Source organism: Atractosteus spatula, chromosome 5 (genome assembly GCF_055471065.1).
Source record: "Atractosteus spatula isolate fAtrSpa1 chromosome 5, fAtrSpa1.hap1, whole genome shotgun sequence".
In the NCBI taxonomy this organism is placed as follows: domain Eukaryota; kingdom Metazoa; phylum Chordata; class Actinopteri; order Semionotiformes; family Lepisosteidae; genus Atractosteus; species Atractosteus spatula.
Genome location: NC_142710.1, coordinates 43,684,415 through 43,828,593, shown reverse-complemented (window position 1 = coordinate 43,828,593; position 144,179 = coordinate 43,684,415). Strand labels below are relative to the sequence as shown.

Here is a 144,179-nt window from a genome sequence, read left to right as displayed (position 1 = left end):
GCAGGGACAGTTGTCAGAAGGAAAGAAGGTGACTATTCGTTGTTATTAAAAATGACTTAAATTCGATCATGTTGTGATATTTAGAAATATAAAAAGTCAATTAATTGTCCATAATATTGCTATTCTATTTTTTCAAAGAAATGTTTGTTAAAAGAAAAGTCGCGATGCCGGCTGGATTTGAACACACAACCTGTGGGTTACTAAACAGGCACGGAAACCAGTAGGCTACTGGGGAAGTCACATGAAGAGAGAGGTGAAACAGCCCTACACAGCCCTGTCGCAGTACACGAATATAATTATATCGTTATTAATTTCTTTAGATACGCGATTCCATATTATATTAGCAGAAAAGCTTAAAACTACCACTTTTTTACATGCTATTTCACATGTTAAAGACTTCGATGCTTAAAATGTTTAGGGAGAAATGGAATACTGGTGTGTATTTTTTCTTTACTTTAAAGTACCGAGACCAGCCATATACTGTAATACTGTATGTTTATGTTCCAAAATTAATATCATTTCACATGTGTTATGCTCCTATTCTTTTTATGCTCAGCTACTAAGATTTCCCTTCAGTGGTAAAATTCTATATAAATATTCAATACTAAAACGGGCACAGTAAAGACATTTAAATCTTTCTATGACCGACCAACGCACCACGAGTGCCCCTGTCGGTCAACCAATCACGTACCGAGGTATTTTGCGTCCGATACGTGTCTGTGCCGCGCACTTTGAATGGCTGCATCTGTATGTTTATGCTTTGCGCATGATATGCGCATGCGCACAAAATACTGCGCGAGTGCAATATTTTGTGGTGTTAACGTTGTGGCAGCTAACGTGGTGTTGTTTACCCACACGGTGGTGGCTGACAGGATTGTAGTTAGAGTGGAGAAATGAGCGACACTGAAGCAAATGTAGTGCTGCCAACGACCAGCTCGAAGGACGATGACATCGTCAACAGAAAAGGTCATTCAACTTTGGTAATTTGGAGATATTTTGGCTTTTTACATTCAAACATAAAACAGAGCACTTTAAACTTTGAAGTCTGTCTGAGCCATCTTCTATGTGTGTTTTATCACACTGCAGTATTTAATTTTTCTATTAAGACATTTATTTTGTAAATTTTACTCATGCAAATTTTGACATAAAAAAGGCTTGAATACTCTCTACCTCAGATTTGTTTAATGTTTCTGCTGTTTGGCAAGTGTTTGTTGTGTTCTTAAAATAAAGAGTTGTTTAATTTACCAATTAACTGTCTGGTTTCTTCAACTTTCACTCAGGAGAAAAAATCTGCCTTTAAACTTGAAAGAAATAATGATTTGACATTTATCGTGATAATTATCGATATCGACTGATATTAAAATTTTTATCGTGATAATTTTTTTGGCCATATCGCCCAGCCCTAGTCTACTATGATCTCCATTCACAAGAGTAATTACCTAACTACTGCTTAACTGCTTATCCAAGCTTTGTGAGTTAAATTCATAGAGTGTAGATGCTGATCTTGCTAACAACCTGTGAAAGATAGCCTTGAAGAATACTATCCAAGCGTTTTACCTTAGGTGCAGATTAATTAAGGTAGATAAAGCCTTACTGAATATACTGGCTAGAACAAAAAATAATGTAAAATTAATTTCAGATTAACAGCCTCTGTCTATTTACACAGTGACTGAAACAGAGCTTCCACACCTCTCACCTTTCTGAACTTTGTCACAGAGCAGAAAGATCTCATCTCCCCCCAAAACTGAGCCGCAGGTCTTGTCCATGCGAGAGATCTTTAGGTTGGATGCATTGGGGGACTCTGAGGAGTGATATACAAGAGTGTTACAGACAGAGAGTTTCAAGTGTAGTGATAGTGTAGCTTTACAGAGAATGCTGGACAAACACAGTATTGTGATAGCATTGTGACCCAGAATCATTAGCTCAGCTATTGATTCTGGGAGGCTTGCAATGCAAGAGAGCAGAACACAGGGGGCATACTCACTGCTGTCGTAGATGGGATTGGAGATGGCTGGCTTCAGGGCACGGGTGTATGCTCCATCACTGTCTTGGATATAGGCAGTGAACTTTAGCCTCACCACGTTGAGATCCATCACCTTGCTCAGCTCTTTAGCCTCATTCATGATCTCCTGCTCTTCAGCATCTGTGAGACACATGCAGCTGTCAGACATGCACTCCGACACTTCAACTAACACAGTAACTGTATCACACTGCTCTGAGTCTCACTAGAACCCTGTACTGAGTGCTATCAGTGTCTCTTTCTGTATGAAAAGAACTTTTGAAACTTCTGAAAGCAGATACTTCAGCCCCTCAGAGATATTTTGTTATTCAATAAGGTTTACTCTCACATCAAGCTATATTTTCCCAATGTCAGTTTTATTCCTTGAGTGAATGGCTCTCTGACTCACAAGTCATGCTCTTGAGCCCTGGAAAGACTGTGGTTGCTTTTGTTTTGACGTTGTTCAAGGCACATAGATTCTTTTGAACATGTGGAGACCAGAACTAAATACAGAAGATGAAAAACATTCTTAAAAAGAAGACATCACTCATGCATAATGTCACGGTGCTACAGAAATAGCAAAAGTCACATAGGAGGGGATTTCTGAGTTGCTTTTGTTGAAGGTTAATCACTCTGTTTAATATTGTTTTGTTACAGACTTTTCTCCCTGTTGAGATCAATCGCCATTAACAACTCCCTTAACTCTAAATACGGATACATTGCAGATTCTGAACAGCAGTTTTTTCTTGACTTCCGTTAAAATTGGGGCGGAGCTTGTTTCCAGCTGGAAGAAGATCTGCTTGATCACAATGCTGTGCCTTGGCAGAGGTAACACAGCTAGGAAAGAACACTGTGTGTGGACTATACACAGTATATGGTTGTTTAGCTTTGTGCTACGTGTAGGGTCTGATGCACACAGTCCTGCAGAAAACAGATAGGTATGCAATACTCCGAGAAAACTGCACAACTGGGAGTGAAGGTGCTATTGATTTTAATGTACCGAGGCTCTGCGTGTCTGCTGAATCCCAGGATGCCCTAATGGTGCTACAGTGTGACATGATCCTAAAACACAGCCGCTCTCTCACCCTAAATCACAAGGTGACACACAGCTTCCTGGAGTCCACAGAATTCTTCTTACCAGTGAAATGGCAACTCCCCCCTCGCAACTTCTTCCTCTCCTCTCTCAGCCGCTTGGTCAGGACGTCCATCACTCCCCTCTTGGTCACATGCAGGATCCCCAAGTTGTTGAACCTTAGGACAGCAGGAAGGTGATGCCATTACTCCCTGAGACAACACGTTCTGCACATTCACAGTCATTACAGCTAACAATCACGCACACAGCAAAACACACTTGCAAGCAGAGGGTATTATTAATAAACCAGCTCCTACATCTCGACCTGGAAGGAGCCAGAAGGCACATCCTCACCTGCTTAGAAATATGCTAGTTACCCAATAATGAGACTTTAATTTACATATTCTCCCCTCCATGAGGTACTGGCCAGAATAAAAATAATACTGAAGAAGATGAAGATGGACGTACTGTGCAGTGAGGTCATTCGGGCCCACTGTGATGCTGCACACTCCGTTCTCGTTGCACTGTTTACCCACCAGGCTGTGGGCGTGCACCCGGGGTGGGTCGGTGTGTGTCACCAGTTGAACTTCAACTCTTGCATAGCCTACATAGTTACACACCTGGGGAGACACACAGGGAATACTGTCACATGGCCCCTGTCCTGCTCGCACCTCTCCACAGGACACCAACATGGCCTTCTGCTGTTCACTGCTCCCTCTTCCAGAAATAAAGTACACATCATTACCTCACAGTTTCCTTATTTCTTTACACAGACCATGTTGCTTGTGCACCTGGCCTAGATTTTGACCTTTTGTCAGTTTTTCCCAAAATAAATTCACAACTCTTGGGGGTAATAAAAAGCATGCCTGAAAGCACTCTGAAATAAAAAGCACTTCTCTTTGGCCTCCAAAGTCCTTCAACATTTATATCTACTAATCTACCAATTCACATTTAAAACGTTCAGTTGTTGGGGGGCTAGTTTGCCCCCTGTTGTGTCTATTTGTCTCCTGCTTGACTATATGTCTTAAACTTTGTCTTGAACTGTGACTATATGAATGTTCACATGCATATGTGAATAGGAGCCAGGATGCAGGAGCCAGGAGATAGGAGCCATTTTAGACACGGTGTTTTGTCCTTAGCCTTTGTGAAAGGCCCACAGTCCCTTCCACCTCTCCTTCACAGTGGAGAACTTCACTTGAAAATGTCTGTCTTCATCCACCCTATCAGGTTTGCAAGGATTTTCCCCTCCAGCTCCCTGACACCCCACTCGTTGTTGTTTAGGATAAGGGGAGTCCTTGTCTTCCAAAGTTCATTCTTCTTGATGGACACCAGAAGGCAAAGCAGATACTTTGTCTTTTTGTCCATGCCTGTCAATGCCAACCCCAGCATCACTCTCTGATAGGTGAGCACTATTTGCACCCCCAAAAGCTGGACTAGGGTCCTGCCTCCCCCACACCCCCTTGGCAAAAGCACACTCTGTTCTCTTTTCAGGCATTTTGTCTGTGGGATTAAATAGGGTTATTTCACCTGACACTGTAGTAGGAAGTGACAACCCCTCCACCTTCTACTTCACAAAACAAATCCTCTTGGTTACTGGAGAAATTTGATGGCATATTTGCAACTCTTTAAACATTGCAAAACACAGGCACAGCACACAAGCCACAGAGCAATATGAGAAAATGAGCAAACAGATCTTTGCAGTTTTGATTCTGAGAATGAAGAATCGAGGCAGAGCAACTGAGCATTATTAACCAAGGAATATGCGATCACATACTGTGGACAGACAGAATACAGAATAAGCAGATTTTGATTGGAATTCAGATTTGTACTGATGGGCCTTTATCTAGTCAACACCACTTCCACATGTTTACATGGCCAGAATACCTAATCAATTAAGCCCTGCAGTGCGTGAACAGTGTCTCAGTGAAGCCCTGCAGTGCATGAACAGTGTCCCAGTGATGGCTAGCTGAGGGGGCTTGTGACTCACCTTGACAGTGGGATATGTCTTTTTGTTTTTTTCACTGGACGCCCCTGGCAGCCCCCCATGAGAGGGGCCTTCACATTCGTAGCGGAACCGGAACCCTCTCTGTAGGTGGAAGCAGACAGACAAGTGAATGGACATGTGTTAGTCCAGAACAGCTGCTAGTTAACAGTTCATGACAGCTAACAGGCCCTGTCTGGTTATTGTGTGTGTTTCAGACTAAAGCAGGACAGCTAACAGGCCCAGTCTGGCTCTAGTGTACATTTCAGACTGAAGCAGGACAGTCACTGGGCTAATGATCTCCAGGATAGGCCCCTGTGAATGACCTTATAGCTGGACAGCAGTGAATACTCTACTGCTCTCTGAGGCTGGAGCTTCATGGGAGCTGTGCTTCAGGTACCTCACTTACCTGTTTGGGTTCCTCAATAATCTGCAGATAGGGCCCATGCACTGCAACCAAGAACACAAGATATCTGTCACAAAACAGCTAAAAGCCCAACATTAAAAACAGGAAAAAAAATCCTCATCAAACTGATTCCATTTTCTGTTAGTTTGTGCGTCACAGCAACACAATGGTACAGTACAGGTATGTAACAGTGAGCAGACTGCTTCATGCAGGGAGACACCTCAGCCTCACAGCAACCTCATACAGCAGCCTGGCTCACTCCAGATTTTACCAGCTGCAGGCTCTGATATACAGTAAGTATGGTCTTTAGCACAGTTTGTAAAGGAACCAGTTGTGTGTAAAACCTGCAGTGAATCAAACTATTGTGCAATGGTAGTCATCTTCACTATCCTTCCTAGCAAATGAAAGGGAATGAACAGGAATGAGCATCAATGCACACTGACATCTTTCCAAAACTGAGTTATCAGCCAAGGATGCTATCTATACTTAAGTGTCCAGATAGTGGTAGCCCAGGTATCGATGAGGTTTTCCTTTGCTCTGGTTGGTGTGTAACCTGTTGCTGCTGGAGCTCCTGACTTTGTGATTGATTCCTGGGTGCTCACCTGTCTCCAGGAAGGGCTCTGCTTTAATGTTCATGTTCATGTGTGGCAACATGCTGTAATCCCCCAGCATAATCTGCAGATGGAAAGCAATGGGATGAATATTGTAGAGATATAACAAAAAACTTGTAAATACACAGGTTCACCATTTAGCATAGAAACTAAAAACATGCCCATGTCTACCTTTTGGAGCGAAAGAGAACAACTCTTCCACACAATGACCTCAGCAGAATTCACTGACCGCAGCAGAGCTCACACACTGACCACAGCAGAGCTCACTGACCGCTGCAGTGCTCCCACACTCTAACAGCTCCCACACGCATATTTTACTGACCAAACAGAGCTCTCAATGACCATATCAGAGTTCACACTGACCACAGAAGACTGACCACAGCAGAGCTCACACTGACTGCAGTAGAGCTTACATACACCTCCGTTGAGTGAAGGCACTAAGGCTCTACCCGTCAATTATGTAATCAGAAATGCAGTACTTATCAATGCTTTACTGTAACGGAAAGGTGCAGCAATACAGTGCAATCACAATGGAGCACCATGGTATATTCTGAAAACCACTGTGTTCTGCAAGCTCTGAGCTACAGGATTGTGTGTAGATCATCAGGAATAGGACAATAAAGACTGTTTATGATGTTTGTACTGTTTTGAGTTTTGCTATTCGTGTGTAAGTTTAAATTAAAGATTAAGAAGAATAAAACAGCTGTTCTTACCTCACTGTCTATCATGTAAGTATTCTCATCCATCCTGATGGAAAGAAAGAAAGGTGGCAATTAATTAAGCAATTAAGACTCTGTGATCTTCTGTCATTGCCTTTATATCTGCCCCTAGGTCTGTGCCAACATGTTCTTCTGTATGAATCTAAGATCAACACTCTGTTTAAATAACTTAAAATATGTTTTTGAAAACACAAATCAAGTTAATTTCTATATTAATTTTGTTAGCTAATGTTTTTATGGTAACACACGCTGTCAGCATTTGAGGGATTTGTCCCCAGAAAGCCCATGTAATTTCAAACAATAAGATTTTGCATACTGAATTTACTCATCTCTGAGAACATCCCTTCATCTAAAGGGGAAAGCTGAATACTCAATCTGATCTCTTACCAGACTGTAAAAATCAGTAATTTTACTCGTATTGAAAATCACAAATCATCTTTGAGAAATAAATTAAATCCAAGCAAACATTTTCAGTCAGAAAACCACATTTCTTTCACACACTACAAAGCAGTCACTCTTTCTCTCTGCGCTGTTAGGTTTTGTTTGTAGTCTTTCACTCTCTCTGTGTGTATAGCTAGTTCCTGCCAGGAAACAGGCCAGGAAAAAAGCCAGAGAGGAAAGCCCCCAGAATACCAACTCTGAGCAAGGCGCTGACGTCACTGCAGACAGCCAGGCCAGCCTGCCGCCCCAGAGCAGACATCAACAGCACCCTGCAGTGGAAACCCCAGGCCAGTGTGCCGACAGGGCAGGACCCCCATCATTTCTTATTTAATGAAATAGTACTCGTCTGAATGAATGAGATTCTTGTGACAGTGACAAATACCTCTAACTCTAATTAACTCTAAATCACACTAACATTAATGAAATCAACAATATTTGTTACTCCAACTTGTTCAGTGAACTCTCTTGTTACAGATACAGTGTCTAATGCCAGCATTAGTGCATTATTCAAGTCACTCCATCATAATGGCCATTTAGCATGGTTTTTGACCTTTGCTTAAAATTATCCCTTTTAAGTAACGCAATTTAAAACATAAAGCAGGCATGAGCTGATGCTATTGATATACACACTAACATCCTTCCAAAATTGAGTTATCAGCCAATGATGCTATCTATACTTAAGTGTTCAGATAGCGATGAGGTTACTTAACCCAGGTAGCGATGAGGTTATAGAATATGTGCAACACACAGCTGCTCACATTCTATATACATAGCATAAAACCAACCTAACAGACTTTTAGAGGGGATTTAGTGATTCATAAGAAACACCTACAAAATACCACACTTAACAAGGTGTACAGTACATACAATCCTAAAGGACAATTATATAAGACATCCAGAGACACCTGCCAGTGCAGATGTGTGTTTAGCAGATGCTGCTTCACACACCACTCAACATCATGTACAATTGTCCACTAAAGCTGCACCGAACCTACAATTATTATTAAATGATTTAAACTATTATTATTAAAAACAGTTTTGCAATTAAGACTTTACAGATCCAACTTCAAAACACAGGCAAGTGGAAGAATTATTTTTCCTTAGCAGGACATTCTTTTTTTTCTCACGTACTAACTGGTGTTAGTCAAACTGTCATTTCAGGCACTGACTGTGGTCAAGCACAAAGTCACCACACCAAAAGCCTGTTCTCTTAATGGGTGGAATTTGAAGATTCCTGTGAAATCTGTTCACTTTAACAGTACTGTGCAGCACAATAAACCCCACTACCATGACAACTGGCTTTCAGTTACAACTGACAGTGTAATCCCACCATGTGTCTCTCCCCTTCAGGTGCACAGTGATCATGATCAGTGATAGTGCCTTATTCTACTGAAACTTTGAGCGATTATGTCTTGGCAATGCAAAACACTGTGACTGTAGTCAATGGGCTTCACACAAGATCACAGCCACTAGCCTGTAAAGTAACAACTGGGTCCATCTCCCCTCACTGCAAAAAACTGCTTAGTGCAGAAAGCATTTGTATTTGAGGGCAGGGGAAGTGTGAGAGGAAGCAGACTATGGGTTAGACTGTGCTGGGCCCATCCTTAAGACAAAAGACATACAGTACACAGTCAGGGGATTTCTGAGGTTTTCACATGCCATGTCACTGCCTCCTCTTACAGTTTCTTCTGCAACTTTAATTGGTGGAAATGGAAGACTCTGACTGACGTACTGAGGGACAAATCTGAGATCTGGAGGGGGGCTGACAAGAATAAATAGAAATTTCCCCCTACACTAACTGGAATAAAATAATCTATATTAACAATTTATTGACTATTGAAATGAAATCACATTTCAAACATTATTAGAGGGAAAGCCCTTGAGCTGCTATCATTTCATTCTTAATTGAAAAAATGTTCAAGTTTCTAATTTAGAATTTTTTTCTATTTTCTTTATAAGAAAAAGGTCATTCGTTCACATTTCAAGAAGAAAAGCACATCTATCATGCTAGGAATATTGTTGAATTGTTTAACTATCCACTAAGAGTTCTTTATATGGACAGGACACTTTGTAGAGTGACCAGCCCATACTGTATATTGTAATTCTACTTATGATACCTTGGCAGTCTTGCACTGGTCCAAATGCCACAGATATACAGTTCCAGTCAAAAGTTTGAGTACACCTGCTTGAAACCAGATTTTTCATGATTATCTATGCTTTAAACTGTATAAAGCTGTCTATAAACACTTAATATTTAATTATATGATATGTGTATTTATTATCTTAAGTGAACTGCACTGAAAATGTTAAATTTTCATTTTCAATAAAATGAACACCCAAAGCAAGCAGATTTCAGTCTGAAGCCCAGGTTAGTTAGACGTCAGAAATGTGTATAACATGGTGTTAGAACATTAAAAGAAGCTAAATTTTGTCTTCGTTAGATGTTCTCACAGTTAACTAGCATGTTACCTCATTTACCCTTAGTCACCAATTATTGGTAAACAGGTGAGGGTCCATTACTAAAAATATATAGAGAGCATGGGCAAAAGTTTGTAATTCCTGAATGATTATGGCATAATTTGCTCAGCAACCAAGGAAAAAAGACAGTCTATAATAATTTTAAGAAATGAAGGTCAATCTTCAAGACAAATTGCAAGAACTTTGCAAGTGTCAGTAACTGCTGTGGCCAAGACTATCAAGCAATATGAAGTAAGGACTGAAAAAGTTCAGGGACACGAAAGGTGACCTCAGAATCAAGGAATACGTTCATTAGAGTCAGAAGTCTGCAAAACCGGTGACTAACTGCCCCTGAAATACAAGTTGAGCTCAATACAACTAGAAATACAGATGTTTCAACATCAACAGTTCAGAGGAGGTTGCGTGAAGCTGGCCTCAGAGGTCCAGTTTCTGTGCTTTTTGGCCTAGGTAAGTCTTCTTCTCTTATTCTGCATTCTTAACTAAGGTTTCTTTACAGCAATTCTTTTTTCCTTTCTTAACAGAGCAAATTTTGCCATGTTCATTCAGGAATTACAAACTTTTGCCCATGCTCGCTATATTTATAGTAATCATGGACTCTCACTTGTTTACCAATAATTGGTGACAAAAGGTAAATGAGGTAACATGCTAGTTAACTGTGAGAACATCTAACAAAGACCATTTTAAACTTCTTTAAGTGTTCTAACACCATGTTATACACATTTCTGACTTTTAACTAACTTGGGCTTCAGACTGAAATCTTGCTTTGGGTGTTAATTTTACTGAAAATGAAAAATTAACATTTTCAATGCAGTTCACTTAAGATTATAAATATTGTAAATATAAAAAAATATGTGTATATATATGTAAATAAATATTAAGTGTTTATAGACATGTTTATACAGTTTAAAGCACAGATAATCATGAAAAAATGGTTTCAAGGAGATGTACTCAAACTTTGGACTGGTACTGTACTCCATGTGTTCATACTGTATCATTTTTCTGAGAATGCAAAATTGACTGCAACTCCATATCTCAACTATCTTCAGATAGTTTTGAGTCTGAAGTGTTTCCCCATCATTTATGAGCTTTTACATACTGTAATGTGTTTCTGCTGATGTTTAAGTACAGTCAGGGGAATCTTTGCCTGGGCTGCCATACAGTATGTAAGCATTTCATTGCAGTTTAACAAAAATCTCCAGACCATGGCTCAGAGATTCCTTCCTGTGGACATTAACAGTCCAATACAAGGGATACAGGGGGCTCACTCCCAGGTGGAACACACTCAGTCCAGGGCTGGGGTCATACCCCCTGCTTGTGTGGACATCTCCAGTCCAGGGAAGGGGACACACTCCCTGTTTATATTTGCTAAGAGTTAGGAGAGTGCAGTCCCAGGCCTGTATGATTGAACTCTGTAGCAAAGCCTTTAGTCAGCCCTTTAGTCAGGTAGATTTATGGGAAGAAGCCTGTAACTGGGGTTTCCAAACTGCAATTCGAATCACTACGAAAAGAAAGCAGTTTCACTACCAGATTACTCAAGATTTCCTAGCCGGTTTTCTACCTCAACTAGTTCTCCCCATAACACAGGGACTGCACCTAAAAATGGCCACAGTCCCTGAAATGATCATTGAAAATGAGGGATTCTCCCTTCCTCACACAATGCCACCGTGATCCACTGAGATTTCAAATTTTCCTTTTCCACACAAATGACAAGTCTGTTGGCTCCATCTTGACTACATTACAGTGAAGTCATAGAAAATACACAGTGGGGGTGTTGGTTGATATTTTAAGCTTCCATTGTGTACAAAACTCTTGTTAACAATTATTTGAAACACCTTGATTGGGGATTTCTGTCCATCGTTGTCACCTTTAGTTTGTTGCTTTAGTTTTTTACTGTGCTGCACTGAGTTGCTGTACACTCAGATATTTTTTACCCATTCAGACACAGATTTATGAATAGCACTACCACCTTGTAGGTGAGAGGAAAGGGACAACAAATATCAGAAGGCCAAGATGTTGGCCGCTCTTTCTGCAGAAGACTGGTATCACCTAGCTTTCTAGGAGAATTTTACCTTGGACAAAATGTTCAGAATGGACCTAGGCTGTGAATTATTTAAGAAATCTTTATTCTGAGACACTATCCATGGAGACACAGAGGCACTGAATTTAGTCATAAATGACATTTCAAGATGATTTACTAAAGGCAAAGGTAGAAAGATCAAGGATAGAACTAGTCCTCTAAGATACAGTGAATAAACTAAGAGTGTTTGCAGAATGTGGTATAGCTACATCACTAGAGGTTTTCTTACAGTTCTTTTAAAGAAATAGAAACAGACCACATGTATATTCAACAATCAACTTCTATTACACAACAAGTGCTTTTGTCAGATGCATTTTAATTATTTTTTATAATAGATTATCAGCCCTGACTCCTGTATACCTGGACTTACTTAAAATAATCCTTAATTATTAAAGTAATCTGCAGAACCAGAGTAAATTAAGCAACCACTGATCAATTCAGTCCTTCACTTACTGGAAACTTCAAAGTTCTGCAAAGGCAGAACTAAACTGAAGAATCTTACTTAGTCTTGAAAGAAACAAGATCCTAAACCACAAATATTATATTGTTTCTATCATTTTCCATTATTTATAAATATTCTGAATTTTTCTATTTTTTCAAAAAACTGGAAACTGTCCTTTTATTTGAGAAAAATATTCTATCAACTAAAACTAGGATTACCCAAAGGTCCCCCAAAAACCTGCTGCCAGGGTGTCTACAGGTGTTCATGATACTGATAATAACCTGAATAAGCTCATTTTCGGCTTATTTGGACCAACAAACAGCTTTGTTCTTCAAGGTGCTGCTGCTTTAAAGAGACCTTGAAAACATGCAGAGACTAGGACTAGACATCTTATAAACAAAAAACAACATCCGTCCATTTTCTTCATTTGCTTCATCCAATGAGGGGGTCACAGGGGAGTCAGATCCTATCCTGGCAAGCAACAGGAGCAAGGTAGGAAACTGGAGTACCTGAAGAAAACCTATGCCAACAAAGGGAGAACCAGCTCCATGCAGATACATAGCACCTCAGGTCAGGGATTGAACCCGGGGTCCCAACACTATGAAGCTACAGTACAATGCTAACCAGTGCGCCATCCTGACACCCTATAAACAACATCATGGTTAGTAAAAATAAATTACGGAGTTTCTCTTTCACGTCTGGGGTACACGATGACATGTTCTTTTGGTTTAAAGCTTGAAGGCAGTGGAAAATCACCTCTCACTCTTAATCCTGCACTGAGGCAGAGCGCAGAGCTCCTGCCCTGTGGAGATTTGAGCAGCTCTGGTCCTGTGGGGTGCTCTAGCAGGATGGGTTAATTGAAAGCCTCCTCCCACCGGCTCAACTCGGCCCAGGTCTGCGCTCTGCGCTTTGCGCTCTGTGGCGCTGCTGCGGGCTGACTCATACTGCAAATAGGGATTTTTCTTCGGGATTTCAGATGGCGCACCAGGGCCAGTGAAGCTTGGGGAAAGTTGCAGGAAAATTTCCAAGAATGAAAAAGATAAAATGTTAAAAATGGAACAACAGGTAAATCAGGCTGTAGGTGTTTTGTTTTTCCATTCTTGCTGTGAACAGGAATAACCCTTATTCTAATCACTGTGAGAAATTCAAGCTAGCATGCCCCAGTTTCTGCTTTTGTTTTTAACCTTGACAACACTCTTCTCTCTTCCCTGTCCAGTGTGCTGTCAGTCACTCCCTCCCCTCTCACCCCTGTCTGACAGCAGTGGCAACCTTATTTTTAAAGTTGCAAGACCAATTTTAACAGGAGATAACTCTACCACTTTGCAATTTCAAAACAACAACTTATTTCACCCCACATAAAAATCACCAGCAAGTCTGTTTTGTTTTTTCATTGCTGCAATAACTCAGATGTATTTCACAGGATGTTGTGGGCACAGGTCAGCACTTCTGAGAGAAAATGTTCCATTAGAAAGATCTTTGGGGAACCCCAGTGTCCAGAAAAACTATCTAACAAATCCCTCCCCGAGGAACCCCAGTGTCCAGTAAAACTATTTGACCAACCCCTGTCTGAGGAACCCCAGTGTCCAGTAAAACTATCTAACAAATCCCTCCCCGAGGAACCCCAGTGTCCAGTAAAATTATCTGACCAACCCCTGTCTGAGGAACCCTAGTGTCCAGTAAAACTATCTGACCAACCCCTGTCTGAGGAACCCCAGTGTCCAGTAGAACCTGCAGGTAAATTCTCACTCTCCAACAGAGACTGCAGTTACATTTGAGATACTCCATACCCTAGCACAACATCTATTCAAAAGTCTCGCGAAGGTACTGTACCTCAGTCTCCAACACAGGTAAAACTCTCACATTTCACTTGTGAAATACTTGGAGGAACTTCACTGTTCACTTCACATTCTACATCAAAGGTGAGACTTTCTGTCCGTCATAAATGCATGAAAACACTTAAGTCTGAATTTGAAACAAAACTAGCGATGGCTCACAAATTTAGTGACTAAACACATAATACTGTACATGCTTTCCAACAATTACAAAAGCAGCTAGAGCACGTAAAGTGAGAGTCTCATACCTCAGATTTCCTGACATGATGCCTGTTCACAGACACAAAAGGGTGCTCAGCTCCCTGGCAGTTCTGTGAAAGGACACAAAGAAGTGTGTCAGGCTGCTAGAGTCCCTGTGATTTCCAGTTCAGTATTCCCCGGTGTGCTCACACCTCTAGCAGAACGAGTGACTGTGACACAGAACCCTAGAGATGTGGGAATTTCACAGGCCTGAGTCAGGCCCAGCCTGCTGACAGGGAGGAAAGCCTGGAGTTTTGCAACCTAACCTCCCCTACGATGACAGCTTCCTGTTCCGTAGCACAGACAACTCAGTGGCAGGCCGTGGCTGTGCAGTGGAGTTCTCACTCCAGGCCCCCTCAAAGCCTCCCTTCCAGCAGGCCACTCTGCTAACAGCCTGTAGTCACAGGGTGGCTACCACCAAGCTATTCAATAAAATCCGTATTGAGGCGCTGTGTATCCGAGCCAGATGGTCAATTTTTTAAGGGAGGTTTCCACAAGGAGAAATAATCGGTGCTATTGCACACAATCACGGTATGATAAAGAGTGCTGTGAACTGCAGGGCACTATTTCCTGTTGACTGAAACAGCCTGTTTGGCACAGAATACCCAGTGTAAATCAAACTCACTAGGCTCCCCTGAAAGTCTAACAGACTGTGCTATAACAGTGAAAGACCTGGAGCATGTGTGTGAAAAATCCATGATGAGACCACCATGTAAAGAGATTTGCTACAGACACTGCTAAGCTGGCTGCAAGGGTGTGTGATGAGAACGAGTGTGTCTATATCCTCTGACTTCAACGAGTCACACCTTAATGGCCTTTTGGGATTTGAAAGTCCTACCAATAAAAAAATGTGCATGAACCATGAACGCTGAATATAGGCCTGCGGCCTGGGCATTGCCTGTAAATGATACTGTACAACAATGAAACCTTTTTTGAGCAAAGTTAGCATTTCTATAATACATAAGCATTTCTTTTTACACCAAAGCAAGAATTCTGGCCATTTACACAACTCACAAAACCCTGCTGATTAAGGGTGAACCTTAATCTTTATCTTGCTCTGGTCATTATAAAATTTAATCTCATCAATTGTTGAAATACTGTTAAACAATGAACTCATTGACATGAGGACAGATGAAGAATAGCTGTTCCTGATATAACCAGCACATCTCCTACATTTGATCTCAGAAGAGGGATTAGGGATTGTATTATCTCTCCTCTTCTTTATTTACTAGCAAACAAACACTCCCCCATTTCTATTCTCTAATTCCACATAAAAAACATACAGAATACAAATTTATGAAAGTTTACATGTTGGTTAAGTTGTCAAATGTGGATTCTCATAATCTGAATCAGAATTATCAGGAGTGACCTTTCTCACTAGATACCCCCAAAACATACAAGTAAGAGCTCAATAAATTTTTAATTTATTCACAGAGATGTTATTACTAATGAATGTGCAACAAGTTTAAATATTTTAAATTATACCACTGGATGATTAATATAATTAAATAAAATTAATTAAAACCACCTTAAAGAACCCTGAAAGCATATGTACCTTAATACCCAGACAGGGCAGGAGGTTTTAATTTAATGTCCCTCTGATGTTAATAGATTCCCCTTCAGAAAAGCCAGGCATTATTGGTATGTAAAAATACAAAATTCCCAGTTGTTAAGAAGGCAATAGTTTGCAAGTGAGACAAGAAATAAAGAAAGAGGTTGTAATTTCCAAACACAGAGCTTTAACAATGTGATAGACTTAAAAAAGGACTGCCTGTTACAAGTAATTAATGTATTTCAAGGAATTCACATCATATAAAGACAATGCCTCTATCAAATAGGGCCCTATGTAGGAGTTAGTTACAGACCCCTACAATACATTGGATCAGCTATGAATCTGCTTAATTCTGACCTACTGTATCTAATGGAGATCTTGCCACGTGGAACTCAGATGCAGAAGATAATCTCATATTATGTTTGTTGAAACATAAAAATTACAGATCTTCATAGGCTCTTCATATTATAGGCTATGATGTATATAGTGTATGGTGTAGGCTATGGTGTATATAGAAACATATATTCACACTACTGTACATTTAAAAAAGAGAAAGATAATGACGATTTGACCTCACTGATGCGATACCAATATAAAGGAGTCTATTAAAGACACCAAATCCATAGAATAAAAAGGTGAAAAAAATTAAAAAGGCTCACTTTGATCCATGAGATGTGCAAATTTTTTAAAGATACACAAGGTTTGAAAAAGTAATTTTTTATTGCTGCATTGTTGATCCTGACATCTGTCCACTTTTGTGCATTTCCAGCTTTCCAATCATGTATTCAATACCTCTAATGAACTCCTCGAGAGTGCAAAGAGTTAGCTGTTTCTATACAAGTGTTTCCTCATGTTCTCCTCTTTGTTATCTATGTTGTAATGAAGAATTCTTTTTGTAGAACAAAGACACTGCGAAACACAGTTTCTAGTGTACTGAGGTTAAAGGAGGCTTTGTAGTACAGAACCCAACCAACTATAAATTAGCGGCCTTCTGTTAATTGTTTTTACAGGCCTGAGAAACGTTAGAAGACGTCTTGATGAAACATTGAAAGGACCGTGAGAGACCCACCACGATCACCTTTCAGATGACAAGCACACCGGAGAGATGAGCACACCACTTCAGCCCTCCAACACACCTTCTGTAAAGCCCATCACTTGGAGACAGCGTGTCCTTACTCTTTTCCTAAAACCTTCCAAAGGCCACGTCTGTTGGATTGTATTTATAACTACATGAATAAATCTTAAAGACAGGAAAACTGGGAGGTTGAGGGAAAAGGCGAATCAAACTCCAGTTTACAGTTAAAAAATGTAGCCTTGGTAAAATAAATTAATGTGTGCTGTTGTGACGGAATCCCGAGTCCCAGCAAAGTTAGCAGCACAGGAAATACGAGACGGAGGCTCAACTCCTACATGTCTCTCTCCACCGGACAGACAGTGCAGAGCGCGGCCGTCCCGGGCGACAGTGTACCGCTGAGCCGTCTCAGTAGCGCAGGCTTGCGCTGGGGTTGTCCAGACATGAGGGGGCAAACTGCAGGGCTGTCACCATTTCAAATACCACTGCAGTCAGAACAGAGTCGAAACCGTAGGGCCCGTGACATACAGTATTAACACAACCGACCTTGACGTGTGCATTGCGGGCAGTCTATTTACCTCTGTACATAATTTTCTTATTTTCTAAATAGAACGAATTTCAACAAAAGTATTTTAAACAATTTCAAGTCGAAATTAACGGCACAGATAGCAAGGTACTTGACTACTTATTCATTTTTTTGGAGCAACAGTTTCAATTTATTATCCGGGGGTCGGGATGAGCTCCCAAATCTGCAGCTGTCGCATTAATAAGAATGAAATGGTGTGATATCGCACTGCACAGGCTAGACGCGACATGCATGTATTTGAATATATCTTACCTCTTCTGGATATTCGGGAGCACCTGGTTGTTTACTGTATCGTTTCAGGAGCAGAGATGTTACTGTTCTTCTCCAAGTTTCCACAAGCACTACCAATATCCTCACAGGGAGCGCAAATCCATAGTTAAAGACAAATTAAAAGGCACTGCGGTTTTCCCCTAATGAAATCTTCTATATTGTTCGGGTGGATTAAAGGCAGGTTTTTCAAGGCAGCCCGCTGCTTCTGTGTTACACATCAACACTCTGCTTGTGTGCAACTCCGGCAGGCGGAAAGTCCCGGACAGAGAGGGGAATTCCGCACAGTCCGCTGTCACGTTTCCGGGCCGCTCATTGGCTGGCCGCGTGAAAAGTCGGGTTTGCATATACAGTAGATCCCGCCCTAAACTTGTGCTACCAGAAAGTGAGCAAATAAAACGCTGAGTTGAGAAGAGTACATCACGTACACGTCTTTTGTCATGTTTGAAGAGTTTAGTGTACTGTCGGGGGTAACGTTTCACAGTTCAACCTAGATTCCCAAGGAACTTCTAGATTTCCAACAGGTTTTACTGTGCCGCAAATACTGTATCTCTTGCTGTGGGGGACAGTTCTGTAGTTCAGCCTTCACGCATTTCCTAACACAACAGCATTACCCCCCGAGAGAGCATGGAGGAAACCCCCCTAGTTATTTTTTGTTATCATTGTCATGGCTGAAAACAATAATTTTGTGTTTCAGGAACTTAATAAAAGATGTATGCGGTATGGATATTCCAACATGGAACACCATCTGACAATATTGACCCAAGTTTGTTAAGATGAAAAGCTGTAGTAATATCTGTTGTGGTTGTATGTGTAATAATTTGGCCACAAGCATTACTAGAGCATTTCATACCTGAGTCACCAGCCAGTACTGGGTCAGCATTGGTTGTGTCATTAGGCCAATGGGATTTCCTCATTGCCCAGATATTTAATGTGTATGTGAGATTATCAAGTAAGATTGGGTTTACAATAAAGTCATTTGATTTGTGTCTCTCACAGGACTTTTCACTAAATCAAAAAATCAAATTCTTTGCTCCTATGGACACCAGTCCCAACAGTGATATCCAGAAGAAGCATTGAATGAAGAATTGTCCTCTTCACTGGAAACTGTTCGCTAACAGGGACAAAAGTAATAAGAGCCTGAGTTATTTGGAAAGTGTGAATGTGTCACTGCTTTTGTTTGTAAAAAAGACACTCTCAAGACTCATAGGCTACAAACAACAGATTTGTACCTATTAGGTTCAAAACTGGTTGAAATGTTGTATTTATATTCTTACTTTCTTCCTAACACATCATAAACCAGGGAGTCAACCGTGAAATTTGTCTCATTAACTGAGTCACTTCTTTCCAGGACTTGTTGGTTCTCACTAGCCTTTCTCAGTTAGGTTTAGGAAGCCAGCAGTTCTGCAGGGTTTCAGAAGGGTTTAGGGGATTTTCTGTCTTGTGTAAGAAATTACTGTGCACAAGATGGAGCTGTTGTTCCTCTTAATGCCAGAAAACGTTGAATTAGTGATGTCATTTATCATAAACATCATATTTACAGTAGTGCCACTTTTATACCACTTCCAGAAATAGAGCATTGTTGCTAGTGACAGTCTTTGTCACGATTGGCACCCCTCCTCTTAAAGGGCGCTCCGACCCTTTCATATTTTAGTTGATTATGTGCACCTGCCTCTTGTTTTGTCCCAATATTTAAGCCTGGCGCTCTTGCTATTCCTGGCTCAGCATTGGGAGATGGACGCCCGGAAGCCCGCCTACCAGTGGGTCCAGGAGAGACCCAACGGCATAGGCTTCATCAGGGCATCCTGACCATCTGAGTCCGGGGCTCGGAGCGCCTGGCCTCGTTACCTTCGTTTTATTCCCTTTCCCTGTTCCGGATCCTGTTCCGGATTTTATCTGTGTCTGTTTCATCTTGGTTGGATCCCCCGGTTTTGGACTTTGGATTGTGCCCCGGATTCCCCCTTTTGGACTGCCTGAGCTTGTTTGCCATCGCCACAGCCCCCGAGCACCGGATCACTGTGGTCACGCCCCCCTGTCTGTCAACCCATCCTGATCCTCTTCGTCTCCTCCCCTGATGTCCTTCTCCACTTAACTCTGGATTATACCGTCTGCATAGGGTCCTGAACTACGCTTCACGGGAGCCTGGATCAGCTCCCGTTACAGTCTTTACACAATGAGTCCAGCACAAGCCACTGGGAGAGCTGTTCCCCTGGCTCTTCAAATCCCATTAGCCCATGTAAAGAGACAGGCAGGGGCAAACATGTATCCTTGAGCAGAGCCAGCACCTCCCAGTTCATAACGCAGTAGTTCCTCTCTGGAAGGTTCAGAGCCCGGGAGAAATATACAATCACCTGTTCTCTGTCAGGGCCCTCTTGTGTCAGCACTGCCCCAACGCCTACACTGTAATTGTCAGCAGTTCAGGGGACACTGAAGTCTGAGAGAGGCCAAAGGTGTTACGCCATGCCCCTGGAGGAATCGGCATTCCATCTCACATTCCAGCACAGTTTCCAATTAGCCCTTTTCCCTAGCCTATTTAATGCTGCCTCACACTCTTCCTGGTGCTCAGTATTAGGGTTTTCCTGGCTAGAGCTACTCCCAGTCTCATTGTTATTTACTACATGGTTTTTGGCTTCCTGACTCTGGTTTGTTCTCCATCTACAGTACGTCTCCTTGGTTCTGTTTTGGTACTTTTGCTCTCATTCTGGTTTTGACTCTCGGCTTCCTCACGGTTTACGGCTCCGCCTCCGGTTATTTGTACTTTTGCACCGGCTAGTTTACTTATGGCTTTCAGACCCAGGATTGTTCTTTCGACTACGCCTTTTGGAGTTTGCCCTGGTTTTCTGTATAGGGTCCTCACTACTAATTCCTAACAAAAGGGCTTTGCTTGGAACTGCCACAGCCCCCCCTAGGGAGAATTAAGGCTTTAGCCTGTCCTCCAGTGTCATAGTCATTTCTGAGGTCCAGGGAACTGAACCCATGTGAGCCTGCAATGTGGTCCATGGCCTCATAGATCCAAAGGAGTAGATAGGCATCTGTTCTTGTGACTTGTTCTTGGTTGTCCAAGCAGAAACAAAATGAACCATCTTTTTCTTCATCAGCACCAAAATAATGAGCCCAGATCCAGCACTGGACATGGTCTGGAGTTCCTCTCCTGTGGCCTGCTACTTGGCCAACTCTGAGCATCAGGGGGCAGGTGGACGGGGGCGTCACCATCTCAGTACTGTGCTGCTCCAAGCTGGTGTGTGTACAGTCTTTATCCCGTGTCCCAGAAAGCCAACAGAAGCTCTTTCAGCTCTTGCTGCATCGGGTGGAGGCCCCACTGGCTTCATTACCACAGATCTGGGATGACCCTCTCGGTGGCTGTGGACCCTCCATGGGTGAGGAACATTCTTGCTTCACTGCAGGCATGTACCTTGTGTTTTCAAGCCCATAGAGGTGTTCTGTCCCCCCTCCACAGTGGTCCTGTGCAGAGGCCTGGACTAGCCTGCCACTCAGGTGTTGCAGGTTCAGCCCACAATCTCACTTCTTTAGGGAGTGGATCTGGTCTGCTGAGACAAGCTGCCTCGGCCATATCAATTCTCACTCCTGCCGGATGGAGAAAGTCCCAAGAGACCTAGACTAGCACCAGAACCAGAACTAGCCTGGTGCAGCCTCCTACACAGGCAGCACCTTCTGCCCCAGCATGGCTTTCATGCAGCTCGTCTCTGAGATCTTCCAGACTGAAGTCTCCTTTGTCCCCACAGTACCACAACTATGCATCAGATTCTCAGGAGTCAACAGAGGAACAGTGGTGCCAGTAACGACCAAGGCCTTTAGCACACCTACAGCCACACATGAACTGCGGCACCCTCACCCACTCAGGGGCTCATTCGTGTGGGACAGCTCTCCTCCTTTACAGCTGGCCTGCTCCCCTTTCCTGAGTCGCTTCTCTGCCACAGGAGCACTGCGCTAGGTACCCCTGCTGTCCGCAATCAAGGCAGCATGTGCCTCCCTCTCCATCGGTCTCCACCCTCCACCTCCATTGGGTGGTTGTTTCAGGGGCTGCTCTGTATTCACCTCCCTGCCACCTCATACTGCTCCTTTTACCACACAGTTTGCTAGAATAGCCTATGCTATTTCACTCTACGCTAGTTCAACTAGTCTATGCTAGTTTAGTGTCTGTATCTAACATGTAGGCAACAAAGTCTAGACCAGACTGATTCACAATTTAAATGATTTGACTTCTTATATGGAGTCTGAAGTAAAAAAATATGTTTGATAAAAGATTAAGTTTTGATTCACACATCAATAATATTACAAAGGAACAAGTAATAGGTTTATTCCATGCTGAAAAGGGAAGAAAGAAAACACAATGTTTCGGCTGTGGAGCCTTCTTTGGGTGACACCAGAAACATTGTGTTTTCTTTTTTCTCTTTTCAGCATGGAATAAACCTATTACTTGTTCCTTTGCAGCCTACGCATGCTGACGCAGCTACCCACCTGAAATAATATTACAAGGCAGTCCTTGGCTCACCTTAAACATCTTGCTAACATAAGCTTTTTTGCTTGCTGAGGCTGAGTAACTAGTTCATGATTTTGTTCCAACTACTATTCTATTCCATTCTATTTTCTGATCTCACTAGCCAGGTTCTGTTATGACTGCCACTTTTGCAAAATGCAGAGAAAAGACCTCATGTCACTTCTGTACTAGCTTCCTCGCACTGGCTCCTTGTATAATACAGAGCTGACTTTGACTTTATTAGTGACTTATAAATCAGTGAATAAGTGATGGCACCAGAGTTACGGAGCTGCTTTCCCCCTGTGGCCCTTGAGGTCTGATGATGCTGAAAGTTAAAATTTCTTGAAAGTCCAAGCATGAGACTGAAGGGGAAGGGAAAAATTCCCTTCAGCCTGTGCTCCTTGCTTCAAGTTATTATATAACACCATGACTATCTCAAAATTATTGTAATCTTTACACCTGCACTCTCGGTGTAACCTAGTAGTGATTCAAAGTGATTCAAAGATGACCTTGAATCTGTAAAAAGTGTTTTATGTTTAAAATGCTTCTTCTGTTAGCAATATGTCCTTGTAATTCTGGCATAATTACAAGGATATAATGCATAGACTGCAAGCAACTATATATATTTTTTAATTATTTACAAAGGCAAGAGTGGAAAGTCATATGGCTGCTGGATGAGGAGAGCTGCTAGAATTGTAACGTCTGTTATCTGGCTATAAAGAGAGCTCAGCCAAAGGAAACTGACAGAGAAAAAGAGAGAGAAACCATTTCTTCCTCTCATGCCATTGTGCCTGATGGCCCAATGATTGCTTCACCTCTGTAACCTGCAATCTTCTTTTCCCAATCTCCTGAAGAGGGTAACCTCACCCATTCACCATTCACTCATTCACTAGACTTCAAACATACATCTATAATCTAACTTATCAGGTGGGTAGCTGCATCAGCATGCGTAGGCTGCAAAGGAACAAGTAATAGGTTTATTCCATGCTGAAAAAAGAAGAAAGAGAACACAACGTTTCGGCCATGGAGCCTTCTTCAGGTGTGAAGAAAGCTCCACGGCCGAAACGTTGTGTTCTCTTTCTTCTTTTTTCAGCATGGAATAAACCTATTACTTGTTCCTTTATAATCTAACTTGCCTAACTCAAAGCAATTTACATTTTGTTTTGTTTTTCTTTTTATAGCATGTAAAGTACTTTGAAAACCTCACACGAGTTGAAAGTATAAATCAGTTTTTATGTGTTTTAGGTACAATTTCTCATTCATTTTGCACTTACAGGTTTCTGCATTTTCCCATTTGCAAGCAATATTGATTACATGCTTTCTTGAGATTGGGTTATCCTGAATTAATTTTCAATATGTCTAAGGAGGCATTACTGACTTTAACTTTATTTGTCACCTATAAATCAGTGAATAAGTGATGGCACCAGAGTTACAGAGCTGCTTTCCCCTTGTATGCTGTGGCCTTGAGGTCTGATGATGCAGCACGTCACATAGGAAGGACTTCCAATAAGTGGCTCTTTCGTATCTAACAACACAGAAAATCTACTGTACATACAGGAGAGTTAAATGAGAGCAGATAGGTCACAAACATGGAACTGCACACACCAAGAAGAGGGATCCACCTGCATTTGACTATAACTAAAAAAATAAAGTCATTTAGAAAGCTCTGCTGAATGATAAAGAAATTTCCCAAAGTATTACCTGAAGATAATGCATCACAGATAAAAAACTAAGCACACTGAGGTTTAAGAATTTACAGGAAGTGTGCTAGGTTGATTGGAGATAAAGCCAATCATACCAGTTATAGACTTTAGAATTCAGACACAACTATGAGAAGGGCTGGCAATTCATGGGAAGACAGAGACAAGGGCTGCATCCTTAGTTTAGGTCTGAACAAGCAGATGTTCGTGGAGCCTCTTTGACTTCCCAGAATGATTCTGCAAGACAGCTGAAGCCAAGCAGCTCAGCTCCTGTTATCAAAGAATGAGCAGGAGTTGAGAGGAGAAGGTCTGGGTGTCACAGCACCAGAACCTGTGTGGTGTGGTCATGAAAGGAGCAATTGGTAAGGAGTGCCACGTATGGGCCAATAAGTGTTAGGATGCAGTCTGGTAGTGGTATTTTGAGTAATGTGTATTTAACCAGGATGTTTTATTCATAAGAACATAAGAAAGGTGAGAAACAAAAGGAGCCATTCCACCAAACCAGCCCGTTTGGTAGTTTGTAACTGATTGACCCCGGGATCTCATCCAGCTGTTTTCTGAAGAAAGTCAGAGTGTCAATCCAGCCAGAGTATCAGAACAATATGGCAGGGTAGCTTGTTTCAGATTGCCACAATGAAATATCTGCTGTTCTTGTTTCTAAATTGACTTTGACATATAGTAGTTTTGACCTGTTCCCTCTGTCATCCTCTAGATTCTGTTTCACTGCTCATTCTAAAGAAGTCAGGCTGGGTTGGCTTTGTTAATGTTGTTAATTGTTGAGGATTTTTGAATACCTGTATCAGGACATTCCTCAGAATGATGGCAGAGGGACTGTTTTCAGGCCAGATTTAATAGACTATTTTAGGTTCAGCTTTGACCTGATTTAAGCGCTGCCCTGGATATCAATTATATGTAATGTGGACAGTATCTTGAGTTAATGCTGGAATTTTAGACACGTGGAGAGTGCCTCCTACTGGTCCTTCAGTACTATGTCTACATCCTTAACAAAGCTTTCTGTGGCTCACTATTGCACAGAGCAATATGCCATAGCAAATAAATTGATTTAATTAATTAATTGATTAACCACTCAGAATCTGTGCCATCATAGAACACCTCTGAATGACCTTCGCTTCGGTAAGACAGCACCCCCAAAATAACCCTGGCTCAGATGCGACAGCACCTTCAGAATAGTGCACACTATGCCAGTGCAGAGCTCCTGCAGCTTCAGCTTCATCTTCTGGCACTACCTGATGAGTCACAAAACAGTAAATATATAAAAACACAGATTATGAATCCCATCAGATATAGTCATGTGAGTGAAACACCTTCTAATAAGCAGAAGGAGATGGAGATAAGTCTTAATATGACACCCTGAAACATGACAGAATGAATAATTTCTTTCAAGTGAAGGGACTCCGGTAATCTCCCAATTATTGACATCTCAAGTAAATGTTCATAATGAGAATCTGCTGTCAGTTTAGTAACAGACATGGGAAATACAGTAAATTATGGGGCAGGGCATTTTGTAGACACATACTGTATTATCTTAAAATGAGCAGATTTGAAACAGGAGAAATAAGTAACTCAACACAACACAAAATGGAGCAGATACACAGACAACAATATCTGAACATAATATTTCCTGTGACAAGGTCAACAAGTACCTTTCAGTAGGTATTATTACAACTTAAATTAAATAAAAGGCATAGTGATAGGAAACTACAGACCACTAAATTCAGGTATCAGTTATAAGGTACTTGTATAAAGGACTCAGGAGTGGCCGTGTTAACCTTAAAGGATGCAGTGGTTATCATAGAGGATTTTAATTTTCACATAAACCAGAAAAATAAAGACTGTCTTTTTTCACAAATGTTTGATAATGAAGCATCCATCTTTTAAAGAAAGCAAGGTTTATGATTTTGGAAAAGCAGGAGATGAAAGATAAACATAAATGATGGGAAATAAATAGAATCAGTGGAGAAAGGATGGTAATAATTTAAAAATATTCTAAAGTATTGCAATGGTGGTTGAAATAAAAACAATTATCAGTATAGTTTCTCAGAGATAATACATTAAACAACAATAATAAAGAAATAACTGAGTGAAATTATCACCATAGAAGAAAATAACAACATGCCAGATAAAATTCTTCCAACAGTCAGATAACGTAGTTATAATATACCTACTGATTATTATAGAAACTATCATTGAAAATCACTGATTGTGACAAGACTGAAGCAAGTTCAAGTCTCAATTCAATTACATGCAAAGTTAAACTAGATATCATCTGTGTGGCAATAAGATTTTAGGGGAGAGTCTGGTTGAATTTAGAAGTTCTAAACAAGCAACAGCAGTAATGCACACAGAGCATCCAATATAATTCAGGTGGGTAGATGCCTCAGCATGCGTAGGAGAGAGGAGGTGGGAGCAGGGGAGAGGCAGAGTGGCCAATCAAGTGGTGCGAGGTTGAGAGAGGTGAGGAGAGGTGTGAAACGAAACCTACAGGTGAATAGACAGAATTAGAAGAAAACAAGTCTGTCATTGAGAGAAGGGGGAAGGTATGAACCAAGTTTCAGGATAATTTTAGTTTCTGATGTCTTTCTGCTATAGGAGTTAAGAAACCCTACTTTGAGAAAGGAGACGGAGAGATCAGTGTGATCATGGCCATCAGAGGTGAAATGAGAAACTATGGGCTTGGAGAAATCTTTAATCTTCATAGCCCTAATGTAGTGGTCCTGTCTGAGTGTTTCTAATATAAACCGTTGCTGTTGTCGATTAACTACGCCGACTGCAGAGAGTAAGTCCGGTTTTCAGCGACCGCCTTAAGCATTTGGCATCTCCACGCAAAACAAACTCCAAAACCAGACGACTAACCACCTGGCTTAGGCAGGATAAGGACATTCTCCAATGTTTGAATTCCTAACCATCAAAAAGTAGAGGTCTCTGAAAAATGCCTCCCTGGGGCCAGAGTTTCTGATATTGAGGCGAGACTAGACAAATTTTCCAGCAATGAAGTCTCCACCTTGGTTGCTCACGCTGGAACTAATGATACACCAAGTACCAATAATCTGTGGTGTTAAAGAGCAACTTCATTTCTATGTGCAAAACAACACAAAGAAAATGTCAGAATTTAATTGTGTCTGGTCCCTTACCAATCCTATACAGAGGGGATGTACCCTATAGTAGGCTATACTCCCTAAATCGCTAGTTAGAGACTTGGTGTGGATCCAATAGAATAACCTTTATTAATAATTGGGACATTTTTGGGGGAACGGCCTGGCTTTCATAAACGGGATGGTCTCCACCTTAACCAGAGGGGATCATTAATTCCATCCCAAAATATAGCAGAGAAGTTGTTTGCTTGACTACTAAGAGCACCACCCAGGCCTCAGCCATGTGATTCTAAATCACGTGCTGTTTGTACTCCCACCTCTAGTTCACCTCCTGTACTGACCCAGGTTTTCTCCCACATCTTCCCATCAATCACATTACTATTCAGAACTACTGTAGATGAGTGTGAATAAACAACATATTGCAATTATCACTAGACCTATATTAGAATTCAGTCATTCCTTTTTAGGGGCTCCTGTGTTGACAATTTAATTTCCATTCCACTGGTGAACCTTAATCAGTTAAAACATGAAACTACCATAAAATGTTCATTATTAAATGTTCGCTCACTAGGCAACAAATCTGTTCTGGTTAATGATATGGTGCTTGACACCAACTCTGACCTGTGCCTACTAACAGAGACCTGGCTTAGGCTCACTGACGCTATTCCTTTAGTTGAAGCCTCACCTAATAGCTATACTTTTTTACAGAAGGCTGGTTGCTCATAGCATGAAGGTGGCCTAGCAGCCATCTTCAGTGAGTCTCTGAGAATTGAATTAAAAACTTGAATTAAATGACTTTCACACATTTGAAGCAATGCTCCTTAAAATAGCACCCGAATCATCTACATACTGTACATTCTTTTAGTATACAGACCCCCAGGACCATATGCATTGTTTCTTGCTGAATTTGGAGAACTGTTCTCTGATTTAGGTATTAATTTAGACAAAGTTGTAATATTAGGTGACTTGAACATACATATAGACATATATGTATGTTACATATAGACATACAAACACCTTCAGTAAAATTTTTTTGTCTCTCCTTGACTTTGTAGGTTGTAGTCAGCATATAACAGGACCAACACACATGCAGTACACAATCATACACTAGACTTACTTATCACTCATAGAGCTGATATTTATCATTTTCAATTAGTTAATGAACAAGAACTCAAGAAATTAATTATTAAGACAAAATCAACCACCTGTCCGCTAGATCACATCCCCACTCAGCTAGTCAAACTACTGGCAGGACCTCTAATTAGTATGTGTAACGAATCCAAGTGATGAGGTATGAGGATCCTAGCAAACGAAGCAGAATGTAGATACTGAAACAGGTGTCCAATCCAAAACGTTAGGCGAGTTCGTAGTCAAAACCAAAAGGTAGTTAAAAAGCCAAAAGAAGTATCACAAGAGGGTTTCTAACAAAAGGCGAGGTAGGAGCTCTCTAGGAGAGGAATCAATACCGAGCAGCAAGAAGCGACTTTAGATGGTTTAAATAGCGCTGCGTGCCGCACAGTAGAGCATGTGCTGATGGATTAACCCGCTGCTGGCACTGGTTAGCTCTTCTGTGGGTTGATCTCTGCTGGCTGGCGGTCGTGACAGTATGATGAACACGTCCCTTTCATCAGGTGTTGTACCTGATCAATTTAAGGTAGTGGTTGTTAGACCACTCCATAGGAAGCCAAATTTGGATCCACAAGTTCTCAACAACTACAGGCCTGTCTCAAACGTCCCATTTCGATCTAAAATTCTTGAGAGAATAGTTGTTGCCCAACTTCAATCATATCTGGATTCAAATAATATACTTGAGAAATTTCAGTCTGGTTGCCGCCCAGGCCACAGCACTGAAACTGCATTTACAAGAGTCGTAAATTATATTCTGTTAGCTACTGACGCGGGGAATGCAACAGTGCTTATGCTTCTATATCTTAGTGCTGCCTTTGACACGGTTGACCGCTCTGTTTTGTTACACAGGCTTGACTTGGAGGTTGGCTTATCTGGAACCATCCTTAAGTACAACCATATAACCCGCATACTTAGCTCTCTTTATTGGCTTCCTGTCACGTACAGGGCGAACTTCAAAATCCTTCTACTTACTTACAAAGCTCTCAGAGGTCAGGCACCTGTCTATCTAATGGAACTTATTAATGTTTACCATCCAAGTGGCCTGCTTAGATCACAGAATGCAGGACTTCTTCAAATTCCACGAATTAATAAAATAACAGTTGGCAGTAAAGCCTTTAGTTGCAGGGCCCCTAGCTTATGGAACAGTCTCCCACCCCATATTCGGGAAAACGAATCAATCTCAGTATTCAAATCCAGACTGAAGACCTATTACTTCAGCCTAGCCTACTCACACCTTACATTATAGCCTGCTGCAATTATGGCTGCTGGTGCTGCTGTACAGTACATGCCGTTGTGTGTCTCTGCGTTGGCCCACCAGGTAGATACATCTGTTCATACCAAACTATCCTATTCTCCTCCCCACATGTCCGGATGGTGCCCGGGCTGGGTACCATCTGAGTTGGACGTACATCACTGCCATGGATCCAAGAAGGACATTGTGGATATAGCTATCGTTTAGGAGGAATTTACTGGTCTACAGAGATCTACATGGAGTACTAACACACAGAAGACATGATGGATGGAGGGATTAATACGCTCATCATTTCATTTTTTTAAAATTATATAATGTTAGCCTGCCCAAAGGGGTTGGGCAACCAGTTGACCTTAGACCCCTAGAGGGTTTTTTTCTCCTTACTAAGGAGTTTATGGTTCCTCTCCTCCGTTGTCTTCTGGTCTTCTGTTCTGTATTGACAAAATGTATGGTCAATTGCATAGTTGAGCGCCTTTGGGCAACCTTGTTGTAAAAGACGCTATATAAAAATAAATTGAATTAAATTGAACATTTTTTCTGAAGGGGTCTCCTTCTTGTTTGCCCAATGTAGATGGCTCGGCATGCTCTGCAAGAGATACAGTAAATAAGGTTGCTGGAGGTACAAGATGTCATCTGAGTGATATAGAATTGACCTGAGGGGCCCTGAATGAGTGTGGTGTTAGATATGTACTTGCTGGTGATACAGCGAGCTCTGTTGCAGGGGAAAGTGCCTGGTGTGGATGGTTGCTGAGGGGGGTCAACGGAGCTGTGAACAAGAAGGTTACATAGATTAGGTGGTTGGCGATATGAGATGATGGGGAGGTCAGAAAAGAGGACCCTGATATAGGGATCATCCTGTAGAATAGAAAAGTTGTCGTTAATGGTCCTGGGGACAGAAAGTGTGTTAAGGTGAGAGGGAAACACCAAAGGAATGCGGTTGTTAGGCCCGGAGTTCCTATTCGAGTTGATGGTCCGAGGGCTGATTTTGGCTTGGGTGATTGCCCTGTCAATAAAATGGGTGGGGTATCCTCTGTTGATGAAAAAAGAGCACATTTTGAGTGCTTGGTTCTGGAAATCCATGTCGTCACTGCAGAGTCGTCACAGCCGAAGAAACTGTGAAAAAGGGAGAGAGCTTTTGGTGTGTTTGGGGTGAAATGAGCTGTACAGGAGATAGCTGTGTGAATCCATGGGTTTGTAATAGACAAAAGTAGAGAGTTGGGGATGGTTAGTGGATAAGTTTATGTCTAGAAACGGAAGAGTAGCGGAGGATATGTTAACTGTATATTTGAAGGACGGGTGGAAGTTGGTGGAGTAAAGTACTCTAGCTGGTCATTAGAGCATGTGGCGGCACCAACACAGTCATCAATGTAGAGGTCAGGGACAAAGCTGAAAGATAGTTGAAAGAGAATGTATTAAGTGTGAGAACCGATTCTGCAAGGCGTACAAAGGTGTGGGTGGGTGGATAGAGCACTGTGCATTCTTGTCCAGCATGTGCTTGAGGGCTGTAAGACCGTCATTGTGGGGAATGACGGTGTAAAGAGGTGTAATGTCCATGGTAAAAATGTAGCAATCTGGGTCCTGAAACAGGAAATCATTAACCTATCCACAAACCTATCCATTAACCATTAAAAAGTTGGAGGGCATGGTTGGTGTCCTTGTTATATGAAGGAAGACCTTCAACCAGGAGTCTCATAAGGCTGTCAAGAATGGCCGAGATGTAAGTAGTCGGATAGTTGCATGCTGAGACGATGGGGCATCCAGAGGTCAGGTTTGTGGATTTGGGGAGGAGGTAAAATTGGGATCTCTGGGGATGTTTAATGATGAGCCAGTTCGCTCCCTGGGGGAGCTCCTTGTTGCTGATAAGAAGGGAGATGGTGGATACCACTTCCTTTTGGTAGTCAGTGGTAGGATCCTGTTGTAGGCGGAAGTGTTAGTTAGTTGTCTAGAGGCTTCATTAATATATAGGTCTTTTTGCAACACCACAACAGTACCTCCTTTGTCAGCTGGTTTGATGACAATATCATCTCTATTGTGGAGAGATTGGAGTGCCTGAATTTCTCCTTGGGTGAGGTAAGACCTGTGTTTACTGGGTACATAGTAGAAAGGGTCTTGGGAGCTTGATTGATGCATTGGTTAATGAAGTAATTGACTGGTGGAAAATGGCCGGAGGGGGGAGTAGTAGCCCAGGGAGGAAGAGAAGGAATGACGATGAGATCCAAAAAAAGATTTAGAGGAAGGCATAGTGGGTCGCAGCAGGAGTAGGCTGAAGTAGTTCAGGTGGGTAGCTGTGTCAACATGCGTAGACTGAAAAGGAACAAGTCATAGGTTTATTCCATTCTGAAAAGAGAAGTCACACTTGATCCTCTCCTGCCTTTAGAGCCACATGTGAAAATGTGATTAATACATCTTTCTTTCACCTCAGAAATATTGCCTGCTTTAGGTAGTATATGTCAATATGCTGAGTGCCTGATTCATGTACAGTATTTATGACATCAAGTCTTGATTTCTCCAACTCTTTACTCTGTGGGCTCCCTGACAGCTAGACTACTAACCCACACCAGACTTTGGCAGCATATCAATCCTACACTTAAAGTCTCTACATTGGTTGCCTATAAAGTCATGTATTTAATATAAGATCTTGTTACTGACTTTCAAGGGTCTTAACAATCTGGCTCCATCATACATCTCTGACCTCCTCTATGTTTACACTCCCTTCCAGAGGCCCTGGTCAGTTGAGGCCGGTCCTCTGCTTACTGTACCCAGGACTAAATCTTGAGCTTTTGGTGATGGTACCTTTTCTGTCTCTGCTCCAGTTATGGAATGACCTTCCATTCACTTTATGACTGACAACTTATTTAACTCTCTTCAAATACAAGCTTAAAACTTTCCTTTTTTTACCAAGGTCTATGTCTGATAGTCATTGCCTACATCTGTAAAAACCTGTATGCTCCTGTTTATTTTTTCCTTCTTTTACTTTTTTTTGTCTTTTTATTTCTTCACAATGTACTGTATAGTACAGTGTTCTTGGGTTTTGAAAGGCCCTTTATAAATAAAAATTATTATTAAAAGGCAATTTATGAAGTTGGATTAAGAACTAGTTGATGGTGATAAGGGGTGAGTATTCAAATGAGGGATCAATAGAGCTGTGTTAGGACCTGCAGCTCGTGATTTATATGAATGAGATTCTTGTATAGTAAACTAGTCAAGTTGGCAGATGGAGTAAATACTGTAAATAGGAGGATTAGTAAACACTGTAGTAACTACAAAGGAAATTCAAAAAGTCTAAATTAAAGACTGGGAAATTGTAAAATTTCAGATTCAATAATACCCAAAGATTTGCGATTTTCACAGTTTCATCTGGAAAAATAAAGGGTAAGATTTTAATCATCTGGCCTTCAGAAGCATTCAGAATTTTGACCTTTTCTCCATGAAGCTGAAAGGGGAAATTCTGTCTTCAAAAGCTGGTGCCCTTAAACACAAGTCTCCAGGTGTTAATCTGAGATTGTGTTTAAGCAGAAGTTATGACTGTGACAGAAAATGGGGGATCTTTAGAATTAATTCATACCACCATCTCCCTGCCATTCCCAAACTGCATCTTAGCCAATCAGCAGTGTGTGCCGGGGTATCAGCCCTCCATCAACACACTGTACCTTTCTCAATCAGAAACCCTCCTCTCTGTGTGGCTCAGCATCAAAGACAGCTTTTACTGTTGCATGTGCTTGTCCTCATGTCCCGGATCTTTGATTACTCATGATTCCTCTGAATCGTATTCTGTATTCTCCCCAGTTTCAGTTCAGACTACAATTCACATATCTGCATGCTCAAACCTTTCTGGTATTACTGTACACTGCCTCCATGGAGACAACGTCATGTACAGTTCAGTTTTCAATTGCTTCATCAAGTCTCAGGTTTGGTCAAGTCAAACAGCATGTTTTGCTACAGGCTGGAAACACCTATAAATACTGAAGCACCAGGATGCTCCAGGTCTTGGGAAGAAACATGGATTATATTTAGTTATCACATCACTCTGCAATAATAGAATACACATCATGTTAATGAGGCCCAAGAGCAAGCACAAGATGGAGAAGACACAAACACAGCATCATCATCACAGCGTTTATTTTATTGCGAGAAATGTAGAAATAAATTCTGTAAGATCATTTACTCTCATGATCTGCCTCTTGGAACTGGTTCACTCATCTTTGCTGTCCAGTTTTGGAGAGCACCCTATATTTGCAATTCCTTAAGGAATCCATGCATGAGTTCTGTTTCCTCAGAAGTCTTCAAAATTATGCATTGTGCAATTTGATAATGGCAGGGCTGCTCAAAGCTGCTTGTGATGTGATTTCAGGAAAACTTTATGTAAGATTTATCACTGGCTAAATTAAAAACACAACTCTTTCCATTCATAAGTAGCAACTTCACTTGGTATAATTTATGTAGATGGAATTCAGATTGTTACAAATATTAAAATATAATTTCTAATACATTTTCTAGTTAAGAAGCTAGAAAAATATCAGAAATTATCAGATTAATTGATAATTAAAATTAATAATCATAATCCCCTAATTGTAAAGATATTTTCACAATACCTGAGTAATACCTGAGTATTACTGTAGGTATAATTAGACACACTCGGGTTCTTTGTTCTATGGCACAGCTTTGGGGAAAAGAGTAACAATTCAGGCACACTGGGCTAAACACATATTTATCAATAATGATAATGACACACTAAAAATCACATACAAGCTACGCTATGTACACATTTCTAAACAAAGCATCCCAGAGGCTTATGCCCTGACCACCCAGAAAAACCCCAGACCGCTACCAAGTATACAATTCTGATGTAATACCTACAAAGACTAAAATAAGATAAAGTTGCCTACTAAACTAAACAGAATATGACCTACAGTTAAATCTCTCTCTCTGTAAACCAAGATGATTCAATGAGAAACTACAGTATCTCTCCATTCTACAAATGCCACCAGGAGAGGTCATTTTTAACCAAGGAATTCCAAGGAAATCTAAGTTCTTAACAACAAGCTCTCTTAATAAGGTTCAACCAGTTAACTTCTGGTCTTTATGGATGATCTGGACAAGAGCCTCTCGCCTTCTGTCTTCCTCTCCTCTCCTCTATCTCTTGTCCATCCCCTTTTCCCTTGTCCTCTTTCCTCTTCTCTGTTCCCTTGTCTGTATCATGCTGTGTTCCTAGACAGTTTATGGCACTCTTAATGATTTACCACGAACTTAATTAACTAAGGTTAACCAAGATGAACTTTACAATTGCTTTGATCACTGAATCTCAGCTCCCTACAGCTCAGCAAATATCTCCTAATTTGAAGCTCCCAAGAACTGGAAATCTCAGGTGTTAACCATTGTATCTAGACACTTCAATAGTCACAATATCTTAAAGAATTCACTTTGGGCACATAATTCAATAACATACAGCATTTAATTTTGATGATGCTTCTAAGACCTGACCATTTTATGGATTAAAATGAATATAAAATAGCAAATATTCCCAACTTTGTAACTGCAGAAGTTGATCCCAAGGTCAAGGTCTACGAGGGGACACTTCTCTCCACAATAACAGCAGAACTCCTGACTAAAGAAACTTTGTGTTCATCATCGCAGCTCTGCAGTCTCTCATACGGCCCTTCGTTGACAATACTGAAGCTTCTGCTCCACCTAGTGTTACAACATAGACAATACATGCAAACCACTGTCAAAACACAGCAAAGAAAACAAAAAACCTCACACTGATGCAGCTCTGCACTCTCACCACTACAACACACTTTAACAAAGATATAGCCAGACATTGCCAGATATTTTAAAAAAATATATAAAAAACTATAAGTTACAAGGTGTTTTCAAGTTATCAGCTTCTGCCATTCTGGCTGTGACTGCATCTGGCTAGGACTCCTTTCCTTTCTATTTAAATTCCTGTTCAACTTCTGTAGAACAATTAACTATCTTCCCTATAGGACCCAACCTTCATGATGAATAATAACCTATGAACTACTCAGCCTTTCGTGAAATTGATCAACCCAATGAACATGTCATCAGTATTGCAATATCAGCATACTTATAATACATACATGTTATATATAATATATATAATGTTATATATAATACATAATGTTATGTATATAATATACATATAAAATATATAATTATTTTTAATATATAATGTTTACTTGCTGCTGATAATAGGTCAGTCCACCTACATCCACAATCACATCTAACTACAGTAGCTGTTGTACAATATGTGAAATATTCCTGTTTCAGGTAGCGTGCCTTAGGGAACTCTGCACATTAAAGACTCCACTTCAACACAGATAAAAAATGATTCAGGATTTATTTAAACAATTCCAACAAAGAAACAAAAAAACAAAACAAAACAGAAGACTTGTTTTGTCTAAGCACTAACTCGACTTCTTCATTTATCTTCCTAAATATACCAACCAGGCTTCTAAATTGTTTACCAGTTCCAAAATGAAAGTGCTTCCAAGACTTTTAGATTAGGAATCATACACTTGGGCTGTAAGCAGTCCCTGTGGCAGTGAAAAAACATTTCCTCCTCTGTTTCTGTCCACCACCCATTCTTCCTGTCATAACCTCTTTGAACCTCCACCTTTGTCTGGATGTGAGCCAGTTTGTTGACCTCCAGTTGAGGTCTTAGCCCTGCACAGAAATTCATGCACTTTATAAACAATAAGCTTATTGATCACTTGGTCAATCTGATTTTTTTTCTGGTATAAGATTAAAGTGTCTGTTGACATTGATATTTCTCTTGAGGTCTTCCCAATAGGTATGAACATATTGTTCTGTTATTGGCTAAGGACTGAGCTTTTCCCATTATGCATTCTTGAAAGCTCCCTCTTTTGTATGGATTTTTAAGTGCATTGATTTTCTGCGTGCACGGCTCTTTCTGCAGGCAACATTTGGGAGCCAATTTGATGGACATAACTGAACTTCTAAGTGAGTGGTGCAGTAGTCGTGAGCTCCTGCCATTGCTCTGGTGATATGGACATCTCTATAATTCCGCATGTTGATGATGACAAAGTGTTTGGAATGTGGATTTTACCAGGATATTTTGTTTGTTTTTCTGGTGAGGTAGGGTATAGCCAATGATAAGCTTATGCTCTGAGCATTTGGAAAAGTGAAGAGTGCTATTGGAGTTGACATTTCCAGCTCCTTCCTTGCCATTAGTCCCATTCCAGAGACAGGCATCTCTCCTCGCTCTCGAGTTGAAACTCCAAGTAGAATAAGTATGTTAACCTTCGGGATTCCAAAAAGAATTTGTTCGATCCTAACAGAGGAAGCTTCTGCCTCAACCCAAGTGCTTGATCAAGACCTGTGCCAAGTCAGGACTAGGAGCTTCCAGACGTCACTATCCTGCTCCTGTTACCATTTGCTGATCGCCACAGGACTGGGAGAATGTGCTGGGGTTGGGAGACATCTGTAAGTGACATCTTTAATTGTGAAGAAATAATTGAAGGTCTCATTCTACTGCAGCCTCCATCTGCATGAAGAGCTAGTGAGGTATTTGAAGAAGATCATCTTCTACCTCTTCTGTTGTTAAGGACTTGTTTGCAGTAGCAAGGTTTGCTTTATATGGATACCTGGATGGTCATCAAGTAATTGTTAAACTAGCAGAGGTTATACTGTATATTAAGCACTGACCTCTTTTAGTTGAAAAGCAGTTTTAAAACCATATTCTGTCTCAAGATCTTGTGGATTATGGGCCATTTGAAGAAATGCGATAAACAGGCTTTAGAGCTACCCAGACTCCTGTGCATTTATGTATAGTATTCATATTTGTATCTTTTGTTGGTACTCAATTATGATAAGCCACCTCTGAATAGGCACAGGATTGGGGTGGGGTCTCTGTGTAGACACGTCCATTGACTGGGAACTTGATTGGGACTTAGAGCAGAGGACACATGCTGATTAGGAGAAAGTCTTGTCCAATGGGGATACTGTTTTCATCCAGCTGAAAGTGGCTTCGGAGCGTCAGGCAGTAGCTGGAAGGGTTTGAAAGCAGAGAGTAGCATGTGTCAGCCACCACCTGTCCAAATGTCCTGTCAGAAGATGGACCTGGTAGATAGATATGGGTAGATGGAGAGGTGGAGAGGGGAATGGATTAGAGAGAGTTTGCGGATAAAGACTACAAGGGTATTAAAATGAGAAGACTTAGCTTATATTACGATGGGGAACTAACTATGTTGCATTCATGTTGCTACATGTGCCTTGACCCTGAACTAAGAGGAGGAGAGCACCAGTATACAGTATTGAGGGAGAGTGCAATAGGTCTGTGTGTAGAGGGATCCTACCGACAATCTTGCTGGGCAGCTCAGGAGGCATATTCGACAGGATCTTCTGCACAAGAACTGGAGGCACCTGGACACAAAGTTCACAGTCCCCATCCTTCACTGTCAACAGGGCTGGCCTGGGTCAGGACCAACAGAGCACAGCTGATCAGACAGTGTGTACAAGGCTTCACTGGGGTCATAAAATGAATAAACTGGCAATGAGGCAAAACACCCTGCACACAAAAGAGCAAACAAAAAGGCAGCAGTATAAGGTCACATGCAGAGCCTGATGTACTGTAAATGGTCAAATAGAAGATTTGGGCCAGGTGGGTGGAAATGTTAATGGAAAATTCCAGTATTCAATTAGATCTAGCACCTAAGAAAGCATTGCATAGTCAGGATGCAACTGAGGGCTAACCTTATATAAGGAAAAGTGAAAGATGTACACAATATGACGAGAAACCAGATTAATGAAAGTTGAAGAAATAAATGCCAGTAACGAAGAGCAATGCAGTAAAATCTGAGAGCTGGTATTACAACATGCTACAGTAGTTCAGACCTGTAGTAGCGTTTGACAGCAGTGTGTGGCAGGCAGGGGTAACAGGGACTATAAATCCCATTTCTGTCTGTGCCCAGCTCAGAGCCACATCTCGCACAGCCCATGAAGGTGATGTCCTCAGAGATAGCATTCAGGATTCTCTGCAGGGGGGTGTGGCCATTCATTTGCAATGACACATTCTGGGAGCTCCCGCACTGAAACTGCAGCCCTGTGATTTGACATTTGACCTCTATGTCTCCTGGGATACAAACAACAAGGCATGTCAATACTGTAATGTGTAATACTGTAATGTGGCATGACATGTACTGTAGTTTCACCTGCCTCTGCCATGTTCTGTATGAAGGGATTCATGAAAGAAGAGCAGTCAGAGTGTTAAACAGCACTTTGTGGTATCAATTAATGATCTGTGTAAGGAGGAAGAGGAGGACTGTAAGAAGCCAGATACTCAAGAACACTTATTTCTGCTGTCAAAACATTAGAAGTACAGTAAATGATAACTCTACTTTTACATAAGCTATTGAAAATTTCCATCCTGTAGCTATCTCCTACAGTGGCTCCAAAGCATTGTAAATTGTTTAGGTTTGGAGAAAAGTTTACTTTTAAACTTTAAAAGAAAAGCTTAGTGATCTCTCAAATGAAGCCTGGAGATTGAGAGAAAGTTGAGCTGTCTCTGAAACAACTGTAGCAAATAAATATGTAAATGTTATGAATTCCTGTTGATGTGAGAGTCCTTTTTACCACTACACTCTGCTACCTAATCTCTATTAATGGAAAATCTATTACTTAAGTGTGCTTGAAATTTCTTCACATTTCCTTTCTTTCTCTCTTCTAGGCCATTGATCTAGCTTTTTTTCTAAAAAAAAAGAAGGCTTATTTTCGGATTTCATTTGTGTACAGACCTTTTGAATGACCTCAAACTAGAATGAGGAGTTCAGAATGCACCATGATGCAGATCCCCTTGTAACTATTCATCACCCAGAACTATTTCAGTACACTGAAAGCCCCTCACCTGTGTATTTCTGGGACAACAGAGTGTGGAGGTCCAGCTTCAGGATGGCCGGGGCTCGATCTGGGCGAGCCTGCCTGTGGAACTCCAATGCTCTCTTGTCATTGGGAAAGAGGGGTTCACAGGAACCCCAAGGTGTGGAATGAAGTTCCATAGCCCCTGATGTGGTATTACTCCTCACTAGTAGCACCCGGAAATCCCAAACTGCACCTGAGGAGCGACAGCAGGAATCAAGCACACAGAAATCCTCCCCATGGCAGGAGCATGTCCCCTCCCTGGGCTCACACACCTAGCACTGCTCATGTTCAAAACTCTCAAAAGTATCATGAAAAAGACAAACACAATCAGAGATTTAAGAATTTATTTGAATTTGTTATGTAGTACCCCCTAGGACCTTTAATAGTCAATACCTTAAACACACAATGAATCTGATCTGAGCTTAAAGCATAATTAGCCAAACAAGCCCAAATTGCCATGCAAGTATTATTCATTGATAATCTTGAACATCTCACTCTAGCTCAGTCTGCCTCATCTCACCTTTGTTTCTGTTGATCTGCTGCAGCCAGGCCATGGCGGAGCCCCATAGTACCAGCACCCCCTGCTGGTCATCACCCTGCTCCACAGTCAGCACTGCCTTCTTCACTGCACCTGTCCTGGAGGAGCCCTGCACTTCTGCAGCAGTGGAGACAGAGACACAAAAACTACAGCCCTGCACCTCTGCAGCAATGCAGACAAAGATTCAGACATTACAGCCCTCTTTTGTTCCAGTGTGGGTTTTCTGTATTTAGATTATATCAGCAGTGTGTTGGGCAGCACAGACTTTAATGAGCCTGCACTTGGCTGCTATTAGGCCCTTAAAATTTAGATGGGATATTCAGGGTGCTGGTCTGGCAGTGATGTGGTTTTTGTTTATTTTCTTCTCTCTGGGACTTAGACTTCTTCGAAGCTCCTCTCCTAAAGCTTTTCTTAGAATTTAATGGTCTGCTAGTCAGACCATTAGGTTAACCGGGCATGCCTGGGTACTGGTCATGGTCCATGTCTTGCCAGCCTCTACAGACAAGAATCAGTAAAGCCCTCCTTGTTCCTGTATGATGGAGCAAACTATCCAGCACAACCTAGAGGACTGTTCCATCCACAGACTCCTCTGTGGAGGACTACACACACCTTCCACACAGCTGGACCACTGCTTGGCTCAAGAATTTTGTATTCACCAAATAAATTACAGTCCTGCCGTAGGGACCTACACTCGATTGCAGTTTATCTCAAATTAATTAATGGCTCAATCCTACCTTTGCTAATAAAAAAACATACCAAAATGGCCACAACGTTTCTGTAACCTTTCTTAGATTCTTATACTTTTCAGCTCTGGGAAAGTAGGATAGAGTTAAAAATTCAGCATTAGCACTAGGTTTTGGAGCTCCCCTCATTGTCAAAATTAATTTCAATGACTTGGTGCTTGGTACTAAAAATGCTTATATAATAGGAGTGTTAAATATATGTGTCATCGCTTATTAGTTGTCCAGATTAAGAATCCACAGTTTTATTAAACATAGTATGTACTGTTAGCACCACTGCAGCAAGCTATTTCTAAACCAAGGGTTTGAGAGCAGATTAAGAAATGTCTAAGCATGATAGAAAATCATTAAAGGCTTGTACAAGTCTGAGGAGGCCTGTTCTGGACCTGGGGTCCTCTGAGACAATGCAATGGGTCCCTGGAAATACATATCTGCAATATTCAGTTTTTCACAGTACTATATCTATTTCTACTGTATGTTTGAGGACCTCTTATGCTGCAGTAATTATATGGGTATACTATTGCTCATTTATGTTTTCCTTTGTCTGATTAATGGGGAATCCCTGCTGAAAGAAATGGCTGTCACTCCAGTCACAGCCATTTCTTTCAGCAGGGATTCCCCATTGATCAGAACAAGGAAAACATAAATGAGCAATAGTATATCCATATAATTACTGCAGTGACTGCACTGCGGTCAGGGAGGGTGCAATTTCCATGGTAACCACTCAAAACAAACATGCTGGCATCAGGGAGAGATGTGTCAGGCTGCAGGCTGTGACAGAGTACCCAGCACAAAATGGAGCAGGCACCAACACCGTGGAGTGTATTTGTGGGTTTGGGTGCTCACTGTAATTTGGTTGTGCCTTGTAGCACTGACTGGCTGTGTTATCTTTAGGGAGTGAGAATGAGAGTAAGGGGAGACAGGTGCATACCTGTGATCAGGGAGGTGTCCATGACCTGCAGCAGGGCGTGCACCAGTGTGTCAGGGCGCAATGCACCCAAGCAGGTGTAGAGGATTGTTCGAGAGCTCTGGGGGACACGAAGAGGGAGAAACAGTAGAGAGGGATGTTTCTCCCTCAGGTGGCTATGGAGCTCCTCCAGGATGCCACCTTCCACACTCTCTGGCACTGTAGGGTGCAGAAAACACTTCTGTCACTGTTGCTCAATTGGATGAAGTCATTAGAAAATGGACAGATGGATGTACTAAAAAGTAAAGATCCATGTGCAACATCATCATTCTTACTTTTAAGACATTGCGTCATAAAGGCAGGATATTGGTGAGAACCAAAATCAGAAGAGTTAGACCAAAAACTAATTGGAAGAGGTTCAGCTAATACAATGAGCAATTTATTATGAATAAATACTATTCCATAATCCCAGATACTATACTGTAACTGTGATACTATGCTATAATCTAGATATGAATCTGTGCTGAAAATTGTGATCATGTCCTCCTTGGAATTGGATTTGAGGATATGGATTTTTGTGTGATATTCATCCTCCCGGCATTATGTCTGAATGTCTTGTTCCACATGTTCCATCCTATCTTCACTAAACACAACTGTGTGGAAACATATACACTATACAGTATATTAACATAAAGAAGCTTTAAACTGAATTGTTATTTAAATGTAAGTCTGGTTTCATGCTAATTCTTTGTGCTCTGCTTACTTCCTCCTTGTTATGTTATAAATTAAATGTATTTAACTTTAGAAAAGAATGATGTTAAGGCTTCAGGAACTAGATGCAGTCTCAATGAGTGGTACTAAAATGCTTATATAATAGGAGTGATAGAATGACCACTTAAATGGAAAAGTAAAGGTTAACGTATCGTATCACATCTCAAATATTGTGCATTTCACTCTTTTTTCTTTTCACCATGGAATCAACATTTCCTTCATCCTTTTTTAGAAGAGAGGATTGTTTTATTTACACATACACCTCAGACCACATCCATAAACTGTCAGTACTGGAACAGAAACTTCAAAACAATAGAAAATGTCAAAAAAGACATTTCAAAGATATAAAGAAAGTCCTTCAGAAAAAAAAGGAAGCAGTAAGGGTAACATGGGTAACATGTTACTTGACATTTCCTGATGAGTTATGAAGAACTGGCCACATGGAATACAAACACAGTGGCAGGTTCCCCCTGGGGATGGCACGAGGGCCTGACACTAACCTGGCAGCCGAAGGCTGAGGGAAGCCTGGCCCAGATTCAACAGTGTGCTGGTGTAGGTAGACTGCAGTACCAACTCACCCCTCCACCGGTCTTCACTGACAGTCAGGTCTGCCACACAGAGCACAGTCACATAGTACAACCTGCACAGTGTTGCACCTTCAAACACCAGAGACTCATCCACTGCCTGAATTGAATCACCTGAGGTCTGCCTGTTGTCACTTCCCTTCCTCTTATGTGTGACAGCTGGACTATTTATGGTGGAGATCCTCTGACAAAGCTGGTCAAGGTGCAGGCCATGATCCTGCATTTTTCTTACAGTGAATCTCCAAAAATCTTGGAATTGCCACTTCCTGTACAAATTACAGCCTTTTGCACGGGCAATGGCTCCTGGGCTTGCAACAACAAACAAGACATCGCTTAGTGTGGTATATGTGCCTGTCCTGTCATATGTTCTTTAGCACTTGATCATGGCTGCTCATTTTAACCTGACAGGACTTGCATAATAAAAATGTGTATATACAGTATAAACAACTTATTCTTAAAAGCCTTCTACGTGTAAAATGCCTCATGCAAGGATACTGCTGAATTTCCATCATTTGGTTGTCAGAGAGCTGACACACAGGCGTGGCTGAACTGGGTGGAAGTGGCTGAAAGTAGCAAGGTATCGAAAAGGAAGTGTGTTGGAGTCTGATGAAAGGCTTGAAGTTGATGATTAAGTCTTGTTCACAAACATGCTGCCTCGCATGCACACCTACACTCACACACATTGCAACAACCGGGAAACAGGTATTTTCCACTTAAAGTGAAGTCGGCTTCAGAAAAATAAGAAGAAACATTGAGAAAATGGCCATCTTTTTCTTAAAAGCAGACCATGAAGTTATAATAAGTCCACAATATGAACACTGACAGCTTTGAATTTAATAACAATGGAGATGATGAAAAGTTGTAGAAATAGAACAGCTTGTACAGACTCAATACGATTGACATTTGTGGCATTTTAGATATAAATAAGTACTAGCTTTCCTTAATGGAAAGCATACTGTTGCACAATTCAAGCATGAACTTTTAAAGATTTACCTCCTTTATTAATACTGGACATGCTCAAGCTGCTGAATATGAATCAGAGACAGGAGGCCAGTTTGTTACCTGTGATCAACAGCAGGTCTCCTGGGTACACAGTCAGGGCCCAGAATGCCGTAGTCCTCCACAAGACCACCTTCATCTCGGCTCCTGACTGGTCAGTTACAACAATGGTTGCCAGGGGAACCATGGAGCCTGCAGAGAACCCAGATTTGACTTTGATCTCCTTCAGATGGCAGGGGTACAGCACACCCACCAGGACCCGGTAGCGCTTTCCCCTGTCCACACATCTGCTCAGGAGGGTTGTGGTGAGCGAGCCAGCTCTGCTCCTTGTCTGTCCTTGGTGTGCGTAGGCCTCGTCATCAGGCGGGGCCACTCTGCTCTTCTTGGAGACAGGGGAGCCTGGAGATATAGATAAAGGGAACCTGGAGTGCGGGGCTGTCTGTTCTGAGGCCTCCTGATCCAAGTCCCTGTTCCTCTTGGCAAAGGAAGTGCCCTGAGAGCAGAGAAGCCCTCCAGATCTGGCCTCTATCACCACTCCCCCTTCCTCCTGTTGTTCACTCAGGGTGTCAAAGAGTTCCACAGAACCCCTGGGAGTTCCCTGCACCCCTGGATTGACATCGCTCCACGGGCTGTACAGCTCCAGGGAGCTGCCTGAGCCGGTTTCTGTAGTGTGTTCGGAGGCACATCCCGGCTTGTCCCCCTGACTCCCTTTGACTCCCACCTCTGCACCCATCTGCCCCTTCAGCAGCACAGCCTGGCTCACAGTCCACACGCTGAGGTACTCTGTCTCCAGAGACAAGCCTGGCACGGCTCTCTCAGCCTCAGGGCCTTGGCTGAAAGCAGGGAAGCAGCTATCCAGATATTCCCTGATGGCTGCAGGAGGCGATTCTTGTAGTCTGCTGGTGACCTGGGAATCCGGACACGCTGAGGGACTGGCCCCTTGCCCCCCTAGAAGATGCACTTCCTCTTGGTCTCTTCCACTTCCTGAAAAACTGGTAGGATTGCTGAGGGTTTTGTCTGCTCCAATGCTCAGTCTATGCAAAACATGGTTGGCAAGGTTGATGCTATCCAACCCCTTGGCCTTTGCCGAAGAGGCGCTCTCTGTGGTGCTGACCTCATCCAGCCATTGGCCATCGCTCAGCACACGGCAGTGTGCGCTGCTCCCAGCCCCAAATACTCCAGACTCCCCGTCTGTCAACTCTGGGGCAGAATTCAGCCTCCCTAATTGAAACCGGAGCTGCATTCTCTGCCACTGGCCAGGGGCATCTTTCCCGGGACTGCAGGGTCTCTCTGTCATCTTCCTGAGGGGGGGTTTTGGTGCGCCAAGGAACACATAGGTTTTTGATGTGCCAGCCATGCTACTGCAGAAAAGTTCCCTTTCCATTAGTTCTTCTTTATAGAACAGGTCTCCTGTGAACAGAGCAAGCTGTTTAACTTTGGGGGATGAACAGCAGCTGAACACCAAGGCTCTAGCCCTCATGACCACAGGCTTGTGTGATATTGCCTGCTTGTCCTTGACAATTTCAGCAGGTCAAACAACATCACACTCCTGGCGATATCTCACTGCCACAATCTGGAACAACGACACTGTCACAGGTAAGCAGAGCCCTGCTTCACTCAATGGCAATACAATACAGCAGGTTAAATACACTTTAGCCTTCCCCTTAACCTGCATTCATTCATAATCCCAAAACTACAACTGAAAAAACCCTCCCTCTCAGATCCTAGTAGCTGTAGGATAACCCCAGGCATTCAAAAGTATTTTAGCCCTACTCCTGTCATTTTTCCTCATCTGTGTTGTTAAATACAGTGTCTTTAAGTTTTGTTTGCACAGGCATAAAATAACACTGTAATTTCAGCTAGAGCCAAGGGAGTACCACATCTTATTTGTGAATGCCAGCCTCCATCTTGAGCTAATTGCAGGAGTCTGGCAGACAGCAGCTGTCTGTGTCATGTGACTGCGGCCATCCTAAATAGCAAAATCCCCCCTGCCCTGAGACTTCCTGCACAGCCAACACCCCCTGCACTGCCACACAATCACCTGCAGGTGGAAACAATGCTCAGAGACCATGACAGTAACAGCAAGCCACAGAGATCTGCTCTCACTGGCAGCTCTTCTATGCTCTTGGGAGAGATGATTTGCCAGACTAGGTGAATTTCTAATTTGCGGTTTTGCATTCTGTCCTGTCAGTATATATCCTTTTACAGGTGTAATCCACACCCATTGAGCTCCCGACAGGAAGGAACATTTTTTTCTTTTCTCAAGAGAAGATGAGTGGTACTCTACCATATACTGTTGGAACAAGTAATAGGTTTATTCCATTACACACCTGAAGAAGGCTCCACGGCCGAAACGTTGTGTTTTCTTTCTTCTTTTTTTCAGCATGGAATAAACCTGTTACTTGTTCCTTTGCAAACTACGCATGCTGACGCAGCTACCCACCTGAACTACTCTACCATATAGTACGGCTACTACAAAAGAAAGAATTAAAAGGGGTGGGTTGCTGTTAAAACACAGGCAGTAGTCTGAAGGGCTTATTTTAAACAACCACGATAGTGTTCCCAGCAGAGACCAGGGCTCTTTCACTTGTCTTCATGTAAGGCTCATTAGGAAAATCAGGTATCAGATTGCCATCTCCTGGTAGAAAAAAAAACTGTCATGAAAAAAGCCTTCTTTCAGGATCTTAAACAGTTTTTATTACGCAAGGTTACGTAGTTGACACCACAAGAAAACAACAGAACGAATTGGAGATCTGTCTGGACTTTAAGTCAGTGCTCTGTGCCTAATGTAGGACAGACAAAGTCTTGTTATCCCCACAAAACCGGACACAAACAATAAAGGAGCATAATCTGGACTGTGTACCATTAAAATCACTTAAGTCTCCCTTACCGTTCCCTGCCTTCCTTTACAGCTCTTATATCCCTCAGTTGACTTTTACTGCACACACCTAGGCTCAATTACCTAGCTGAGTTGTCAGCAGCCATTTTCCCTCAGTGCCTACTCTAAGCCCAGATAAGAAGCAAAATGGCTGTCTCCTATAGAATGTCATCATACACACAAGCCACAATGCAAAAACTCACTGCTCTGTGTTTTTACAGTGTAGTTGATGCAGAAGTACCAGAAGTCTTAAGGACACCTCAGGTGAGTCTTCCATTCACAGACATACAGTAGACTCCTTTATGCAAAGCTAATAGATTTCTCTTCCTTGTAATTGGGATAGCACATCAGATTAGAAAGAAATTTCCAGGAAACTGAAATCCACTGACCCAGTTAGCCAAAACTGTTCAATACATAAGAACCTAAGAAAGGGTAAAAGCAAGAGGATCTACAATCTAGCCTGTTTGGATAATTGAGCTCAGAACTCAGATCAATTATGAGTCCAGCTGTTCATGAAAGAAACCAGGCTATCGGGTTCAACAACATGGCTGGAAAGCTCCTTTCATAATCCACAACCTATTCCCATGAAACACACTGATCCCGTTCTCTTACCATGTTCATTCCCAGGAGACACACTGATCCAGTTTCCCAACTCTATCCATTCCCATGACGTATTAATCCCATTTTCACAATGCTACTCATTCTGTAACCATTTACTATAAGCCTTCTGCACCTCTTTCATCACAAGTGCAGTCATACCACGGCTCAGCGCAGGAGAGAACTAGAGTGCGATGAGAGTAGGAGTAGGAGTAACTCTGTAATGGGCTTTAAAACCTATCACCCATCATCAAGAGACACAGCAGCTCTATTAACTGAGGGGAAGAACTCATTCTTCAAAATCTGCTCATCCACTTGACCTTTACATTCATGAGCGGCCATCACTAGTCCACACATCTTCAATCTGCTCGTTAACACCAACAGGCCATGGATTCTGGCACGGGCTGTTTCCTGATTGATCCTGGTTTTATGAGGAGTATGTGTAAAGGGATGACATTTCTAATTAGAAGAGCCATTAAGGTTACGCTTCTGAGACAGGCAGTTGTTGCAAACAGTAAATCCACTGCACAGTGTTATGTGAAATGCATTTTAAAACCTACTTCTCCTTGTTACTCCTCCAAAAAATAAATATAAATTTTATACATTTCAACATGAGCACTCCAGATCTCCATCAGAAAGTATAATTCCAGACTTTCTTTCTCAGTGTGGGATCAGTCAATGTTTTGCCAGGAGTCAGGAGAGCCCAGTGTAAGGAACCCGAAACCTGCATCCAGTGGCACTTCAGCTATGTTTCAGGGCTTGGGTAATGCAGATTACAGCAAATAACATAGTTCATCCTACCTCTGAAAAGAGCACAGTTACTATCTCGGCCACTAGGGGGGTCCAGAAGCTTATTTACAGTTTGAATGATTTGTTTTGAGACAGCCAGAACGTCTGGAATGAATAGAACCGCATCCTGTCTTGCACTGATGAACATTGGTTCCACTGTGCCAATCTATAATGCACATACTTAAGAATTAAATACAAGTACATACAAGATAGTTGTCAAAACAAACAAGACACACCTGTCATCTTTTTCCAAACAATATCTACAGCTCCAGCCTTCCTAAAATCATTCTCTGCTCTGCTCCTGGGCAAAGATCCTGTTCTCTCTGGGCTGGACTGCTGCAGCTCTGTCCTAGCTGGGCTCCCAACATCAGCAACCCTCCCACTGCAGCCCATCCAGAGCTCTGCAGATGGCTTCCTTTTCTCCCTGCTTGTTTCCTGTGCTCTCTGCAGTGCCTGGAGTCTCTGCCCAAAGTCCTGCCTCAGTCCCCTCCTATCTCCCACCCACGTCTCTCTGCTCACCTGCTGGTCTCTTGTGCTGCTCATACTCCTCCCTGTCACCCAGTACAGGCAGTTTCCCTCTCTTGTACCCTCTCTGACCCTCCTCTCCAGCCTTCTTGATCACTGGAATTCCTGCATCGTATATCAATATATTTTTGTCTCAATGTAGAGTTAATATTTAGGAATTTCAGATTTTTGCTCTGTGTTTCATTTTGGTCATTTCTATGCATTATCTGATATTGCCGAAACATTTATCCCACCCTGTACAATGTATTTTGACATTGTTAATATTCTAGTTGACTTGCAGTAAACTGAACAGAGGATCAATCTAAATAATAATAATAATGATAATAATAATAATAATAATAATAATAATAATAATAATAAATTCATGTTTTATATTAAAAAGTGGCTTCACAAAATAACAACAGCAAAAAAGAAAATATTGAGAGGAGATAGTAGATTGCGTATTGAATATGGTAGGAAAGCAAAGGGATACACCAGTACAGAACCGGTTAAATAAAACTCCTCCTAGAAAAGAAGGTCTAGATTTGAAAGTCTACATTTGAAAGATTTAGATGTGAAAGAGCTCAGGGAAGATGACTCTCTGATATCCTTAGGGATAGAGTTCCAGAGCTTTGGGGTGCATCAGGTGAAGGCCCTGTCACCCACAGAGTGAAGACAGGCTTGGAGGACAGACAGGAGATCAGAGTTAGATGACAGAAGGTTGCGAGGTGGGTAGTAGGACGATATTAGTTCAGAAGTATACTGAGATGCCAAGCCAAGCAGAGCCTTGTTTGTGAACAGCAGGATTTTGAAATTGACCCAAAACCTGACAGGAAGCCAGTGCAAGGACTTTAGGTTAGGAGTAATGTGATTATTTACACTAGACCTGGTCAGGATTCTGACTGTCGAATTCTGGACATACTGTTCAATGTGGATTTAGATACTACTGCAAGTAAGGCATTACAGTAGTCAATACAATAAATAAAAAAATTAGTTGACCAGCTTTTCAGCAACAGTTAGAGACAACATAGGACATAGTCATAATGATCATCATCATCCCTTTTTTGTTAATAGTATTATGGGTGTTTAAACATCTTCTTGAACAGTGTTTCCCAGTTTCGATCCTGCTGTATCTCTGTCTTTATTCCAGCTGTGCTCTTTCTTAAATTATGCGCACTGAACCTTTCAGTCAGACCAAGTGTACAACACTGAGAATGCTCAATATGTGTCACAGTGTAATTTTCACCTGTGCATCATTAATTGATGAATAATCAGTTAATTGAGCAACATGTTTCAAATAAGTTGAAACACATCTGTCTGGCATATGTCTTTGATGCAATATATTTACAATATATAAAAGAGATTATTACTGAACCTATGAACTGAGTGCAGAAAATAGGTAAGTTAACACATTTGAGGTGCTGAATGGCCTCTTCTTATGTTCTACCTGTCCAGGTATAAAGATTAGCTTTCTACCCTGACCTCACGTAATGAGGTGCTTATGTGTTCCTGTCTACTCCCAGCTGCATTCGGCTTGCTTTCATCCTCTCCTCACTTGGATTCATCTGTGGGATTTATGTATCATCGAGCCAAATTCTTTACATACTGTATGTGACCCCTCTTGTTCACAGCCAGACGTTTCCATGGGCAACACATCTTACTGATGAACTCTCACAAAGAGCTTTAAGTAGCTAAAGTTAATATTTTTTTGTGTTTTCCATATAAGCAGGACACTTGTAAGAACATATTTACCAGAATCTTGGGAAGGACCCATTGGTTACAAAACACAGAACAGCCCCATCCTTAATATCCCCAACACACATTGCACAAACACTCAGGGACTTCCATTACGACCTGAACAAATAAATAAATGTACAGTCCATACAAAATAAGTCTGATTTCAACTTATAAGACAGTAATAATAAAATACTAAACAATTCTAAATACTAAACATCATCACTGATAGAAGAAGCCATTGTTGTGTTAAGCTGCCACTTGTTTCAGCCAACAACTACCCCCCCAAAAAACACACACACCAGGAGGAAAAAATGTTGCCAATCTACCATCCCATTAGCAATAGGACGTTGTAAAAGATGTTTTTCTATGCCCCTCAGCACCATTGAGTCCTGAATCTATCACTGTGCATGAGACAAAATTCAATTTTCTCTCCCTTTCTCTCTGTCTCATTTTCACTCCCTATCTTTGCAAACTTAAAGTCATTCCTTTCCTGTAAACAGCAGAAGGAAAGCCCCATATGTTTAGACTATTGACAGAGAACTTTAAGATAAAAGGGTTTCAAAAACAGACCCATTCTTTGAATCATAAGGCTTTTCCTGGAAAATGTGAAAGAAAAAAGCAGTCTAATTTACAGCCCCTCCCCTCCTAATTCACCCCCCCGCCTCCATGGCAGCCTCTTCGCCAAGCCTGTGGGTGTTGTCTGTGAGGCAGCCAATCGCGGCTGTGCTGTCCCTCTGAAACAGGGCTGTGATTGATTACACCACTCCTGTTTGGAGACCAGGGCCTGTTTTCAGGAATGTTGAAAACAGACAAGTCAAGAGCAAAAGAACTTGGGCAGAGTGAGGGGGAAAGGAGAGAAAAGAATAAGCTGGAGTCTCAGGGAACTGCTGACTGAGGTCAGTGTGGGGTCACTAAGGAGGACTGTGGGCAGACTGAGAGGTTAGGGTCAGTATAGAGGACTGTAGACAGTGCAAGGGATTGGGGTCAGTGTGGGACTGTATGGAGGTTATTGTGGGTACTGTATGGGTTAATTGTGGGGGACTAGGGATAGTGTGAAGAACTGGAGCTGTCTAGGTCCTTGGATAATTACAGTTTGGCTATAACCAGATATTCACAGATGACTTAATCACAACTGTGCCTCTTGTGAAGTCACCTACTTCAGCTGTCTGTCCCACAGGAGAAAACACTGAGCACAAGGCCTGATACACTAAATGTAGTTCTAAGGAATTACAGGACATATCATGTATTGGGCCATTCCACTATTTTAGATAGGAATGGTCACTCCTATGTAATGTACAGTACCAATCTCTAATACACTGTTAGGGCAGTGAGTATACTGTATGTGGCACTAAATGTTCCTAAAGCTCAGTGCTTCAGTGCAATTTGACCTACAAAGGAAGAGACACAAGCATGAAAAGACAGAGACACAGATCACAATCAGTGAGAAATATTATAGTTCTTAGACACACTCTAAGGTCCAATTATTCATCCAGCCATTTTCTCACCACTTCACCATTTCTTCCAATTCAAAGGTGTGCCAATCTCAGACAGGACAGCAGTCAATTGCAGGGCACAAACTCACACCAGGGCTAATTTTCCCAGAAGCCAATTAATCTACAAGTACTGTATGTCTTTAGACTGAGTGAGAAAATCCACGCAAACTCGGAGAGGACATGCAAACTCCACATAGACAGCACCCCAGGTCCAGAATTAAATCCAGAACCCCAGTGCTGCAAGGAAGCAACGCAAACAACTGTGCCACTGTGCCTCCCATGTCCAATCATGAGTTATTAAAAATAGTATAACAGAGCTCTGTTTCTTTAAATTGAGAAGTCTTGTGACCAAGATTGTAGACTAAATGAATGTCACAGATCCACAGACCTGAGCAGACAGAAACCTGTCTGTATCTAATGGGGTGGTGTTGTGCTCCAAGCAGGGCCCTTATGCAGGTGATAAAGCAGAAGGCTAATTTTTGTCCCACAGGTGCACAAGCACTGGGAAACACTGCTCAATTCCTCCATGTGTATATGGCCAGTGGTGATCATGCCTGTGTATGCAGAGGAAGCAGTTAAACTTGGTTCTGCACTGAAAAAATAAACGACAGAATGTTTGGGCGTGTCTTTTTAATTTGCCTGAAGAAGGCAAGCTTCTGTTTCTGGTGTTCAGGCTATTTTTCCATTGCCTCATTTCCAGTCTGTGGGAGTGTGAAGCCATGCAGAACTGCCAGGTTATATTTTGGGAAGGGGGTGTAACTGGCCAGGCCATGCAGGCCTCCTGCTCCTTCAGCTCAGAGCAGGTGAAGCCCGGGGGCTTACTGCATGCTAATTCATTCATGCTCAATGGAAACGCCCAAGGTGCTGCAGTATAATTAATCTACTACTACCAGCAGGAAAAGAACCTACTGTACATGGATAATATTCAAGCACACCCTCTGATACTAAGTAACTACAAACTGAGTGGCTATAAACACAGCTTTGTCAGAACTCTGAAAATCTGTGCCTTAAATGTAATCCTCTAATGATTTTTCGCCTCACGGAAGTTTCAGAAGCCCTCAGAAACTTTCTGGAACCTTGTAGACATCAGCTTGATGGTTACTGGGTGTATAAGTGGACTAGATGCAAGCACTCAGTAAGTACTTCATCATGGGCAGGCAGAGAGTGTCTGAGGGTCTTAGGTGAATGATGATCGACTGTAACAACTCCAGTGACAGCTACAAAAAAGATGTGTGGTGTCCATTTTCCCAAAGTTTATAACTAATATGATTGTTGGTATTCCACCAGGAAAGTGACCAAAAAAACATGAGTAAGTTATCTCCTAGACTACCATTATGAATCTCAAATCAGTGCAAAAAAAATGCATGAAAAGGGAATGCATGAATTTGCCAAACAACTAATGAACTCATGAAGTCAAATGTGAGCAGATGTTGTAGTTGGATTAAAAGCAAACTGTTTCTGAACAGTGCTGTCAGCAGTATGACTGACACGAAAAGGTTAATCTCATATTGCGAAGAACATCATCCCTTCTGTGAATAACAAAAATGGCACTGTTCTGCTTTGGTGCTGGTGTGTATCCTCTGGTCCTGGTGTCCTCGATGAACTGAGGGATTGACAGATTTCAAAGTATATTAAGATACTGTATTTTATCTAAATCCTCCACAGAATCCACAGATTCTACTGCCACATGGTTAATGCAGCATAAAATGTATGTTGTTGATTGGCCATCAAAAACCTCAGACCAATGTAACATTTACTGCTCAAGTTGTAAAATCTAAAGGAGTAGGAGACTTTCTGCCCAGAGAAACAAATAAAAATCCTACTGACAAGAGCTAATCCTATTAAAACACTACAAGAAGTACAATACCTGCTCCATGTTATCAATGACAAAGTAGGATGAATAAAATACTGATTGTATAGATGTGACTAATTCTGTGTAAACATTGTGTATTTACAAAAATATGCAATTATTTTGACAGAATTGTTTTTACAATTTCCACTGCAGATAGCTAAACCAATGTTCAGTAACACTGTTTCAAGGAAATGAATCAGTTTGGTGGCTACTATAACTATGCACACAACACAGGAGGTCCCAGAATGGAGCCCTGAGGTACACAGTGAGACCAATCTGGTAGCAGACCTACACCCACCAAGGAGACAAGGTAATACGAACTTAACAAGCTGAAGGCAGACCTAGATAAAGCAACTGCTCTCCAGCAAGTGAATAACATGGCTCATCGTATAAAAAGCAGTACCAAGGTCCAGTTGAACCATAACAGAGTAGCCCCTTAGTCTGAAGCAGATATTGTTTCCAAGCACGCACATGCAGTTAGCCAGATACTTTGTCAAACACTTGTGTGTGACAAATTCCTCTGTTATCAGTGTCTATAAATCACCAAAGTCTTTATGCCTCTCCCTTGATCTACTCTGAGTTTCTTAGTGTGTTCTAGATCTAGATGGCACATCCCACTACTAGGCTCAAGCTACCTAGAGTTGAGCAGATCCATATGCTAATGGTAACAGAGTATAAGCTGCAGATCAACTAAGATTAATCACATAACTACAGTTTTTAAATAAAGTATATTCAACTGATAAGGGAAGAGCTAGATATTGCTGGTGTAGACACACTCAGAACAGAAGGATAACTAATTCACCTGAACGAAGGTTCTAATTCGGGCAGGATGAAGCACACTGATGTGGTGGGTGTGAAGCGTGCGTACAACTTCTGACACAACTTCTTTACTTTAACCACTGGACATCTTAAGCTTCTGTGTCCGCAACAGAGTTCAACAGAGTGAAAGAGTAATGGACAAAAGACATGCTTGCAGTTGTCCTTGCCTGCAGTGGGGAAATGAGAGTGTTAATGATTAAGGAATTTCTCAACTCAAACTAGACTCTTTGTACCCTGATCCACACAGATCTGGCTTTATCTTATCTGTTGGTTTGAACAGAGTCAAAGTGCAAGTGCAGGGGGTCAGGGCTCAGATAACGTTCTGCAAGCTCAGGAATAAACAGATTCTCCATTGGTGCAGCGCACCTACTCTCAGAATGCAAGCTTTAATGAGCCCTCTGAGAGGCAAGGGAATACTACAGAAAGAGTAGGGGAAAGAAGTGGAGAGAGAAAGGGGAAGAACAGGAGTAGAGGCAGCTCAAGGTCATGGAGAGAGATTAGAAAGAGGGTTACCCAACACTCATACCCAGCTGAAATACTGCGACAGTGGAGGGAGGGAACAATAGAAAGTAGGCAAAAACAGAAATTAGCAATGATTTAGACAATGAATTTCATTCGAACCTGTATGAGACAACTCCACCACGCAAGTGAACCGAGCTGTAGAAGTGGTGTAGCCTACTTGAGCACGCACAAGGGAAGAGTGACCACTATCACTTAGATGCAGCAGAAACCTTGTCAATGTCAACCCATTTAAAACCAGTCCGATGTAATACTGCCCTTGTGAGGCAATTAAATCTTATGCAAAATAAATCAAAGGTAAATAAGAACATGGTGCATATATTCCATCATGGAAAAAGAGGTAACCCTCTAACTGCCCCAAACTCCAACTGTTCATAAAAGTACAATGTGAAACCAAAAAAATTCTGATCTGCATGAGGTACTGTAGCAACATACAGTAGATGAGAAGGAAATCAATTTTCACCCAGATTCTCAAGTCAGTTTCCAGGTGTGAAATGGATCAAAACTATCCATCCTTCCATTTTCTAACAACTTTATCCATTGTTATCCATTCCATGGGGAGCCAGAGTCCATCCCAGCAAGCTACAGGTGCAAGGTAGGATCCAACCGAACAGGATGGCAGCGTACTGCAGGATACACACACCGACTCACATACAAACACAGACTCAGACTAAACTAACAAAAATTAGTTTGCAAATAAATAAATTAAATTTGAATCTCTTAGAAATGAACCAAGTGTGAAAAGACCCTTAATGTAGATCTGTTTGCACTAGCTAGGTGTCTCCAATCCTGGGCCTGGAGGCTTGGTACATCTACAGGGTTTCAGTCCAGCTGGGCTTTGAACAACTTCAAACAGTTCATTCTTGGGTTAACTGGACCAGTTTGACTGGTTTTACCAGCTCTTCAGATGCAGTTGTTTTATAGCAGCCCTGAGAAGCAGCAGACACAGTGGTCCACCAGTTCCAGGACTAGAGAATCTTGTACTAGCCCCTGTACCTGGACTGAAACAGAAGAGCTGGAAGAGCTGCTTCATGCTGCAGGAGAAGTGGTGTTGACTCAGGACCAGAGAGGGAAGAATGCAAAGACCCCAGAAAGAGAAGCACTGTTTGCACTGTAAAAGCATCCTTCTCTGAAAAGACGTTTACTACAGACACTTCTGCCTAAATGTCTCTGCACTGCATGTGCACAGTTTTGGTCACACTAACAGGCTAAGAAGACAACCTTGTTAATCCTGTATAGAGAAGATTCCAAGGAGACCTGATTCAAGGATTCGAAATCTTCATTGACAAAGTCAATCCAGAATAAAGCAGCTCACAAGCCAGAGGTCACAAGTGGAAACTACTGAGATAAGGACGCATTTGTTTACACAAAGTGTTGTGGGAGTATGAAATGCTCTAGCCATATTGTCAAAGGCCAATACCCTTGCCTGGACTGATCCTTGGATCAATCTTGGATCAATGGACTAGATGACACACTGAAACTAAGGGGAAGTGCACTTAAAAAAGAAAAGGAGGCACTTTTTACACAAAGAATTGTGGTAGTATGGAACAAGCCAAATGATTGTTGTCAATACATTTGCTTCTTTCAACAACTGGCTGAATAACATCCTCAGTTCAATGAACTACCAACTACAGTACCAAAGGAGTTAGAAAGGCCTCCTCTTGTTTTTAACCTTTGTTGGGTTCCTATTGTCTCCTGTCAAGAAACATGACAGCAGTAAAATATTGCTGGGATCCTCGTTAGTGTGTTGCATGGCCAACCAGTGGATAACCAGCTGTGTGTTTTGCCTCACCTGAGACAAGAAGTGGATGTTCAACAGTCCGGGTCAACCCACTTCTGACCTGGGTAGGTGGAACAGGTCTGACTAAAGATATTTTGAGTCATAAAGCCTCTTTCCTTCCTACACTGATTTGACTGCCTGTTAATGTTGAATAGAAAAGTTCAGTGTCAATATATTTGAGCTCCCATATACTTGAAGCACCTGAGCCTGTTCTGTCCTCAATCTATCCCTCAGCTGATGCTAAGGCTGTCTCACTGTGTGCCCAGGCTGCTGGCCTTGAGACAGAGTTCTCTCCTGCTCAGCTTGCAGACAGGGCCTGTTCTTCAAACTGACCTAAAACCCCACTTCTATACCTGTCTACCTTGGATCCTGAGTTCTTCATAAACGCAGATAAGTAAATTCAGGTATCAACTGGAACAGAGCAAACTTTTATTATCTGAACTGAGAGCTCCCTGCAGGTATTTGGAGTCAGTCAGAGGTGAAGACTGTCCAAATCCAAATGCAGGCTGAGAGGGCAAACTAGAAAACTGTCAGGGTTTTCATGTCAGACCATGTGAAGGGGGTTGTAAGGCTACTGTTGGTGGAGGTCTCAGTGTTCAGTCATGACAAACTGAACAGTTTGGGGCAGTTTGACCAGGTGTTCATGATTAGATAGATCTGCACAGCCTGAATTGTGACCATTGAGGATCAGAGTCCCTGTACCAAGGTCACTGCACACCACAGCTGCTGCTGAGTTCCGCACGCTGCCGGAAGTGAGGTCGGTCAGTTAATTATAGGCAGCTGAGACTGAGATCTCATGCTGACCACACTGGGCACACCAGCCTCCTGTTTCCATTAAGAAGTGACCACAGGGGAGCAGGGGGCACTTTTTTCACAGTCACTGGATAAAGATACAGTAGGAGTCTTGGATCAATAAGCTACTTAGAAACTGAATGGCCTCCCCTCAAAGGTTACCTACTTGATATTGTTTAAAAGGTTTAGCTTTCACAATTGTATCTTCCTGCAATTTCCCTCTTCGCAGGGACAGAACACAACTAACAATCCTGGCTTTCCTGCACCGCCTGTCTAACTACACTCCACTCTTACCCTGGCTGCACCCAAAATCTCAACACTTACACTAAACACTATCCTGCCAGATTGCACACTGAGCAGCTTCCGACACAAGCACTGTAACTGACTTGATGTCATTCACTTATTACTAAGTGTAAGGTTTATTATTAATAATAACTGCTTATCTTTACCAGAGCAGTACATGTGTCTCTATGGGGATCTCTGTAGCTAAGGTAAAGAATGTTTCTGTTACACCTGTGGTGTAAAACAGTCAGTTAAATTAGCTCCTTTGATATTTCTAAAGTGCAATTCCTCTGGTGCTGTAGGGAAGCTGCATTGTTTCCATCGTCCAGTGTCCTGCCATCTCCCTGAGGAGTGTCCCCTGTTACAGACAACATTAAAGACTTGTGAAGGAGTCCATCCAAGCATTGTCAGAATCTGGCTTATTCCTGCTCAGGGGCACAGTGACTCAGACCCTATCTCAGTCTATCTCAGGGCTCTCATCATACTAGCTTCCACTAACAATGAGTTAAATTAGCTCAGTACCATAACCCCAGAACCCCAGGAGAAGAAGGAAATCAGTGTCCATGCTGATGCAGAATCCAGAGCCCGGCCTGGATGTGCTCCAGAGCTGACAAGGAGCTCAACCTTACAGATGTGGGACCTCCGCTTTGCCCTGACTAAGAGTGCAAAATTTCACTTCTGTGGGACAGGTTGTTCAGATTTAGTTCTTTTTCTTGTAGTTGTTCTCTGTGCACCACAGCAATCACAGGGAGTGCCCGGCTGCAGTAGAGACCGCTGAATACCAACACAGTTTCTGAATCAGCAAGCTGATCTGTGCCATTATCACCGGCCACTTCCAGGACAGCTCCGGTCTGGAGCTGTAAATGAAGCCAGACATCTCTGAGTCATCCTTATGCTCAGCTGTGTGCTCAAGTGTGTTGGAGTGAAGAGAGAGCTCAGAGCTCTCCTGACCACAGTGTGAGTGCAAAGCAATCTTAGACTGGCACATGTGTGGAGGGAATGCTATCCTGCCATGTCTCCAATGGTGAAGAAACAAGTCGTAAATTAGAAACAGAATATCACAAACTGAATATCTGTGTTCCCTGTCAATATGTCAAAAGGATCTTAACCCTTGATGTTGACTTGCTTTTCTTTGGTATTAATTTGCTGTATATTGTGGTCTCTGTCACCTTCATGAAGATATTGGCAAAGGCAGAATGCTGTTTTCTGTGTTGTCCTCTTTTTTGGATATTAATACAGGTGAAATAGTGAAATACAAAATAGATACTTGGCACTTAAGTTTGAGAACAGGAGGCACTTCTTTACACAAATGGTTGAGAACAAGATACCCAGTCATGTTGTTTAATTTTATATCCAGGGTTCTTTCAAAAATTGGCTTAACCAGATCAATTAACTACCAACTACCAAACAGGTTAGATGGGCCAAATAGCCTCCTCTCATTTGCATATGTCTTCTATTCTTTTGTTCTAATATACAATTGGGATACTAATCTTCTGTCAAAACCTATTGTTTTCTATTTTGTGTGGAAAAGCAGTGGACGAATCATCTTCTGCCTTTCATTCCAGGCTCAGGAGAGAATGATCAGAACCTGTCGGTATTTCAGTGAAGGGAGTATGGGCCTGTGGCTCAGTCAGACAAGAGCTGGGTTTGGTGTAACCAGTATGCCCAGAAGAATAGTGTCATGGCTATAGCCACAGATTCCTAAAGTTGTCTTTGTCATCAAATAAAGGGGCTTTGAAGTGCAGGTTTACTATCATTATTATTATTATTGAGAGCTGCTGGTGGGCACAGACCAGGATCTGTGGCCCCTCCTATGTGAGAGCCCTTAAAGTTGTATGCCTTCACACATATAGCATGCCTTGTGCATTGCACAGAGCCTGACACAGACTCTCATATATATGGTTCCATCAGGAACCATATAACACCATATACTTTGTAAAGTATTAACAATTTGTTTTAAAAAGGTTCTTTATGTGCAATAATTGCATTGTGTTATGTTATAGGAACTATTTTATCTTAATGGAAGTGGTAGCTTTAGAAAGTGGATTGCAGTCGTCAGCAGTGGAGTTGTAACAATAGAGCAGTGAAATAAAAAACTGACACCCCCACCCCAAACTCTGTCTCTCTGATACTCTGTGCAGTGCTGACCATAACTGCTAAAAAATCAGCACTGACCCCGAGAACAGAGGTCAGTCTGCTGTTGTCAGGCTGTGAGCAGACTGGTCCCAGCAGGAAAAAACAGGTTTGTAACGACTATCATTAACCCACAGGACCCACAGCACCCTGACACAGGCCTCCCCTGTCAGCGTCATGCTGTCTCATTACTGCTGGGTACTGAACTTGCTTGTTGAGTTGCTCCCAGGATGCCTCCTGTTTTCAGTCTGCCCCCCCCACCTCCTCAGAGTGTGCAGAGTGAGTGGGCTGTATAACCCCAAGAAACACTAGGGACACTTTTCTCATAAAGTGCTCTTAAAAACCCCCTCCTTCCACTAAGTTAACCGATTCACTGATAATGAGAAACGTTTCAAAGTCCACCCCGTAGCAGAGAGCCGTGACCCTGCGTAGCTATCAAGTTGCAGTCTCCCAAATCCATACAGCAGCTATTCTGTGTGCAGACATTAAAGAAACCGCCCTAGACCCGATTAAGCAAGTTTTCAAAGTTCAGCCACAGAACATTTATCTAATTACAAGGATAAACAGAATCCCCAAATGTGTTGTTTGGGGATCTCTTCTTCTGAACTCTCATTCATAACCGATAAATGTCCCGGAAGTTTTAGTAAAACTGGGGGCTTCACAGCTTTGAATTTTTGTCCTGATCAGATAAAGCGAACATATACATTCCCTCAATTTTCCATGCTCAGCGTTGAGTTGCAAACGCACAGCCTGAGAAAGTGTCAAGTGACTCTGCCCCCACTAAAATCCAATAACTCTTGTATAATAATTCATTAGCTCCATATAGGCCAGTAATCACAGCCTCCTCCTGCAGAACCTCAACACTCTAACTGCTGTCCCAGTATCATTGGGATGTTCACGCGACATTATTAAGACTTCTAGAAAGAGGCATGAAGAAAACTCCATAGACAGCGACGTATACAAATGGTAAAAAGTTTTAATATTAAACAAGATTACATAAGAAAATCAGAGCTAATCCTATTCTTGGAAGATCTAATTAATATGTTATTTTGATTAATTTTCTCTCTGGGGTGATATGGGTATTCTGTGTCAGAGGTGGTGTACAGTACATGTTGACAAGCTGGGGTTCATCTCCCCATGCTGAAACATACAGTAATGGAGTGTTTCAGATGGGAAGAAGAGACCCACACACTTTCTCCCTCCCTCACCCTGAAAAGGCTCTGTAGCCGAATCCTTGTACTCTTTTTGCTTTCATGTGGAGTTAACCTCTGCTCACGATCCTCGTAAACTTTTAAAACGATTGGTCGTAGAATCTATTAGAGCACCACAAGAGTTGATTAAATGACTAGAAAGCCATGACACTTAGCAAAACGACTTGTATAATGGGATATTTTCCCCATAAGAACATGTGGAGGGTTTCAGGCTTTAATAAAAATTAATGCAATACCATAGGGGCAGCACGCTGGTACAGTGCTTAGCATTGCTGCCTCACAGTGCTGGGGTCCTAGGTTAAATTTCAGACCTGGGGTACTATCCACGTGGAGTTTGCATGTTCTCCTCATGTTTGTGAGTTTCCTCCAGGTGCTCTGTTTCCCTCACACAGTCCAAAGGCATAGTGGCAGGTTAACTGGCTATTGGGAAGCTTGGCCCTAGTGCAAACGTGAGTGTATGTGTGTTTGTGTCAGTGTGTGCCCTGTGATGGACTGGTGTCCTGTCGGGGCTATTTCCCGCCTTGCACCTGTTGCTGGTAGGGATAGACTCCGGCTCCCTCTTGACCGTGAATTGGATTAAGTGGTTAGAAATTGGATGTACAATATGACTGAAGTACGAAATATGGTTGGTTTAGGGACAATATATTAGATTGAGAGTTTCACTTGCAGCTAATTAAATATGGTACACTAAAAAGGATTTTGATTATAGACCAAGTTACGTTCCTATATAATGCAACTTATAGAGAAATTATTTAGGAAGGGGAATATTTATAAAGAATAATTAAATTAGCTTAAGATACGTTCCTAACATACAGTTCAGACACCCCTGTATAGAGGGTACTTATAACAGGAACCGTCTATACCTGTCTGCACACCGAAAAAGTCAGAACCCTTTCATAAAAAGTGTGGAACCTGAGAAACGTGCACCTGCTTGCTCATGAGAGGGGAGGACCCATACTTGCACTGTAGTAAACTGACCAGTGTCCAGTAATCAGCTGTAAAGCGGTGTGTTGTCCGAATACAAGGATCCGGCATTAAGACCCTGGGTTAAGAGGGCCTAGCTTCTAGATCATTTTGGCTTCCAAATCAGAGACAATTTGTGAGTGAGGATGGTGTCTGTTTCCAGATTAGCAAGAACAGCCTGGAGAAGGAACAATGTCTTTAAGAGTTCTTGACATCCTTTTTCCTAGGAAGCCTTTAAAGTGTTTATGTTAATTGCTTAAGAGACTGGGAGACAGACCTGAGTTCATGCCAGTAGCTACAGCTCAATCAGCCTCAGAGTGAGACATGATCACAGCCGCACGACTGGGTTATTCCAGTGACGGAGCCTAATCCACAGCGACTGTGTGTTTAACAGATCCTATCCAGTTCACTTGTTTCCAGCAATGTGCAGAACTACCTGGCATGATAATCCAGTCCATAAGCTCCCACTCTAGCTCAGCTTCCTCGTCTGCAACTGTTTGTAAAGTGCACAGGCACACAACACAGAAGTGCCAGCCCCAGAGCTACTGTAAATACTGTCCTGTGACCAAACCCTTTTTCCAAACTCTCCGATGACGTGTATGTTACACGTGGTAAACTGTCATTGCGGTTGTCTCTATGAAAATCCCAGAAGAGCTTCCTTTCACAAGCTCTCACAGACTCTTAGACTGGATCTGCCTTTAAACCACATCATAAACTCTACGTATCCTTGCATTTTTCAGTTGTGCTTGAACTGCACAGGGCTCTTGGATACAGGTTAGACAAGAATAAAACAAGATCCGCAAGAAGAGGTCATCTGTCCTGTTTTCCTTGCTTGTTAATGTAGCTTATTGATCCACTGATCCATCTGGTATATCTGGAAATCGCACAGGGAACCGGCTTCAACGGTGCAGCTGGGCAGCTCGTGCAGATAGCCACCACCTAAGTGTAAATAAGCACATCCTCTTAATGTTCCAGTATCTGCTCGGGTTGAATCAGTCCAGGGAGGCTGCAATGCCTTCTCCTTCACCTCTTCACTGGAGCTGTTCCAACCCAGACCCAGGCCCACAGAGAACTGTCATGTCCACATGACTAATGCATTTTGCTTACAATGACCTGCCACACCAACAGTGCAGTCCTCCAAGTTTCATTCAGTACATCTAATCAGTAGTTTCAACATTATCTTTCTGCATCACCGTCTCAGGGCCTGCAGCATGCTACCAAATGTGGTGTTCCTGTCCGCTCCATGTGGTGCTTGGCGTTTTCTTAATGTTGTGATACTATATATTATAGGAATGGATATTCATTATCTCTTGCCAATTCACAAAACTATGGTAGATGGAAAAGATTTTTCCTCATTTTCTGTGTATAAACTCCACGTTATCAGCCGCAGGCAGTTGTTTTCACTTCGTCACCGTACATGAACGCGACAAAGCGAACTTCGACCTCTTTGACAGACGTATGGAGTGTACGTACAGTATCTTACAAGAGACGACTCACGGAATCAAGCAGACACCTTGAATCCCTGATTCATGTCTGCGAGGGAGTCTGAGCTGGTTTCAGGAGGTGCAAGCGAAGCCGCACACAGCCGGCGCGCCTGCACGTCTGACCACCACTGCAGGCAGCCCCCTCCCACCCCGGCAGCCAATGGCAGAGAGAAGAGCCGCCTGACGCCTCGGCACAGTCTCCTCCTCCCAGCCGGGGCCGGAGCTGTTCGCCCGTCCGGCCCTCGCTGTCAGTAGAGAGCAGGGAAACACCTGATCCCGTGCCTGGCCAAGGCTACTGCAGGTCAGACCGTCAGGAAGCACATGCCCCGATCCTTCCAAATCTGCAAGAGCACCTTTATCTTGCCATTCAACCGTGAAACTGTCTCATGGTTCATTTGCTTTGAGCAGCTTCCAGTTGACCTTGCTGCCCTGTGCAGGACTTGTAACATGCACTGGTGCACGACCGCATGCGTTACAGGAGCCTGCCTACTCTGGACAGTGTTCTGGACGTGTCTATGGAAATGCCTTGATCTGTAACGACAGCCTTAGTTCACTTGTTTATTTGTCATATGCACAAGTGCTTATAGCATTTAATCCTTAGCTACCTAACAGCAGAAGGAAAGAGCTCTCAAAAATAAAAATATACCAACCATTGCGCACATTTTAATTCCATGCAAGAGATTTTTAAGGAAGCATAAAATAAATTAAATGAAATACGAAGGATATTTCTCCACATTATCTATAACGGAGACCACTCTATAGTATGGTCCACTATACTGAAATAGCTGAAATGTACGTGTACAGCCCTTGGTTTGCTGTTTTTCTGAACTATTTGCTAAATAAACTTTCCGCAAAGAACAATAATAATAGAAAGCACGTTTTAGAGGGTCAGTTGTCTATGACGCACACCCCACTTGTAAAATCCTACACCATTAGATGCTTACTCCTGGCAAAGGTCGCACTGTCGCAACAGTCACATACCAGATAGTTTTCACATTTTAAAATGGTTTAAACTCCATTTGCTCCATTTGAGGTCAGGCCTCTCCGTCACCCGGTTGTAACTCCAGACTTGCGATTTTCTTTCCCCTCGAGGCTGACGTCATTCCACACGCCCTGTGCACACCCTCCACAAGCCTCCCCGTATGAGGAGGCGCGTGCACGGGGGCGCCGAAAATCAACAACTGGCGGCGCGCGCGCGTCTGCGAGCAGTACAGTTTTCGCCAAGTGATGGCACTAATGCTAACGTTTTATTAAACCGACAGGAAACGTAACACAAACTATACAGTTTTCGTGAATTCATTTTCATAATACTGTATCTCAGAATCCTAACAAGCAACGCTTGGTCTAAAGCCAACGATCAATGTTATATTTTAACACCTGTCATATAATAATAATAATAATTATAATGAATCTGGACACCCCACTCAAAGCACTTTACAGGTTACGGGGACTCCCCTCCACCACCGCCAATGTGCAGCATCCACCGGGATGATGTGACGGCAGCCATAGTGCGCCAGTACACTCACCACACATCAGCTATCAGTGGGGAGGAGAACAGAGTGATGAAGCCAATTCATAGATGGGGATTATTAGGAGGCCGTGATTGGTAAGGGCCAATGGGAAATTTGGCCAGGACACCAGGGTTACACCCCTAGTCTTTTCGAGAAACGTCCTGGGATTTTTAATGACCACAGAGAGTCAGGACCACGGTTTTATGTCTCATCCAAAGGACGGCACCTGTTTACAGTATAGTGTCCCCGTCACTATACTGGGGCATTAGAACCGACATGGACCGCAGGGTGAGTGCCCCCTGCTGGCCCCACTAACACCTCATCCAGCAGCAACCTTAGTTTACCCAGGAGGTCTCCCATCCAGGTACTGAACAGGCTCACACCTGTTTAGCTTCAGTGGGTTACCAGTTGTGAGCTACAGAGTGATATGGCTGCTGGCCACGGTCTTGCCCATTAAAACGATCCAACAAAGAAACAACTGTCGATAGTCATGAAGTGGTGGAGACAGCAGAACACTGTGAGAGCTGAGAAAAACCCACCAGAAGAAACTGTGGAGCACAGCTCTCTGACAGCTATTCTGTGGAGAATGGAAACTATGTGGATCTCATTTAAAACTGAGAACATGAGGCACTTCTTTACACAAAGGGTAGTGGAAGTATGGAACAAGCTGCGCAGCCAAGTCGTTGAAGCCTATACTCTGGCTTCCTTCAAAGATCAAATAACTACTAACAGCAACAGTCTGGATGGGCCAAATGGCCTCCTCTCACCTGTAGCCTTTATGTTCTTAATTTTCTTAAGCGGTTGCCGTAAGAAGGGCTTGACTCATTAATTTAGCACAGATCATCCTGCACTGTCTTTTTGTAGCCTGTAGGACCTGTTGCTCTCACAGGCCACACCCTGTCCAATGGACACCTTGGCCTCACCAGTGGCAGGCTTGTGGTGTTCACTATCCTCAATTCAGATTTCGAACTGACAGCAATACAGCCTTGGAACACCTGGACACTAAGAACTCATACAGTATGTGAGAATGCTGTTTGTGGACTACAGTTCAGCATTCAATTCCATCATACCCAGTCAACTGGTGACAAAGCTCAGGGGTTTAGGTCTGTGCAACTCTGTCTGCAGCTGGCTGCTGGACTTCCTAATCGAGGTAGTGCGGATAGGAAATAAAACTTAATAAACTTAATAAAACACCACTCACCCTGAGCACTGGAACCCCACAAGGCTGCTGTCTGAGTCCAAGGTTGTACTCCCTGTTCACTCACGACTGCACAGCAAGACACACAGCAACAACCGTATCATTAAGTTTGCGGATGACACCACTATAATAGGACTGATCAGTGATGATGACGAGTCCACTTACAGGGATGAAGTCGTACAGCTGCTTAGGTGGTGTCATAGCAATAACCTGGACTTGAACGTAAATAAAATGAAAGAGTTAATAGTGGACCTTCGGAGACATAGGCCACACACTCACAGCCCACTCAGTATTAATGGAACGGAAGTGGAAACAGTCACCAGCTTTAGGTTTTTAGGAATTCACATCTCTAGAGATCTAACCTGGACTGTAAACACTGACTCTATCTTGAAGAAGGCTCAGCAGCTTCTTTATTTCTTGAGATGCCTCAAGCGATGGGAGATGCCAGTACCTGTGTTGGCGAACTTCTACCACTGCACCATTGAGAGCGTCCTCACCAACGGGATCACCGTGTGGTACGGCAACATCTCTTCTCGAGAAAAAAAGGCACTGCAGAGAATGGTTAATATGATCCAGAAGATCATTGGCTGTGGTCTCACCGAGATTAAACAGCTCTATGAGGACCACTTCCGTGGTAGAATTCTGGCCATCACAGAAGACAGTCACCACCCCGGCCATGAGGTCTTCACCCCGCTGCCCTCAGGCAAAAGATACAAGAGCATACGGACACTGACCACTAGATTCTTCAATAGCTTCTATCCACAAGCAGTGAGATTGGCGAACACATTTAGCCATGCCCCTCAGACCACACCTACTGTACACCCTCTACCTCCTTATAATTTCCAATTTATTTATTGCACATCTCCAGTCATTGTTTACACGTCTGTATTGTTTACATTCAAACTGTTTACTTGTTTACTTGCACATTGTCTACTGTTTGTTTGTATATTGTCTTGATGCACTGTCTGCACTTTGTGTTTTTACACTTGTTTTACAATCGAGAGACTTTCTGTAAGTAAGAATTCCATTCTACCAGTACATGTACTGGTTACATATGGCAATAAAGTTCAAGTTCAAGTTCAAGTTCAATGCCACAGGGATGCCAAGACATCATTCAGGACTTGTGCAGTCCAGGCCCTAGGCAAGGTCAAGAGTCAGAGTGAATGTGATTGTCTCAGGGTCAACGACCTGCACTCTGGAAAAGCTGCAGAACAGAAACCAGTCACTCCCTGAACAGCAGAATACCTGCCACATGGACAGACTGGGTCACCTGCTACTGGAGAATCCAGTGATGTCACTTCTGTATCAAACAACTCCACTTGCTTGAAAACATTGAAATGGGTGCTAGCATAGGTAAATTGTTTTTTTTTTATTTACTGAAAGTATTTATACCTCTACAGAAGCATGTCATGATAACATGTATGCAGAGTAAGCTGCTGAAGATACCTGAGTCTTAGGACTTCACTAGTTGTTGAACTAGCAATGCGGAGTTAGCTCAGAAGTTTGCACTGAAGAGTTAATACAGATGTTGAAATAGATAAGCAGTAATTAATGTATTAACAATGTTTACTTTCTGTATACATTTTAAGATTATTCCAATTTTTAAAATAACCCCTTGAAAATCACCCCCATCATTATTTTTGGAGATTAAAAGATTGTTTTTTTTCCTGTGAATCTGAACCTCGGCCACGTTCATTGTTAGCTCACTTGTGTGTTTTTTACAAAAGACGACGGGAGCGCGCACAGGTTTTACTGTGGCCTGAGCCGCGCTCCCCATCACACCCCTCCCTTCCGCGTGCGAGGAGCGGCTGGTCTCGCGCTGCCTTTTAAAGCGAGGGGGATGGCATGAGGGCTGTCAGTGAGAGGCAGGACGGGACAGACAAAGGAGGTTCCGTTGTCTCCTTTAGTTTTTTTTTAAGTGTCCCCCTTAGCTTTTCTTTTTTAAAATACAGAAGAGTAAACCTCTTACCTCATCCTTAAAAATGTACAGGTATTTGGGCGAGCTGCTCTCTCGCGGAGCTGGTAGCGCTTTGGCCTCGGGATGTGTCGAGTCTGCTTTACCGGCTTCCGCCTCCCTGATGCGGGTCCGTCACTACAGTGAAGCCGTTGAGGAGAAGGAGGACGACCCCAACTTTTTCAGAATGGTTGAGGGCTTCTTCGATCGCGGCGCCAGCATTGTGGAGGACAAGCTGGTAGAGGACTTGAAGAACAGGGAGACGCCGGAGCAGAAGCGGCACCGGGTCCGGGGAATTCTCAAGATCATCAAGCCTTGCAACCACGTCCTGAGCGTGTCGTTCCCCATCAAGCGAGATAACGGCGAGTGGGAGGTGATCGAGGGCTACCGGGCCCAGCACAGCCAGCACAGGACCCCCTGTAAAGGAGGTAAGAAGGCGGGCAGAGCGGGGTGCGCTGGCGCTGCGCGCAGATCGCGGCGGCGGCGGCTGCGGGTTTGCTGCAGCAGCGCTCCCTCCCGGCCAGCGGGACTCCGCGAGGGAGAGGCTCGGACACGGAGCTTAACGAAAACACAGCAGTCTGATTTTACAGACATCAGTAATAGCACCACGACGCTCTGCCTTCAAAGGCATATAGGCCTGTTGTGGTTAAGTGGTTCATTCAAACGTAAAATAAAGCTCCGATTTGTCGGAGGGGTGTATGCATTTTGGTTTAGAAGCGAGCACGTCTCCCGTATATGGAAGGCAGGGGGGCTGAGTGTAGCCGTGGTACTGATTCGTGTAGACCCGAAATAGCTCCCTGCTGGGAGCCCCCCGCTCCCTCCTTGAAGCTGGCACGCCTGGGTGACGGGATAGCGGTGCAAGTTTGCTGTTGTCATGGCGATTCCCCAATAAACAGGCTGGCTGAAGTTGTTGGGATAGGAGGGGGAGGGAGCTGCAGGCAGAATATCCGTGTCTATTTTCAGCCCAGATCCAGAGTGTTTTCAGTTCACTTAAAACGTAGGAGCATTTAGAAGTGAGGTTTTTCACCTGTCACTGAATGGTTGCGTTTGATGTTTTTCTGACTCGGGCCAGGTGACGCTGAAGATGTGGCACCTCTCGGGGTTTCCTGTTACAAGACTTTCCTGTAATTGGCGTCCAGGAATTCTGATCTTTTGCCTTTACAGTTTTAGAAAAAAGATCCCACTGACAGAAAGTGGGGGGTGTCACGTTAGCCAGCCACAGGCACAAAAATGTACAACCCCGCTTTCCAGGACGTGAACCTCAGTCCTTTTGTGTTTTAGTACAGTGGGGTGTGTGCCCATTTCCTGGGAAGTGTGGGTGTGGGTTGGGCTGCAGAATAGAAAAGCAGGAAATGTTCTGACTTATTAACTTTATGAAGAAATTAGCTCTTATTAAAGTTCGGGAGATGAATGGTTTTAGTAGGTAATGCATCTACTTTGTTACACATATGAATGCACCTTGATGAGATGGACTGTATGTTATTGTATTGTTGCTGCATAAGACTCCTGTTTATACCTTGATATTGTATTAGTTGTAATGGGGACAGGCCTGTGTGGTCGTTACACTACAGGAGGCCAGTGTACTTTTCAGGAAGAACTGACCCACTCAGCTGGAAGGGTGCCGTGTTCTTCAAGCTCCAAGCCCAAGTTGCTGCAGCAGGCAGGAAGGTGCCTGGAAAATGCTCCCATACCCATTGTGGTGTTGCTGTATAGGAGGACGATGGCCTGGGGTTTCCACAGATTTTGAGGGAGAGAGAAGGGTTTAGCCTTTTCATCTGTTTCGAGTGTTCTGTCATTTTTGGAACAACTGTCTGAACTCTATAACAAAGCTGAGGCATCGACTTACATTTTCTGGAGACACTGAGGAGCTATTGAAAAAGCCTGTTGTGCACATCGAGAATGCTAGCATTCTTGTTTTGTTTTGTAGTGTATGACATGCTTAAGAAGATCCACATCTGCAGAAGTAAACACTGCTTTTCACAAGTTTTAGATGTATTTCAAGCAAATTAATGGAAATTCTTCATTTCTACTGTAAAAACTGTATAAAACAAACTTTTATTTCTACCTTCCATCAGCTGTTGTTCTTTTTCAGGTTAAGGTTGAACTGTTTAGAATTGCACTGAGAAGGAACTGAATACTGTGACTGGGAGTTAGCTGTGATGTGTTGAAAGGTACCATAGGCCTTCACAGGTGTCTATGTATCTGAGAAATAACATTTGGCAAGTTGGCATTGCATGCCAATGTGAAACATTCAGAGGCCTTGGAGACAAACTGAAGAACTGGACTAAATCTGTGGTTTTGTAAGGAATCCTGATTGTACCACGCAAAGGTACATAACTACAAATGGACATGGCTGAGGATATGGTGTGTGGAAACAGGTTTCACATTTTCCTGCCTCTGGCAACTCTTCTGTGCAGAGGCTCAGGGATTTGCATCTAAGTGAGAAGGGTAGCCGTCGGCTTGACTCCAAAGGGACGTGCACAGGGAGTAGAGTGGAAAACAGAACTAGAGTGAAGTGAATTGGGAAAGGACCAGGGAATTAAGTACTTGGGCCTAAATACCAGGATTAGTGGGCATAAAGAGCAAGAGTTGTGTAAAATACAAAATTAGCTTGATGATGATGATGGAACTGGACCCTCAGAACCAGGACTGATGGAGAGCGCTGGTAAAGTTCAGCACTAGTGGACACACAGCAATCTGGAGCGAGAGGAAACATGGAACAGAGGGGGGAGTAGCACTGCACATCAAAATGAGCCTTCGGGCACAGGAACACAATCCTTTTAGAATTGTAGCTGTAGCTGTACTGTAGCATCCATCCACAAGAAAGGGCCACAAAACCAAACCAAGTCATTCTACAACATTACTGTTGTTAGACAGTTAGATTGTATTTTATACCTACTTGATTGCAGACGTCATAGTTTCGAGTAGCAATTATTATTTGTTATAGAGAGAATCTGTCCCACACATTCAAAGCAAAACATAAAAAGAAAGAAGCAGATAATATAAAAAAAATCTAAAAGTCACGATGAAAACAGAAGAAAAACACAACATTTTGGCTGTGGAGCCTTCTTTGGGAGTGAGTTGAAACGTTGTTTCTTTTCTTCTCTTTTCAGCATGGAATAAACCTTTACTTGTTCCTGTAAAAATGCTGTATATTTAATTATATTTGTTAATTTGCAGCCTACGCATGTTGACACAGCTACCTACTTGAACTACTGTATTTCAGCATTGATACAGGACACACTGTGAGGCAAACAGCAGCATTAAAAGAGTTACAGAGTTCAGTGGCTAAGATGGGTAAAAATGAGTCAAACCTGGCAGAGCAGCAAGAAAGAAGCCATCACAAAAAACATTTCAAATCCTCCATGGAGTTTTGCTGCAAAGAATTTATAGATAAATAATTTTGTAATACTGCAAAACTGTTAAAATTTGTTTTGGGGTCAGCCAAGACAAAACTGGAACATCCATCACTTTTCTAACCACTTTTTCCAATTCAGGGTCACAGGGGAGGCAGAGTCTATCCAAGGAATGGATGTAAAATTGGATCTTTTTTATCCAAATTCAAAATGTTACTTCTAGAACACACAACACAACACCTTACCCAGTCAAGATCATCCCTATTGCCAAGCATGGAGCGGCAGCATTATGATATAGTTCTGCTTGTCATCAGCAGGGACTAGCAAGCTTCTCAAGACTGATGGGATTTTAGACTGAGTAAAGACAAATCTTAGATGCAAACTTGCTTCCCTCTTGTGCACCAAAAATTGTACCAAACTAGTGTCCAAAGTTTGTAGAGATTTACCCAGAATGACAGGGGCTGAAATTGCTGCCAAAGGTACTTTTAAATATCGAGTTCATGGGTCTGAAATCTTATGCAATCACATGTTAAGTTTTTTCTTTAGCTTTTGCTGACTTTAACTGTGACTTATCTTACCCTTAGAAGTCTTCAGTGTCAGCATTTAGGTTTCAAATAAAATATGAAATATTAATGACCTTAAGAATAATCCTATGTACGTTCAAACATGGAAACTTAACCTAGTTAATTAATTACCCAGGTTGAGACAAAACCAGAAGAAGCCAGGCCATCCAGGAATGGAGACTGAGACTCTTGTTCTATCTAGATAGTGTGGGGAAGCAATGAACAAGGTATGTTAGGACCTATAGCAAAAGCATAGACTTTATATCAGTGGATGTTATGTTTAAATCCATACTGTCCATTTGCTAGTCCATACTACAATACAAAAAGTAAAACCTCCTTTATAGAGAGATGTAACAGGGTGAACCAAATTGATCAAATAAAGCTATTGGTGCTCTAGCATTAGCACCCGAGAATGGCAACTAGATATACTGTCAGGTTTAAGGCAATGTCCTAAACTGACAGGCTAGATGCAGAGCTTTGCCATAGTAAAATAAGCAGCTTTGAGATAATACAAGTGCAGTAGTACAGTATCTGTGAGACTGGTCTTGTGATGCAGGGTCTGGCACAGTCTCTTGTATTCCAGGAGCATGATATTTGCACCACTGGTACAGGCTGATGCTCATGGCCTGGGTGGTAGAGTTCTGTTAGCAAAGTAGACAATTCCTGCATTTATTTTTGTAGTACACTAGGTGCACACAGACACTCATTAAAACAAGTTACTTAAATTTTTGGGAGGCACTGGTTCCTCACTGGTGTGTTTCAAAGTCTATATGGCTACAGTATTACATCTAAGACAGCCATTGCCAGAATACTATAGAGGGAAGGAACTGTATCATCATTCATTTCAAAGATGTGTCAGTTTATTTTTCTCCATTGCGCAAAGCTTTGTTCCTTCGGAGACTCCAGTAAAAAGACTATACGAAACATGATGTGGTTTCTCATGTTGACAGAAGTGAAACTGAATTTCAAACCAAAATGAGAGGAATCTTCCCATTAACAGAGAGTTGAACTCAAGCCTGTGTGGATGTTACTGAAGCACGTATGTGCAATCTTGTGAGAGAGGGTCCGTCGTTTACAGAAGCATGTTAGTACTATAGAATGCTGTACGCATTTTCTCGATAATCTGAATGTCTGAGTGTTGTATGTTTTGAAATGGAGAGAAGCGATTTTGATGTTTGGGTAGTGCTTGGCCTGTTGTTTAGAAGGCTGATTTTCTGTGTCCCTCTGGCTCAACCTCTCTGAGCTACAGTGAGATAAGATAAGATCACTTTATTAGCCACATACAATTTCTTGTATTAGGAATTTGTCTTTTCGGATAGCCCAACTTGCTCTCCATGAGACACACAGACAGGGAGAGAAGCTTGGGGTCAGAGTGCAGGGTCAGCCATTTATATGGCGCCCCTGGAGCAGATGGGGTTAAGGGCCTTGCTCAGGGGCCCAACGGAGTAGGATTCCTCTGCTGGCCGCTGGATACTTAGCCACAGGGCCACTGCTGCTCTAGGGACAAGGATCGCAATTACATCATGATTAGACCAGTGTCAGAGGTGGTCAATTACAGTAGCTTCCCCAGTATAACCTATGACTCCTGTGGTTATCTCATTTCTCTCACACTAGTCTCTGGGGTCAGCCTGTATTTGACAAGCAGGACATCTCCCAGGAGCACACACATCACCTGTGGCCCATTAGTTTCTTCATGTCCACTGCCTAGGGCTTTTACATACAAATTCATATGATAGGTCTCTCAAATCTCTCCGAAGTGGGTGGTACAGAGTACCATCCAATATTAAATATTGAATTAACTATAATTAAATATAAAAATCTAGAAGCCGTAGAGGTGGGCTTGTTCACACCCACACTGAAGGGGGTTTGTGATCTGGACAGTATGGGTTAATGCACCAGTCGCTTGTTTCATGCAGACTCAAGAATCCAAAAACCAGATACTGTGGTGAGGGGCAGAACTGGTTGATTTTTTTTCTTCTTCTTACTCAATTTGTAATGTTTTTTGTCAATAGTTTTAAATTGAAATCCCGGCTTAATGGACTGTCTTTTCCTTAGAGCAGTTTAACTAAAAGAAGAGTGAAAAGCATTAAAGGGTTTATTGTATTGGTGTCTAGGGTATCTGGTCGCTCTGCAGCTTTCTTTTTCCAAAGAGCGACAGTAGACTTTCCAGAAAAGTGTGCAGTTCAGTGCCACGCCCAGGGCCTCTCCCTGTGCGCAGCAGCATGAGGCGGAGTGAACAGCAGAGAGCGAGTCGCAGTGCCAGGACTCGGGCTCACTCGTGCTGAGCAGGGCCTCTCCTCTCAGGGCTGCAGCTGCTACTGATTTGTGGGATCAGCAACAGCACATGCAGAAACTGTGCAATGCAGTCCCAGGGCAGTTGCAGTGAGTGGGAGGCTACAACCAAATAATTGCTTTTTTGTACATCTTAGTTTAGTATGATGAGTTTGTAATATTAGAATCAGAACAAAAGGATGCTGTATGTAGAAGATATATTTCACTATTAATGTCCTCCAAGAATTTTTGAGTTTGTTGAAATAGCCCAATAGCTTTTGCTGCTGACAATTACTTCCTCTCACAGGTTTCACAGGATGTATTTCTATCTCTTTCCATCATTTATCACAAGAAACGTGCAGAGAACCCTTTTAAACCAAGCTGTGCATTAGGGCTAATCAATAAATTGACTGCATAGACCATTGGGCAGGTCACAGTGAAATGCTGAAGTGAAAGTGCTTTCTCATGTATTGTCACTCGTTACTTCCTGTAGCCATGCAGTTTTAACTAGATGGCCATTGCTGTTCTGTGTAGGTTATTGCACTGTCAGCAGAAATGCTGACATTTGCAAGCTGTGCAGTCTCTGATTAGGTCTGAAGTCTCCTGGTATTGACTCAGTAGTAGTCATCAAGCTGTTCTGAATCTCTCTCTCCATCTTCTAGGCACTGACTTTCTCATTGTCGGACTGCTGTGTGGACTGACATGGCAGCAGGAGCTGGGCACTGCAGGGTTGTTTTCTGTAATGATCAAAACTAATTTAGACAAAAAAAGTGTTTAATTGAAATCATTGTTTAATGGGCCTGTGCTGTGTTTCAGCTGGAGGCACGTTTATTAAGTTTCGTGACATACTGTAAGAACAATGTGCCAGACGAGGGATGGGGGTGTGAACATGCTGCCTCTTGGGATCAGGGTCTCCGTGATGCAAAAGTCACTTCTTTTCAATGCAAATTAATTCTGTTCCACTTGCAGATGCACTGGATATTGACAGTACAGTCCAGTACCTCCTTGCCTGGTTCCAAACTGATGTACAGGCAGTATATTCATTTTCTATCACAGCCCTCCCAAAGAATTGTTTAGGGTTGAGAATGGAACAATGGGAATGAATGGCTTGGGAAATGAGTTTACTTTTAAATAATACCCTAACATTGATTTGCAAATAGCCTAAAACTCAACCTTCTTGATTAAAGCTATAGAATATTTTGAGTTTGGACATATTGCAGTATTTAAAGATTGAGGATATGAAACTAGTGCTGTAGTTAAATGTTTTATCCTAGCAATCCAGGGCTGTTCTATATTGAACCACGTTTTCCTCCAACCAGTGTCTTAAAATAGCATTCTGTTCTGTGGGCCAGTGTACTGGGGAGAATGTTTTGTAAATGTCATGCAGTCATACAATGATAGATAATAATTCACAGAGTCTGCATCCTGGAGATTTCAGATTACGTTTGCTTACATTTTCAGTTTTTTTCTTTGAAATGAAATATCCATCCATTCTCGGTACGGCGGCTTATTCCTGGTAAAGGTTGGGGTACCGTGGAACTTGTCCCAAGCAATAGGCACAAGGCAGGACAGCTTGGATGGAATGACAGTGTATTACTCTGCACACCTGTGTCTTTAATATAGAGATTCCAAGCAGCATATCTTTGGAAGGTGGGTGGAAATTCATGGAACGGAAGGAGAACATGCACACTCCACACAGATGGTGCTCCTTGCTGGAATTGCACACTGGACCAAAGAGCTGTATAGTGATGTGGCTGATTTGCATGATCATGCCACTTGATCATTGTTCACAACTTGACTACAACTGAATTCCAAGACCATGTTCCGTGGTGGAAGTGCTGTTGCTGCTGCTGTGGTTTCTATGGTGATAATTTGGCAAACCCATTTTGCCACTCAGTTATCCTTTGTAATTCGAAATCGGTGCTTATGTTGCAGTGTTCCTCTGCAGCTTGCTGCCTGTTGTCTCCGAAGCTGTCAGCAGTGCTTCAGCAGCTTCCCGTTGTGCTGCAGTGCAGTTGAAATGGATTGTACAGCGTGAGCGCCAACTCTCAACAATACAGGAGCTGCAGTGTAGTTCTCTCCTTAGTGCGCGCTCTTGTAATTTAGCAATGTTTCTAGCACACTGTATTACATGTGAGCATTTTAGCTGTGCTACCAAATGGTTTTAACTTGGACAGCTTAAGGGCTTCTACACTAGTGCATGGTAATAAGTCTTGGGCATGAGATTGAAACTAAAAAGTGTAGTATGAACCTTGTTATAGGGATGTGTGTAGATGGCTTCTGTTACCCAGAATTACAGGTGACTGAAGAATGTGGTTTAAGACATTTTAAGTTTTACTTCTTTGAATTCCTCTGCATTCCATAAAAACAAAAAAAGCATTCCATAAAAATGCACCGTAAATGCGCAGCATTGCTCTGTGAAGCTACAGCCTGGTTGTGGGCATGACTGATCCTCCTCCTGTGTACAAAAAGCCTCGGTGTTTCTCATGGCCTTTCTGTCCTGTTCTTCAGGTATCCGGTACAGCACAGAGGTGTCTGTCGACGAGGTGAAGGCCCTGGCCTCCTTGATGACATACAAGTGCGCTGTGGTGGGTGAGTATTTGTCTGCCCAGGTTAGTGCTCTGCATGGTGCTCAAGCTGTGCAGCCCAGCAGAACTGCAGTGTGGTCAGCACAAGGGTAGAGCCGCAGCTCAAATCCCTAGAAAGACCACGGTCACTTGCTGAAGCAGCCTTCCTGGTCAGAACCACAATCGAGTTTTTCTAACGTTGACTCCGCGTTGTGAACCGTAACCTCTATTTAAGGCAAAAATCTTACAGTATAATAAATAGTATATCGATTTAAAAAAATCTTAATGTTTACCTTTGTTCTGTGTATCTTAAAACCAGGTATCGCAAAACGTAACCAGAGAAACCCAGAAAGTTAATCCTTCCAGATATATTAGAACACAGTGTCATGGTTTATTTAAACTGTATTTACTCACCTGCTGTATGTTGAGTGTCCAGATATTAATTCAAATGCTCCAGCACTGAATCCCTCTGGCCAGAGTGAGGACACTATCCTTATGTCTGACCCCATTATACCCAGTCTGTCATGGTGCTCTGCAATCGAGTGGATTCACACGCGATGGTATTCAGCAGGCTCTTGGTTTGATTGTGTCCGTGTTGCTCATGTTTGCTCATTCTTGCAGATGTACCATTTGGAGGAGCCAAAGCAGGAGTGAAAATTAACCCAAAGAATTACTCGGTAAGTGCTACAACATTGAGGGTGGTGGAATGGCAACGAACATTTTTTATTTTATGTTTTTCTTTACTCCTTCCCAGTGCAAAGTCTGCTGGTGTTTGTAATGTAGTGCCAAATCATCTTAACTTTCTTCAAAGTTTTCAGACGTTGTCCATCATGAGTCTCTCATGTTGCTGAGCAAATATCCAGGTGCTCAGCTATTCTGTAAAGCACGCTTTGTACTTGGATGTAGGTACAATGTGCAAACAGCAGACCCTTTCCCTCGTGACTCATTTATACATAAGATATGCTTTTTCAAAATCCCATCTTGATAATTTTGGAATATTGCTGCTATTCAAATAAAGCTGTATCCGCTGGAGTCATTTTGGTTTTGAGAAGATTTTTTCTTCCACTTTTTGCTGACCCCAATACTGAAGCTTGGTTGCCATGCCAGGTTTTCCTCTCAACCGGTGTCTTAAAATAGCACTGTTCTGTGAGCCAGTGTACTAGGGGAGAATGGTTTGTAAATGCCCAGAGGAGGTTTCTAGCACCCGATGAGTAGCAAGCTGTTAAGAGGAACTGGATGAAACGGCAGTCTTTCAAGGGGAGAGACCACTGCCGACCTCACTTGCAGCAGTGTTTATCACAACACTATGAACTAGAAACGTAATGCTGTACCTTTATTGCACCAAGACATTTATCCTGCTTTTACTCAGCTCAGGAATCTATTCTATTGATGAAGCAGAACTTCTTAATTTTGCAGAGCCATCTTCAGTGTGTAGTTTAGCTGCTGTATGACGAGTTTGAAAAGACAGCGAGTATTTTCAAGGAAGTGGTTGACAATGGGAAGCAGAAACTGGCAGAGCAAAGGCCTAAGGGCATTAGTGGAGCTTGAGTGAGCACATTCGTGGGTATCAGGGGCGCTGCTAGCCAACCTACTGTTGAAGTTTTTGCTCTCTTTGGGATCCTCTAAAAAACCACTGGATGAGTTTCTGGTGTGATTTAATGACCAGCAACAACCAGACAAGCTGAGGTGAATGACCTCTTACTCGTAATATTGTGAATGGCCTTGCAAGGAACGTGTGGGCTTTCATTAAATTTAACTGAAATTTAGCACGTTGTTCTGAGGGGAACAAGCTTCTCCTGTATTATCCATTGCAGTACATCTTTGTTGTAGTCAGCAATCATGTATTTCTGTATCTAATTCATAACCTGTAGACTTTTGACTTAAGAGATCCATAATCATTAAGATGCAACATGTATCCACATGCTTGTAAGATTTAAATTGATCCCAAGAGTAGCACTAAGCTGCCTTGTGTACATGTGGCTTTTATTTGTTGAGTGTTCCATAGATAATTAGATAACAACAGCACCAGCTCTGCTTGCTGTAAGTAGCAGGCTGCCCTGTCACTTCCTGTTGCCAGCCTGCTGAAACATTGAACATGTGCTTCCTGCAGATGATCCATCAGCCCTTGGCATTGGAGATATGGAACAATCCTGTTCCTTTCTCAGCTGGCTGTCTGGGAGAATGCTGGCTCAGTATTTAAGCCATGTGAGAGCCATTTGTTTCCTGAGTCACACTTTTCTCTTCAGTGATTAGGATGCTAAAAATGAAATTGGATACACTAGTTTGCAGTGATTTCTTTTTTTGGCATGATTGCCAGACCGGTTGTATCCCATTTCAGAACATTGCCTTGCAATGCTGAGCTCCCTATAATTGGTGTATATGAAAATTAAATCTAACTTTTATTCCTTTCATCAACAGGATAATGAATTGGAGAAAATCACCAGGAGATTCACCATCGAGCTAGCAAAGAAGGGTTTCATTGGTGAGATTTTTTGGGTGTTTTTTATTTTCTTGTGACTTTCTGTGGGAGAAATGACTTTGTGTGTTTGCATCTGAAAGGGATCATTTGCCCCCCATCACAGCAGTATGTCAAACACATGGTTAAATAAAATTAAATCTAAAATGTCAGATAGCTGGTAATCCATCTTGCTTTGCAATACACCTGAGGACATCCATGCTTACCCTAGAGGAGCCTGTTAGCTGATTAATTTCCTGTAGGCTTAGTTTGTTGTACTTAAAGTTACTGACTACTAATGACCGACCATTAGTTTTCCACTCAGGGAGTGCATTGTCAGATACAGTTGCAGTTTTATTTTGGTGTCAGTAATGTACTGTATGAATCAACTGTATTACTGTAGGCAACTGTATTTGTCTCTCTTTTGCTAGATTGATGATGTAACAAACTCTCAGCACGAACTGGAATTCAGATTCTAAAGGCTATACTGAAGTTAAAATTCCGTTCTTGAATATTTGTTTAAACAAATGACAAATTTTTGCTGTTTTTGCAAATGAGAGGAAAATGTCATTTTCCATACCATCCATACCAAACCTGACACTGATGTGGCTGTCTCTATTCTATCTAATTGCATCTCTGACATAAAAACTTGGATGACTCAAAATTTCCTTCATCTTAACTGTGACAAGACTGAAGTCATGCTTATTGGCACCCCCCATCAACTTAATAAAGCCAATCCTGTAACCCTATCTGTAGATTGTTCTGTACTTGAGCTTCAGTCTAAATTGAAAAACCTTGGGGTTATATTAGATTCTGGCTTAACAGTTGACCCACATATGCAGCATATTGTCAAAACATCTTTTTTTCACCTCAGAAATATCGCTAGACTACACCCTGTGCTATCACTAACTGTAGATGAAAAGCTGATCAACACATTTGTGTTCTCTCGAATTGACTACTGTAATGCTCTACTCGCTGGGGTATCTAAATCTACTTTGAACAAACTGCAGTATGTCCAAAATTCAGCAGCCAGAATCCTGACCAGGTCTAGTGCAAGTGATCACATTACTCCTATCCTGGAGTCCTTGCACTGGCTTCCAGTCAAATTCCGTGTGGACTTTAAAATCCTCATGCTCACCTATAAGGCTCTGCATGGCTTGGCACCTCAGTACCTGTCTGAACTATTATCACCCTACTCCCCACCTCGCAACCTTTGCTCTTCTATTTCTGGTCTTACTGTCCTCCAAGCCTGTCTGCATTGTATGGGTGACAGGGGCTTCTCCTGTTATGCCCCCAAGCTCTGGAACTCTCTGCCCAAGGATATCAGAGAGTCACCTTCTCTAAACTCCTTCAAATCCAGACTCAAAACCCTCTTCTTTAGAAAAACCTTTACTTAACTGGTTCCATTCTTCTCCCCTCTGCTTTTCTTAGTACCACCATCCACGGTCTCTTCTGTGTATTGCAATTGTGTTTTATCTTTTATTCTTTTTATTTATTGTTGTTGTCATTCTGTAAAGCATGTTGAGAAGCCACCTTTAAAGGCGCTATATAAAATAAAGTTTATTATTATTATTTTCCCCACAGTTAATTCAAATGTATAGTTATATATATATATTTGGTATAGTGCCCTGTTCTTTATGAGAAAAAAATCTTTGAATGTTTCTGCCCTCCTACAATTTTCCATGTACACAAAGAAGGATGGTTTTGGTTAGTGAACAGTAGTAGTAGATTTAATTTGATTCTCCTTAATTGGTAGATTGTTGAATTAGTTGGAGATGTTAGAGAAATGTGGGGAGGCTGACCACAGTCCATACGCACCGTCCTCCTGTGGCAGTGTGCAGGAAGCCCACCTGCTGCAGCTGGAGAGGAGCTCGGACCTCGGGGAATGTACTGGGACTATAAATATGGTGTCATAGTTCAGTCAGCTCCGCGCACACTCAGGCTAACACATTACGGAGGCCTCCCCTTCACCGCAGGGGTTGTTTTTAGAAAGGGCACACCGCCTCTTTCCCAATGAGGAAGAGTAATGTGACGTAGGTGGGCACTTGTCAGGATGCCTTGACCGTAATACAACCTAGCATTCCTGGCATGGAGCTAAAGCACATGACAGCCCGGCTACAGAATATCACTGGCAGAACAGTGTCAAAGCACAGCCATGGGAACTGGCAGCTTGTTTTAACTAATGAAAGAGTAATAACGAGGATGACTTACGGACCAGTTGGTATGTTTTAAGTGCTTGTGTGTCTTATTGCTGTAGATCTGCTATGAAACCTGCTGCTTAAGTTAAATGTAAAACACTGGCATACAGCAATGTATTCCAACACACCTTTTGGGGGGAAATTTAACTTAGAGGTGTTCAGTGACAATTTCGCTGGTGGCAGTTCATATCACTGACTACACAACCAAGCACAGATGCCACATGACTGAACCTGCAGTTCTTCTCATACCGAGCAGGATTACTGTTGCAACAAACACATCATCAGCAGGGGAAAACTAACCTGTCTCACAGTGGTCTAAACCTACCTTGCGTCCCATATTGGTAGAGAACAGTCCAGGGAGGCCAGCTCTTGTCCTGGAGGGCCACAGTCTAGCAGATCTCTTCCACCAGTTGAAATAAAGAATGTCCAGCTGCACTCCTTGAGAGCTACTGTACAGCGTGATGATGTTTTAATTTTGGATGACATTTAGCTACTTTATTAAATTCATCAACAAACAAATCTGAATAAGTAAATAAATTGTTTACAAATTGGTGATTTAAGGATAACCTATAAAAGCAGCTGGATAATATTTGCTAAGAATAATTTAATAGGTTTGTGTGAGATCCCTAAATCTTGGGATAATCAGGGTTTCTCCTTTGCTTAGACTGACAGTCATCCCTTCATACTGCTTCTTCCTGTTTCAGGGCCTGGCATTGACGTCCCTGCCCCTGACATGAGCACAGGGGAGAGGGAGATGTCCTGGATTGCAGACACGTATGCCAACACCATGGGCCACCATGTAAGTTGCTTCAGTAACGGATTATTTTGCTCTTTCCTGTTAGCATGAGCATAGTCTCTTCAGTACAGTTGTGTTGAAGAGAAATTTCCTTTTTTTGCTTTTCCTTTGCTTTTTGCACGTTATGTCCTGTCCGCTATTTTTCCATCATTGTAGTCTCATCAGTAGTGCCAACGTGTTCAAAAAGCACACCATCAGAAAAAAATACTGTATATAGAAGTATAAATAAAGGTTAAGAATAAAGGCCCGTCTAGCTCGTTTAGTAGCTAGCTAATCGGAGGATTTCATGTAGCCATTTTTTGATGGAACCCAGGGTATCTACTTCGACAATGTGTCTGGGTAGATTGTTCCACACCAGAACCCCTTTGTTCCTGTTTTAAATGCATTTCTGCATAGTTTCCACAAGTACCCTGTGGTGTGTGTTTCACTGTTGATCCTGAAGAAGCCTGCTGGGTTGAGAGTCATAAGGCCTTAAGGTATTTTGAATTCTTGGAGAGAACACCACGAGGTTACCCGATCCAAAACTAAAAAGGTTCCGTTCCTTCAGCCTCACCATTTCCGTAACCCATAAGAAATTTGTCTGATTGCTCTTCTCAGACTCATTTTAATGCAGCTATATCTTTTTTGCAATGTGCAGACCCAAATTGTGTGGTATATCTTTTAGATTACATGTAAAATTCTGTAAATCATTTAAAGTAGTGCCTCATTTCTAACACTGGGGCATTGTACAATTTTTACATTCTTTAATTTAATTATAAGCTTTTTAATTTAATTATAAGCTTTTAACTCTTCATCTTAACATTTCTTTTTCAGTGATTCCTATTTTAAATGTATTCTGTAGGATGTTACTATATGCCCTTCATTTTACTCTGCACATGTCAAGATTAAATGTTATTCACCCAGTGTTAACCCTCTCTGGAGTGTTGTCTACCTTTTTGAATTTTCTTGCAGCTTGTACAGTATTTGCCTTTTTTTTCTATTTTTGTTGTCTAACTGTACCAGAATCTAGATTGCTAACTTAAAATAGGAAAAGCAGTGGACCTAATATAGATTTCTGTGGTACTCCACTAATTATTTTCTGACTAACCTTTGTTTACTATACAGTATATATACAGTATGAATACTGGCCTGTAATTATTTGGTTCAGTTTTGTCACACTTTTATGGATGACCAATTTACCTTTTAGTGTGCAGTAATCTTAAGAGATTGCTGAAATGTTGTGTTAAGTCAGTGAATAACATATTTTGTCTCCTGCAGTAAAATTTTAGAATACTCTTTGGCCTTAGAGAGTTTTATTTTAAGTGCTTCTCCTACCTGTAACACTTCTGTCCCTCCAATGCTCAAATAATTGAATCTAAAAGTCCTTCATGTAATCTGCATAATGCATATCATTTTTACTCCTTTTCTTTAACTGAACCCAGTTTTTGAATATTTAATAAAGTGCTTTCTCTCTCCTTTATGTTTATCTTGATTTATTAAACCACCTGAGCCACAGCTTCACAGATATTCATTTAGTTACAACTGTGATTTAGTTTTACACTTCTTATTCCATTCTGCTTCTTATCAACAAATTCCTACAGTCTGCTTTCCTGAAATTAGAAGCCTTTTTTTCTGGACGGGACCTCTAGTTTCAACATGTACACTGAAGCAGAGGTTTCCCAACCTGCTGCTGGAGGAACACTGTGCTACTTTTCACTCCACTGAGCTGCTCTACAGCTCCAGTGCTAATTGATGCCTTTAATTAATCTGTCTGCATGTTTAGACTTTTAATTTGTTTCTTTACACAGTCTTGAGTTTCAGAAATTGTTCCCAGTACTTAAGTATACAAAACTTTTAATCCATTTCTCCTCAGTTGCCAAAAGAGTTCTTAATAATAGTTTAATTTTATGATGAACAGATATAAGTAGAAATGACAATCAAACATTTAATTCTTCAGAAGTTCAGCTGATAAATTTTTCACACCCTGAATCAGGGGTGTATTTCTCAAACTCGGAAATAGGTTTCAACCCTACACAAATTACATATCCCATTTAGAATTTTAAGATCTTAAATTTACCAATAGGTTTCAAATAGAAAATTTAAATCAAGTAGCCTGTGAGTAAGATCTCTGCATCAGCAGAAAACAGAAGAGGCAGCGGGCCTGCAGGGACAGGGCTGGGAACCACTGCTTTCAAAGCACTCCATGTTAGGATCACAGTTCCTCAATGGGTGTCTTGCCCGTTTCTCTTGATTGTTTGAAAGGACTAGATCGAGGCCGTTGCTTGCTATTGAAAATTTCCTAAATGAACCAGAATGTGTTCCTGAGCTCAGTTTCTCTAACAGCTTTGTCTTGAACATAAACACATCCAGCTGTGCGTTCGTCCACATGCTATTAGGGCACTGTTAGAAGTCACTGTCTTGCAGATGAAAAACAAGTTGATGTGATTAGGAGAAATCAGAGAGACTTTGTGTTGATCTCCTATCTGATTAATTCCTGTAACTTTTAACAAAAAGACAGATTAGGACTTTGCATGTATGTAAGCAAAGCCCAGTTTTACAAGGTCTAATTAATTGCTGAATAAGTAGTCATGTGCGTCATCCTGTCTTCTGTAGAATCCTCTGAAATTAGAGAGGGTGTAAACCTTGAGATTAGTGGCCTACCAGCTGTGGGTATAAAGGTGCTTTTCTGCAGAACCAGATATTTAAAGCTCCCGTTTATGTTTGGAAACAATAGCACATAGACTCAAAACCTTAAAATCTGACTTTGTGCTGTTGGAAATGCATGAATGGGTCATGTTCAGCTGCTTGACGAAATTCTTTAATTACCTTTTCTGGAGAGGGCTTAAAATAACACTACTTTGAAGTGTGCCTGCAAACAGTTAATTAAAAGTGTTTGTGAGGAGAAATGAAATAGCATGAATTGCTTTATAAAGGGATTTTTCCAACATCCTTTTTACAGGTATAATGTATCAAATACAGTGTGCTTTTTCTATTAATTCATTATACATCTATACATATTTGGAGAAGCCCTACAAATAATGCATGGGGATATGTCCACAAGCAGAAGCCAACCAACTCGTTCTAATGTCTCCTAGTAAATCAAATAATCTCTTACTGCAAAGTCCAAAAGTATTTTAATATTAAACGCATGGTGTTATTGATTAACCTGATTTACGTTTATGCAGTTTATTTAGGCATATGAGTTTTCATCTGAAAGTACAAAACACAAGTGTGGTTTCCTCTTCCTGTAGGATTGCTTTTTCCTTCTGAGCAGAAGTTGTTTTTCTTTCAAGAGTGAAATGAGAATAAAGGCCTACAGCTTGCAATCAAACTAGCTTTTATTGTGTTTCTTTTTTTTTACCCTCAATGCCTTAAAAGATTGTTTTTCAGGAAGTGTCTGATTCAATGTGGTTGCACTCTCCTGATTAAAAAAAATGCTTAATAAGGGAATTGTGCATCTCGCGCAAGAGGTGTAAGCATTGCCAAGTTTGTTGCCCTGGTGGCCGAGGGGATTCTGTTGAGATTGTGTTCTGCTGAGCTGAATTTTAGTAGCTTGTTCCCACGGTGACCAGAATGCAGGGAAGACCTGTATCTGGTCTGGAAGGAACAGCGCACTCAGGTCTCTGTCTGAGATATTAAGAATCTGTCATGGAGGAAATTCTTCTGGGGTAATGCTTTTGTTTCAAACTTAATAGGGAAAATGTATTTCACATTCTTATCATCGCATTAGAAAAAAAGCATTTAAATAAAAAAAATGCATCTTAGACTTTTTGTGAAATACGATCTTAAAACGGCACCTTTTTCACGTCCTTCAAAGACACAGATATTTTCATTATGAAACTATACGGCTGATAGGCAGGAGTCAAATTCATGATGCTGAGTGTACCAAGAGACTGTTGTAAACCAGCACTCCCAATTGAGCAACAGCAAAAAATATCGATACTAAAACATTCTAGCAAGGATATTGCCAGGATATTGGATTGTAATACCCACTCTGGTTAAGCACTGAAATATCTTAAAATATAACTTACAGAATATACTTTTGTGGAGTAACGAAAAGAGTATATTATACATGTCAGTGTTTCGTTTATTAAAGTTGTTTTATTATATTATGTGTAGTGCTGGAGGTAGTTGGAGAAATATTTATCAAACATTTGAAATTTGAATTGTATAAAGTAGATTTTGTTCTCTATTTAGACTGCTTAATTTCAGAACTTTTTACTTTCTTGTGGATTACATGGGGCCTGATTTATTTGGCCATGCAAGGGTGATGTTCTCGTGGTGAAAAATTGTGGGAAAATTTAATGTTTAAACCATTTACCATTTCTTTCATTGTTTGTTTATGTCAGGGCTGCGTAATTTAGCACTGTGAGGCTCAAAGAACAGAGGTGAGAAACAGTCCAACACTTGATTTACTGCTACCCCTGACCATATTAAATCCTCTGTGTGATGCTCAACGCCTGGGCTTAGTGTCTGCCGATGCCTGTAAAGGAACTCTTCCTTTGGATATTTATCCTCAACAGTCTCGGGACCCATGCCAAACATGCTCGATTCTGTCTCCAGGATCCTCACGTCATTTGGAACAAATTGTCCAGAATAGTGCCAGGCCAAAGGAAGTAGTTTTCAATTCTAGCAGAGGTTTCTATGACACACCCTCTCAGCCATTAAAAGAATGTTAAAAAAGAATTCACCCAGACTTCCTAAAGCCATGGATTCCTTCAAAGATACTGTTTAACCTCTCAAAATGGAGCTGTGGTTTAACTAAAGTCTTGTGAAATTAGTCATTCAGTTCTTAAAGTGTGACACACAGAAGTCCTTTCAGCTGACTCATAGATACTCGGCCAAACATCGTGGCAAAACAATAATTTACTGAAATGTTTTGCCTCCTGTTTTCAAGAAATCCCTATGAAACTTGCATTAGAACTTTCAGCTATACCTTGGCTTCTGTTTTTTACTCTAGAATTGACCAGGGGACTTTTTTTTTGGAAAACAGTTTTGGCTTCTAAATTGAGAGTATTGTCTGTATCCAGCTCTTATTTTTTGTAAGAATCAGCCACACATTTGCATGTGACATTGGGTGACTCTTTGTATAGTGCTTTTTTCAGTCTGCTGACAGCAGGGCATAATGAACTAGATCAATTCAGAAAATAAACAATGGGATTTTAATTTTCTTTGGACATGCATGATAAATCTGTCATAATGGAATTTTCTTGCTACCTACAACTGTTTTCTCTGTTATTTTATATACTTTATGACAGTTTTCATTGCACTGTAACTTTTAGTGGTTAAATGTTATGCTCTTGGGTTTACTTGGTCCATTGGCTCATTTTTCTATACCATCTGCTCCCATGCACTTTGCACTTGGTGCACTTTGAGTTTCTTGAAAAACTCACCTAAATTACTTGTTGCTGTTCCGAGATTCCGAGTACTTTGACTTTTGCTTCCTTGACAGAATGTGACAAAATTATACCAAAGGGATGTTTTTTTTTCCTAGCAATCTGAAAAATGTATCATACATTTCTTATCCAAAGGTGTTTTTTCTGCAGTGAAAAAAGCAGCCCTCTTTTCTGGCTGAAAGTAACTAATGACTTTGTTGGTGTCCTGTGTAGGATATCAATGCCCATGCCTGCGTGACCGGGAAGCCCATCAGCCAGGGTGGGATCCATGGCAGGATTTCGGCCACCGGCCGGGGGGTCTTCCATGGCATCGAAAACTTCATCAACGAGGCCACCTACATGAGCCTGCTGGGCATGACCCCTGGCTTTGGAGACAAGACCTTTGTCATTCAGGTACGGGAAAACATCCTGTTGATCACTGTACCTGGTGTCGCTGTTCCCAGCCCAAGACCAGTGCCCCAGGGGAGATGGGCAGCAGCATACCAGCCAATGCCAGCTTTATTACATGATATCTCCAGCCATGCAGGAGCTGAAGGAAGAGAAGAAATTTAACAAAGTAATTTTTTAAATTGTGGTTTGTGTTACATTGCTGAGAGCTCAGCTGGAACACATCTGCTGAATGCCAGAATTAAGAAGCCTTGGGTTTTGCTTACATGTGTGGCAGACAGTGCTTCACTGTGATCTTTCAAACCCTACAGCTTTGCAAGCCATAGGAAAAAACACAAAGCCACTTTTTCAAGGGGACTTTGGCCCCTATAGCCCATTTGGTTAACTGAAGTTGGAATCACAGTTGGCTAGTGACATGACCCAGACTTGAGTCTATGATCATGGCACTCAGTTTACACTACTACAAGCACCAAGACTGATGTGTCAGGATACTCCCTGGGAAAAGAGGCCTGTGTCCGACCCATCTAGTCCTCTAGCCCTATTGCTAGTAGCTGTAGGCCTAGCGATATCTGAACATGTCCTCTGTAAAGAAACAGTTGTTAGAGAGAAAGATGCTCTGCAGTGCATCTAGAGAGAGAATTTGGAAGGTTTTTTTGTTGATTCAGCCATCAAGACTACGTCCTTAGTTGATTGCTTGATGATTCCTGGACTGACCAGGCTGTAGAGTATGAAGGAAAGCACAGGAAGTGCATGACAATGGAACTATTGAGCTCACACATGAAAGAAACCTGCTGCTGACATGAGTCCTAATTTCTTGCTGCTCAAGCACAACAAACTCTGAATCTGCAGGTCAGAAATAAAACCTGAGATAAATGTCCAGTAATAGTACCTGTCTGTTAAGGAACATGCACACTGGATTTTGTTTCTTTTAAGGCTTAAGGATTGCTTAAGGGTTAACTGCTTGCAATGAGAGTGCTACCAACTTCATTCAGAAAAAAATATTTTTTTAATGTTAAACTGACCATACTAAAGAGTATCTTCTGTTATACTGATGTCACTGAACTATGGCCCAGGCTATAATAGATTTACTGTCGTAAGTACTTGCAGGAAGATGACTGTGGACTTCAGTGAAATCCTCACAGACAGAGAATTAATTTCATGGCTGAAAATCTTTTTCTGCTGTACTGAGATTACAACAGCCTAAAAGTAATTTTCTGAAAAGGGATTTACTGACGTCTGCAGAGGGCAAGAACATTTCTTTGCTCTGTGTTTATAAATAACTGTTCTCTGCCTTTGGCTTGTCTCTGGAGCAGTTCTGTACTTATCTTCAGATCAGTTCAAGTTCTACATAAAGATGCTCCAAGGTGGACAGAGAATATGAACAGTACATGAGCTGCAGATGGCTGATACTGGCACTGGATAACACCACAGTATAGCTTGTTCAGATTTCCTGTACAGTGCTTGGTTTTTCATTACTCAGTTTGCCACAACCAATGTGGTGCTGTTTGTTTCCAGACAGAGTTTAAATAAGGTTTAATGCTCCAGTTCCTCAGGGTCAAATTCCAGCACTCCAGTTTTCAGGATCTATAAGTCAGCAGTACCTGGTGAGCTGGGAAAGTAAACATCTGGAACTAAGACTCCAATCAATTAGATTGAGAACCTGTAAGACTGTGGCTCTAAAGGGCTGGTTTGGGGGATCCCCAACCTGGTTTAAGGAATTCCTGGCTGAAAGGATTTAATCAAAGCTCCACTAGGTGGCAGCATTGCTATGTCAATTACAGTGAAAACATACAAAGATGTCTCATGATTCCGCTTTTAACCTAAAGCCTCATTGTGAGCTATAGATGGATAATAAATACCTATGTTTGGCGTAGTACATATAGGTTTTGATTTTTCAAAAAGATGGAACACTAGTGATTTTAATTTACAGAAAAAGATTAAGAGCAGAAGGTTTTCAATGTCTGTATAATTAATCTCTGTTATCCAGAGATGTGCAGTGCAGATGTGTATTACAAGAAGACAAGTGTGAGATAACCCACACTTGGTGTTGACTTCTGCGCAACAGGATAACAGGTAAAACTTGTCTATCTGAACTTCCATCCCTCTACTGAAGAACATAGCTTGCACTCCTAAATTTCATCACTGAATATAGGTTTCCAAAGCCACCAGACCCAAAAAGAAACTGGGTATGCAATGGAGAGGCAGGTGTTTCCCGCTGTCCTCTGACTGAGGCCTGTATCTCCTGGCAGGGCTTCGGGAATGTGGGCCTGCACTCCATGCGCTACCTGCATCGCTACGGGGCCAAGTGTGTGGGAGTGGGTGAAGTGGACGGCTCCATCTGGAACCCCAATGGCATCGACCCCAAGGAGCTGGAGGACTACAAGCTGGTAAGGTCTCCACGCCTCCCGGAGAACAGGCTGACTGACGGGAGCAGCGAATGCCACCCTCTTGGAAAACAGTGGACACCAGGGGGCACTCTTACCAGCTCTTAGGCATTTATTCTAGCATACTTTTCTTGTCACCTCTCAAAATCCAAATTTCCCACATAACAACTGGAAAACAGAGTGTGTCTATCGGGGTGATTCTGTTGTAGTTTGTTGTTCATTTGTCAGTGTGCCCAAAATACATTAATTAGCTGTGTGTCATCCCGTTAAAATGAAGTATACTGCTGTTTCTGGAGACTGGCAGTCGTGTCCCTCCACCAAGCACTGCACTGACTGCTACTTAATTATTGTAGTGTGCACATCTATATTTGGACATATATATTTTAAATATTAATAAGAATATTTGTTCTTATCTAGGGTAACATACACCAGTAGAACAATACAAAATAAATAAGTACAACACTGATCCTGTAGTCAGTTGCAGCATCGGGTCAGTTATTTGAAAAATTAAACACTTGACTGTTTAATTAAAACTGATTTATATTAGTAGTTTATAATTAAAATGTAAGTTTTCTAATGACTTGTGTTCTGAGAGGACTTAAAAACATGCTATTGGCTACAATGCCTCTCTGTATTGTTACAATCAAGGTATCCATGAGAGAGTCATAAGATTAAAAGGCAATGAGGCGTTTCATTCGATGTGTTTAGCCTGCTCTAGGTGGGCTGTAAAACAGATGATGAAAGGGAAGTTTCTGGTTTGATCTAGTTAACTTCTTGAGAGGTTACAACCCAGACAAACATGGGATGAAAGACATAAAGGGACAGAGAAAGAGGAGAAGAGAAGACAAGATGAAAACAGTGAAAAGAAACACCATAATCCTCATCTTCCTCTAATCATGTAACATGCAAGAGGACTTTGCATCAGTCTTGGAGACCAGATTAAGGCACATTAATTAGAAACCTTGTTACGGAGAGTTTGCTGTACTGTTTATTTTAGGAAATTCTATTTTTCTTTATGGTGGAGTCCTCAGGCTTGAGATGGTCTCTCGGTGTCTCCTATTTGGTGATGCATTTTTAGAAAAGAGAGATTCATTCGCTTGGGCAACCATGTTGTAGGAATGGAGATGCACTGTTGGAATGGAGCTGTTATATTCTGTCATTAGGACATAGGATTACCCCTATCCTGTCAATGTGTTGTGTAGAATTTCAAGTTACAAGTCTAGCATGCAGTGTTTATGGGTCTGTAGAGCAACAGTGTCTTTGTTTAGCATTGTTATTGGTTTGCTAATACTGCAAATATTTGCCTCTGATTTATTACTCTTTCAGTGGAACTGTGCCACAGAATAAAAATAACTCTACTTTCCAGACACCCATTTTTTGTAACAGTATACATCATGACTTAGACATGGCGGATAGTTTAGGATTACTCAGATGCCAAGGTACAACATGGTACGGTGGTAATATTTTTTAAGTCATTTTTTTACATGTAACCCAGAATAACAGCCCTGTTTAAGTAACTTCAATGGTTTCACTATAGACTGTTGTGACCTCCTGTCCCTTACAGCAACATGGCACAATTGTGGGCTTCCCCAATGCTACCCCGTATGAAGGAAGCATCCTGGAGGCCGACTGTGACATCCTGATCCCTGCGGCCAGTGAGAAACAGCTGACCAAAGGCAACGCACACAAGATCAAAGCTAAGGTGAGGAAACTAGCGACCAACAAGACACACTGCACTGTGGGCACTTCTGTCACAGGTCTGTGACAGGTCCCACGCCACCCGCGGGCACAGGGAGGGACAGGTCCCACGCCACCTGCGGGCACGGGGGGGGACAGGTCCCACTCCACCAGCAGGCACAGGGGGGGACAGGTCCCACGCCACCTGCAGGCACAGGGAGGCCAGGTCCCACGCCACCTGCGGGCACAGGGGGGGACAGGTCTCACTCCACTCTGCCCTGCTGGTGGCTGGGTCCCAAACTAAATTTCATCATGAAGTGAGCAGCCTACAGCCTGTAATAAACTACAGGCTAAGTTCTTATTACTAATAAAGTAATTAATATTGACTACATGTCTATATTAGCCCATCAAAAATTGCTTTGGCTTTGGCTGGGTACTCCACATCAGAAAGACAACCCACTTTTGTACTCCAGTAGCTCTGCTCCAAAAGCCTGTGCAAGACCTTTTGTTTAATTAATGCAATGAATTCATTTTGTCTAATATATCTGTCATTGTTTCTTTTATGTTTTTCTGATATTTGTTAAATTTTTTTACAAATTTGTAAATTTTTAATAGAAAATAAATACATTTTTGTTCGTGGAGTTGAATGTATCATTATCTGAGACTGCAGATTACTGTACCTCTGAACCCCTTGTTGCCTGTTCACAGATCATTGCTGAAGGTGCCAACGGCCCCACAACTCCTGCAGCGGACAAGATCTTCCTGGAGAGGAATATCATGGTTATTCCGGTAGGAATAATGGCAGAAATCCAGACACCTGTTACCATTGCTGTTTCCAGTCATTTTGAATATTTACCAACTATATATGTTGAGAGCAGTAAACTGTAAAGAGTAATAGATAGTAAACAGTGTCCTCAAAACTGAACTGCACATTTTCACTCAGTTCAGCATTTCATTTCTCTCCGCAGAGAGTAGACCGGAGTTCAGAATTTAATCTGTAAAATACATCCAGATAAAAAGGCATGCTTGTTAAATGGCTTATGCCTTAAAATGCTTTGGTTTATGTATAATTAAGATCAGGTTTTAAAAGTGGTGTAACATAATGTCCTAAAGAAGATATGGTTACGCAATGGCATTGAGCCACATTCATTTATTACTGCTATGCTGAAATTTTAGTGTTGCTAAAAAATCTTGCCAAAATCGTTCAAATGAATCATTTCCTCATCATGGATTACACTTCTGTATTTGTTTAACAAATAAAAAAAGATCAGCAGAAGGGGTCTTGAACTTGGAATCTGTGTTCTGTTCTGTAATAAGGGGCAGATGAGGCCAGGGCTGCTTCTGTTCCTCCTGCTGACCTTGTAGCCCTGATAGCGATGCTGTTCTGCAGGACTCTAAACAGAAGCAGCCTCATCTGTCATAGCAGCTGAGGACAGTTAAGGATACAGCACAGTCCAGGCCTCAGGACATCAGTCCCCCTGTGCAATCTCAGTGTGACACTGCAATAAATTCATTGGACTGTCTCATTCTGTGGTTGAAGCCCATTACTAAGGAACATGAATAGAAGACCCACTTAATGTGAAGTTGTTCCTAACACTTAACACTGCCTTAACAGTTCAAAACCATAAGCATAGTCATTTTGCCCTGTAGAGACTTACTTATTAGTACATTTTCTTGATGTTTTAAAGATCTGAAATTAACATATATCACCTTAAGTTATAAATACTTTTTGGTTTCTTAATTCTAGCTCTTTCTAGCTGTCTTGTAAGAAACCTAACTCAGATGTATGTATAATATTGACATGTACAATCCTTGTTGGCAATAAACAGAAACGGTTGGAAAACTGCTGTAAAACGAAGACCCAGAATGTCTGGGTTTAACCATGAAATGCTGATGTCTCGGCTATGGCTTAGTAAGCTGGTGTCTCTTATGTACGCAGGATATGTACCTGAATGCTGGTGGTGTAACTGTGTCATATTTTGAGTGGCTAAAGAACCTGAACCATGTGAGCTATGGCCGACTGACCTTCAAATATGAGAGGGACTCGAACTACCATCTGCTCAGTAAGTTCAAAAGCCAAAGTCAACAGCCTTTCTCCGCCTCTGCTGTAAGCCTTGCCTGTAGTTACTGCAGTATTCCATGTAACTGTTTTACTCTGATGATTCTTAAAATGAATGGCAATTAAGAATTTCTAGTATAAGAACATCCTTATATCTACCACTAACATTAACTTAAAACCAAAGAACTGCTTCTTTTTTGGAGTCATCCTATAACTTGTGGTGAATGCTCTTTTTCTTTGATACACAATTGTATTTCAAATGATTGTGCCTTACCAGACATAAAATGTATTTTTGTACCTTCATGGCACCCTAGCAATTCTGGTGACACAAATGAGTCTGTTCCTGTCTACCATGCTATGTTCAATGGGGAATGTGGCATTGTGACCTGCAATGGGAGAATCATGCTGTGCTTTTGCTATAGTGCATGGTCACGTGTGCCTGTCTCGCTTGTAGTCTCGGGCCACTGCACCATCATATCGGCGATCATGTGCCTTGGAGCTTCCAGGAAGGATAGGCTGGCTGGCACACACCTCCCATCTGCAGGCAGCAGCAAACAGAGGGAGCAGATGTGGGCTCCTTCATGTCTCTGCTCTGACAGCCTCAAACAGTGAAGGTGCTGGGAGCTCCCTCAGTGAGTTTTATAAGCGATGGCCCTGAGCCAAATAGGTATTGAAACTAATGCAAGCACTGAGCCAGAAAAAGAGTTGTTGAGGTTTCTGGTATTTTTTTGACAGTGAAGCATTCTCAAACTTATGAACTTCTACCAAACGTACAATGTTATCCTTCTATATTTTATATTTTCCAAGGCCGTGATAGAGGTGTTATTTAGTATCCCTAGCACTGTCGGATTTGTAGGCATGGAAGCTGTTAAATATAATTGCATTTATACAGCCCAGCTTATTACCACTCGTGACAGTGTCTTGACATAGTAGGGGGATACTTTCTAGAGCTGCACCTTTAAGAGCAATGGTAAATTTAAAGTTGGTGATAACCAGGTAATTAATAGTACCTTTTAGGTGTCTGAAATTTCGTTTGTACCCTAAAATCCTCTATTCTAGTGATCATATAATTCCTTTGGTGTTTGAATAGATGTTTGAGTAAACAGACTCCAAGTGTATTCTTATCATCATTCTTTAAAGAATATATATTCCCTGCTTGCCACTGATGGGCGTCATATGGACTGCAGTTAAAATAATGATTGTTATATCTGCACACTTGCCAGAACACACTTCACTGGATCAAAATTCAAAGGATCAAGAAAAGAAAATTGTGCACTCAAAGTTTTGCTTTAAAAAAGTGAGCTGACATTTTATTGCAACTTCTTCCAGTCGCATTAGATGAAATGTATCAATCTAATATTGTAGTAGCAAGGACTTTTCATTTTAATGGTCTTTTATATTTTATATTCATGTGTTTGGTGCTTTCTGTGATATTCATCCTCATAGTGTGAGCAGATTTTTAGTGAGTAAAGTGAGTTTTGGAAATCTTTTTTCTACACCTGGAGGAGGCATTCAAAAGCCTACTTGTTTACAGTAACCACGATAGATACGGCATTTTAATATAAGTTTATTGGCCATATACAATTTCTTGTATTAGGAATTTGTCTTTTTTCCCATACCCCAACTTACTTTCCAAGAGACACACAGACAGGGAGAGAAGCTTGGGGTCAGAGCGCAGGGTCAGCCATTTATACAGCACTCCTGGTGCAGTTAGGGTAAAGGGCCTTGCTCGGGGGCCCAACGGAGTAGGATTCCTCTGCTGGTTGCGGGATACGAACCAGCAACCGTCCAGCCACAGGCACAGATCCTTTGCCACTAGTACTAAGAAACTGATAAATGTTTAATGTTATTTGGAAGTTCTGTGGTTTGTTTTAAAAGCTTTCTTTAAGAGGCAGCATATCATTTCATTCCAAGCAAAAACAAATGATTTAGCAGTAATGTAAGATGAATGCATTTGAACAGGAAGTTGGTAATTGCCATTACAGCCAACACAAACAAATTGACTGACTATAGCCTATATACTGTAGTCTGACTATAGCCTCCACAAAATAATATTGACTGAGGTTGATATACACAACACACCAAGAAGATTGCTACAGACTGTATAAAGGATTGATTATACAAAAACTTAATGTTTTTGTATATTATGAATTTAAATCTACTGGGGCCGAGTTCACCCCCTCTTGTATAGTTCATATTCATTATGACTTTATTTAATTTGGTGTTTATGAAAAATAAATGCCAGTTTAGTTTGACAAATGTTCATGATGGTTTTGATACCCCACTAGTGAAATTTGCTGACCACACCAAGAAGATGAGCCACAGACCTTTTAGGGAATTTCATGTGGTTCAGTCCTCATTCAGGATATTTAGAGATTTACTCCACCATGCTGGATTATTTAGAGAATCCACAGCAATGGGCAGAGTTTCAGCTTCAGTGTTGTATTATTTTACACATAAAGTATATAGAAATATACTGTAGTATAATGTGCATGATGCAAACTGCAAACACACTAATCTTTGGTGACCTTAAACAAAATGGACATCTATCTTCAAGCCTAAATTAGGCAAAGCCACATGAATCCCCCATGAAGCCACATGAATTCCCACAAAGAATAGGAAAACTTTATAATTGTGATAATTCCTTACTCCTGCTGCAGTCTGAAACAAGCCCATTTAATAGCAGAGGGGTTGTGACTCACTCAGGAAAAAGGTAGAAGGGCCAGCAACCTCTACAAACCACTCTGATTCAGTGTTTAAAGGCAGTTTCAAAGCTATTCAAAAACTCGTTTCTTGATTTTTTTATAATTGAGATAGTCACAAGTACTGTAAAAATCTTTCTTTCCTGTAATAACACGTTCATGACTTTATTATACTCTGATGACATTAAAGTACATAGTAGAATCAGCTGTTCATGAGCCGGTCAAACAAGTTGATCAAGGAGAGGTAAGGAAATTATCATAATTATTTTTCCTTAGCTGACAGGTTCGATTAAAATAAAGGGAGCTGGACTATTGACTTGCTTCTATTTTCAGTTGAATCAATTTCTCCTAACTGACCCTTTATTAAATTATTGACGCAGGTCATAGCCATCAGCAGCACTGAGCTATGACTGACACAGAAGGACACATGCATCAAAGCAAGAGAGAAAGTGGTGCACTCTTGTTACGTCTTCCAGACCTCTGTTATTACACGCACACTGGCCTTTCCCTGCATGTAGCCAGGACACCTCCTATCAAAGCTCTTTACTGATGTTATTCATGGTCAGCTAGAGGTCATAATATCGAAAGCTTGAAAATGCTGCTGTATCTTACTTAAAAGCCCTTAACCTACAGACCCTTTGTTCTTTCTGGACAACTAAAGTAATTCATAATTCCACAGGCTCAGAAACAAGCCTTTAAAACACAAAATCAGTTAATTTTACCTTAAAACTTTTTTGGCCATTGAAGATTAATGGATACATACATGTAGTTTTTAGTATAGAAAACAAATAATAGATGTGTCATTCTGTTTTATCATTAGCATTAATGTGTTAAGCTCAGGCTTTTATCTAATTTGACTTACATTTGTACCCATTTCTACAGCTGGATACTCGCTCAGAGCACTTTGCTGAAAGGTACAACAGCAGTGCACCACCTGGGAATTAAACCCACAGCTTTCTTTCATTATGCCACACTGCTATCTCTTATTATCAGTTGACTTGATCTTTCTGTATTATCGGACAATTATTTATATATAATATTTATATATAAGACATTTTCCTTTAATGGCCAGCTCCGCTTTCACTGCAATGAAGTATGTCCCAATATGGATTTTTTCAGTAGGACTGTAATGCTACACAGAATGATATTAGTGTTTGTGTATGGAGAAGAGACTGAGTTCAAAATTAGAAAAATAGAGGCCCGCACAAAAGGATTTTTACATCATAAACAATAAACAAATGAGTTTAGAACTCCAGAGGGACTCATTTGCTGTAGGACTATCCAAGTACTTAAAAATTAACCCCTCTGTCTGTCCATGTTTTGCTCAGTGTCTGTCCAGGAGAGCTTGGAGAGAAAGTTCGGGAAGCATGGCGGAACCATTCCTGTCGTGCCCACTGCAGAATTCCAGGCCAGAGTGGCTGTGAGTATCTGACTGGAGCACACAAGCACAACAGCTCACTGCACTCCAGAGTGGCTGTGAGTATCTGGCTGGAGCACACAGGCACACCAGCTCACTGCACTCCAGAGTGGTATGTCTATATTTGCAATTTAAATGGCAAATGTACGTGAATCTTGTAGAAGTCACGCAATAGAAGGTATCTGTGCATTAATACTTGAGTGTGTGAGGAGGTACAACCTGTGGTGGAGCTACTAACTGTTGTCGTAAATCACTTGAGAGTTCTCAGTGTTTTGATTAGGAGAGAACATTAGCTGGGGTGACGTGGGTTAAGAGCAATGCTGTTCTTCCAGTCAGTCAGGAATGAAAGAGTCAAGGCAAAACAAAACAAATATGATGAGCATCCAAAACTACATATAGCTATATAGCAGGGGGCTCTAACCCTGGTCCTGGAGATCCTCAATCCTGTTATTCTTAAAGGCCACCTTGAACCACTCATTTAAAGATTAGGAACACTGGTTTAATGGTTAATTCATCACGAGGAATTATTATTGAGGATTTAAGTCTTTTAAGGTTTTGCTTAACACTCTTGGTTAAGAGCTTGCTTTCTGGCCATAGGATGAGGAAGCTTGACCCCCAAAAAAGAAACAAGTGAACCCCAAAACCACAAATGCAGAAATAGAGACGGAAGGAAAGTACTGGTGCAACCTGGAAATGTTGGCATTGCAGTACAAGAAAGGCAGACTTTAAAAGCTGTAGGACGCCTACAGACGGCGAAAGGGAGGAAACTGAGGGCTCTCAATGCCCAAAAGAAGCAGGTTAACTTCAAAACCAGCAATGCAGAAACAGAATGAGTATGGACATATGGAAAAACCTTTAAGGAGAAGGCAGACATTAAAAGTAGTGGGAAGCATACTGACTGAGCCAAAGGTGGGACACAGGACAGACTCCGAGCCTAGGAGATAGCAGCTGGGGGGAGAGGGGGTGAAGAACCCAGGGCTAAAATGGACACCGGGAAACACTGAAGAACACATGATCCACATGTTGGTTATTAAAAAAATGCTAGGCGATTGTAAAACAAGAAGTATATTTTTATCTTTTGTACTATCTTGTTTTCACTTTCCTACCTGTTGTTTGAAGCACAATTCACATATTAAGTGGGGAAAAAAGAGGTGTGCGCAAGGAAGTGGGTACTGATTGTGATTTAGAGCAGCTGGGTGAGTTTGGCTTGTCTGTCGTTCTAACATTCTAACACATTTCAATGAAGGGAATACTGGCCCTTGAGGACTGAAAGATATTCTGAAATTTTTATAAATGATCTAGAAATTGAACATACCACTGGGACTCAAACCCTGGATCTTAAGAGAAACCTGCTCTAAAGAGTGCTATTTATGTTTTTACAAGTACAGTAAAAGCTTTACTATCCAGCTTTCTTCGAACTGGAATCCTCTACTAACTGGCATTTTATCCGTAAGCCAATACAAAATCGTTAAGTATCAGGGAAAATTCCCATTTCTATCCAGCTTGCACTCAAACTGTGAATATCCACAGTAGTGCAAACTTAATGCATAATCGTTGTCTAGTTTGTTCATAAAGTAGTTGCTCTATCCAACATTCTGCGTGTGGCCACAGTCTTGTTACCCTTTTAGTAATGGCTGAAAAGTGATGTAAAAAGCAAGCCAACAAAAAGCAAGTACAGTAAACCTTTCTCATAATATTGTATTAGTGTAATTTTGTATAACATACAGTGATAATGATATCAGTTCTCAGTGCGAACTACTATATAAGATTGTTTTCCTATTTATGTACATTTCTGTTGTGCGATTGTTAGTATTATTGATCATCTTCTTTAACTGACTCCCCTCGTTCCCCAAGGAAAAGGATAGGATAGGAAAGCTTTTATATTTTGCAGATTTTGTCTATTGGGTAACTGTTTTGTGGCATTATTTTAATAAAATGATTGTGTCTGATCCTGATACACTCAATGACTGATACACACAATGACCCGATCACTCAGTGATCCTGATGCGGAGTGACTCAATGACAATGACACCATCTTGTTACAATGGCTTTCTCAAGATTAGAAAGTGAGTATCATAACTACAGCTTGCCAGGATGATCGAGTGTCTGATACACCAAGACCAGGCGTCATTAACAATAATAAACAGTATGCGTATTACCTAATTGATTCATGAATAACCTTGCTTTAGATTGGGCGTGTCCAGTTCTGGTCCTGTAGGGTCGACGTGACACTTTGTAACACCCTCTGCGGTCTCTTCAGTGTTCAATGTCTTTTTTTACAGGGTGCTTCTGAGAAGGATATTGTCCATTCTGGCCTTGCTTACACTATGGAGAGGTCAGCCAGGGTAAGTGTTTAACCCCACTGACTAGTCTACGCTCCAGTAAGGAGCACGACCTGAATTCAGTCAAGGGCTGGGCAGACCTGCCGGCTCCATGATACAAGCCCAGTGCAAGATGGGGAGGGTGCCATTGGATAGAAGGTGCAGTCCTCTCTGTCATGCACTGGGTTTATTTTGCAAATTTCAATTGGAAGCAAAGCCCAACAAAATTAAATAAGGAGAATTAACCTACAGCAGTAGAAGCATGCATTATTAGTGATATAATTTTTTAAGAACCTTAAGATAACATTTATTACCCTGTGTAAATTATCAGCAGAAGAGTATCTAGTTTACCTTAAAGGGATAGATTTTATGTTATTTCATAACAGAGTAATCATTACAAACTAGTTATTGAGGTCTTTGTGTTGCTGTTGAATTTAGGATTTCTGGAGCAGCTGGCTGTTTACAACGCCACCCTCTAGTTACATCCTGGCTCATAATAAACACAACACCCTTGGAAAGAGAGAAGGCAGCTTTCACAGAACAATTTAAATCAAATGTGAAAGAAGATTGTCAGTCTTCTTGTCAGACAGGACTCACCCAGTACATGTTGTCCCCCTCCCTAAATTGAGTGATTCCAGAAAGAGGATTAGGGTGGCTGAGGAATGGGAGCTCCAGACCATGCCGTTGGCTAGAGTGAGTCCTGCTCTTGGTATGTGAGAGAGCATTTCAGCCCTCCTCTCAGCCCTCATAGAGCATTCTTCCATCCAGGGTTAAAATTAGAGGTGGAGCAACCAATCTGCCCATCACCTGATCTGCAGTCTATTATATGGAGCAGTTCTTTTTGTTCTCTTGCTCACAATAGCATAGCAATACCCACACACCTTTCTGTCAGGTGATGTTTACACCCATCTTGTGTGAGGTCCCTGTGTGCAGCTCTTAGGCCAAGGAAAGCCAGTTCGGTTTAATGTGCAGCGTCTCTTTTTTCCAGTAAACGCTGTCACTCACAGACATCTCTTCCCATGCCTCATGTTGTACTACTAAGCTGTTGCAGATTCCATATTTCACTTCCTTTTCAAGTCCTTGGCAGCAGGTGTGAGTGAGGGAATCCCAGGTGCTCAGGTCCTCAGGAGCAGTGTGTCAGGCTACAGTCCCTTGAGCATCCTGACTAGCTTATAGATCCCTGTTCATGTAATGCTTTAAAGGAGAGTTCGCTCTTTTCTAGCTGAAAGAGCCCTTTCCAATCAATTACAATCAATGAAGTACTTCTGTTCAATTTGCACAAATTTGTATCTGAGGTGAAAATTTTAAACACAACTGCAATTCTACACATTATTTAATTACATAGTGTACCACAGCAGGTAAGAATAAGAGTTGCCAGTCTATGAATGTGTTGCCATGATACTTCAAACAGATTGAAAGAATACCTTGCTTGAATAAGATCTTTAGCCGCTTACTGTACTGCAAAATTCACATTCTCTGTAGGAGAAGGATCCTTCTAATGATTGTTGCTGCTCCAAAGTAATATATTACAGAAAATGACTCCGATATTCCTTCTTTGTAGCAAATTATGCGCACTGCCAAGAAGTACAACCTGGGTCTGGACCTGAGGACAGCTGCCTATGTCAATGCCATCGAGAAAGTCTTCAAGGTGTACAACGAGGCAGGACTGACCTTCACATAAACTGCCACCCTGCGGTCTGTCCCTCTGTACAGACCCAGGACGCCCAGCCTCTCCCCTGCCCATCCAATACAGCCTTTATAACATATCAAGCGTTTACATATTATATACCATATGCTTTCCATATATAACCACCAGAAAAGCTCTTCTGTCCTTTTATGTGTTCCTGCAAGTTTAGAGACGTAACATGACGGTTAACCTGTGTTCTGAGATAGCCCAAAGCTAATCTGTAAAACAGTCCTGCTCTTCACTCATGCTGTAATTTTTAACTCTTTCTCTATCATCACATTTCACTACAATCCTCATCAGACTGCATTGTGCTCTTTGTAACCTCTTACATCAGACCTGATCCGAGCTCAGTTTGGTACCGCTGAAGCAGCTCAGCGAACCGTTGAGCCTCCTGTACAGGTATGAAGAGACTTGTGTGAGCTGCTGTTCTATATGCAGTGTAATCTGTGGGGTGTTATACAGCAAGCAGAGGTGAGGGGGAGAAAGATAAAATACACCAGTCTCTGAGATGGAGTGTAACTTCACAGGGGCCTCTCACTGGGCCTGTACTAACAGTGTGGATATCCTGTCCCAGCTGTGGCAAATTTAGTTGGTCAGTTTCAGTGTTTTGAGTTGCCAAGTTTTTAACGGAACTGTTCACTTTTTTTAAACCTGCCTTAGTTTTAAAGTTTAAATTTATTCTATATTGAGAATTGGTCCATTCTCTTAGCTCTAAGAGGTACATGAACTAAGACTTAAAACTAAAACTTTCTGTTCTCTGAGATAAATTTTCTAAAGATTTTGTTGATTTAATAGTTTGGTCAGTGCATCAATGCTGTTTAGTTCCATAAGTACAGCCTCTTAGAAATTGCTTACCCCCATTCAAAAGCACTGCTTTGGTTGCTGAAGCTGAATTTGGTCAGAATGTTAACTGTCAGGTTTTGACCTGTAGGACCTGTATGAAAAGCCACACAGAGGGAAACGCATATGGGAACAAAACTGTTTTTTTTTCTTTTGCCATGTCAACCTTGATCTGGAAACTGCTTTGGGATTATTGGTAAATTTGTTATGCCTTTTTTGTTTTTGCCAAAAACATTTAAAATAAAAGAACAACAAAAAATGCTGTGGTGTGTTGTTGTGAGGTTTATGTAGTTGGAATCAAGATCTGTACCTCCCACTTTATTTCCTTCTTAATCACTTTGGGCATCCAGCTTGAGGCTACTTTTGCCATTACTTTTACTGGGATAACTTTCAGAGAGGGACCTGCAGCTGTAGTTCTGGTAAGGATAGATTTGCCTTTTACATTGAAGTTCTTGATGTAATTGCTGGACCATACCTTTTCATGATTCAATGTGCAAACTGACAGTCATCGCTTACACTGTTCTAGGTGGGAAAAGCTTCCTGTAAAATCTGAACTAGGTTCACAGAGTAACCTTTTTGTTTTGCATTTGAGCAAAGACTCTTTGGAGAGATGATACTCTGTTTTCTAATGCCTGTTTTCTAAGACATAAGGACAGGAGCACTCTCAGTAACACAGTTCGTGCAGAATTTTCAGTTTCATCTCTTTAGCAAACAAAAGCCTGTGTCCTGTACTTCTACTACAGGTTTGGAGAAACAATTCAAGGACAAGGAAAAGTCTTGACGAGAACAGTCTGCTTGGTCCCCCAGAGCTGGCTGTTGTTAGATTGTGCTGTCACATCTTATCAGTGTTAAATTCTGAAAGGGTCATGTGTATCCATCTCTATGACATGTATCTGACTCCTCACACTTCATTGAATTAATAATTCTGTGGGTCAAACCATTAAACCTATAACTGTTTCTGACCCTGGTGTGGGTTGTCATAAAATAGGAGGTTTGATAGATGAGACAGAATAAAATAGACACACCCAGGAATCTACCATGAGGTAAAAGTGCAGGAAAACCAAGTAATCACAAACAAAACCCCTCAATGAAAGTCTAAGCTCCTTTTTCAGCTTCTGCCTTAGCCTTCTTCAATCTCTATCATAGCCAGGCAGCTAAGCTGTATACCAGCCTCAAATCAACTTTTTAAACCCAAAGAGTAAGATCCTTACTGTGAGACACTTCACAAAAGACTTACAAACCACTCACAGTTACACCTTAAAACAGCATTGCAGTACAAAGTCCCTCAGTCAGTCACTTCCATCTCCCTTCCCCTCTGGTCAGTGTGCTCAGCAGAGAATCTGCTCTCCGTTCCCATACAGCAGATTGACCACCACAGAAAACCTCTACTTCATGCTTTTTAATTTGTCACCTTACTGATTGTCTTGTGCTAACTGATCAGGTGACTTATTTCAATTTTCCTGAAATTGGGGAACAAAGGAGCACTGGAGTCTAGGAGCACTGAGCCCTTCCTTTAGTCTCATATCCCTGTGTTCACATTAACACCCACAAAATTTCTCCAGGAAGGGCTGAGGTCAATTTGCTACAGTACCTTCAGTTTCCTATAAAATCTAAAGTAGATACTGTGTTTTTCCACACTTATCCAACTTCAGTATACAAGTTGAAGTGATAATTGCTTTCAAAGCACTGGAATTTAAATGTTTGTCAACATCAACATACTAAATGCTGTGATACAGGGTAACCATTTACCACTGTTTATTAAAGCTGAAGTATACTAGTTTTTCCTGCAGTGAACAATAAAGTCACCAAAACTGGATGGAAGAAAATTCCTTTACTGCTTTTGTTTGTTTAATCTCTGTTTCTCCCAGTTACATATGAGAAACACAATCTTTTCCAGAATAGAACATCAATTTTCCTGATTCAGATTTTGATTCCTTGTGATTTGTATTGTGAACTCCAGAAATGATTAAACATCAGCCTTTCCAGACCTGCTGCACCTGTCTGTGTGCATGAAACATACAGTATGTGCAGTTTGGTTGTATTGATGCCCAGATAACATCAAACATGTACATGAGGCTACAAGCTGTGATCCCAGCACTTTAAACAGTAATCAGCACTATTAAAAGAAATTAGTCATCATTATGTGGCAGGAATGTCCAATCCTTGTCTTTAAGACCTCAGTTAATTTCTGAAAGGGTCGTGTGTGTCCAACTCTCTAACATGGATCTGACACCTCATACTCAGTCCTTCTGGATTTTTCATTCTGGAACTTCCTTTGGGAGGTAAGTTCTTTAATTTTGGGTTCAGTTGTTCATCTTAAGGTGATCAAAATATTGTATTTTAAAAATTCACAGTCTTTGGTGATTTAACCCAAATAATGTGGGACCCATTGGCCTGCATTGTACCACAAAGGAAAGGGACAAAGAAAACAGTTAAGCATATTATGTTTTTATTTAAATTTAAGTTTGATTAATCATAGTGCTGTGCAATCTCATTCTGCCTAGTCTGGCAACTCCTGCAGTTTTGAATGAAATCCTAAAAAAGTCCAGCTCAGATTAAGTCCCCCTCCCACTGCCGTCTGCTGGGCTACACTGGGATGCCTGAGAATAGGTGGGAATCAGGTGACGGCAGTGTGAGGCTTGAGGGGGTCCATCTGTGCAGTGGAGACTGTTAGCTGAGCAGCTTCTTCCCAATGGAGAATGCCTGCTCCTTGGCGCTCTTCAGGGTGGAGTCGGCCACAGCCCCAGCAGATTCATTCACTGTTTCCCCTAGGGCTGGAGAGAGGGAGGCAGGAGCTTGGTAAGGATACAGGCGAATGGAATCTCTAAAAATACGTACTATATACACTGTGTCATATCTGTGACAGAGCCAATACTGATCATGGGATTCATCTGGGTATGTCTTTAAAGTGAACTTACTGAATAGATTCCAGCTACACAATTTTAATTTGAATGGCACACAGGGAAGGATACTTATAATGGAACAGTGCTATAGTTATATTGTAATGCAGAGCTGTTTTTTTTAGAAGTTCTTTAGTTCTAATACAACACACAGCAGAGCAAAGTATTTACTTTTCTTCTTTTCCTCTTCCTTCTTCTTTCCTCCTGCCAGTTTCTGCACAGAGCCCTTGGCAGTAGCAGCTATAAAGTAACAGAGAGACAGTGTGACACAGCTGTAGGGCAGAGGTTTCCCTTGTGTTTAAATGACAGACCTAATTAAAGTAATAGCAGCAGAACTGGTCTGAGGCTAGATGTTATCTATTCTTCTGGTTTTTATTGTGCATTTCCACTCCTTTAATGATATGCCACAGCTGCTAAAATGAATTTCAAAGAAGAACCTGATTGGTATGTTCCTTGTCTCGCAGTTATCACATCCCTTCCATTATTGTGATTAGTCAGAGTGAGTGCAATGTAAGAAGCTTGTGTTGTCTGTGATTCTTCAAGCTGAGCCTCAGCAGACCTGCGACACTGCACTACAATGTTTCCACATCTGCTTTGCTTTGCAGCTCAACAATGTGCAGATAAACAGGACACAACAGCCTATTTTGTAAACCTAAGTTTTCGTAATATTCCATACCCTTTCAAGATTATCAAAACAAAACTATCGTGTAATCCTTTTAGATACACTTGTTATTGTTTTGGTGTATATTTGCTTTAGATGATGTTTAGCTTTTGTTTTGGTTTATACATTCTTTAGATTATATTTTCTGACTCTTGTTATGTTTTCTGTATATTCTGTAAATTCTTTGGATCTTGTTTTGTGAAAGGTACAATACAAATCAATTATTATAAATTATATGATTGTTATTGCTCTGTACAAGAGACACCAGAAGGCAAACGATATAAGCCAAAGCAGGAATTAACAGTGTACCAATCTGTTGGTATCAGACAAATCATTTTATAAAGACGTGCAGATATCAAAACAGATACCACCACCTACAACAAGCCACAGCAGTCAACTGTGAAAACAATAGTTTTTGATAAACTCCTTTACAGTGTTTATTCAAAAGCAAAGAAGAAATCTTCACGAAAACTTGAAAAACCAGGTATTAGATGTTGAACTCATTGCATCTAAGAAAGTTTTATAAAAAACATCTTTCAGAAATATAGCATCTTTTTTAAAAGAAACAGATTGACTCTGAAAGAGAGAGAGATTTCAACAGTTTTGCAGGTGCTTCCTTATAAAGTCCCCATCCAAAACTAATTCATTTGAAGGATTAACCTGAAAACTTTTTAGAGAAGAGCAAGGAGAGTACATGTATTATTCCTGGACTATGAAAACATTTTTAACAAAGCCATTTCTGAATTAAGTCTCTGTGTATTGTCCATTGTACAGTGTACTTTATGCTAATGTCTTGTAAAAGGCACAATTTACAGCAGGTTCTCGTTGTGTAGCAAATATTTTACAAAAACAAACAGCGCACTTCGTCAGCTTCGGGTGCTGGGCTGTGCCTGCGCCTGTCTGTCTGACCTGGGAGATGCCTGGAGAGTTTAGTCTGCAAACAGAGCGAACTTCACACAATATGTAAAAATGGCATACAACACAACGAAGACCAATAGTTTCACAAAATGACCTTCAGCCTTTAGAGGAACATTTATTTCTGTAAGACAAAAAAACCTTAAATCAACCTTAAAACCTTAAATTAAAGAACTTTAAATTGTTCATGACATGGAGTGACTATGTACAGTAGTCTCTTGGAACAGACATTCCCAGTTTTGATTGTGGGCTTTGTCCCTTTTCTCATGTGCCACCTCTCCAGATATCCCAATGCTACCACCCCAGTACTTACCGGCCTGGTCAATGATGCCATTGGCCTTGGTCTTCAGGAGATCCCCTGCAACATCCATGCTGTCTGCTTGTGGGCTGGTGGTCACTGGTGGCAGAGCCTGTGTTTATTAATGATGACTGGATGATGTGTCTGCAGGGTGTGACAGGGAATCTTATAAAGGTTCACATCCACCTGGAGAGCACACACCCCTGTGCCCCAGGGCCCTGGGCTATATGTCAGGGTGTGATGGTGGGGTGGAGAGGTGGCGAGGACGTGGGACTGGCTCTGCCGGTTGGTGCAAAGGAGGAGGCGGGCACAGGCATGCAGGCTGGACTGGTTGGTCTTGTTTTTGGCCAGGTTAGATCCTCGCAAACCTCTGCCTGGCTACACAGATACTTATCTTTGCTGACTGCTCTATCTTTCTTTCACCTGAAGAAGATTGTTAGACATTTAAGAACTTTATAGTTTTGTCTTAATGGTGTTCCAATTGTATGAACATATATTTTCCCATCATCAGAATACAAAGAGAAAATGAAACAATTATGGAATGCCATAAATATCACATACAGAATGTACCTTTCTTTTGTGTATGAAATTGCTCTCATCAATTACTAGAAACTCCCTTCTGCCACCCAGGTACCTCCGGATAGCTTGCATGGTTTGCATGTTGGATGCACATGAATTGAAGGAATGGGCAAACATAGCTGATGCTGATCCACAGAGCCAGCATCTTAAGATGTTTATATTTAGAAGCAATTTGTTTAAACAACTAACTACTGTAGGTATGGATACTGATGTGCAAGAAAGGCTGTTTCCTTAAGCCAGCACTATCAAATAATCTATCCTCAGTGAAATGCTGCCATCTCATAGTGGGTTTCTAACACTGTGTATAGTTCCATCCACACAGTGCCTTTACTTCCATCCATTTTCTAATCTCTTTATCCAGTACAGAGGATTTGGATCCTATCCCAGCAAGCAATGGACGCAAGGCAGAATACACCCTGGACATAGCGCCAGTCCATCACAGGACAGACAAACAGACACAAACACACACACACACACCAGGGCCAGTTTTCCCGTAAGCCAATTTAACCTACCAGTACATTTTGGGCTGCAAAAGGAAATCATATCACACATGTAGAGAAAACACACGGAACCCAGAGAGAAAATGCAAACTCCACACACACAGGATGGCAGGAATTGAACCAATTGCCCCGGTTCTTCACACCCGGGACTTCCTTTAATGCATCTCTCTCGCATCCCCTCCCCCCCCTCCTCTCCATCTTCACCTCTGAAGCAAACTTCCTAGCTACATAGTGAGCTACAGTATAGTGAGAGGGGTCTCGGCTATCTGCCCAGCTTTAGATTCAGAAGGTTGCCACTCCCTTTGGTTAGTGACCCTCGCTAAATACAGTACTTTATACATGTCTGTCTTCTCTCACAATCATTAGGATCTACAGTATCCGAACTACTGAAATGATATTTAATCTCTCCTCTGTTCCAGCCACTGTAGTTACTGACTGTGAGATGTGGCTATGCAGTATTTCCCTAGAGAAGTAAATATATTTTATTACTTTTTTTCTTGTACATGGAGTCTTAAACAAAAGTTCAACAAGAGGTCAGACCCTAATCTTGCCCACTTAAACCTGTATACGGACAGTATAAATATCGTGCTTTGTTTCCACATCCCTTGCTTCGCCCACCTTCGCCCTTGCAACTGCTCTCTGGCTCATACTTTATAAAATGGGGGTTCTGACAGCCTCGTACATTCAGACAGGTTGTCATTTTCAGTCTGGGAACTTGTTTTCAGATCACATCTTTTCTGTGATGTTTAAACCCTACCTTAAGTAGGGTTTGACTGCACCACTGCAAACTTCCTTGTTTCTCATTTTTATTATTTCATGTGCATTTACAGCTGCTTCTGTGAACAAATGTATGCTTCTGTAATTAAATCAGCTTTTACTTTAATGTGGTTTACCAAGAATTCATGCTTTTCTAGGTATTTCACTGTGTTTTACCATACTTTACCCTACTTTTACAATGGACTAAGAGTGTACCTCAAATAAGGTTGTTTGCTACAATATACAGTATAAAAAACAAATGAAACTAATTTATTACAGTCTAATTATTTAGCATTATCTCTTTTATGACTACTGAACACTTTCCCATCCTTTGAAGTTGCCCTTTTTGAGTGAATGAGCTTATGTAAGATACAGTGTGTCAATCTTATCTTTATGTCCCCATCTAGTTCAGATTCAATTGATGTATATTACCATTGAGAGAAGATTTTGGAGGGATGCAATTACACATACAGTAACTTCCAGATTATTGAAGAACATTGAGAATCCTACAGTCTGTGCAAGCTGATTTATTCTCACATGATGTTGTGTGCCAGCTGAAGGCCTATAGGACCAAACAGGTTTATTAAAGGGCCACTTTTGTCTGATAATGTTTGCCTCATTCACAGTACAGACACAGTACAACACAGCTGTTCTTTTATCGCATGCCAAGAAGGCTTGTGATTGGCTTGGGGTGAAATATCTGTGGATCATATTTCAGCTAAAAGAATTCTTAGTACAGTATCTACTGTATCTCTACTATACTTCCAAGTAATGAAATGCATAATGGAGAATTCAAATGGTACTGTATATCTAGGTTTACTATATTGTTAAGGGCTAAATGTATGAATTTTTCATATTGCTGTATTTTCAGGCATGACCAGAATGAGTGTAAATGGGTCACTGTTTGCTCTATTTAGCCTCCAACACCGTGAATTACTTCCTTTTTGTTTTGCTTGAATTTTCCAACAGAAGTTTCTCCAAATTTGTGAACTTGTGGAGTTTTATTGATCTCAGCACCTGTTCTTCCACTGATCTGCAGGAATAGTTTTATTTTAACATTGTTACAAATGGAGGGTTACGAAATTGGTGAACAAAAATATTCCAGACTGGTTGGTACAGTTAGAGGCACGTGAATTCTTAATTAACTTGGGCACAGCTTTGATGAGTAATAATTCAGGCACAGTTGGTTAAACAAATATTTATTATCAAAGACAGTGACACACACTACACTACACACAACATAAACATACAACATTCAAGTTTTTCTATGTATACAGTATGTACAGACAAGGCATTTCAGAGACCTACTCTATGCCTAGACCACCAGGGAAAACCCCAGACTGCTACCAAGTTTTCAACTCTTAAATGATGCCTACAGAGGCCAAAATAAGAGATAATCTGCCTTCTAAACTTAACGCAATCCTGAAAATGCACCCACCAAGCAGGAAAAGCCATTTTTAACCGAGGTGCTTTACTCAGGAAATCCTAGTTCCAGAATAACACAGAATAGCATGTTCTCTTTAGCAAGGTTCAAGTACTTAGCTCTAGTCAGGTCTTTTCAGATGATGTTGAACAAGGAACTCTCCTCTGGCACAAGCTTCAAGTTCCACGTCCTGTCTCGACTCTCTCTTGTGGTCTGACCTTTTTCTCCTCATTCCTTTTCCTTTTCTCTGTCGTGATCTAATCTTATATGGTGTCTTTCTGGACCACTGATTGACACTTAATCATTTACTCAGAACTTAATTGACTAAGGTAAACCAGAAGATTCTTCTGATCAGTGTATCTCACGCCCAGCATAACTACAGTAAGTGAACATCCCTTGGTCTGAAGCTCTAGGAAGTGGAAATATTGTCCCTAGTTTGGTATTAACCATTGTGTCTAGATTCTTTAAGAGATTTGTTGTCGTCTACCTCAGCCTGTAAAAATAAATTATTTTTACATATATTATTTTTTTAGTGTTATTATACAGTTTTGATATTATATTCTTCTGGTTACTTTGCTGATAAGCAGCTATAAAAGTGTCAAGCAGTTTATTACCTTGCTCTATATTTGATTGTTTTATTAAACTATTTATACAGCGGAGGTTTGGAGGTATCTGTAGAAGTCTCTTTTTTCAGGTTGTATTGATGTGATAAATCCTCAAAGTTTTTCAGATGGTTCAGTCATGATACATATTGCTGTAATACCTGTCAAAGTCCAAGTCTTAAAATGTAAGCTATCCACCTTAAAATCTGAACATCTTACTCCAAGTAAGATGGAAGATTTTATATTATAAACCAAATTGGAATTAGTACTGTTTAAACTGTTCTGTAGAAATGTCCACTGGAAGAGACTGAACAAGGTCTAATAGTGGTAGGATGTTCATAACGTCCACTATAGATTCCAATGAGACAGGGAGCATCCAGCTATGTAATCTTTTATTTACAGGTTAAAGGAGTTACATTTGAATGTGAGTCTTTAGATAAATGTACTGCCAAATATTGGATGGATATTGATAGCCAATTTAGCTTAAACTTTTCTTCTTAATGATCTGTTGGGTTATATTTATAACACCTAACTCCAGTTTTTTTCTATGTTTAGTTTATACCCCGATATCTGACCAAATTTCTCCAGGAGATCCACAACCCCAGCAAACAATTTATTAGGATCATCCAAATGCAGCAGGATATTGTCTATGCAATGTTATTTTATATTTTTGTCCTTTGATTTTTATTCCTTTAATTTTTGGGTCTTGTCTAATCCATTCTACCAGGGGTTCTATATATAAAAAGAACAGAATGGGTGACAGGGGACATCCCTGTCTTGTACGTCTTTTAAAGCAAAATCTGTTAGAAAGATTTCCATTGACCTTAAATAGTGCTATAGGATTTGAACAGATTATTTTAATTGTATTAATAAATTTATCAGCAAATTCATATCTAATGTTTTATATAAAAATTCTCAATTGTATCAAACAAAACCTTTTCTGCATCTAGACTAACCAAGAATGCCCCTAAATTTTGATCATCAATATGCTTTATAGTACGGAGGGTGTGTCATCCATTGAATTTGTCTGTTCTGAATAAATCTGGTTTAATCTACATTTTTTGGTTGGGGTAACATTTTCTCTAATTTTTCAGTCATTATTAAAGCATAAGTCTTGTGGTCTACAGTGCGTATGGAAATTGGGCAGAAAGATTAACATCTAGTTTGATCTGTTCCTTCTTTTGGGATTACTTTGCTGTTTTCAGGGACTCACACCAGTGGTGTCCACTCTCAGTTTTGCTGTTTGCTTTATCTTTGGAACCAATTAACTAACCATGCTGTCCATTAATCTACCATGCTGTCTCCAATTCCTGTTGCCTTTTACTCCTGTTCCTGTAGACTCTTCCTCTCTCATCTCTCCCCCAATTTCTCTCTTTTCTGCAGTTTTTCCCTTTGTCTATCAGGATATAAAATTACTGAATCCCGTAATCTGCATTACAGCCATTAACTTTTGCAATGGAGAAAGACAGGTCTGTCACTGGTGAAATATTTCAATTATCCTGGTTTTGAGACTTCGTAACAGTGGCCTCCCTCATGCCCTCAGTATGTAAAAGGGTGGTAGGTCCAGACAACAAGGCAGTTTTTGCCTAAGATCCTCAGAGTGTAATTGGTAATGCAGGCACTGTCTTCTTTCTCTACCATATCACCAGCTAGTATTCTTCAGCCTTTTCCCCTGATATTTACTATGGTTGCAGCACCTGATGTAATTCTTATTTTTTAATGATTCTTATTCTTATTCTTTTACTCTTTCTTACTTTTAATCCCAAAGGATCTCAAAACTCATTTTAAATATGGGAGGGGAACCACTCCACCCTCACTGGAATGCAGCCCCACTTGATTTCCATACATCTGATCAGAGAGAGAGAGGACCTGCTCTCCTATGGTGAATTAAGCAGTGCCACAGGTGCTCTGTTAAAGGACTCCCTGGGATCTTTGCCATATCCCCTCAGCTCAGACAGGCTGTACGGCATTTCAAAGCAGGTTCTGAAACTAATGGTCAGAAGATGACATTCTTGGTGCTGGGTGTGACAGGGCAACACAGTCAGCAGGTGGAAAAAATCACACACATAATCACCTTCCCATAAGAAAACAGTTTTAGCCTCTAGTAAAGAGGAGTGATGATAAAGTGAGAGGAGATAGATTTCTCCAGACCTGAGATGTGTGATGTCATGGTAAGAGGACTTGAGATTTCACCAAATGAAACTATATACTAGAAGTAAGTATAAGGTTTTTTAACTCTTATAATGCACACTGACAAAATTCTATGGCATTTCGATTATCCATCCATTCATCAATTTTCTAACTGCTTTATCTATTTTCTAACAGTGTCAAAGAAGAGTCAGATCCTATACCAGCAAACAACAGGGCACATGGGATGCCAGTCCATCACTGGGCATACACAGACACAGATATGCACACAGTCATAACAGGCCAATTTACCTGCCAGTATCTCTTTGGACTGTGGGAGGAAACCAGAGCACTAGGAAGAAACCATGTTAATACGGGAGAATCATACAAACTCCACAGAGATAGGACCCCAGAATTGAACTGGGCTCCAGCACTGCAAGGCAGCAATGCTGACCATCATGCCACATTTCAATTATTACATAGTTATTTCTGTTTTTATATTATGTTTGCACTTTCCTGTGGATTCTTTAGGTTAATTATCATGGTTTACAGCATATAACAGGACAATATAACATTGTACAGCTGCCATAGATAAGTGGAAGGCACACACATCTGAGCTTGGTTAGTACAGAAAGGCAGTCTCCAGCAGGGAGAGCATCTATTCAGGTATCCTGGTTGTAGCAGAGCTGGAGCCTCTGCATTGAGAATTTAAAGGAATGAGGAAATACACATGTGAAAATGTGTTTTTCACTGATAGATTGCAGAAATAGTGCATCAGGTAGGAGGAACTGGAGGTTTTGCACATAATGAAATCCTTCTGATAGTTTATACCCAACAGTGAATTAAAAAAAGATTTTCTGTGACCACTCACACCCTGTCTGAGCTCCAGCAGGAAGACTAAGATGTATCAAAACCAGAACAGAGCAGTTCTGGAAGTGTGCCTACCCTGAAACTATTCGGTCCCTCAACTCAGAACTGTTACAAACATAATTTATTGAATTTGTGGGTTCTATTTTCACTGTAATGTAGCATCAAATTGTTTTTGTATATGATATGTGGATGTTTTTTATGATTTTTGCCTCTCTCCTTGTATCTGTCTTTTTATACAGTATATCTCTGTTATTTCAAGCGCACCACAAAAAATCCTAACAACCCAAAGGGTTGGTTTGGCAATAAAGTTGACTTTGACTTCTGACAAGCCAGGAACCCTTAATATGTTTGAATTCAGCAAGAGATGTGTTCTGTGACATAATGTATGCAAAGGCTCAGCAACATCAAAGCCATTGCTTGGCACCTGGGAAGGACATCTACAAGACAGTGCTACTCTCTAGGACCAATTCTGCATCACAACTGTCTATTTCTGAATCTGAACATTTGACTTTTCTGTGTTTTCTTTTGCATTTTGATGGGCCTTGGTATTTGTATTTCCAATGGTCAGATTTTAGAGCCGCACTTCCTTTTTGTGTCTTAATGTCCTCAGAGGCCCGGGTCACGATCTTCTGTCCATTCCAAAGTCACTCGACAAACACAACAACACTTGACTTTGTTTAGGTTTAAACAAAATTGTCTTTATTTAATTTGTTTTGTTTATAAAATCAGCTTCAGTCTGCTTTGTAATGAATGATGAAGGGGTTGGACAAGTATGTAAGTATGTGTCTATGTGTGTATCTGAGTGCTGTTAAGGCAACATGCAGTCTTTAGTTTCCAATGGCTTAATGAAATAAAATTTAAAATACGTGTTCTAGTGACCTAAAGTAGACAAGGATGTGCGGTGTGGCAGGGACGTGGAGCTGAGGGAGCAGAGGTGTATATGGATGTGTGCCGCTCGGGTGTATATGGATGGGTTTTCATCTTTTCTGTGGATTTGGGACTCCACCAATATACTGTCAGACAGTGCACAAATGGAAAAAGTTCAAGACACACAGTTATTCTACCCAGGTGCAGTTTCCTACTTAAATCTCTCCTGCAACAAACTGGAAACCCATTAAGGATGTTATAATAAATCTTGGATTAACATCCAAGGAACTGCAGGTCATTCTTGATTTGATAAATGTTGGAGTTCAGAACTCAATTGAATCAGAAAAGGTCTGAAAAAATGGTACTTATGGAAGAATAGGAAGGGGAAGACCACTGCTCTACAAAACGAACATTGCTAGATACATCTGAAATTCATCAAAAAGCACATAGTTGATCCACAAGGCTTCTGGAACAATGTTCTCGGGCCAGAAGAGTTAAAGGAGAACTGGTGGCACTGGCACATTGATGGCAGTATAGTGGTTTGGGGCTGTGTTGTTGGTTCAGGACCAGGACAGCTTGCCATTATTGACACAACCTTGAGTTCTGCATTGTATCAGAAGACTCTAGAGGAGAGTATCAGGCCAGCCATCGGTGACCTGAAGCTGAACCTAAAGTGGGTTTGCAGCAAGACAATGATCAGAAACATATGAGCAGATCTAAACCTCATCAAGATGTTGTGACAGAGACTGACGCAAGCTGTCTATGTGAGGCAGAGCTCACAGAGTTGAAGGACTTTCAATTAGTAATGAAACAAAATCATGCGTTATTTGAAGGTAAATAAATGTTGAAAGACTATATGTTTATGTCATTTGTTTCATCAGGTTGACTTTCTTTTAGTACTTAGATTAAGATCTAATAACATTTTAGGTCTCAAATACGTTAAATTAAAAAAAAACTAAGGGTTCATAAACTTGCTCAGTACTGCAGCTGAAAGTCAAAGAGCTTGCTTAGCCACACTGGGAACCTCTCAGAAGAAACACAGCAAGAGATCATCAGTGATTCTGCAGAAAAAGGAGGAGCCTTGTGGGCTGAAGGTTTATTCAGTTCTGGAGTTTTCTTTTCCTCTTAAGCAGAACTGCTTGAGCATTGAAGATTTTTCCTGTACTCTTGACAGTCAGCTATGTGTTTATCACTGCTGATGTTTACTGTTTAAATTCTGGACACATTGCTGGGTTGCCAGCAGTGCAGTGGACTGTCTCTATTGTTGGCACAGAGTGTGTGCGTCTTTACTTCCAAGGGTGATCATGACCACTGAAAAACCCTCTGAAAAGAGGAGAAGGGTAGGATGGTGGGTGGTGATCAATAGTGGAGGGGGGGGGATGGGGGCTGGAGGTTGAGTTGAGGGAAGTTTTCATTTTGTCTTCTTTAGGTCAACAGGTAATTAGTGGGAACACATCCTAGGACTGTGGAGCCTTCAGGTGGAGAAGCAAGCCCAAGGGCTCCCCCTGCTAGCTGGAAGGGGAGAGCTCCATTGTTCCCATGACAAAAGGGCTAGTGGCCCACCTGCGAGAGAGCGGGAGAGCCTGTCAGGTCCTGGATTGGTAGCTTACTCTTCTCCAGTAAATGTCACACATCATAGTTCTCCAAACAGGTGATCATTCGCCAGTGTTATACCCACAGGATGCCAGTCAGACCCAGACTGGGAGCTTTCAGCTACTAGTTCTTCCACTTGAGCCAACAGCAGGTCCTAAATATTTCATGCCTATTACTTAATACTGTGTAAATTTAACTGAAAAGCTGGAATTACCATATGTAAAATACACTCACCTTTCAAACCCGAAATAACCAAAACAATTGGGTTTTTATCACATCTCTTAAAAAGTGATGTTAAGGTAACAGACTGCACACACCCTCCCAATCCCTCTCACCTGCTCTACAGCGTCTGTAGCCTGCTCTACAGTGCCCTCTGGTGGACGGGAGAAGTCCTCCTGTGTGAAGGACAGAGATACACATTAGCAAGACTTCAGACAAGCTACTGTATACTGGCTGTTAGTGTCACAGCAGCGCAATCCTGGGCCAGGCTCATGTTCAGCATTGCAAAGGTTACTCATAGCAAAGCACAGGCTTTTTAGTGCAAATTAAGTTTCCAGTTTACCCCTTGATGAAATTAACAAGAGATTATCCCTCTTGGTACAGAAAAGCCCCACATGCAGAGAGCTCTAAAACTTCCTCCTCATTCCAGCCTGCCCAACTCAATGACTAAACATCATAATAACATGGAGGTGGAATTTCAGTGCACAGATGTTGTTATACCAGTAGAATTTTATATACACCTGCAGAATTAGCCCTGTCTTAACTTTGCATAGTCACAATGGTTTCAAGCCCACATTTCTACCAGTAACAAAAGAACAGTTGATGTGTTGGACAGTTCAGACTCACATGTTCTACAGACAAAACACGAAAATGTGACTCATTTTCCCTAGACACTATTTACTCTGATCAATGCCCAGAAGCTCCAGTGGAGCGCCTTGTCCACACACAGCACCGAAAGCAACCTCTGTCATGGTCTGATCCCCCTGAGCCTTGTAATCTGTGTCCTGTCCTGGGCACGCGTGGTGGGTAGAGGCTCTTGGATATCAACTGCCAACAACAGCATGAGAGCATCATAGTGTAAGGTGCCATAATCACAGAGCACTGAACAAGTATATGCACCTTCTGAAACTCTCTGCTGGATGAAGTAAAGGAAGATTTTTTGAAAAGACACATGCAGGCAGACACAGAAATACACAATCTGCACCTCTGTTTTGTACATACTGCTAACTGTACTACAGCTATCAACTCCGTCATCCTGCCTTTTGTATTCAATTTAGCTGAAATACTGATCTGTGCAATACTGATCTTTTATTACACTACAGCACTGCATGTTATTGGGTCGGACAGCTAATTACATTGCTGTGACTTCAAGGGCATACGTAAGACACATCCACACAGACAGTCACATCCACACAGAAAGCAAAATGGAAGAAATGTGATAAAGGGAGGAGAACTACAACAGTGAAAAAAAGCTGGGAACTGAAGGGTATTTTGGGAAATAGAAAATAGCAAAACGCCCCCCAGAAGATTAAAGGATCCAGAGATCAGATGAGCTCTCAGGTTGTTCTGAATGGCATCGCCCCATTGGGAGGCTGTGGGGGTGATGAGGTTAGTTGGTTAGACACATAGGCCCCTTTCGACCGCAATGCAGTTAGCTGCCGTTTTCTGCCAGAAGCAGGTCAGCGCTTGATGCCCCCACCCTTCCCCAGGCATTATCTCTCTCTCTCTGTGTCTGATCTCTCTCAAGTACATCTTACTGCTGCCGGACTTTCACATATTACAGGAGTCAAAATGACAACTCCAGGATAAGACAATACATCTTCAGTAAGACAACAATAGACAAATATCAAAATGCAAATAAAACAACTTTGTAGAACTGTTCAGTCTCCTGGTGTTGGAAAATATTTAGAACTTTTTCCACAAGACTTAATACAGTATACTGCCTTATATACACTAGATATTTCAATTGATGAAGTAAAAGAGCTCTTGACTGGAAATGCGGTAGTACAAAACAATTTGCAGTTAATTAGCACAATCATGAAAAACCAGGACTGAAATAAATTGACAGGAGGCTGTGAAGTCCTGGATCTTAGACACATCAGGCCCTGATTGGCCAGTCCTGGTTTGGTGTCAGTCCTCAAAGAAGCTTGCAAGAGTCAATTGTGATCAGATGGCACTCTGCCTCCTTGTGATTAACAGTTTATCTGCCAGGCTCTGGCATCGAAACAAGCATGAACTGTTGAGAAGGCAAATGAAGGGTTAAATAGTTTACATTTGAAGAGGAGTAATGAGGCAGGTTTCTCATGCATATTAAAGTGCAGATGTAGTCTATTCCAACAGCTTTCCTACTCTCAGGAGAAAACATGGCTCACACTTTCAACTCTGTCCATAGACATCCTGAGGCATTCAATATCCACTGTTGCAGGCCCTCATGGTTTGTGACTGGACCCAAACTTTTGACTCCTTCATTAAGCTAATTATTTAGGTTTTTGTGACCAATTGGCATTGTGACAATATAATTAGATGATGGCACTTGCTTCAAGGTACTGTATATCATCTGTAAAACATATTTTGGTAAATGAGAAGTTCCAACATTTTCTAACCATTTCCTGTCAAATAATTAATACTTATCTGCATCAAGGTGAAACCTCTCACCACCCTGTGTTTATAGAGTCTTTTATGATTTCTGTAGTACTACATAATTAGAGAACACAAGTGAATAAGACTTTGGTCTATTGCACATCAACTAGTGTCTATGCTGCTGGGTAAAATCACCACCTTCTACAACTGATCCAGAGTGGCAACCGCTCAAACAAGCTCATCAGTCCAGAGAACTGCAGAGGGATAAAACACATGCTGCCCCCCCAGGAATAGAGATTCACTCAGAGAGTCTCAGTAAAGTGTGCCACCTGCTATATTGACTCCTGGACACTGTGGTCCAGTGTGACCCAGCCTGGAGTTCTTCTCCCTTCCTGTAAGATGGCAGAGCAGCAAGGAGCCAGCTGACAGAGGGGGCATGGAGGGGTTGGGAACTACATGCTGTGCTCTCAACCTCCCCTTCCCACCTGACCCCACACCCTCCCTCTGCACCCCAAGTAAAAGGCACCTGGTTTACAGCGTCATCCTGTCACCAGCCACAGCCATGTTCCAACGGGGGGAGACAAAGATGACAGATTAACAACAGGACACATGCCTCTCTGCAGGGAGCTGCTGTGGGAAAAGCAGGACTCACTCCAGTCCTGCACGATGACAAACTGGTAACATGGCTTCCACAGTGCCTCGGGACGGTGCATTTACATTAATATTAGGAATTAACATTCATACATCAACGCTGAGCGAAGACAGGGCTTCAGTTTGCAGTAGGCAAAAGTAACAGGTCCATTTACTAAATTTACTAAATTCACTGGAATCTGAACATATTTCTCCTTGAAAAGACAGCATGAGTGATGGGATATATTTTCTTGTTAGGACAACTCTGTTGCGAAAAAGAAAGTGACAACGGTACAAAGGTAAAATATTTTTTGTTTCCTCAAGTGCTTTAACAAATGTCTTTCCTTCTGAGGGTGCGCATCACATAACTCCTTGTTGTTCTTCTCCATTTTTGTGCTTAACCCTATCACTGCTTTGACTTACTGAACCCCATACCATGAGGGAGGGCTGCCCCCCTTTGTTTGCCCTGCTACTCACCGGGTTCACAACTCCAGTGGAGGCCACGACGTTCTCCACTCCCTCCACTGTCTTCGCAGACACCTGGTTGGCGCTGCCCACCATGGTCTCGCCCACGATGTTGGCCTGCTCGGTGGTCTTCTGGGCCACTGCATCACAGCAAGAGCGCAACAAGACAGCAGCATCAGCATGAATAACATTGTTAAGAACAATACCACAACTGTGAAGATAAATGAGCTCCAGGCAAGATGTCTACTTGTTGTTCTTTACAACATTGTCGCTTTTGCAAAATATCATGTTCCAGTTTAGTGGGCCACTGCCTCCAGGCCTCAGCAAACCCTTCTGTTCCACTTCAGCTCTATGTAATTAAATCTTGGATTAAAAAAAATAATTTGATTTTCATAACTTAAAATTTCCAACTTTAGAGACAAGGGCCACTCAAGACTGCATAAATCCAGACTCAAAATAATACTTTGGCCCTTATTTTAACGGATGTTAAACCAATCAAGGTAGAAGCTTACGTCAACATCAACCACCGGATAATATTACCAATCTGGTGGATGGCCTGCAGACTGAATGGAACAACATTCTTGTGGTTTGTGTGCAATACCTTTGCAAGTCTTAACACATTTTCATGCATGTGTTTGACAAAATGGTAGGCACCACTGTGACTCTGATAGGTGCTCTTAAGCAAGTTGAAAGAAATGATGGAGTAATCCTTTCTGTGGTGGACTGCACGGCAATTTTTATAATCAGATTTGTCCCCTTTCTTGAAGATTGTCATGATCATAGCATACCTGAGGTCATCAGAAATTTCATCATTATTCCAGGCCCTCAAATAGAGGACATGGAGCTGTGATAAGAGTTTGAGTCTCAGAGTTACCAAGATACAAGAGTCTCAGTTGAGATGATCAGCCTTTTGAAATGCACCTTCTAACACATGTTAAAAGTTTCATTTTCCTTCACCATATCTCGTCTATTCAATCTCCTCTATTTAAATCTCAAAGTGCTTAGATCATAGATCATAGATGCATATTGTTGTCATGTCATGTCATTCGCCAAACCGCTTTATACTATATGATGTCATGGGAAGCCGGAGACTACCCGGCAAGCAACAAGCGCAAGGCAGGGTACACCCTGGACGGGGCGCCAGACCATCGCAGGGCAAGTGCAAGCCAGTCATACACTGGGACAATTTGGAGGCCACCGTAAAGGCCGAGGGGGGGAAATTTAGGAGTTCGGTTTAACGTCTCATCCAAAAGACGGCACCCACTACAGCATAGTGTCCCTGTCACTATACTGGGGCATTAGGACTCACACAGACCCCAGGGTGGGTACCCACTGCTGGCCCCATTTACACCACTTCCAGCAGCAACCATAGCTTCCCAGGAGGTCTCCCATCCAGGTACTGACCAGGCTTAATGCTGCTTAGCTTCAGTAGGCTGCAGAGTGATACCACTACTCATGCATATTGTTGACATATTTAATATACCTCTGTTGCTGATGCTCCTTTGAACTTCTGCCTTGAATTGTGTTTGATTCAGTTTATCTTGTTTGAAAGTGCCATTAATTAAGTGCCATTCTGCCAAATACCAAAGGCTTTGCTCTTGCTCTTACCCAACTCCTGCTTCTCCAGGTCATTTTTATCAAACTAGTCCTGATGTTTCCTGGTAGAGAACACCTTTCAGATGTTGAAAATGGTGGTCTTACATACAGTACATACTGCTAATACTTTGCCACTATTGTTGGTTTAAACTAATAGTCTTTCATTAAGGCACTGTTGAAGAGGTCTTCCTTGATTGATCCTTTGGTGTTGAACTTCCTTTGTCATTGCTCCTACTACAGTTGTTGCATGGGAGCCAGCTTGATGGGCATGGGAGAGTGGATAAGTCAATGAGGTGTCCTGAAATTGTCCATTCATGGCACAGTTTGAGGCTGATTGTGATCCAGGGAACAGACAGTGACATAGTGCCAGTGCTGTAATTGTGGTTTTTCCCATGATGTCTTGGTGATGATGCATTTAGTCAGGTGACGGATACAATTGACGATAGTTCTGTTGTAGACGTTTGAGTACCCGTCCTTGCATCAGAGTTGTTGAGAAGAATAATTCTCTCACTGGCATGTCAAAAAGGACAACTGAGTTATAAAGTGCTCTTTGATTTTGATAGATGTTTCTTTCCAATACATTGATTCCATTTCACTCCTGGCTTTCACGAGGCACCACTTACATGGTCCTCACTGTCAGCTCCAGGAAAAATGTCAGGATCAATGTAAAGTCACCAAACCAATAGCACAGTAGAGGATCATTCCTGAAGTATGGATGGTCCCCAAAATGTATATCTCCTCTTCACCTGTTTCATATATGAGCAGTAATTCTAAGTAATGGACCCATCAAAAACCCCTCTGAAGTTAAAACAGGAGTCAAGCAAGTCTCTGTCGCTACTCCATATTCCATATCATCTTGGAATTCCATATACTCCCGTATTCCATATTGTTTTGTTGCATCTGAGGAGATGTAAGCTCTCAGGAGACAGAAAACAATGTGCTGGCTCCTATCCTATCTGATTCCAATCAGGAGCAAAGGCCACCCCAGTTTGGGTCTTTGAGCTCCAGTACACTGACAATGTTGTAGCATGTTCTCACGCAAAAGCAAATCTTCAAGCATCTGTCAATATCTTTACTGAGACACACAAGGAAATGTGAGTGATGCTTAACACTCAGAAGAATAAGTTCTCTCAACAACAAGCTCTCAATTAGTGGTCCCCAGTTCCAAAAACTCAGACTGAAAGACTGGAAGACTTTTTTTTTGTCAATTTTAGCCATCTATGCTGAGCATGTCCAATAAGTCATCTTGTGTAGATGAAATGAACAAAAATTTTGCAATTTTTCTTTCCTATCTAAGAAAAATTGGCATTTGAAGATTGCAACATCAAATCTGAACACAAACTAATGGGCTGCTGAGCAGTCATAATCCTCAAGCCACTCTATGAAGCTTAGATAATGTGTCTCAAAACATTGGAGAAGTATCATAAACATTGAGTCCTCAAACAAACAAACTAACATTAGCATCCTTTCACAAACAATCACGACAATTATCAAGACAATGATCTTCCCACATTAAACTCATTAGGTCAACCATTTTGTCTGGGTGTCCAACTCCAGACTCTTTTTTTGACCCTTTTGACCCAGTTAAATTAGATTTGAATAATGGCACAGACTTGCACTAAGATTTGCATTAAGTATAACATCAACAACAGCTCAAAAGAGACTCTGACTTCGGATTTCCCCAGATGGTGGAAGAGCCTGCTGGAATGATCTCATCTCCTTGAAACCACATGATGCTACAAGAAAAGGCCAGAACTTTAGAAATACATCAAGGTACCAGGGCCATCCATTCTCCTGGAAAAACATGGCCCAAACTGCAGCAGATGTTGTCTATCCAAAACTTATGAGCCATCTCCTGTCACGATCATAAGTTCCTCTTCTGAAGGGCGCTCCAGCTCTTCCTTGTTTGTGTTCATTCTTATCACCCGCCTCCTGTTCCAGCCCCTTCCTATAAAAGCTAGACACTCCTACCAATCTGGGCTCAGCTTTGGAAGATGGATGCCCGGAAGCCTGCCTACCAGCGAGCCTAGGAGTGGTCTGACAGCATAGGCTTCGCAACAGCGTCCTGACCATCTGGGTCTTGGAGCGCCTGGCCCCGTTATCCCATTTTATTTCCTTGACCCTTCACCGGATCCCGCTTCGGCTTTTAACTTTAGTTTTGTCTGTCTTGGGTGGATTACCCAGCTCTGGACTTTTGCTTACTCTGGATCTCCCTACGGACTCCCTCTGGATTGTCGCATGGACCACGCCCCCCCCCGACCACCAGCGCACCGTCGACACGCCCCCCAGTTCGTCTACCAGCCCTGCTCCTGGTCTTCTTTCCCCGTGTTTGTTACACTCCCTTCCGGATTTTGCCGTCTGCATAGGGTCCTAAAAAACGCTTCGTGACATCTCCAGCCTTACAGATGAGAATCATCCTTAACTGCTAGGGATGCCAAGAAAGGACAAAGCCTCACATTGATCACGTATGCGGAGGCACATGACCACACAACACTTTCAAACTTTGCTAGAATTTCTATACAAATACATCCTCAATGAAATGGGTTCACAATCCAAACATATGTAAATCTAATATCTTCTGAGTAATGTTTGCTGAATCCCAAATGAATGAATCCTGAAACAGCTACAGGTGCTACCCAGGATATAGGAAATGCCTTCAATGTCTACAGGCCAATTGAATTGCAAAAGCTAGAAGACATGTGTATGGATGAAAAGTCACAAAAACAATCTGCTTGGCTACTGCTGACCTTTGTTTTCCATGATTAAATGGGTTCAAGACCAGAAGCAAAGAAATGTCTTTTGTCTTTAGGCGCACTGCACAGAACAACATCATCTATTGGAAAGAGATACAGCATAACATGAGTAATGCAAACAGCTCCAACAATACCCCTCTGGCCGGGCCATACCTGTGTTTACACTGTGTACCACACCTTCCTTTGTCTTAGTACCTGTCAGGAAAAAAAGGAAAGGAAAGTTACTTTTCTTTTCTCTACAATTAAACAGTACACATATCCTTCCTTTTCAAAGGCTCTTCTCCACCAGCAGCAATAATTGTGACGAGGCCTCTGAACAAACTACTGCACTGAATTTGCATTGCTTACCCAGAATTTCATCATGTTTCCTCTGTGCATTTACTCTGCTGTGCTATTGATCCCACAAGCAGGCTGTGTTTAACAAACTACTCTACTGTTTACCTCCCTTTTACCATCACTTCATCACTTTTCTTTTCTCATGACAAACATCTGGAAGTTGAAAAAGAATGTTGTTACATGATAACAGCAGGTCATTCTGCCCTTCAGTGTTTGATGCTCAGGCAGGATTTCTTTAACTCTGTGTCACTTTCATTGGAAAATCTAATCTTATATCAGAAACATTTTCGTGAAAACATGGAAAGGCACTAGCCAGGTATCATCTTTGAGAAAAAAAATATTAAATGTATTCCAATTTAGAATCATTCACAATGTGTCATACCAGGTTGTGTATATGTACTCATCAACCTGTAATGACAAATGAGTAACTTTACACAGTCAAAAACATCAGTAAGAATTAAAATGAATACAATAAATTTATTATCTTCTTACACAATTACTTTAAAATGTGTGACCACCCTGCAGTTAATACTATCATATAAAAGTCCAATTGGGATTTTCTTTGAAGTTACTTGCAAACAGCAGAATTTTGCAGGAACTAATATTCAGTGATAGACTCTGATAAGATAACTATAGTAATTTTGTACTACTGGTAATGGCATGTGTTTGCTTCTTGTAAAATATTTGAGAACATGGAGAATGGAGAATCCCAGACTTTTCTAGTCTCCTAACTATTTCAGTAACTTGCTGTTGTTGGGATCACTCATTGCCGAAGCACTCAGTATCTGAGCTCAGAGCCCCCCACAGGGACCATCCTGATACCAAATTTAACTTCAACCAGCTTTATTGTCAGGAGAGATCAATTACAGTGCTGCCAAAGCAATAATTATTAGTAATCACATATACTGCAATAACATAATAATTAGAGGGGCTGATTCTGCATTCCCTGGGTTGTGACAGGGGATCACATACTGAATTGCAGCTCTATTGAGTTTTTTCTGACCTCTCTGGGCAAACAGGTCTGTCTGTGTTCTCCAGATTCAGTGGCCGAGCTGTGGTCGCTGAGCCATCAGCATACTGCTGTCTCTCACCCTTGTCAGAAACTCAACCAGTGTGAATTGTCTATTAAGGGTCCAGTAGAATTCCGGTTTTTCCTAATGTCTGAACCCCAAGGCTGTGTAAAAGCCCAGTCATTAATGTCTGCTCGCTGGCACACAACAGTCCGTTCTTTTTATTCTTAAGGGGTGAAGTGGGCTCAATTTGATCATGAGGTTGATTTAATATATAGTCTTTATATGTGTCTTTTATACCTTTAAGTTACTGAAGTTACCTTGCTGTCTGCTGCCTGTGTGTCTCAGCCTGCTACAAATATGTGTAACAAATGTGGTTTGATCTATTCTGCTTGACAGTAAAAAAAGTAACAGTAAAATAGTTTCAGAAATGTAAGATACCTGATGATTTAACTAAATAAAGAAAAGTGGTGGAAATTCTTATTTTGGCAATTCATGTAATTGAATAACTTTGCTAGAGAGACACTAAAGTGTGCCAAATCTGTTAACTTAGTTGATTTATCTTTTTTTCCAAATTAGAGGCAGCTTTGTTTGTAAAGGTTAGATGTCACTTGCTGGGGTGTCATTCCTCCAGGTGTTGTGACCTTCTGCCAGGAACTTGGCATGATTCTTGACCACTGTCACACAGTTGCTTCCCTACATGGTGTAGTTCTGAAATGACCCAGTGTGTCACACACTGACATGAGAGAGTGCCACGCCTTTCTGGTGCTCACCCACACCACTCCAAGATCCCCTGAAGACAGATGCAGCTCTGTTCCTCTCAGACCCCTGCAACAAAGTCTGTGATCTGATCACATACAAACAGAAACGCCTCCACAACTTCATACACTACAGAACATGGCATTATTACGGCCCTAAACAAGCGAACCATTTACTGCTATCCTTTGATGAATGCACACATTAATATGACTGCTTACAAAGTTTATTGCTGGAAGGCAGGATTTGTTACATTTTATTCTATCCAAAATTAAAAATCCATCTAAAACACAAAATTTACAATAAAGTAAAACACAGACCTTTTTCGGACCTATGCCAGACCTTTATAGCCAAAAGCTATACAATTTATACCCTGCAACTCACAATTAACAACCCACTGAAGTTCAGCAAGTGTGAGCCTGGTCACTACCTGGATGGGAGACCTCCTGGGAAAGCTAAGGCTGCTGCTGGAAGAGGTGTTAGTGAGGCCAGTAGGGGGTGCTCACCTGTCCTTCAGATGAGACATGAAACTGAGGTCTGTGATTATTAAAAATCTTAAGGTGTGTCTTGAAAAGAGTAGGGGTGTGATCCCAGTGTCCTGGCCAAATTTTCCCCTGGCCTTTACCAATCATGGCCTCCTAATAATGCCTGTCTATGAATGGGCTTCATTAGCCAATCAGCAGAAGCTCAGCTCAGACAGTCAGTTAGAACAGCATTCTGGAGTCTGTGTCTAGAGAAAAAGGAAAGCATCTACAAATCAATTAAGGTGTACAGAAGCTCTTTGAAAACAGGAAAATTATTTGCTAGTAACTTCCATGTCCCCAGGTCCGCCTCATGTGGGTTTTTGAAGAATCGCAGGGAATATGTAGAAGGAAAGCTCCCAAACATCACTCCTGCAGGGCCCTAGCACTTGCTATTCATTTGTAGCTCTGAGGATACTTTGTTTAATTGTCGGATTCATTGGAGAGCTGTGAGCTGTGACCTTTAGGAAGGCAAACTTCAGAAGATAATGGGTCTCAACTAAACCACTATACTTGAGTACACCTTTAACTATTAACTACTAGCTAACACCAGAGCATAGCATAACATCAAGAGACTTCACGATATCTGACTGGACTAAAGAAAGTACAATGCTCCTTTATATTAAAACAAAATCTCCCTAGATTTCGTATCGTGCTTCTGCGTTTGTATAAAATTGAGCCTTCTATAAAAAAAAACTAACAGCACAGTTAGCAGATATGAGGGTGATTGTGTCTACTCCATTTTGTGGCTGCTGTTGTGTTGTGCAAACTGCATGTTTTTGACTTACTGCTCATTCCTGTACCATGGGGCTTGCCTACCATTGGTTAGAAAGAGGGTCAGTGCACTTTTCTGTTGTTATGAATATCAATGCCATTTCCTGATGAGAAAGAGAGGAGTCAGTAAATACCCCCAGCTGCTGCAGGTACTGTGAGCTGAACGCAATGAGAAACAAGTGCCTTGAGGGTGGAGGGTGGCACTCTGACAAGTACATGGGTACACTGCCTTCCAAGAGCACATGGCTGATTGATGTCACCAAGGTCACTCCCCCTAGTGTGGCCAATCTTGCATTAGTGCCTGATCAATAACCTTTTTGCAAGGTTGCCACTGCGGTCTCAGACGTGCTTCATAGCACAGTGCTGCACAGGGCTGCTGCAGTCTGGCTCCAGGTCGGCAGCATACCAAACAAACAGCAGTGAGGGCATCGTTTTCAGAAGCGTGACGTTTAGAGACAGGTCACCGTGCGACAATTCACTGCTTGATAGCTGGTTTTGCAGAGACATGTTTTATCCCAGCAATACCCGGCTGTGGTGACATCTCTTGTTCTGCATGTTAGGAGACACCATTCAAAAGCTCAGAACAAAATAACTATGATATTATATTTATAAAAAGTGTAGGCATGCAAAATTTCTGTAAAAACATTTACACTATATGAAAACAAAATTAAAAATGCTTTGGTGTGAAAGAAATATCTGATTTGGAAAATAGAACATGAATTTATGTTCAATAGTCTTACAATCTGGTTCTCAGTGTTTATTCACTGGCACATTCTTGCACACAGAATCCTGCAATGTCTGTTCTAGAGATGCTGTGATGGGAATATGAGGGCAGGACTGTGTTCTGTAAGTCTCATCTCTGCTAACTCTGCAGTCTCATGACCCAAAAGTGCTCCGTCGTGCCTCACTCTAACACCCGTTAGAAAGCATTATTATAGCTTACTAAAAAACAGAACAGATCAACCACATCATATTATAAATCATGACTACGGCAATATTATTACTCTAATGCCATCAGCATTAGAAAAACATTGTGAAAAGCAATTTGGCTGTGCCGATGTGCCGATGTACCAAGGTGAATGTTTAAAATGGACGCCTCCTCCAGAAGTAGACTGCTGACCTTCAGCAGTATACTGCAGCCTAGTCCCTAAAACACAGAAAGGCAGCAGTCCTGTACAACCACATTCTGGGACTTTAAATACTTTCTACTTATGATTATTGTGGGATTTTGCCCTATGCCAAAGAACCCTCCACATACTTAAAACAGTATCAGAAAACTAGGGAACAAGAAGGAGTAAGTGACTCTCTTTCTGACCCTTGTCCTCAGCACCTCTATCCCTTCCCAGACTCTGTTCTTCCGCTCCAGTCAGAGACACCACACCCTGCTGCAACACCTAGCCCCTGCAGTCTCTGACCGGCTGCTTGCCTGCAGCTCTCGAGGCTTGGAGTCTCACTGCAATTGCAGAAACAGCCCCAGAGAAAGGAGCTCTGCACAGCGCCGGGATGCTTGGAGGGCTCAGTATGTGCCGTTAGGAGGGCTCTGTCCTGCCAGTGGACGGTTTCCATCTTGTCTCTCTGTCGGCCCCCAGTACTCACCTACATACATGACCCCTTCCTTGGTCTTGGCCGCTGCCTCCTCCACTCCCTGCTTGGTCTTCTCGGCGGCAGCCACCACCCCTTCCTTGGCTATGGAGAAGCCCTTCTTCAGCACATCCATCCTGGGCTACAGAAGTACAGGCGCTGTCCCGTGCAGAGTGGTTTCCTCCTCCGAGGGTCTGTCCGTTACTTAGAGAGTAGCTTCTGCAAGAGGGGCCACCGGTCGCAGAGGCAGCGGCTGAATCACAGGGAGAGCGAGCGCGAGACAGCGAGAGGAGGGAATGCAGGGAGACTGGTCCCTCTGGATGCTGCAGTGTATTTAAGTCGAACAGCACCCCCCACATCCCCCCTCCTCTCCTGCATCATGACTGCTCACTCCAGCACACACACGCCTTCTCTGGGCAGGCTGGCTGATTGCATTATTAATAAGATGGGCTGTGCAGAGGAAATTCTCTTGGTTTGTAAGCATATCTGTGTGATCACTTACCTGTTTTGTTTAAGGGGGCAGTAAAAAAACTCTATAAGCAGGCTTACAACGGCAAAATATAAAAGAAATGTAACTTCAAGCTGTAGGCAGAAAACTTACACTCATACAATAATATTCACTCATCTATAAAGTCTTTCTAAACAGGACTTATTTCTCAATCATACATTCTCTGCCCTTATTGGATTCTACCATTCTAGACACTGACAGATGCTTTAGGGAACAAACTGTTTTAACATGAGAACAGCCAAGAGTTGTCTGTAGTTGTAGTTCAGGTGGGTAGCTGCGTCAGCATGCGTAGGCTGCAAAGGAACAAGTAATAGGTTTATTCCATGCTGAAAAAAAGAAAGAGAACACAACGTTTCGGCCGTGGAGCCTTCTTCAGGTGTGAGGTCCTGTCCTCAACTCTCTGTCCTCAACAACTGTCCTCACACCTGAAGAAGACTCCACGGCCGAAACGTTGTGTTCTCTTTCTTTTTTTCAGCATGGAATAAACCTATTACTTGTTCCTTTGTCTGTAGTTGTACAGATATCTATACATATTCAAGATATATAAATATACTGAGAAATGTGTTTAAATGGCATGCCAAAATAATGTATATTACCAGTGGAAAAGCAGAATGACTCTCTGTGATCCCGTGGTGAAATACTAGTAACCCCAGTGCTCACACAGTCTGCGAAGGAATACTGTATATGTATTTCACTTGTCCATGGAAATTAACCAGTTATGGTTATGGCATTCTTCACACACTAATAACAACCCACTAATTAACTCCCATGATCCTCATCTGTTTACGAGCTGACAGCTGAGGTTGTTTTAGGAAGAGCAGGAGTTTGGGGAACTTGTAAACTATTCAGAATTAGAAAACCTGCAGCAGAGGTTTCATATTTTCACCCCAAGGGGCATGGCTTTGTCATGTGCCTTTGATTCACAACATGGGCAGGAATGTGTATTTTCTTTTTCAATCACTTGACTCCCATAAAATGCTGTTTCACTATAAACTCTCCATCTCTAAACACTCTGAGTGGAGACAGACCACATGAGGGAGAATTCATCTTCACAAGAATATATTTCCCTTTTTCCTGAAGCCCAACTCTTTGAAGATAGCATTGTTTACTGGTGCCCTTGTCCAATGCTAAACCCAGCTGTGACTCCAAGTGGCTCACACCTGTGCTGGAGACTCCGTCCCCTGCCTCCTACCTCAGTCTGTGAGTGTGATAGCTTGAAACACTTAAAATAACCATAATCAATCCAACGGACTGCCACAGGAGTATCACCGTAATATTTTCCGTTCTTCAACTGACATCTGATAACGTTCACAGGTATAAATAAAGGTCCTGTCATTGTCCCTAACCCTAATCTTCACATAGCACTATCTCTAATGATTATATGACCAACATCAGAATTCAGAGGAAGTGTGTGAAACTCTTTAACCCCTATTCCTGTCTATAACCTCAGCACTTTACAGAACAACAACTGCAAAAAAGAACATATTGAGAGGAGATAGTAGATTGCATATTGAATATGGTAGGAAAGCAAAGGGGTACACCAGTACAGAACCGGTTAAATAAAACTCCTCCTAGAAAAGAAGGTCTAGATTTGAAATTCTACATTTGAAATATCTAGATTTGAAAGAGCTCAGGGAAGATGACTCTCTGATATCCTTAGGGATAGAGTTCCAGAGCTTTAGGGTGCATCAGGAGAAGGCCATGTCACCCACAGAGTGAAGACAGACTTGGAGGACAGACAGGAGATCAGAGCTAGATAAAAGAAGGTTGCAAGGTGGGTAGTAGGACGATATTAGTTCAGAAGGGTACAGAGATGCCAAACCAAGCAGAGCCTTGTTTGTGAACATCAGGATTTTGAAATCGACCCGAAACCTGACAGGACTCTGACAACCTGACAGTGTAAGGACTCTAGGTTAGGAGTAATGTGATCACTTACATTAAAATGTAAAATGGCTGACCAGCTTTTCAGCAACAGTTAGAGACAACATAGTATATAGTCTGGCAATATTTCTGAGATGGAATATTTCTGAGGCAGAAGAATGGTGTTTTTATTATCATTTACAATCATCATGGGACAAATAGGTTAAATATCACCCCCAAGTTCTTTAATTTAGATAGAAACTCAAGTACAGTACAATCCACAGATAGGGTTACAGCATTGGTTTTACAAAGTTAATGGGAGATGCCAAGAACCATGACTTCAGTCTTGTCACAGATTAGAGTAAGGAAATTTTGAGTCATCCATGTTTTTATGTTAGAGATGCAATTAGAGAGAACAGAGACAGCCACATCAGGGTAAGGTTTGGTATGGACGTAGATTTGAGTATCATAAGTGTAGAAATGATCATTTAGACCATATGATCTTTATAGCTGACCAAATGGAGAAAAGTAATTGCTGAAAAGTAAAGGGCCCAGTATTGAGTTCTGAGGAACACCAGTCTTAACAAGTCCAATTTCAGAGCTAAACCCGCCAAGAGATACAAAATGACAGTGATCAGTGAAATAAGAATTACACCATTTAAAAGCAATGTCAGTAACTCTTGAAACAGTCTCAATATGAGAAAGAAAGATATTATTGTTTACAGTGTCAAGAACCTGAGCTCAGACATGGTTTACAGTTTCAAAAACTCCCCTGTACCTAAACGTTCTCTGTCCCTAACAGTCCCCTGTCCCCAACAGTGACCCTGTCCCTAACCACAGGCTGTCCCGTGTCCACAACAGTGACCCTGTCTCTTACAGCAGGCTGACCTCTGTCCCTAACAGTGACCCTGTCCCTAATAGCAGGCTGTGCCCATCCCTAACAGTGACCCTGTCCCTATTAACAGGAGTACAGTGTGTATTCCTGTGCTATTCACTGTATGTAATGGAACATCATTTATTATTACCCTTCTGTTCTGCCTGTCTGACAGTTTTTTTTTCTTGCAGCCTTGCTGTCATTCTGTTTATGTGTGTCCTCCTACTTGCTGTTGACCTAGACTTTGTGACTTAAATTGCTATTGTGAGTTCTGTGTGCTCTTTTGTCTCTGTGATCTTTAGGAAGATAACCCAAAGTTATCCATGGGTTTATGTGTAGTTACCACTGTGTCTGGTTCCAAGGAGGAGTGCCAGTGGCCATTTCAAGATGCAGGTAAAAGTCTAAAGCAGGACTTCCCCCATCCTGACCTGTCAGTTCTGACTCAGCCACACTAGAGCCTTTAAAGGGAGACAAGGTCTTCTGCTTTCTGCTCCAGCTGGGCTCTGAGAAGCCTATATGCACACAATATTTACTGAATTGGCTCTTAAGATGTGAGTTCTCATCTGGAAGGATCTCCATAAAGCCTCTGTACCACAGAACCTGTGAAGGTTTGGACAGGAGAGCCCTCCATGTGGCAGGCCTCTGGGAGTAGGAGGGTCGGTATCACTGAAGGACACTGCAGATGATAACTTTCAGAGTTGGAAACTGGGATTTTACACCAGTTTGGTAACAGTGTCAGGTGTGAGTATCTCTGCTGTGGACATTTAACAATCAGAAAAGGCACTTGAACCACATTTCAACAATTTCCATAGGATACAAACAGAAATTCTGAGCACATTTGACTTCTTTTCATGGGTCTGCTGCTTAAACTGCAGAGACATGCTAAGCATGTTTGAAATTGTAAAAAAGCTGAATCATTTGTGCGATCCATTATTGAAGGGTTTTGAGTTCCTCTCAGTTGTTTCCAAGGTAGAAGGCCTGATTAAGCACTTCAGCTCTACAGGCCTGCAGTGGCCAGTGCCCCTGGGGCCCCAGGCTCCACTCTCTTCTTGTTGGCTGAAGGCCACAACAGGAGTATTAATAGAACTGCTAATTTGTCAACATGGTGCAAAGATGTGTGTTGTTACTAGCTCTCATAGGTCTGCGGTGATCTCTTCTCCCTGACCAGGGGGCCAACCAGCTAGTGGGCAGATGAGCACAGAAGACAGCAGCCAGGGCTCCAGAGACATCTCTCTGCAAAATAATATCCACTTCTTACACTCTCCACCGGCCGAAAGACAAAGCCAGCAGCAAACTAAAGCCGTGAAAACAGCCTGGACTGAAAGATTAAAGATGTGCAACCTCTGGAGAAAGGTTCTACGGTTTTAATTATGCTAAACCCAGCATCAGACTGTCCAGGGAGTTTGGGATTTGTGAAGAGTCTTCACTCAGTCTTCACTCAGGCAGCAAAGAGTAAAACCAGCATTGCAAATTGAAGAAGTTAAGTCACATTTAAAAAGAAGACATTTTCTGAAGTCAATATTTTAAAAAATAGACAACAAAGGCATCTTATCACACTTTCCCAGTTTTGACAGCTGCAATGTTAGACACCTGCTTCTAGAGCAGGTGTATCCAGTACTGGGGGCAAGTTTCCAAGGTCTCTTTAATGAGAAACCGAAGAGCTGGGAGAAGCTGATAAGCTGGTCCAGTGAAGCCAGTAACCAGATGATTTCACTGAATTAGTGCTGAGCTGGAATGAAAACCTGCAGGCCCACTGGCCCTCCAGTACGAGGACTGGATACCCCTGTGCTGGAGGACTGGATCCTTTAGACATGGGTCACTGGTCTGGCTGGGCAGTCATAAAGCCAGTTAGGATACAACAGGTTTGTGATCTTGCAGTGACCCTGCACCTTACTAGGCTAATGTGAGCACAGTGAGAGCTACATCGGGCCATCCCCAGCTGTCCAAGCTATGCTGCTGATGCTGTTGGCTCAGAGTGAAAAGTGTTCTGTCACAGAGTATGTCCATGCAGGCCTGAGGGCAGGAAAATGAGACAGACATAAACACATTTGAAATGCATTCAAAACATTCAGTCTCTGCTCTATGAAGCCCTTGTGCTGCAGTCTTGAGACAGAATGAGCCTGCAGAAATCCTGGCCATTGCAGAGCTGCACAGAAGACAGCAGCCACAAAGAGGTAGAGACATAAATAATCATCATGGCAACTTGCTCATTACTGAGCTGCAGCAGCGGCTCGTGAAAGTGCCCATTAGCAGGAGGGTACAAAGTACTTCACAGAGGGCTGTGGCATTTCCCTGGTGACCACCCTGGCATGCACTGTGGGTAGCGCAGAGCTGCACAAAGCCATTTCAGCCCCCTGTTCCTCCTTACTGAGTGCTGTTGCCAGAGAGAGTCCTGACATATTAAAATGAGCAGCCATGAGCTGCAAACATCTGTCCTCAGCTCAAAACAGCTTAAGCTCGGACTGAGCCCAGCAGTGGCTGATTCCAGGCTGCCAAATGAGCTTCAACAGCATTTCAGCACATTCAAGTAAAACTAAAAATTGTTTACCTTAAGGAGAGACAAGTTAATATTACTATCAGAAACCATGAAAGGGTGAATTACCATTAAAAGCCTTGGGTTTAGATAACAGTAAAGCTGGCCTTCTTCTGATAAGGTATCTTTGTGTGTAGTGAGAGAGAGCTGTTTAACCCTGGCACTGTGCACCGCGTGTCTCTGCCTTTTCTAGGTCAAAACAAACAGTGAATGGGGGCTTTTCACAGGTCCCTTCACATTGAAAAATGGACAACTGTGTACCATCAGACTATTACAGCCACAGGATAAGCATCAGCAGGCTTTAACTATTAACATGGTTCTTGGTCCTGTTCAATGTGTTCACTGCCAAGAGTCAGGCAGACTAAAATGTAAGTTGCTTCCTAGGAAGCAGTTCAATTTGCTCTATTACAGTACAGCATCCTCGCCCCCTCCCCCTTACTCCCTCCGCCAGCACCAACACCCTTCCAGCTGGCCAATGAATGGACCAATGGCAACAGCACTGCAGCAACCAGCCACTCATTCCCATAATCCTTAGCTGCAACCACGCCCTGCAAACTGGCGTATTTCTGCAGTCACTCCCACAATCCAGTGCTCCAGATGAGAATATGCTAGGACAGCACTTTAAGCTCTAGGAAATAGAGGTTAAAAAGGGAAATCAATGACATGAAACCTTGTAATTATTAACGCAGAGGGACAAGTCATGAAATCAGCATAATCTTTCTTTGACCATCCCCCCTCTCACATGGAGAGTCTAATGTTAATACGTGGAGTGTAATTTGTCCTGTCAGCATGAATTTTACACCACCTTCTTCTGCTTCCTCTGTTTCAGGTCAGTAAAACAGCCATCTACGCATTGGCCCTTTTTATTGTCCTGAACAGAAAGCAAGGTTAAGAAGTGCCAGGAGATGCAGAGTGATCCCACCCACACACACACACTCGTAAGCAAATTATCATGTTTGAAGCAGCTCTTTTTCTGAAAGCATCACAAGCAAATCTGAGAGCTAGGCAGGAGCGGACAAGGAAGGCATTCTGCAGCCAGAAGGAAGATTCTCAGTGCACAGAGGGAAGAAATGAAACCACTAGCAAGAAAAGACTATTTGTTCACCTGTGCTCACTTGTTTTTAAGCTCTGGTAGTAAAGGAGCAGACAGATCACTTTTCTTCTCTATACAGACTAGTATGGTTAGGGTCTGAAAGGACCATGACAGAGAGAGAGGTCTACATGCCTTAGTTCTTCTGTTTCAACTTTTTCTCTAGAAACCTGTTCCACAAGCCGACTAACCCTTCTGTTAAAACAGTTCCCAATTAGCTGGGTAATTTTTAAAAAATAATTAATGACAAAGTGGATTTTTGTGTGTTACAGGTCAAATGAGATTAGTTTTATCTACTATTAGCACTAGGTTAAGTTCAGATACAGTATGTCTGAATATGTTAAACCATAAAATCTTAAGGGGGTGTACTTAAGTTTTAACCACACTGTAGGTTGTCCTTAAAATATTTTCTTGCTATCTTGGAGATCCCTGTGCTGGACCTTGTGACCCCCAAAATAAAACCAGAGCATCTGGATTTCATTCTAGATGTGCTCAATTACTTAATTAATGGCTTCATTAAAATAATAATTGCCTTAATAATTGACATCCTTTTGAGTTGCAAAAATGTTGCTGATTATAGGTGATTTATACAGTGTAGTAGTTAACATGAAATCTTAAGCAGATTAAAACCTAAGAACAATTTAATAGCTCTAATTAAATACTCAGTTCTGTAATGGGCTCAAGTGAAAAGGATCTTGGATAAATGAAAAACCTGCTATCTACAGAGATCTGCCAATTATTCTAAGCTTCAGCAGTTTTCCCGACAGTACTTCTGTTTTCCAAGTTAGCATCTGAGACACACATTAAGGACATTGTTGTGTTTGTGTCTGCTTTATTTTCTGCTCAGTATTGTGTATTGTGAAGATCCGGCAGGGGAACAGATGACTTTCCTTTGTTTCATATCCCAGAATTTGTCAGATCTGGCCCTGGAGTAGCCTCAGTTGAGCTTGTTAAAAAAAGATATTTTTTTACAACTATGAATACATATACAGTATGAAAATATACCTTCTGTTGTTTTTCAGCTCTTAAACAGGTAGCAGATTAGAAGCATTTGTGTAAATTAATATAAATTATTTATATAATTATATCATATAATTAATATGATTTATGTTTGAGCAAATTTGTAAATGATAAGTATCTAATTTAGCCAATAATTTGACACTCCAATTAATTGTCCAATTCAAGTAGCAATTCAGGGACATTGACCTCAGTCTGCAGGAAAACCAAGAACAAGAGTCCCTCCTGGATCAGAGTTGAAAATTATATCCTGCATCTCTCACATAATGTTAGACCAGAAGTAAAAATAACAAATCTGATTGTACTGTTTTCACTTCTGGTCTCACATTATGTTTTTTAACTCAAAATTCCTCAAAATCCAGGATCATCGCACCCTCAAATCAGCAGATCAGCAGATCTTCAACTGGTCAGCAAAAGTATCTTAAGTAATAGGATCAAAAGTAGCTTTGATTAAGTTAGATATTACAAATTTACTGTTTATCCTGGATAAGCACCTCTAGGGCTTCTGTGGGGGAACAGGGTTATCAGGATAGTCTCCTGGTGGGCCAAAGGGCCTCCTCATTAGTGCTTAAACTTAATGTAAGTAACATCGCTTACGTAATTATATGAACATAAGAAGGGATATAACCAAGCCTCTGCAGGTAGCTTCCTGACTCTAGTCGGAAATATGTCACCATCTCTGCTGAATTGGTCCCCACATTGGCCGACAAGTTAAAAAACAATACAGATTATTTTAAATCTATGTAAATATTTTGAATTTTCACTGTCTGATGACAGACCTACACTGACATTCTGTAAGTTCTTCATGAACTGGCTGAATACATGTTGCATGGTTATGCGTTTCCCTTCTGTCTTGAATCAGTGTCACACAAGCCATCCTCTACCTACAAGATCCACTGCACTCTACTGACACCCCCGAACCTCAAATTCTAGTGCAGTGTTGTTTATGAGAGTCACTAAACTGTACACATCAGAGCAATTTAAGCTCACTTACAGACAGACAGCCCACTGATCCGTGCTTTTCTTTGTGACACAGAACAACAGGGGAAATGTGAGAGAGAGCAACCACACAGAATTAAGGAGACAGCTCAGGGCTCAGTATTGCACAACTATCTGCATTCTTCCTGTGTTTTCCTTTCTTAAACATAATCTCTTCGTTGGTGGGCTGAGGAAGCTTTCTCCATATTTGTTGTTTCAGTGTAAATCTCCATACACAGTACCTCCTGTCTATTCTCTTACAGCTTCAGAAAAAATGTTTTTTGCTTTTTGCATGTAAATCTAATGCCACCTGCTGGCTGACTGAAAGCATCTCATGCAAGTTCAGAAGCTTGCGCACTGGGATTTTTCATGTGCAAAGATGCCACAAAAGTTTCCAGACTCTAACAGACTCTACACAATGTCTAAGGCCAAGTTCCCAGATGCTGTGGTGTTTGTGTCTGCTTCCTTTTGTGCCTTGAGGCCAGCAGCCATATCACTCTGCAACTCACAGCTGGCAGCCCACTGGAGCTCAGCAGGTGTGAGCCTGGCTAGTACCTGGAGGGGAGACTCTTGGGAAAGTTGAGGTTGCTGCTGGAAGAGGTGTTAGTGGGGCCAGCAGGGGACGCTCACCTTGCGGTCCATGTGGGTCCTAATGCCCCAGTATAGTGATGGGGACACTATATTATAAACAGGCGCTGTCCTTCAGATGAGATGTAAAACTGAGGGTCTGACTCTCTGTGGTCATTAAAAATCGTGGGTGTTTCTCGAAAAGAGTGGGGGTGTTACCCTGGCGTCCTGGCCAGATTTCCCCCTGGCCTTTACCACTCATTGCCTCCTAATAATCCCCCTCTCTGAACTGGGTTAATCACTCTGCTCTCCTCCCCACTGAGAGCTGATGTGTGGTGAGCGTTCTGGCGCACTATGGCCGCTGTCGTATCATCCAGGTGGGGCTGCACATTGGTGGTGGTGGAGGGGAGTCCCCATTACCTGTAAAGCGCTTTGAGTGGAGTGTCCAGAAAAGTGCTATATAAGTGTAAGCTATTATTATTATTATTGTGGTGTGTGGCATACAGAATGTTTCTATCCCCTGAATGCCACTCTTACTACAGCATGATTGTGCTTTATACTATACAGCCTGTAATCAGTATGAACTTGTTCTATTGTTCACTAGTGAATCGGGAAGGGTTACCAACCCACGGAAATACAGGGAATCAACACGGGATTGCTTGGATTTAGACTTTGTTTTCAAAACCTCTGTTGAGCCGTGCTGTGAAACCCACTTACTCAACTTAATAGTCCCACTGAGACTTCGACGCATTCCTCCAGCAACTCTCTCACTTCCATGTCAAAAGAAGACATCCTTCATCTCTCCAGGGCAGAAATCTGCAGAAGCCCTTTGTTAGCCATTCAGTATTTCAACCTCCCAGAGAAAACCATAAACATTGGGGGGGGGGGGGGTGAAGCAATACTTTCTCAGAGAAAGTATTGAGTTTTTTTTTCCACACTTTACAGCCACCCCCATAAGCAGATTTGGTGCACCTCACTTGTGTGAGGTGTACCAAAGCTCAACCAGCAATTGTTGTGGCACAGTATCCTGCACTAGCAAAACAATATAGAAATAATGTAACAATACAAATGATAAATTAATTACAATTCACCAGTATGGATGATGACTTGTGAACTCTGTATCTGCATTTCAAACTGCTACTACACAGTAGAAAGTTTAAATGGCACACCCACAGCTAACACCAAATGATCTTTCACAGTCCCCTTTCCTTCCAGGGAAAACTAAGCAGCTTCTGAGACCAGGACTCCTATTCTCCAGGCAACCAATCCAGGGATCCACCTTTGCTCCCGGGTTACACTTCTGCATATCTCTAGGGCTCACTCCCCATGGGATCCTCCAAATCTTCACTTGCTGACTTCCAGATCCCTAATAGTCATCTCATGCATCCGGTGGACCTACAACTAAAGAGTAACATTGTCTACTTGCCCTAACATCCCAAACCCCCTTCAAAGATATTAATAATAATAATTCCTAACACTTATATAGCACTTTTCTGGACTCAAAGTGCTTTACAGGTAATGGGGACCCCCCTCCACCACCACCAACATGCAGCACCCACTTGGATGATGCAACGGCAGCCAGAGTGCGCCAGTACACTCACCTCGGCTGTTAGTGGAGAAGAGAACAAAGTGATGAAGCCACTTCAAAGATGGGGATTATTAGGAGGTCATGATTAGTAAAGGGCAGGGGGAAATTTGGCCAGGACACCAATTTTCCCCTTACAGGGAATTCCAAAACCCCTTCGGGATTTGTAACAAATGGAACCCATAACCATGTCCCCTACTCACTCTCAGTCCCTCATTCATAAACCTCAGTCCTTAAAAACAGTAACCTTTAACAGTAACAGTACAACCCTCACTTGGCTGATCTCATTTGGCCAGGGACCAAAAACCATAACCTCTACTGGTACCTCTGGCACAGCAACAGCCAAGTCTGCCACTAATTTACTGAATAGCGCTTTCACTCGCCAACAGGAAACCTATAGACTAATCATAGCGGCACAAAGAAGGGTTCTGCCTGAGAGCTGTTTTGCCTCTAACCATTCATTAAGAATGGAGATCCTTATCTTCAGAGCTTACCTTTGCTCCTTCCATACCCAGTCTTCTCTTTACTCAGGGACCACTAGGCTCCTTGGAGACTGCTCTCCATGTTTCCTAAACCAGCCCATCTGATCTTGATACCCAAGAGACTGTATGAACCTTTTGCCAGGAGCTTTAACCAGAGACTGATGTAAATCATCATGAGCATTCTCTCTACAAGACCTCTCATGAGATGTTGCTTCTCCCTCTTAAGGCTATAACTCAACCCTAATTAAAGAGGTCAGTTGAAGCACAGTGCTGCACTGTTTACAAGTGCAAATGCAAACACAAATGTGCACAGATTTGCCTGATCTGTCTAATAACCTTAATTAACCTATTTTATGGTTCTCTGGCTACACTAACCATGCAAACTCCCCATGCAACTACTGCTGCCCTGTTACCCCAAGGTCATGTGTGTAAATGGTTTGAGAACTAGTTAACAAACAGGAACCTGTGTGTTATCTTAAAGTGCATAACCTCTAACTAGGCTGATGTGAGTTGTGTGAGTGAGTGTAGTGTGATGTGAGTGGTGTGCCATAGGGATCCATTTTAGGCCTGTTACTCTTCCTGATATAGAGCAACAATCTAGCCTCTGGTAACAAACTAGTAAATGTTTCTGACAATACTTAAAAAGAGGGAATGACAAACACAGCAAGGGAAAAAAGCAAGAAGCAGCAAGGGAATCACAAAAATACATAGACAAAATCAATGATTCAGTTGACACTTGTCAAATGAAATGCATTTGACAAAATCAACATTGATAAGTGCAAAGTTATCCACACCAACAGTAGGAACATAGTCTTTATATATATTGCATGGCTGCTTCTGTGTTGCAGAAAGTCAGACATGAAAGGAATCTGGGTGTTTATGCAGATTCTTCAATTTCCTCATCAAGACAATGTGGGGAAGCAATAAAAAAGCAAGCAGTGCTGGGGTACATAGTAAAAAGTATGACATTTAAGTCAATTGAAGATACTGTGATTGGTTTTGTTCACCATTTCCCAGAAAAGATATTATGACCTTAGAAAAAGTTCATAGAAGAGCAAAAAAAATTATTCCTGGTCTCAGAGGACTGTCTTATACTAACAGGAAGAGGAAGCTATATATCCTCAGGCTAGAACAGAGGAGATTGAGAGCAGATTGATCTCCTCGATCTTGAAGATTTTCAAAATCATCAGTAAAACAAGGCCACAGGACACCATTGGAAATTAAGTAAAATTCATTTAGGACAGAGAATAGGAAACCTTTCTTTAATCAGAGAGTGGTAGGTGTTGGGAACAGGCTTCCCAGCCAGGCTGTTCAGGCTGGGTACCTTTAAGACACTGCTGTAGTTCAGACTCACTTGCAAACAACAACTCAACAATTACTAATCATTTGCTTTAATTTGTTTTTATAATAATATCTCTGACCAACAGCTGATTCATATGATTGCAGCAAACAACTCTAAATTTTCAGTGACTACAAAGCACAATCTGTGATGAAAATATTATCATACAAAGCAAACTGTCTAGCTTCACAGCTATGGGAAAATGCATTTCTAAAGAACACACTCTTTAAAGAACTTGCTGCCAATACTTCTTAAACAACAGCAGTCACAATGACAGTTAAGACTCTATGGCTTTTCCATCAGGCAGTCAGGTCCCTGCATGAGGAAAACTGCTCCTAGAGCTTGATGGTTTGTGACATAGAACTGAGCTCAAATTTTGTGATCAAAAACACAGTTGCTGGACTGTTAAGGTTACATAGCAGCTCTGACCTTGCAGTCCCAATGGTTTTGTGTGTGTGTTTGAACAGAACATATACAGTAAACACATAGAGTTTGCAAATAAGACTGAAAACATTTAGTTGAAAGAGTTTCAATTCCGGATCTGGGGCGTTATCTGCATGGAGTTTGTATGTTCTCCCTCTGTTTGTGTCTGTGTGTTCCCTGCGATGAACTGGTTTCCTTGTGCCCCTTGCTTGCCAGGATAGGCTCCAGCTCCCCTGTGACCCCGTATTGGATAAAGAGGTTATAAAATGGGTGGATGGACTGTATTGGATGGACTACTATTTGTACAGTATAATGTTTCTTGTATTTTCATTATTACTACAATTGATGAGGCATTCTCCCCAAAGAAGTGCAGAAGA

At 41.7% G+C, this 144,179-nt stretch overlaps 4 protein-coding genes and 1 long non-coding RNA gene across 10 annotated transcripts in view; 1 reads left to right on the top strand and 4 right to left on the bottom strand.

The window, feature by feature from the left end:
- The window catches only part of nfkb2 (nuclear factor of kappa light polypeptide gene enhancer in B-cells 2 (p49/p100)), a 38,018-nt gene extending 19,980 nt beyond the window's left edge, over positions 1 to 18,038 (bottom strand). The window contains exons 1-11 of one of the 4 annotated variants that reach the window (XM_088915340.1): positions 17,761 to 18,015; positions 14,307 to 14,369; positions 12,983 to 13,225; positions 6,783 to 6,816; positions 6,061 to 6,133; positions 5,462 to 5,502; positions 5,059 to 5,157; positions 3,540 to 3,691; positions 3,138 to 3,250; positions 1,985 to 2,143; positions 1,697 to 1,801 (exon numbers count right to left, since the gene is read on the bottom strand). In XM_088915340.1, coding sequence (XP_088771466.1) covers positions 1,697 to 1,801; positions 1,985 to 2,143; positions 3,138 to 3,250; positions 3,540 to 3,691; positions 5,059 to 5,157; positions 5,462 to 5,502; positions 6,061 to 6,133; positions 6,783 to 6,816; positions 12,983 to 13,225; positions 14,307 to 14,323 — 1,036 coding nt within the window. In that variant the 5' untranslated portion in view covers positions 14,324 to 14,369; positions 17,761 to 18,015. Of the gene's footprint in view, positions 1 to 1,696; positions 1,802 to 1,984; positions 2,144 to 3,137; positions 3,251 to 3,539; positions 3,692 to 5,058; positions 5,158 to 5,461; positions 5,503 to 6,060; positions 6,134 to 6,782; positions 6,817 to 12,982; positions 13,226 to 14,306; positions 14,370 to 17,760 lie in introns of all 4 variants that reach the window. The other 3 variants (XM_088915341.1, XM_088915342.1, XM_088915343.1) reach the window with 3 other exon arrangements.
- Positions 18,039 to 35,836: 17,798 nt separating this feature from the next.
- Positions 35,837 to 48,453, bottom strand: shld2 (shieldin complex subunit 2). The gene is made up of 9 exons (XM_088915344.1): positions 48,403 to 48,453; positions 43,966 to 45,312; positions 42,820 to 42,927; positions 41,573 to 41,767; positions 39,884 to 40,018; positions 39,350 to 39,556; positions 38,341 to 38,578; positions 37,803 to 37,918; positions 35,837 to 37,566 (listed from the first exon to the last, which is right to left on the bottom strand). Exons 1-9 carry the CDS (start codon positions 48,407 to 48,409, stop codon positions 37,397 to 37,399), a joined length of 2,523 nt encoding a protein of 840 aa, XP_088771470.1. The 5' UTR covers positions 48,410 to 48,453; the 3' UTR covers positions 35,837 to 37,396.
- A 19,742-nt stretch (positions 48,454 to 68,195) lies between these two features.
- Positions 68,196 to 103,716, top strand: LOC148835142 (glutamate dehydrogenase, mitochondrial). 2 transcript variants are annotated; one of them, XM_088916650.1, is made up of 13 exons: positions 68,196 to 68,826; positions 77,100 to 77,180; positions 77,777 to 77,832; positions 79,574 to 79,637; positions 82,513 to 82,607; positions 88,193 to 88,372; positions 90,616 to 90,753; positions 92,315 to 92,452; positions 93,136 to 93,216; positions 94,367 to 94,490; positions 98,517 to 98,608; positions 100,888 to 100,950; positions 102,488 to 103,716. In XM_088916650.1, the coding sequence occupies exons 1-13, from the start codon at positions 68,427 to 68,429 to the stop codon at positions 102,605 to 102,607; spliced, it is 1,632 nt and encodes a 543-aa protein (XP_088772776.1). In that variant the 5' UTR covers positions 68,196 to 68,426; the 3' UTR covers positions 102,608 to 103,716. The 2 variants fall into 2 exon arrangements, 1 of the variants encoding a protein (XP_088772776.1); XR_016091072.1 differs by having other exon boundaries at positions 68,233 to 68,826; positions 98,517 to 98,664.
- Positions 103,717 to 105,880: 2,164 nt separating this feature from the next.
- Positions 105,881 to 108,431, bottom strand: LOC148835141 (uncharacterized). The gene is made up of 3 exons (XR_016091071.1): positions 108,243 to 108,431; positions 106,525 to 106,593; positions 105,881 to 106,227 (listed from the first exon to the last, which is right to left on the bottom strand). It is a non-coding gene; the product is annotated as an uncharacterized LOC148835141 (long non-coding RNA).
- A 7,325-nt stretch (positions 108,432 to 115,756) lies between these two features.
- Positions 115,757 to 130,878, bottom strand: sncga (synuclein, gamma a). 2 transcript variants are annotated; one of them, XM_088916648.1, is made up of 6 exons: positions 130,562 to 130,878; positions 125,722 to 125,763; positions 121,232 to 121,359; positions 120,651 to 120,668; positions 117,880 to 117,939; positions 115,757 to 117,514 (listed from the first exon to the last, which is right to left on the bottom strand). In XM_088916648.1, exons 1-6 carry the CDS (start codon positions 130,680 to 130,682, stop codon positions 117,503 to 117,505), a joined length of 381 nt encoding a protein of 126 aa, XP_088772774.1. In that variant the 5' UTR covers positions 130,683 to 130,878; the 3' UTR covers positions 115,757 to 117,502. The 2 variants fall into 2 exon arrangements, with proteins under 2 accessions (XP_088772774.1, XP_088772775.1); XM_088916649.1 differs by lacking the exon at positions 120,651 to 120,668.
- Positions 130,879 to 144,179: the final 13,301 nt, after the last annotated feature.

Bases quoted from the DNA above. Each gene is read 5' to 3' on its own strand.
- sncga (XM_088916648.1), bottom strand. From the start codon at position 130,682: ATGGATGTGCTGAAGAAGGGCTTCTCCATAGCCAAGGAAGGGGTGGTG. The intron at 125,764-130,561 runs GTGAGTACTGGG...TTTTCCTGACAG, and splicing joins GGAAGGGGTCATGTATGTAG to GTACTAAGACAAAGGAAGGT. The intron at 121,360-125,721 runs GTATGGCCCGGC...GCTGTGATGCAG, and splicing joins GGTACACAGTGTAAACACAG to TGGCCCAGAAGACCACCGAG.
- LOC148835142 (XM_088916650.1), top strand. From the start codon at position 68,427: ATGTACAGGTATTTGGGCGAGCTGCTCTCTCGCGGAGCTGGTAGCGCT. The intron at 68,827-77,099 runs GTAAGAAGGCGG...CCTGTTCTTCAG, and splicing joins CAGGACCCCCTGTAAAGGAG to GTATCCGGTACAGCACAGAG. The intron at 77,181-77,776 runs GTGAGTATTTGT...TCATTCTTGCAG, and splicing joins ATACAAGTGCGCTGTGGTGG to ATGTACCATTTGGAGGAGCC.
- shld2 (XM_088915344.1), bottom strand. The intron at 42,928-43,965 runs GTAACAAACTGG...TCTGTGTGGCAG, and splicing joins AGACCTGCTGTTGATCACAG to ACCTGACTGTCAGTGAAGAC. The intron at 37,919-38,340 runs GTCTGAACTACT...GTCCTGACCCAG, and splicing joins GCTGTCAAACGCTACTACAG to GCCAGCCCTGTTGACAGTGA.